The sequence below is a fragment of the Adiantum capillus-veneris genome, chromosome 11 (assembly GCF_014529385.1).
Source record: "Adiantum capillus-veneris isolate H3 chromosome 11, ASM1452938v2, whole genome shotgun sequence".
NCBI classification, from domain to species: Eukaryota; Viridiplantae; Streptophyta; class Polypodiopsida; order Polypodiales; family Pteridaceae; genus Adiantum; species Adiantum capillus-veneris.
In genome coordinates, this window is record NC_140941.1 from 153218367 (window position 1) to 153355262 (window position 136896).

Genomic DNA, 136896 nt, shown 5'->3' on the forward strand with positions numbered 1-136896 from the left:
ATACTTTAAGTTATGAAATTTTTTGGTCGTGTAATCCATTCATCTCTCTCTCCCCCTCTTCCTCTCTCTAATTTTGTGAACATGCTAAATTTTGTTAATCAAGTGATAGTGATTAGTTTAGCTGTAACCAAGTGTAATCCTAAATAGAAACTATCGTTTCATGTTTTCATATCTCTTTTTTAAAATTTTAAAAATTTCATATAATAATCTTTGATTTTTATTAAGAGGAGGAAAACACCAAAATTTGAGGGGGAGGGGGGGGGGGGGGGGGGGGGGGGGGGGGGGGGGGATGTTTAAGTCAGAATTTGAAAGTTTAGGCGCTAAATCTTGCCATAGGAATAAACGCAATAATAGTAGCGATAATAATCAAAATAAATACCGCGGTAATAATTGCAAAAATCCTCGCCAATAATTTAATGAAATACACCCCCCCCCCCCCCCCCCCCCCCCCCCCCCCCCCCCCCCCCCCCCCCCCCCCCCCCCCCCCCCCCCCCCCGGCCCTCCTCTCTCTTCCCTCTCCAGCTGATTTTGGACCTCTCTACAAAACGCGATAAAAGACCGCGGTAAATAATTAGAGATTTTCATAGTGGTAGAAGGACTGCAGGGGCTGCCTTCCCGTCGAGTCTGATGATTAGCCTCAGTGCATGCAGAGCGACAGAGAGAGCACTGAGCTTGAGCCCAGCCCAGCCTAATCCGGAGCATGTTCGAAGGCAGCAATCTAATCTGCATCCTCCCTCTCTCTCTCTTTCTCTCCCACCCACCTAGGGCACCCTCATCACCTGCATACATTCGAAGGCGTCCTCCCTACTTGTCCACAATCTATGCCCTCCCTCTCTCTCTCTCTCTCTCTCTCTCTCTCTCTCTCTCTCTCTCTCTCTCTCTCTCTCTCTCTCTCTCTCTCTCTCTCTCTCTCTCTCTCTCTCTCTCTCTCTCTCTCTCAAAGTTTGCACAGTCTCTCTCTCAGCGCGTTGAACGCATAGGCTGTAGGGCAAACTGTCGGAGCTTGCCCAACTGAGGAGCTCCTGCCACGTGACAAGGGGGGGGGGAAATCCCTCCCCCTTTTATAAGCAGAAAGGGAAGTGCTAAGCATGACATCCATTGAAAACAACCCAGAGCTCCTTGGCCCTACCCAAGTTAGTCAAATCTTGTAGTGAGTGCATTTGGAGAAACGACATCTCGGAGAGGAAGCTCCTCAAGCACTTTTGTTGTCTTATGAAGTGCCCCACATTTGGCATATATGTTGACCAAGGTATTTCCAAGCACAACGCTTTCTTTCAACAACCATTGGCTAGCAATATCATCGTGAATTATTTTGCCACCTGCCTTCAAGGTGCAAGTGCATGTGATTTCATTTGGAGAGATGCCCTCTCTCTGCATCGTAACCCTGTTGAACATATCATGTAATCAATGCAATCCTTGAGACATTGCATTTGGAGAGACACCCTCTCTCTGCACCAGTTGAAAACATCCTAGAGCATAGGTGATTGCATCTGGATAGACGTCCTCACTTTGCATCCATTGAAAAACAACCAGAGCTCCATAGCCCTGCCCAAATGGGCATATCCTGCAATCAATGCATTTCAAGAGACAATATCCTAGACATGAAGCTCCTCAAGCACTTTTTGTGCTTTATGAAGCGCACCACATTTGGCATACATGTCAACAAAGCAATACCAAGCACGACGTAGCATCGGCCAAAAATAGCCTAGGTTTTGTGTAATCCCACGTACAAAATTTTGAGATCTACCTCTGAATGTTAAATTTGAAGGTGAGAAAACCTGAAAAATATTTAAAAATTTAGTGTAAAAGCCTTCAAATTTAACCAATTTGCCTTTGAAATTTCTCATACGTTGGTTTGCCAAGTTTTTGGGTAAAAAAAATTTTCAAGCCCTGCTTCAGCTTCTCTCTCTCTCTCTCTCTCTCTCTCTCTCTCACACACACACACACACACACACACACACACACACACTCTCCCTCTCACACACACACACACACACACTTTTCTCGTGTACACACACAGACAAGGAGTTGGGCCATTCGATGATGTTGAGGTGGGGCCGTCGACCAAAGCAATGAGTAACAAAAAAGGTTCTTGCGCATTAAACGTAAAAGGCTGTAGAGCCATTGCAGATAGGTGATTGTAGCGCCGGCTCTCAATGGCTTACTCGACTAGTCGAGCTTGCACGCGCATTCCCGTGGCACTCTTTTGCTTCCTTTTGACTATATCGCAAGCACCCGGGTGTCCCCAGCGGGCTGAGGTCTCTGCAACTGTTCACCGAGCAGGTCCCATGGATGCATCGCATTACTTCCTTACAACGTCAACTCCCATTGGTGATGCAAATTTGCAAAATCTCTCCGTCTGTGTGCAATATCCCTGTGTCGCTCGGTTGCAAAACTCACTTGAATTGGCGGAAGAAGGATTGGTCGACACATGACAGAGGGCCTCCTTTTATTATAGTATAAATATAGATGCACACTCGACACTTCAAAGACCTTGGGAGAAACTAAATTCAAAATTGTAGACTCATGCATGGTTTGAGTTTATGTTTATTCCACCAAAAGGGCCCTAGAGTTCTTGAGAGTGTGCCTCCAAATTTGGATTATAGATCCCATGACACATTCTTCATTGATGACCCCATCGTATATGGTGCTATGACCTTGGGAAGTGGATTCGATCATCCATGTTGGTGCATGCATCTTGAGGATATTAGCGAGCCCAAAACAAAAGCAACTCTCATTGCCCACTCAAAATGCAACCCAGCAACCTCACTATTGTTCACCAACCACATGTTGGCATCATTTTTCTTGATCCACATGACAAAAGATGATTCCATATACTAAATTTTCATTCGTAAAGTAACCTAGGGCCAAAAAAGTAAACATAGATATGGCCCATCCCATCCGAGGTGCAAATTTGCCCTATAATGTTGCAGTAGTGTATGGTCTTGGAGTGAAAGATAAATGATAACTGCAATAATCTTTTGATGTTTGAGATTTTAAATCCAAAATAGTATCTTAACTCTCTCTCTCTCTCTCTCTCTCTCTCTCTCTCTCACACACACACACACACACACACACACACACACACACACACCTCTTTCTATATCACCTTCAAAAAAAAATATGTCCCCTAATGATGTCATACTACAAAGAAACATAAATGTTATTGGGCATTTCAGTCCTTTTCTCATCAAGTTTGTGACAATTGTCTTGGCTCAATTATTCATATGAAGGCACTGGAGCTTGTGACAGCTTCTACCCTGCATATTGGAATGCTTCAATACATGGAAATGTACTCCTTTTGTTACAAGTAAAGAACCTGCATATTGGAATGCTTTGGTACATGGAAAATGTACTCCTTTTGTTACAAGTAAAGAACCTTCTTTGACCTATCCTACATAATGCACATGCCAAGAATATGGTTTGCTTGTCCTATATCCTTCATATCAAAGTTCTCATGTTGCAATGTGATCAAAATCAAAAGATTACCACATATACCTTGCTTTTTGGAGAGGAAATGTTCAATTTCACTCCACCTTTGCCATCCTTTATCCTTAAGACTTCATAAAAGCATCAAACTTATGATACCATTCCCTTGGTGCCGGCTATAAAAGGCTTTTCTTAAGCTTACACGCCAATTTCTAATAACTAATAACAAAAACATAAGTATCCCATGGGCCATGATGAAGGTAGTGAGCATAATAGATATATAGCTTTTCCTCTCTCATTCAAGCTACGGTGAGCATATAAGTAGCTACAAATGATGTGTAACATATGCGAGTGAGAAGAAACATCATTCCCTTCTTTCGTCCGTATTTGCAACAAAGTTCTTCTCATAAGTGCTACATAGATTTGTCTGTAAGGACTTGGTGATCTTCTTAGTAATCACCATAAAATAAATAGATTCCACCAAATGTAGTCTCTGATAGTAGAGTTTGTCAATAAATTTAACTCAAGCCAGTTCTTGAGAGACATATTAGCAGGGTTACATGATAACCCAAGCAATAGATTTAATTACTTCTTTTGGACAAGAATATTGTAATTTTTCTCTTTCTACAAAGAAGCTTGCTACTATCAAACTTACATACATTCAAAAGATCTTGATCTGACTCAAAAGCTATCATATTCAAGCACAAGCCTATGAAAAACTTATGCTACTCAATAATACATGGACTAAATTCAATCCAAAAACTACAAGAGAAAAAAAATAAAGCAATAGTAAAGACCCCAAAGTTTGCTTGACAAGTCCCCGCATTTGATCGTTAGTGAAAATTGCAACGTCAAATGACACCGTGAGAAATAATTGTTGTAATCGCTCAAAGCAATCGTTTGTCAAAGTATTGACATGATCATTGAAAACGGAAGGCTCTTCAGACTCAAAACATCAACATAACTGCTTCTCTTCATCACCATGTAGATAACAAACAATAGCTCTAGTGACGGATTTTCAATGCGCTCTCTGACATGGCTATTAAAATTATTAAAGGTATATTAACGAAAAGGTAACAATTTCGACACATTAAATATGCAGACATGTTTTCTAATATCAATGTTTAATATTTAGACACATTAAGATGATAGACAAACTTAAATTTAAAAATTTATTGCACAAAACAAAATATATACAATTTTCAACAAATGTGATTCTTTAATAAGAAATTTTCATCAATAAATATACTTCCAATTTATCTATAATGCAATGTAAGATAAAATTTTTGAACACGGATCACTAGAAGTTTACGTCACGTAAAAGTATCCCGATTGTTTGAGCTAATAGCTCCAACACAAGAGTGGACACTACTAAACACAAACCACTAGAAGTTTATGTCACATAAAAGTAATCCACTAGACCAATAGAAGTTTTATGTTAAGTAAAGGTAGCCCAATTGTGTGAGCTAATAGCTCTAACACAAGTGGACACTACTATTCATATGATTGAAAGATTAAACAATCAACCTAGTCATTGTTGAAGTGTTAGAACTAAGTCTCTAACACAATGCAATAATCAACCCATCAATCAACACATCTAGAAAAAGCTCCATGCCATAGTAGCAAGTAACACGTAGAGAGTATATCTTTGCTCACCTATTGTGAGTAGCACACATTGATTAAAAGAGAATTGAAGCTCTAGCTTAGCACTCACTATCTGTTACCAATATTTAGGTGAGTTGGATATATAAACCAAAAGCATAAACAATATAGTGTAAATAAAATATAGCACATTGATACAATTGCAAATAAAGAGAAATTTAAACTTAACTCTTCACTCATCAATTGTGGTAATGGATATACTCTATTTATACTATAGTCTAGCTCTATGTGTGTAAAGCAAACTAAACTTGGTAGTGATATTTTGAATATGTCCACATTTCTTGTCAGCCTCTGAAGTATGAGAAAACTCTCATACACAACACGAAGTGACAAAACTCTACCCCATTTGTGAAGTGCAAGGAGGTAACCTCTACACATCACGAGTGGGATTCTACACTCCCTATGACTCTCTTTGGCGTGTGACCGATTGGTATACACAATCACGAGACAGAGTGCTAGTATCTATCTATTCCAGGAGTGTGACCTGTAAGTCTACACAACCTCGAAATATTCCTACGTGCCAGCAAAATAATTATGTGTGCGAAACAAGTCTCTAGCACAACACATATTAGAAAAAAAAAAAATTTAAAAAGATGTTAACAAAATAGATTTTACCTCCTTTGCAAGCTCTGGTCACTGTCAAATCACGCAAAGTACTGTGCGATTTTTTGATCAAAACGCCTATATAAAACATGGTCTTTGATCGAAGAAATCCTCGACCGAAAGATTGCTTCTATTATACATCTTATACAGTATTATTGAGGAATATAGCTTATAATCCCAAATAAGGCATATATTTTTCCTTATATGATCGTATAAATGCAACCCAGTAAATTCCACACACATAGACATTTTAAAAACTCTTTTAAATCTAATTGAGTGTTAAATTCATATGCATAATGCTAGGGATAACTCAAATCTTCTCTCCCTATCATAATCTCTTCTTATTTTAGTCACATTAATTTTTAACCAAGAATGATTAGCTTAATCATACTTTTGTGATTAAGCATAATTTTTATAAATTAAGCATATATCTAATTTACTAATTTGTCACTTAATTGGTGGCAAATCTTGAGGTTTGCTACTCTAAGGATGCATTCTTTAGGTAGGTAAAATATTAGTTAAGCTAGGTTAAACATGCAAGATAGCATTTTTTTGTCTCCGGTGCCTCATAGCCAATGCTACTTTGTAGCAAAGTCCATGTCCATTGGTTCTCCTAGTCCCCATAGGATTGAAGACCTATCAAAAGAAACCACTCCTTAGTAGGGGCTTCACGCTGGTATCATAGCATAGCATGATTGTTTTCCTAGGACCTAAGATGGTTGGATGTTTAGGGCCTTAGCTTAAAGACGTTTTAGATCTTTAGGAATAATTTAAATGTTTGAATTAAGTAAATCTAGCAATGTTTCTTTTGTTTTTAGTTAGCATCAAGAATTAAAATTCCTCTAATGTAAGAAAAAGATGCTTATCATGCTTACCAAAAGTTATTGGCGTTCTCCATCATGTATATGGTTGCTTGTTGCTCCCCAAACAATCCGTTTCAAAAATTGGTGTCGCCTCAAGGATTCCACAAGGATGGACGATCAAACTGATTCAATCAAAAGGTGTCTACTTCATTCATGTTGATAAACAATCCATGAAGTCAAATTTAAAAAAATTGTGTTTTTAAGTCTTGTTTTTCCACGTGAAGGCTATCAAAATCTTTTTATTCATTGGCACCAAGAGGAGGAATGTCAATGTTACCATTGAAGGCAAAGAAGTTTCCCATGCTCAAAGGGATTATAATGGAGTTATATCGATTGGTAGAGTTAGACCCATGTGTGTATCCCCAAGCTTTGGAGGCACATGGGATGTTACATTTTTTTATCCATTAGCTTATTCACCACAATTCACAAGGATAAATGCATAGTGAACACAAGGATAAATGCATGGTGAAGATCCCTATGTAAATCTACTTTTTATATAATAAAATTCCATTTTCCTATAGCAAGTCAGGTACATTTGTTTGCAATCTTGTCTATTTAATTGGCTTTGACTAAGATAAAGTTCATGACCTAACCGCTCATCGCTTCCTTCTTTAAAAAGAAACATTGTTGTCCTTTGAAACCAATGAAACTAAATTTCATGTGACAATTGTGTTGCGTTAGTTCTAAAAAATTATGCTTGCTAAGAAACGCAAGAAATTGATTAATTAGCAAGCGACTTGGTATAGAGGACAAAGGCATTATGAAGTTGCCTCCCCTCAAGAAAATAGAATTCTTCATTATAATGATTACAAGCATGATGACATTAAATGTAGCAATTCTCTGGTGATAAAAAACTAACCTCCTCATGCCTTTATATAGGCCACCAACTCCACTCCCTACCTCATGCACTCAATTACGAATGGCGCTAGCGCCTAGTGGAGATAGAACTGTCGTGATAAAGAATTTTAAAAACTTTAAGGAGACTCTCTCTCTCTCTCTCTCTCTCTCTCTCTCTCTCTCTCTCTCTCACACACACACACACACACACACATGCACGAGCCCTAATCGAGCGCTAGCACTCACTACGGGTTAGAGCATGAGAGAATCCAAGTAAACGATAGATAAAAAGGCAACTAACGAACCTTTTTGCAACAGGTTTAGAAAATCAAACTTGATTTTTATATTCTATTCTCTCTCTCTTTCTCTTTTTTTTTGGTCTAAAAAGAACAAAATGGTATACTTTGCACAATTAGGAGCATTACAAACATGTCATGAAAGCCTAAGGCGCATGACCAATTGCAAGCTTATCACTTAGAGCTTGCGAGGTCCTTTTGTGTTATCCAATAGGTTTGGAGAGGCAAACGAGCTGATGTAAGCCAACATCCTGCCGCCTCCCAACAACAGAAACTTTAGCAGCAATCCACGCTTCGTGAATGCACCACCAAAGGTCTCATAAAACTTGCTCTGAAGTCCATTGTAAGGAGAGGGGTCATCAGAGCCATATAAGTCCCAATTGCCAATGGTGTTCCCAATGTGTTGTAGATCAAAATACACGCTCTTCTCACCAATATTCACAAAAATTGTTGGAAACCTAGTCGAACAGCGAGCACATGTGCAGACGTGAGGTGGTCAATCTCTAGCCAGCAAGGGAAGAGGAAGAAAGAATAGCAATTGTGCTTCCGATTGCGAGGCCGAGCGGCGCCATTGTCACTTAAATTTTTTAATCGTAGCACACACTCTCACACACGGCTTGGGTGGCGCACGAGGATGAATGATCCTCTCTCTCTCTCTCTCTCTCTCTCTCTCTCTCTCTCTCTCTCTCTCTCTCTTTGTCTCTCTTTCTCTCTCTCCCTCTCTATCTCTCTCTCATGCTCACGCTCATAGTGGGCGTAGCGCTCAGGTCAAGCATGCACAAGAGATAGAGATAGAGAGAGGAAGAGAGAGCATTGATGTGCATGGCATGATAGACCATCCATCGGGTCCTCGTGTCGAGCACGACCTCTTTGCCCCTCTCTCTCTCTCTCTCTCTCTCTCTCTCTCTCTCGTGCAAGCCACAATGTGAAATAGACAGAGAAGCAACTTATGAACCACCTCTTTAAGGTCTCTTGGGATAGTTTCCTACGACGTTAATAATTCTCTTCTTCTTCTTCTCTCTCTCATGCGCAAGACATTATAGGCGAGCGCTAGCGCTCAGTTCTTCTAATTCATCTTGCAAAAAACATTGAAGGAAGCGTTGGCCTGCTCAAAGCTCGAGCTCAGGTTGAGGACTGCATGCAACAGCTTGCAAGGGAAAACATCACCAGTGCATTACGTAGGACTGAGTCTTCCTTGTTATAAGCAAAATTTGCTCATCCTATGCGATTGCGTAGGGCTCAGATCCCCCTTTCATCCTCGGGAGTGAGCATTAAGGAGGGACGGAGAGTGGGAGAACCTTTTGACATATAACCATTTTTTAATCAAAGGTCCAACAGAGGGAGGCAATTAGACGGCGAGCTGGGAGAGAAAGGTGGCACGTGGTGGGGCAGGAAATAGGCCAAGGTAGAGCGTGATGCACGGTAGGTAGGGGGCAGGAGCTGGAGATAGAAAGTATTTTTGTTAAGCCTAAAACAACAAGCAGCCTGTGCGCTAGTTGGTTATAGTAATCTCTTTATGTCCTTTATATCCTTGGTTATAGTTTGGAGTTTTACTCCTCAAGAAAGGCAAGAAGGTGGAGGAATCTATGGAAATTCTACTCAATAAGAGTTGGAAGCTGCCAGTAGGTAGGGTGTGAGTGCGTGAATGCGGTGTGCATGTGGAGCGAGAGAGAGAGAGAGAGAGAGAGAGAGAGAGAGAGAGAGAGAGAGAGAGAGAGAGAGAGAACACGGGATATGGGTGGAGTAACCTCTAGAAGTAACTCAGTGTATGAGTTAGGTGCTCCTTATTCTTATCTATAGAAAGAATAAGAAAGTGTGTATACACAGTGGGCGACTGGACACCGAACATCCAGGCCAGGCAAATTGCGGAGCACCTTTACACCAACAATCTCCCACTTAAAGGCGATGTGCTGATAAGTGAGGCCTACTAGCTAAAGTACTAGTATGTACAAGAAATTAGGTGAGAGTCTCTCTCAACCTATGCCCACTGCCTCACTCTGTCAATCTACATGCAATCGTATCGGCTCTAGTGGTAGGCTAGTGTGCACCCACGCTAAAGCCTGCATGTAAATCCCATAGACAACTCTGTATGGTCTGCAAATATCCACGAAGCATCATGCTAGTGTCAGTCACCGTACGATTGACTATCCCTACTGCAAATTCTCCCACTGCAGCAGCTGCTAGATCGGGCCTCGACACTAACAAGCTTAACATGAGACGCCTAAACGCTGATGAAATCTGTACAAACCTGGCTGTACTCGCCTCCACTGTGCTATATCTGCAAACACTGCATCATCAAGACTACCCATCACGTATGGATGTGTCAGTTCCAACACTAGGAAACCTACGTCCTCTCACCCATAGGCAAAATTGTGCATCATGGCACCAACTCATCAGCCTCTAACATGAGTATATCAAAGAACTCCATATCTGTCAGCTATGTCTCTGTCTCTAGGGAGCAGGCCTGCTCTACCTCTGCATGCACAAAGTTTGACAACACCTGTCTCACTAGAGCACTGCCGCTCTATCTCTATCTCTACAGAGTCTACTAGCACATCCTGCACAGTCAAATGCTCTGTCTCCTGAGCATGATGGAGATCACTAGCAAAAGAGACACGTCTCGTCTCTCGCTCAAAGCATGCCAACAATAAAACTGAGACTACACTGTCTCGAACCTCAGACACATACATAGGATATACCAGGCCGCTACGGACTCCTCTAACAATCACTAGTGAACCGCAATGCATCTGGAAAGACTGCTCTCTAAGCAGTACCTGACAACCAAAGTCTGCTAACTGTCTCATTGAGATCAAGCTCTGTCTCAACTGAGGTACGTAGCACACATGTCGTAGTGTGTATGACGCACCACTGGGCAAAGACAAACAGACGTCTCCTACACCCTCTATGTCAAATTTCAAGCCATCGACTAAGTGCACACAGCCAAGTCTCCGACTAGAAAATGTGCTAAACTACTCACGACATGGTGTGACGTGAAAAACTGCATTGCTATCTAGTAACCTCTGTGGAGCCTAGTGTGCTATCCATAGACAAATCTGCAAGAGGTACACTCGAAGCAAGCCTGACATCACCGTCCACTGGCATAGACTACCACTGGAACTGCCTCTCTAACATGTGTCAAAGCCGTATCTGCATCTCGCATACATCTCCGTTGTTATCCCATAAGTCTGAAACAACGACGCCTAATGTGCCATGTGTGACCACAGTGCCAACAACGCAAGTATCGGCAACATCTAGACCTTCGTTTCTCATGAGCCATCACTGTAGACTCAATAGTGTCACACATCATGCCAATGCATACGCATCAAAAAGTGGGAGATCACCCGACCACTGTGCTAATCAAGCATAAACTAACCAGTAGCTCAATAGTGAAAACTTGTAACCTGCATGGTGTAGTCTCATGCTCGGAATATGCGTCGATGTGAGAACATGAAGCAAAATCAAAGGAAACCTGTAACCACTACGAGCATACCATAAATGCACTCCTGCGAGAGTGGATACAAGAACACTAAACCTGTGTCCAAGTGTCAAAGTGAGAGTAAATACTCGGATCACTGTCGAAGTAGGAATATATTGTTAGGAAATAAGATGTAGCTAAATAGATAATTGAGTAGATTACTTAATGGAGAAAACAGATTTACATACACGAGATTATAGAGTAGAGAGAGACAGAGTACACAAGATATACGTGGTTCACCCAATGTGGGCTACGTCCACGGGAAAGCAGCGACTCAATGGCTTTAGTACTTCAAAACAAGAAGTAGTTTACAAAGGGATTATACCCTTAATGGAGCTCCCGCCTTGCTTCACTCTCACCACCTCACACTCACCTTGTTGCATCAACTTCACACTATGAAATATGTGTAAAAATGGCCTCCTTTAATAGGCCAAAAGGGCTACTCTCTCTCATGAGAGGGAGCCATGTGTAGTCGCCCTTGTGTACATAAGTCCAAATCGGACCCTTCAATCCGCCCATGTGTGGCTGCCCTTGAGAAGACAAGTCCGCTTTTGAATTCGGCCACCGGCCATTGACTTCCGACCACCGGCCACTGGCCATTGACTACCGGCCACCGGCCAACCGACCGGTTGTTTTTTGACCACTTTTCGGCCGCCGTCCGGCCATAATATTCCGGCAAAAAGAAATATTCTGGCGAGGGAAAAAAAGTCTCGGGGGCTTCCGTCCCCGAGGCCCCTAAAGTTGCCCCTGATGTTTGGCCGTAAAAATTTTGGTTTCCAGCGAGTGATTTTCCTTCACGCACGATGGCTTCTCCTCATAATGGGGGCCTTACAAATGTGCGCTTTTACCACAAAAGATTACAAGGTAAATCAGGCTCCATACTTAACAATCTCCCACTTGGAGACTGATCTTAAAACCAAACCTATGGCTGCTTTCCATCCTGGCTTCTTATCCTTGAATGCCGATTGAAGATGAGCAAAAGCTCAACTTCTCCTTGTTGACCACCTTTGTAAACATGTCTGCAGGATTTTCACTTGTATGCACCTTTTCTACCTTTAGTTGTCCCTCTTCCAAAAGAGTGCGTATGAAGTGATATCTCACCTCAATGTGCTTTGTCCTTGAATGAAAGGCTGAGTTCTTCGCAAGATGGATAGCGCTTTGGCTATCATTGTACAAGACACAATTGTTTTGTTTGAATCCAACCTCTTCTAAGAATCTGTGAAGCCACAGAATTTCTTCGCTTGCCTCCGTCATTGCTACATACTCTGCTTCCGTGGTAGAAAGTGAAACCACTTTCTGCAGCTTTGAAGCCCAGCTTACTGCTGTGCCTCCAACCGTGAACACATATCCAGTAGTGCTCCTTCGAGTATCTTTGTCACCTGCCATATCTGCATCAGCATACCCTTCTAGAAAAATATCAGTTCCTCCAAAATACAAAGCATTTGTTGTTGTCCCTTTTAGATACCTAAGTATCCACTTCACAGCTTGCCAGTGCTCTTTACCTGGGTTGTCCATGAACCTACTTACAACTCCCACTACATGTGCAATGTCTGGCCTTGTCCAGACCATAGCATATATGAGAGAACCTACCGCTGCAGCATATGGAACTTTAGACATATAGGCTATCTCCTCTTGTGTCTTTGAGCACATATCCTTCGTTAATTTAAAGTGACCAGCCAAAGGTGTAGAAACTGGTTTTGCAGTTTGCATTGCAAGCCTTTCTAGTACCTTCTTGATTATTTTTCATTGAAAAAGATTTAGACAGCTCCTCTTTTAGGTCTTTGATGTCCTGCATGTTAGCACTTGCAATCAACATGTCATCAACGTACAACATTAGGATGATGAATTTTCCGTCTCCCAAATTCTTCGTGTAGACGTAGTGATTCGAGTTGCATCTTGTGAATCCATGATCCAACATCCATCGATCAAACTTCAAGTACCATTGTCTTGATGCTTGCTTTAAACCATACAAGCTCTTCTTTAATCTGCAAACCATTTTCTCTTTACCTTTTACTTCATATCCCTTTGGTTGAAGCATGTAGATTTCCTCCTCTAAGTCACCATGAGGGAATGTCGTATTTACATCCATTTGCTCGAGATTTAAATCATGAGCAGCCACAAGGCTTAAGACAAGCCTGATTGAGTTCATTTTTACAATAGGAGAAAATATTTCATTGAAGTCAGTACCTTTCTTTTGAGAAAACCCTTTTACCACAAGCCTAGACTTGTACATTTTCTTCCCACCTTCTTCTTCCTTCAGCTTGTACACCCATTTGTTTTGAAGTGCCCGCTTACCTTTAGGCAACTCAACCAACTCCCATGTTTGGTTGCGATGTAGTGAGTCCATCTCCACTTGCATGCTCTTCGTCCTTTCTTCTTTGGATTCATGTTGCATAGCTTCTTCGTATGATTCTGGCTCTCCAGAATCTGAGATCAAGAGATGGTTGAAGAAAGGAACAAACCTTTCTGGAGGTCTACTTGCTTTTGTAGAGCTTCGGGGAATAGGTTGAGGCTCCTCATTTGGTTGACGTTGTTGCACATTGTCACCGTTTGCAGTCCTTGAGTCTTCACCGTCCTCAAGCTCCATGTACTCATCACCTGTTTCTTTTGTTTTTTTTCTTTCCAAGTAATCTTTGTACATATTTTGTTCGTTAAAAATTACATCCCTACTCCTTAAGATTTTACCATCTTCAGGATTCTATAGGCGATACCCAAAGTCACCTTCTCCATAGCCAATGAAGAAACACTTTTTGGACTTTGCATGTAGCTTTTATCTTAGGCTTCTATCTATGTGCATGAAAGCCTCACACCCAAACACTTTGAGAAATGCATAATTCACCGGTTTACCTGTCCATGCCTCTTCTGGAACTCCCCCATCCAATGCCGTTGAGGGTGACCGATTGATTAAGTACACAAACGTACTTACAGCTTCTGCCCAAAGCTCAAGTGGTAGGCCAGCATGTAGCCGCATGCCTCGTGCTCGCTCCATGATTGTTCTGTTCATCCTTTCCGAAATCCCATTTTGTTGAGGTGTCCTTGGGGTTGTTCTTTGCCTCCGAATGCCATTACTAGCACAAAAGCTTGGCTGCAATATTCACCTCCATTTTCGGATCTGAGGCATTTAACCTTGGTACCTGTTTCATTCTCCACAAAGGCTTTCCACCTTTGAAATATGGAAAATACATCAGACTTATTCTTCATGACATAAACCCATGTTTTTTTAGTCACATCATCTATGAATGTTACATAGTACAATGAGCCACCAAGTGATGGTGTACTTGCAGGACCCCAAACATCCGAATGAACCAACTCAAGTTTTTTTATTTTTTCTTTCATTTCCTGATTTTTGAAATTTCACCCTCTTTTTTTTACCATAAACACAATCTTCACAGAACTCTAAGTCCACTTCTTTCAAACCTGGTAGAAGCTTCTTTGTTTGAAGGATTTGCATTCCTTTGGCACTCATATGCGCAAGCCGGTAGTGCCACACCGCACTGTCAACTTCTGTAGTTGCTGCACAAGCTGAAGGTTGCGTGCTAACAGTACACGAGTAAAGTGTACCGACCTTTTCTCCTTTGGCAACCACCAAAGATCCCTTTGAGATCTTCCACCGTTTGTTTCCGAATGCAATGTTGTAACCTTCATCGTCCAATGTCCTGTAGAGATCAAATTTTTGCGAAGAGAAGGAACATGCCTAACATCTTTAAGCTTCCATTCATTTCCATTAGCAGTTTTGACAGAAACTGTACCTTTGCCAACAATCTCACAAGCTTCATCATCTCCCAAGTATACATACCCAAAATTACCTTTGGTGTAGTCTTGGAAATGTTGCTTGTGTGGTGTCGCATGGAATGAAGCCTCGGAATCTACTATCCAGGAATTAAACACATTGTCTAATGAGAGAATTAGAGCATCTTGCTCTACTTTACCTGCCACATTGGCCTCCGATGTTGGCTTGTTGTCTTGAGACTCTGTCTCTTTCTTCTTCTTGGACCAGCAATCCTTCTTGACATGGCCCTTCTTGCCGCAGTTCCAACATTCAAGAACTCACTTTGTGCGTGACTTGCTCCGCCTTGAGCGATCATGACCCTTTTGGTGTTTGAACCTTTCCTTAGGCCTTCCTCTTGTTTCCACTGATAGTGCAGCACTTGATGATTCTCCTATACTTCTCCTTCATATTTCCTCTCTTAGGAGAACGCCCACAACATCATCAAACTTAAGAGTATTTGTACCAGAGATAGAATTACTTACAGTCATCACAAGGCTGTCCCAACTATCCGGTAGAGATGATAGTATAAGGAGAGCTCACACTTCATCATCAAAATTGATTTTCACCGATCGAAGTTGACTTATGTTTGTGTTAAAGTCATTTAGGTGTTCTGCAACTGAACCATTCTCTGCCATCTTTAGATTGAACAAGCGCTTCATAAGAAATACCTTATTGGATGCCGATGGTTTCTCGTAGAAGTCGTCAAGTGACTTCATCAAGTCCTCCGTGGTCTTCATCTCCGAAACATTGAAGGCCATCGTTGACGCCAAGCTTAACCGGATTGTTCTCAGGGCCTTTCGATCAAGGACAATCCATGCTTCATCTGCCATCGTTGCGGGCTTCTTTGCAAGAATGCCTAGTGGCAAATAGAGGTCCTTTTAGTAGAGATAGTCTTCAATCTGCATCTTCCAATGTTGGTAGTTTTTGCCGTTGAACTTCTCAATCTTGAGCTTCCCTTCCTCCGCCATAACTCCCACTCAATTCAAGGAATCCTTTCCTTGAGATAATTTAGCTACGAGCAAACCTTGCTCTGATACCAGTTGTTAGAAAATAAGACGTAGCTAAATAGATAATTGAGTAGATTACTTAATGGAGAGAGACAGATTTACATACACGAGATTATAGAGATAGAGAGAGATAGAGAGAGAGAGAGTACACATGATATACGTGGTTCACCCAATGTGGGCTACGTCCACGGGAATGCAGCGACTCAATGGCTTTAGTACTTCAAAACAAGAAGTAGTTTACAAAGGGATTATACCCTTAATGGAGCTCCCGCCTTGCTTCACTCTCACCACCTCACACTCACCTTGTTGCATCAACTTCACACTATGAAATGTGTGTAGAAATGGCCTCCTTTTATAGGCCAAAAGAACTGCCCTCTCTCATGAGAGGGAGCCATGTGTAGCCGCCCTTGTGTAAATAAGTCCAAATCGGATCCTTCAATCCGTCCATGTGTGGCCGCCCTTGAGAAGACAAGTCCGCTTTTGAATTCGGCCACCGGCCACCGGCCAACCGACCGGTTGTTTTCCGACCACTTTCCGGTCGCCGTCCGGCCATAATATTCCGGCAAAAATGAATATTCCGGCGAGGGAAAAAAAAGTCTCGAGGGCTTCCGCCCCCGAGGCCCCTAAAGTTGCCCCTGATGTTTGGCCGTGAAAATTTTGGTTTCCGGCGAGTGATTTTCCTTCACGCACGATGGCTTCTCCTCATAATGGGGGCCTTACAAATGTGCGCTTTTACCACAAAAGATTACAAGGTAAATCAGGCTCCATACTTAACATATATCGACCACTGGACAAGATGGCATAGCACTGCAAACTTTTATGGCAAGAAGACGGGGAAAAACGGACAGAGTTTCCTTTGTAAAATGAGCCAAAACCGCAAGCCAAGAAATTGCAGATAACTGCCATAGTGGGAGTTAACTCGACCACTAAACCATCAGGGAGTAAACTGCAAATACACATAAACCATGGCAAGAATCTGAAAAAAAATCTTGCAAAGTTTCACTGAAAACTGAGCAAAAACTCAAGTATAATCTTTACCATAAACCATAACACTACTCAATGCCAATGAATAGAAATGACAAAATGGCTCCACATTTCACATATAATCGCAATCCGCACTCAACGTACATCAACGGAGTGACCGTGCATAAGCAAGCACCAAAAGACTTGCAATCCAGAAGCTTGATCAATGCAAAAACAATGCTCTCAAGAGAGCTCACCGGCACTTGAAAGTGCTTGCCAAAATGCATGTACAATAGGCATCAACCATGTGCCATCACCATATGCGAACCATTCGCAAAGACCATGAATCTAAGCACAAAATCGTTGCCAAAGTATCCTGTGAAAACCTGTGAAAAAAGCTCAACCTATGTGCTCCAAAACTGTCTCTCTCAAGAGACGGCTTCGATGGTATGTAACGCCTCCGTTATTATTTGCCCAAATCTACCAAAAACCCTCAAACCACAAGTTGTGCACAAAATGAAATTGCATCTTCAGCTCAAAATTTATACACCTAACTTCGAGCACCTGCCGTGCTTCCAAAAGTGCATCAAACTCGCACACTATGCGAAAATAAAAAACCTACAATTTATGTATACTGTTGGTCTGAGCTGAATATCAGCAAAACGATGAGGAATTTGCAAAAAGTTTCTTTTGAAAAGTTGTAAACCACGTCGAAACGGATTGGCATTCTATAAGGAGAAAAATGAATCTAAAAACACTATTGTTGCACACACACTGTTTTTAGGGCAACACCTTCACTTACACACAATCTTCCACACTCCTTCCTGAGCTTCCACAAGAGCATACATCACTCTCGACTGAGCTCACAAGCTCCCATTGCATTCTCACAAAGCTTTCAAGCTTTCTTGATTTCTCCACCGTCGAGAGCGAGCGAGCAATCACCTCGGAGGTCTAGAAGCCGTCGTGCTCTCCGCAATGATCATGCGCTCTGATACCAATTGTGAGTGCGCGAATGCGGTGCACATGCGGAGAGAGAGAGAGAGAGAGAGAGAGAGAGAGAGAGAGAGAGAGAGAGAGAACACGAGATGTGGGTGGAGCAATCTCTAGAGGTAACTCGGTGTATGAGGAGTGAGATGCTCCTTATTCTTATCTATAGAAAGAATAAAGGTGTGTATACACAATGGGCGACCAGACACTGAACATCCAGGGTGGGCAAAAGGCGGGGGCAAAAGGCGGAGCGCCTTTATCCCAACATAGGGGAGTAGAGATTGTTTAATTAAAATCGATTAAGCAAAAGATTCCCCTATTCTCTCTCTTTCCTCACTTCACCCTCCTCCCCTTCTACCTTTTGCCCACTGTGTCTCCCTCCGCTCCCCTATTTCGTCTAGCATACAAAGCAAATGCACGACACCTTTCTCCAACAAAGCTTGAATAGCAACCTCATGGATTCTTTCATGAATGCTAGTGTCTTGCTTAAGGCCACAGGCTTTGAAGGTGAGAAAAGCATAGATGATTGTATCTAGAGAAAGGCCTTCCCTTAGCATCTGTGTAGCCCCGAAAATGTGTGTGTGCGCGCGCGCGCGAGAGAGAGAGAGAGAGAGAGAGAGAGAGAGAGAGAGAGAGAGAGAGAGAGAGAGAGAGACTTACCTTATGAAAACAGGCCTGCATAGATGCCTGATTCACCTTGCACAGAGGCCATTTGCCTTTGCATGGCTTCACTCCAGCACGTAGGCCCTTCACTAGCGACATACCATAGGCTTTGCAATGAAAGCATCGAGACCTGCGGCCAATTCTGTGTTGCTTTGCATGCTTAAACTACCAGCTCCTACTCTCTTTGAAACCTCACATAAGTGAACATTATTAAACCCGCTATTAAAAAAAAATTCACCAGTCATTCCCCTCCTTCAACTTCACAAAAATTTCACATGAGTAAACATATGTGTGTGTGATCAAGGCTAGAAAAATACATATTTCCTAACCGAAGAAAATAAGGGCAAACTTGATTCTCTCGGTTTTTAGGCCAAAATTGAGACTGTTGGCACGTGGTGTGCCGCCATGCATAGAGAGAGAGAGAGAGAGAGAGAGAGAGAGAGAGAGAGAGAGAGAGAGAGAGAGAGGTAGGGGTCTCTACACAGATTCTCCTCTTTCAATTTTTTAAAAACCATGCAGACATGCTCGCTAGCAAATAAAAAAGTTACCTATTAACTATTATATATGGGACCTCCTCTATTCTCGTTATGTACGCTCATTAGGTGGAGCTATTTAATATATTTTTCACGCTTGTTATACTTTGCTCATTAGAGAGGGGGGGATCTAAAGCGTGTTTGAATAGAGAGAGATAGAAAGGAGTTGGAAGAAGAGAGAGAGAGAGAGAGAGAGAGAGAGAGAGAGAGAGAGAGAGAGAGAGAGGAGAAAGATATATATATATATATATATATATATATATATATATAGAGAGAGAGAGAGAGAGAGAGAGAGAGAGAGAGAGAGGGAATGGAGGGAGAGGGATAGAGATAGATAAAAGAGGTAGAGAAAGAGAATTGGAAAAATAGAAGGAAATATGGAGCGAGAGAGAGAGAGAGAGAGAGAGAGAGAGAGAGAGAGAGAGAGAGAGGAAAGGAGGGAGAGGGAAAGAGGAATGGCAGGATAGAGAGAGAGGAGAGGAGAGAGACAGGAATGGAGGGAGAGGGATAGAGAGAGAGACAGAGAGGAAAAGAGGGAGAGAGCTATAGAGAGAGGGAGAGAGGTATTGAGAGATAAAAGAGGTAGACAAAGAGACTTGGAGCGAGGTAGATAGTGAAGAGGGAGATATATATATATATATATATATATATATATATATATATATATAATATATAGAGAGAGAGAGAGAGAGAGAGAGAGCAAAATGAAGGGAGATGGATAGAGAGAGATAGAGAAATGGAGGGAGAGGGTAAGTTTGTTCTTGGATACTATCAGCAGTGAACCTTTGGTACTTGATTGCCCTGCAAGATTTGTATTATTTAATAGGGTGGCGTGTATCTTCTAGTCCTACCTTTATGTTCGAAGCATATTTTTCTTTCGATGTACATGTTAGATTGAGGATTCAATTGGATTGTAAAATAGCAAAGAAAGCTCCTTCCAAAAAGCTCTCTCCGACAAGGACATGGGAATCTTTTTCCTTGCAAACACTACTCCAGTAAAAGGATTAGAAAAGCTCCCTCGAAAGATCTCTCCATTCCCATCCCCTATCTGTTGTATAGATATATGGTGGGATGCCTATTGTTGCTACTGCACCACGATGCGCTCAAAGAGGTGAAAGAAGCAGCTTTGTCATTGCCTGAGATCCGACATACTTTTAGCTAGTGTCCTATGGGGAAAGGCGAAAGGATTTTACAAGCCAAGCTCAACGCACAATTGATGGCTACATCATTGTTGGTGCAGTCAACGATGCTTGGATTTTTTGCAGAGAGAAAGGAAAAATGGCGCGGAGGGCTGCCTATATTAGGAGCATGTGGATGATGATGAGGATGATAATGATGATCGTGAAGTGAGGTGTGGTGAACTGCGTTGGCTGTTGGCGATAGTGATACACTGCTATGATGGAAGATCGAAACACAGAAAGATATGGAAGACTGTGGTGTTGGGCGTAACCAGCTGTTGTTGAGCCCCGCTACTAAGTACTTCTGATCTAGAGAATGGCCATTGGTATCATCGACGCTTGCAAGGGGCCGGGGAGCTATCACTATCCCCTTGCGTCGGCGTATGGGTCTGAAGACAGCTCTCGGTACACATTGTTTTTTGCTTTGTTGCATGAGGACTCAAATGCTCAGATGACCTCAATGGTTCGACCACTCCCATGTGGTGATAAAACATGATGAGATTTGTTGTCGACCCTGAAGTTCTCTTCCCTCCTTTTAGTGTCATGTCTTATGCATTTTTTAGGGTGCATTCAAACTGCCTTGGACTGCCAAATGGCCGGGCTTGCCTTTCCGAGCTTGCTCGCCTTCACACCTCAATGCCCAATTGAGAACTGTAGGATTGCTCATAGTGAACGCCTACCGTAGAATTAATGATCATGTTTTCTACAGTGGGAGAAATATGTGATTCAGTATGCATTCAGTTATTGCCATAGGAGGGTCACAACTGTTATGGGATGAACCTTTTAAAAGTCAAGCAAACATTTTCAAGGGACATTTGCAACACTTTTGGGGGCTAGATAAACATTTTCAAGGGACATTTGCAACACTTATACATTTGCCTAGAAGAACTCTACCAAAGCACTACATGGATATAGTTTGCTACCGATTTTAGCAGACCTAGACTACATGGAAGCAAGGTAGGTGAGGGTTAACCCTCCCCCAGTCGAATCTGCTCTTATCCTTGTCGGGGATAGACTCTATTAAGTTCGTACTTGATGATCTTATCTCAATTAAAAATCGAGATACAGTCTACTCTCATTTCAAGATAGCTACAATTTTTACCATAAAAGCGAGCGATATGTATGAGAGATGTTTTATTTCTGTGTAAGCTTTCTTGATTTTCTAATGACCTCGTATTAGAGATGTTTTATTTCTGTGTAGTTAATGCATTTAATTCTGTGGTATTAATGCATATTATGGATGCTTTGACCTCAAAATAACTTTACAGTATAGCTCTGCTACAATTAAATATGAGTTTTTTAAAAGCAATAATGCTTTTACTAGCCGAGGAAATGGACAAGAACAATTTTTTGGCAGGTAGGGGTGTGTCGCGCACGCATGCCCGTGCTTGTATTGCGATAAGTAACCTGTCCTCCTCAAGTTAGTTAGACACAGATAACCATTTTCAATTCCTATCTAAGGCAATGCTCACACGAGGCTCGGTTATCAGTTATTAGGGCAGATAACTGAGCCTCGTCATGGTCCCACAAGGCATAGTACCGGGCTCAGCACAACTAGGCCAAGCAATTTTGCAACTATGCCGAAATTAACTTGACCTGAATGCTTATTTACAATTTGCAGGCTGTGGCATTGACAGCGAGAGATCTGTGTGGCCTTATGGATCTATCGTTTGGGCAGACTGCAGCAGTTCATGCAGCCTCTCTCTCTCCTTTGCGCACAGCCGCAGGGTCGGCCAAACCAGGATCGACGGTGAGTGGGCGACCTTGAAACTCACACCTACCGGCCAACGCAGTGTAGTTCACATCGCATGACCACCAAGGCTTCAAATTTACACTCACTTTTGAGTGTCAGATGCTTAATAGGCAAACGGATAACTATGCCTCACAGAGAGACAGAGACACACACACACACACACACACACACACAGAGAGAGAGAGAGAGAGAGAGAGAGAGAGAGAGAGAGAGAGAGAGAGAGAGAGCTCTCCCCACAAACGTATTTTAGGAGCAAGAGTACTACTCCCCAACAACTAGAAACTTTAAATTTAACAAAATGCATTGTCAAGTAGGAATGGAGTACTTTTCCATCAACAACAGAAAATAAGTTGATTCAAAAGTAAGTCCGCTATTCCTCAGGCTTCGTCTGATGCCTAAACATTAAAAATTGCCCAACTGACCAGACTGCCTAAAACGGCTAAGAGCAGCAAAGGCAGCATTTGCAACCAACTCCCTAAAAAAGAAGTGACCTAGTCCAGAACTGTATTTACAGCCTTCAAACAAGATACCCCATAATACTTTGTAACATTAGGATAAACTTGTATACACTTTAATGTCGACTGCTTGTGCTGCACATTTTCACCACCCAAAAAGAGGGTCAAAACCCCAAGGCATTGCATGGTTCAACATATCAAGGCTTCACCTAAACAACAAACCGGTACGTGACATAGCGCCCTGCAGTCTCACTTGGACGAATTATCTTCACTACTTGACCTCTCTTCAATCCATAATACCGTGCTACAGGATCATTCTCTTGCATGCGAGGGAGCTGGGGGGGGGAAAGCAATTAAACCGATGCTTAGATTCAAGTAGACATAGAAAGGAAGAAACAAGCAAAGCCAAAGAGGTAGGTTCCTATGAATGCCTTATTTAAAAAGGCATACCGCCAAAGAACAATATTCACCTGGGTCTCTTTCACAGTGTAGCGTTCTAACAAAGCCTTCTTCTCTTCCAGTGTTAGTATTTGATGTTCTGGAACCAGTACATGTTCCTTGATATTCACAAGAAGCTCCGACTCCTGTCAAAGGGTGCAGAACCGATCTGAGGACAATGCATGTATCATACTTTCAGCTCTGTTTCTTAATTCTCCAAACTGATGCATTCATATATCACTAAGAGAATCCAGGAAAGTTCAGACTCACAAATTAACAAAACTGAAAATTATACTCCTAGTAGTCATCCACAAGATGTAGAGACATAATCTCGCCCATCCATAGTATAGATCAAAAGCTACCACATCCCCACTGTGCATGTGAACACAGGCACGCACGCACACAGAAACGCACGAGCACACGTGCGCACAGTGCTTGTGCGCACACACAACACAGGTGCATTCAGTCTGTAACATCATCACCACATATACTGATTAAACCAGCACTGTAAAATCATACATAAAATCAAGTGGAAAGACAACCCTAAAGAGCATAAATGCCTTCTAGTTTCATGAGGATTTGCAGGGGGAGAGAAACAGATCAACCATGAAAAACTACATCTCCAATAATGACGACAAACTAACTCACCTCCAATAGCCTTACTTTAGTCATTACAAGAGGGATTAAGTCTAGAGAAAACCTAATAAACAAATTCCCCTAAAAAGCATAAATGCAAGTAAGTCTCATCAGACTCGGAGGGACCTGTAAGGCTCAAGCAAATCAAGCACAAAACAACAAAATTCGACCTATTGATTCATTGGTAACTTTTTGGAATAGTCAATGCTAAACCAGAATCCTCAAGGTAAAGCTCAGTATCCAAGGAGTATCTGCTACGTCCTCCTCCTCTATCCACTTGGCATCAAGAGCAAAATAATTCCTGAACTTGACCAAATATCTTTGTGTCAACTTACCTTTCACTTCCCTTTCCTTGTGAGCCAATACCTGTTCTAGAATAACTTTGGACACTCTAAAGCAAAGATCTTCTACAACACACGTGAGAAACTGCGCACAATGAATTAAAACTGGAAAAGAGAGAGAGAGAGAGAGAGAGAGAGAGAGAGAGAGAGAGATTGATTATCAACCTCGGAGGTCAAATATGACCTGTGGGACCAAACAGAAACATTACAAGGTGGCTCCATCATATGACTGATAGAGAGAGAGAGAGAGAGAGAGAGAGAGAGGAATCAACACGGCACGGCAAAGTTCTAAGACAAGATGCACTGGCCCCAAAGATTGGCCCCCCTTACAATATTTCTTCATTATTGTGGCACAAAGCTACAACATTTCTTCATTATTGTGGCACAAAGGTACAGCATCCGAGGGTCCTCTCTGTGAGAGTGCGCGTCTGCGGAAGCGTGAGAGAGAGAGAGAGAGAGAGAGAGAGAGAGAGAGAGAGAGAGAGAGAGAGAGAGAGACGCCAGAGATGGTGAAGAGGGGCGATCAGTCCCCCCACTGACTACCAAAGCAAAAGACCCAATACGATCAGACGTGTGATCTCTGTGAGATGAGAGATGTGGAAATGGGTACCCCCCTGGCCCTATAAATAGGTGCCCAGGACCCAACAGAAAAATGATATATGGAAATATATGTGGGCGCCCGGACAAAGTGGGCGGCCAGCCCCAAACTCGGGCGGCCGAAGAAGGTACAACCTAGACTATGGGTGGCCAGCTCGGAGACATACTAGCCGTACAAGTATGCCCTAGACCTGTGAAGCAGCAGAGTGGTGTAAGTCTAACACCCCCTCTCAGCACCAGATGCTGAACAAACTGCATGAAGCCGAAGATGTGAGCCAAATGATGAAGATGTCTGCTGCGATGTCCATTGAAGGATACTCCATGAGTGTTGCAGCAGTCTGGGGTGTCCCAACCGCCGAGAGATCTCCATGGTAAAGTGTCGTCACGAGCAATGTAGCAAACTGTTGTACTACGCCGATACAAGATACTGCGCGAACGTCCCGAACTAAGTGTAAAAACAACTCCTTGTCGTAAAAGAAGTGCCAATAGACCTGCAAGTGTCCTGCCCAATAGGATATGTGGTGTCTGTAGTCAAACCGTCCGGAGAAAATGGAGAAGCCCAGGAACTGTCATGAGAATGACCGGAAGCCTGTCAATGCATGAACGTGCAACCCAATGTGGCCAAGTGGCTAAGCTGTGTAAAACTCCAAGAAGGCCAAATGTAGTAATCAAGGAAAGTCAGACTAAGCAGTCTCCCGATGGAAGCTACCGTAGAGCTGCAGCAAACGCTGAGAGCACCGGATAGTGTCCTGTCAGTAGGTAGGCTAATCCAAGATGAGGGGAAAGCCAAACTCAACAGTCTGCCCTGTGAAGGGCCTCTGAGAAGAGGTGTGGTCAGGCCAAGCTGTCTGCACACTAATCATCCTGTAGAAGTAGGGAAGCCAGACTGAGAAGTCTGCGTTGTGAAGAACCTCTGAAAAGAGGAAAGGCGAGACCAATCTGTCTGCATCGTCTTACCTATATCTCCTGCCTCCAATCCTCCGTTGTCAACCAAAACAGAATCCGCGCCAACGCAATCACCAAACCGCATATCACTGTGGCTCTCAATGTGAATGAGCTGGGAGTGGCCTACTACACAGGTCGGGGCGTAAGTCTGCTACAAGGTTACCGAGGGTGAGTGTAAGCAACTTTGAAGGTAGCAATCAAATGATCAGGAGTGTAGAAGAGCAACTCCACTACCATCCACGCCAGGCTCCGGGTGACTCCGGAGGTAGTCGCGTGATGCCTGATCTCTCGCATCTCACGGGTAAACTCTTCAAGAGAGTCCAAAAGCACTGAAGTCCCACTCCAGTCTGTAGATCCAAGCAATGAACCTGTCCAAGAAGAGATCCAAGATCCTCTCCCTAAGTCCATGTAGATACTCCTGTGTAAGCAAGTGATCTGACGTGTCGAGGTCAAGTGGTAAGGTCTCTCCACCCAAGATGGTGGTGTCTTCTCTGGGAATGTCAGAATCCCATATGCTATGAGCATAGCCATATCTCGTGTGAACTCCTCTGATGAGTGCATAGTGTGTGTCCATAGCAAACCACCTCACCACCCCCTCTGGAGTGTGCAACCGCCGAATGATGGCTGCAGTGAATGGATCTTCCAAGAATCGTACGCACGTGATGTCGAATATACCGTGTACTGCAAAGCAGTCGAGAAAAATGCAACTGCGAGGTGATGAAAACGCTGTTGTCCAGCGATTTTCAGCGTGCTTGTACGCTCCTGACAAGGTCCGGTGTAACAAACTTGGACACTCCAAGTCGAGAATCTACCACGACCCAACAAATAATCACTTCAAATAGTTCACAGTCCACAATTGATTCGACACTGGCCCGGCAGAGTTCCGTGCCTAGAGATATTGGCCTCAAAGACTGGCGCCCCTTTCGGTATTTCATTTTGTATTAATCCATGTTCAAAGTACAAGAGTGCGGGCAGGCGCTCACACTCAAACTCTGCGTCCAGATGCTCTGAGTTATGAGGCCTCGTCCACGTATTTAAAAGTACAAGAGATGCCAAAAGCACAGCCCAAAAGCTGTCCCTAAAAGCTGAAAATCAAAAGCTTTTGAAAAATAAAACAGAGGCTCTTTCTCCCTCTTGCTTGTAAAAATAAAGCAAAAGAAGAAGTTTCTCTCTCTCTCAAGTTCTCTTGCGTAGAAAAAGCAAAAGGTTCTCTCTCTATCCTTGCGTAGGAAAAGCAACAAAAAGCTGCCGCTGATCAGCCCGCAAAAAGCACCGCAATCTGCGGAAGTCCGTACAACCTGCCACGTGTCCAACTTTCCGCAATTTTCGGGACTAGGCAACGGTACAGTCAACCACGTCAACATTTCAACGTCTCTGCATTTTCTCGGCTTGTGCAAGGTGTGTGTGTACACATGGGCAGCCACGCCATTATATTTTGTGACATACCCCCCTCTTGAAAGCATTGCAATCGCCCTCTATTACGCCTGCAAAACAGACAGAAGCCATAAACTGCCTTAGCAAACACTGACGCACTAGGAACACACATCTAGCACATGTACCAATCGACAGTCACATCAAAGGACATCACTTGACATCACAGGACATCACGTGACAAATCACATTCAACATTCATTCGGATCTTAGAGCATGATTTATCGGCAATGCAGTTAGCAACCGCATCTAGATCCACTCAGGACCTCATAGATGCCCGACTAACTAACCCCTATTGCAACCATGTCTATTCGAGATCATTCAGACCAAAATGTTGCAGTCATTTCGTCTATCAGTTCCTGCACTTAAAAACAAGTCAAGAACAAATCAATTTCATATTCAGGAATTCCATTTCATAAAGTCATACAGCAGAATACTGTCAACTCTCACTATCCCTGAAGCTCAAAGAGATATCAGTGACTCTAGTATTCAAAAATCGAGGCATGTGTTGACAAAGGAGCGGAGTAACTCCCCTCTTGTGCAACCCACTGCACCAGATCTCCGGCCAAGCTGAATTCGGGGTACTTTTGAAGTAGGCTATGCTAAACCAAAAGCTTCAAGGTAAGGGTTCACAATCTGAGGAGTATCTGCTAGGTCCTCCTCCTCCATCCACTTTGCATCCAATGCAGGAAAGTTCTTGAACTTAACCAAGAACCGCCTTCTTACTTTACCCTTATTCTTTCTGTCCTTATGTGTCAAAATAGGTTTAGGAACAAGGATCTCCTCGTTTTCTTCCACTTCGGGTTGCTCATCGGGCTCCCCATCTTCGGGCACATCACCTTTAAAAGGTTTCAAGAGACTCTCAATCCTCCAAGTGTCAAGCAGTTTCAGTCGGAAGGAGACATCATTGATCTTTTTGGGGATCTGGAAAGGTCCGTAGTATCTCATACTAAGCTTTGAAAAAATCCTCTCCTTTCCCTTCTTCTTTCTCAAGCCTGCCTTCTCAAAATGTAAGAGCACCCAATCATCCTCCTTCAATTTCAAATCGCGACGATGGCGATCCGCTTTCTGCAAAGCCTCGCGGACCTTGGCAAAAGCCGTGTCCAAGTCTTTCTGTACTCGTCGGCTTCAAAAATATTATCTTTCGTGCTTAAGAAGGGTGGAACCTTCACAGGACCTTCAATAATCTCAAATGGCGCCTTCCCCGTCGAAGAGTGTATCGTGTTGTTGTAGGCAAATTCCACCAAAGGTAGATACTTTTCCCAATAAGTCTTCTGATCCAAGCCATTAGACTTCGATAAATCTAAAACCATTGAATTGGCAATCTTAGATTGCCCGTCAGTCTGCGGGTGGAAAGATGACGAGAACTGCAACCGCGTGCCAATGTTCTCTCAAATTGCCTTCCAAAACAAACTCGTAAATCTAGGGTCCCTGTCAGAGACAATCGTCTCGGGCATGCCATGTATTCTGAAAATATGGGCCACAAACAGTCTCGCTAAGTGATCGGGCTTGATTGTTTTCTTTACTAGAATGAAATGAGCCTGCTTGCTAAATCTGTCAATAACAGTCCAGATATCATGACCACTCTGTGTTCTCAAGAGATCAAAAATGAAATCCATTGCAATACTTTCCCAAGGGCGGGTGGATATGGGCAAAGATTGTAACAATCCCTGTGCTTTATGCCTGTCAAACTTGACCTTCTAGCATACCAAGCAACTACGCACAAACTCGTCCACATCCTTCTTGAGTCTTGGCCAAAAGAAGTATCTCTCTATCCCTTTCATGGTAGAAGCAATGTCGTAGTGACCCGTAAAAGGCGGACAGTGGCATTCGGTCATAACCTTTTCCCTCAACGGCTGTGTAACGCACAACATGGTTTTTCTCATCAAGTAGCCATCCCGAATGGAATATCCTGCTACTATCTCCCCATACCGTATCCGTGTGAAAACGTTTGCAAAATCTATATCCGTGGCATACTGATCGACCATATCCTCGAAGCTCCTTGGTGAATCGTGAAAATAGCCAAAACCAACGGCTTCCGAGACAAAGCAGCTGCCACCAAATTCTTATGTCCCTGAGTATGGACAATCTGGAAGTGAAATTGAGACAAGATGTTCGTCCACCGCATCTGCTTTTCCGATAGCTGCTTCTGTGACAAGAAGCAACGTAAACTGTGATGGTCTGTGAAGACAATAAAATCTGCTCTAAGTAGGTAGTGCCGCCACTGAGTAAGAGCATGGATAACCGCCAAAATCTCTTTCTTATAAACTTGTGTTGTCAACTCCGGCCTTGAGAACAATCGCCGATCGGCTCTCGTAAGCAATGACATGGCCTTCTTGCATTAAGACCGCACCCAAACTACCACCACAAGCATCACAATATACTTCAAATGACTTTTGCAAGTCCGGCAAAGTCAAAATTGGTCCCGTAGTCAATTTCTCTTTCAATGTCTGAAAGGCAGTCTCCTCTCTGGGTCCCCACGAGAAAGGGACTCCTTTCTGTGTCAAGATATGCAAAGGGGAAGCAACCTCTGGAAACTTTCGAATGAACCGCCTGTAATACGAACACAATCCCAAAAAGCTTCTAACTTCAAATCAGGCCAATCACGGATAGTCTCTATCTTGGGCGGATCCATCTGCACTACTGCTGCTGCTAACACAATGTGTCCCAAAAAGTGTATCTCTGGTAGGAAAAATTCACTTTTTTCGCATTAATCACTAACTTGCGATTTTGTAATGCCTGAAAGACTTGAAGCAGATGATCTCTATATTTTGCCTCATCCTTGGAGAAACCAATGATATCGTCAAAGAAAGTCCAAACAAATAGCTTGTACTCTCGAAAAATCATGTCCATCATCCGGTTAAATGTCGCAAGAGCATTGGTTAGGCCAAAAGGCATCACCAAAAACTCAAATAACCCAAAAGTCGTCCGAAAGGCTTTCTTGTAGACGTCTCCCGACGCAATTCGGATCTGATGATATCTACTTTTCAAGTCGATCCTGCTAAAGCACGAGGATCCCTGAAGTCGGTCAACTATATCATCGATTCTACGAATCGGAAATCTATTCTTGATGGTGATTTTGTTGAGAGCTCTTTAATCGATGCACATTCTCCAAGATCCGTCTTTCTTCAAAACCAACAACACCGGAGAGCAATACGGTGAAGTACTAGGCTGGACAAGACCCTTTTCCAAGAGGTCTTTCACTTGGTTCATAATCTCTTCGTTTTGGGCTCGGCTCAGACGGTAAGGTTTGCAGGTTCAGTGGTGTGCTTCCAGGTATCAAATCAATCGAATGATCTTCAGGACGAGCGGATGGTAACTCGCCTGGCAGGCCTTCTGAGAAACAATCGGCATGAGAGTGGAGAAAATCTTGGCATTCTTTATCAAGTTCAGACATATTTGTCCTATCCTCATCACTCAACTCTTTCATAAAGATCGAGTAAACAAACAAAATGGATTTCATTAACTTTGAAATGGCCGAAGCCGATACAATAGGGACAGACTCGCCCTTAAGTTCAATATCAAGTACAATGGTTCTGCCCTTCTCTGTGGTCAATGTCGCTTTCCTCGCCCGATAGTCGACCACGGCGTTGTTCTTGTGGTACCAAGGAATTCCCAAGAGAACATCACAACCTTCCAAAGGTATTATGTAAAAGTCATCATGCCCCAAATACCTGTTGGGTTAAAGGCCTAAATAACCCATTTTTGTACATTTTTATACTTTGTCCAGGTTCAATATGAACCTGGACACATTTTTTAAAGGTCACTTATAATAAAAGTGGGAAAACCCAAAACTCACTTATTGAGTTTTCCCCAAAAACGTGAGCCCTCTCTCTCCCTCTTCGTTCTGCTAGTGCTTCCCTTCTGCAGCACAGTGCCTCTGCTTCAAGCCTCAAGGACTGCACTTCCTCGCGTGCTCTTTCACTTGCACACACCGTCGCGTGCTCAACAACTGGTATCAGAGCCAGATTAGGGTTTCAGAAGCTTTGCGCAGGTGGCTGGACAGCAGGCAAAAGACTTCTCTCGCGTCAAATTTCCGCTTTCATCGCGAAGCCCCTTGCTTCCGGTGTCACCTAGGGTGATTAGGGTTCCCAAAACAGCCTAAAACAAGCTGAAATTAGGTCAAAACAGATAAAAACCAGAACATTACAGGTCAAAACAGCAAAACGCAAGTGTTCTAAATCGATTCCTGTGAATGCCCCTTGCTTTTCCCACTCAAAACAGGTCCATTTGATGCAAATTGATGCGCCAAAATAGTAAATTTGCATAAATTTAGAATTGGACTGTTTTTATGTACACAAATTGAGGTTTATGTACGCCTTTTGTGGATTTATGCAAGTACGCATTGGGGATACTTGTTAATTGCTCAAATTTTCAGCACATTGTATGCAACGTGCGGTACATTGAGATCATTGGAAATTTTCAGATTTTGTGTAGACACTTTCTGCTGCATTTTTATCCGTGCAAATGGCCTCTACTTCCTCGTCGTCTGATGCCAAGAGCTTGATGGAAATCAAGCGATTTGACGGTACAGGTTTCGACCTATGGCAGGATAGGATGCAGGGGATTTTGTTCCTCAAGGATTGTGAGGACGCCCTTTTGGCTGTAAAGCCTGAGGATATGCCGGATGAGGATTGGGCCAAGCTCAACAAGAGGGCAAAGGCCTATATCAAAATGGCTATGACCGATGACATTCTGGTGGACATAAAGGGCTTGGACACTGCACATGCAATTTGGCATAAGTTGAAGGCCACTTATGAGAATGCCACCCCTGTGAATCAAGTGCATTTGATGCGCAAACTGGTGAACATGATGCTTGACGAAGCCAAGTCGGCTTCTGAGCACTTAAGTGCTTTCACCAGTGTTATGAGTCAGCTACAGGATATTGGGCTCCAACCTTTTGATGACAAGTTGAAAGCCATATTTTTGTTGATGACTTTGCCAGACTCTTGGGAAACGCTTGTGGTTTCTTTGAGTAATAGCCCCAACCTCACATATGATGGAGTGCGAGGCTCCATCTTAAATGAGGAAATTAGACGCAAGTCTACTGGTGAGGAAGGTGGCAGTTCTGCTTACAATGCGAGAGGCAGAAGTCAGAAGCAAAATACAGGTACCAAGACTCAAAACAGGAGCAAAAGCAAGTCTAGGGATAAGGATGTGACTTGTTACCAGTGTGGCACAAAAGGCCATAAGAAGCCAGATTGCAGGTATTTCAAGAAAGAGCAGGAAAGAAAGAAGGAATCACAGGAGAAGAAGAAGACAGAGGATAAGAAAGGGGAAAAATCAGTAAGTACCTCCTCCAAGGATTCGGAGACTGTCAATGTATCCTCTAGTGTGGTTATCACAGAGTTATCGGACAGTGAGGAGATCTTGGTTGCAGCTTCATGCCCCTCAGATTTTGTTGTAGCAAATGCAGAAGACATGCTTATCTCACGTAGAGATGTCATTGATGCATTGCTAAGTGCAAATGATGGCCTTACACAGTCTTGGATAGTAGACTCGGGTGCCTCATTTCATGTGACTCCATCTGTGGAGTGTTTTGCTTCTTATCATGCAGGCAAGTATGGCAAGGTTTACCTTGGGGATAACCATGCTTGTGACATTGAAGGAATGGGCACTGTGCGCTTGGCATTAAACAATGGCCAAGAGTTTATGCTTAAAGATGTAAGGTATGTACCAGGCATCAAGAAGAGTCTATTGTCTGTTGGCCAGATGGATGCCTGGCAAGTTTCTTGCAGTGGCTCATTTGGAGTTGTGGCACAAAAGACTTGGCCATATGAGCCAGAAGGGACTTGATGTGCTCTCCTCTTTGAAGAGGGTTGATGTAAAGGGCACCAAGTTAGATTTTTGTAATGACTGTTTGTATGGTAAACAAAAGAAGTCTTCTTATTATTCTGGTGTCTAGCGCAAAGCTAATGCTCTTGATTTAATTCACTCCGATATATGTTCAATGCCTGTTAAGTCTTTTGGTGGTGCATCATACTTTGTTACATTCATTGATGATTGCACTAGGAAAGGCTGGGCATATTTGTTAAAGAATAAGAGTGAGATATTTAATCCATTTAAGAGGTTTCATGCTTTTGTGACCACGCAAAAGGGTAGTAAGCTTAAATGTCTGAGATATGACAATGGAGGGGAGTACACGTCTGCTGAATTTCAACGTTATTGCGAAGAATATGGGATTAAACGGGAGTTGACAGCCCCTTATAATCCATCTTCTAATGGTGTGGCTGAGAGGTATAACCGTACTTTATGTGAGAGAGTGCGTTGCATGTTGTCCACGGCTAATCTCCCTCATGGGTTTTGGGGAGAGGCTTTGAAAACTGCAGTTCATGTATGCAATCGCTCTCCTAACAGTACGCTGAAAAATGACATTCCAAAGGAGGTTTCGTCTGGCAAACCTGCCTCTTATGATCATTTGAGAGTGCTTGGCTGCGAGGCTTTTGTCCATGTTCGTTATGACTTGAGGACAAAGCTAGATGCCAAGTCCATCCAAGGACTCTTCCTAGGTTATGGGGAAGAGGGTGAAATGGGCTACAAGATATGGTTGCCTCAGTTTAAGAGGGTTGTACGCAGCCGAGATGTAGTGTTCAATGAGGCTAAACTGCTGAAAAATGCTACATCTTATGAAATTGACAAGAAATCGGTCAAATTTCAGCCTCTCTTGCCACCTATTGATGTTGAAAAAGAGCCTCAAGATGCATTACCGCAAGCTGAAATTGATAATCAGCCAGTTAACCTTGAGCCAGAAGAGGTAGGACATGATTTAGATGCTCCAAATGAGGATGGACAGCCACCTGTCATGGCTGAAAATGATTTTCAGCAGCATGAGCATGCTGAAAATGAGTTGCCTCCTGATGTAGAACATGTGCCTGAGAATGTAGATCATTGGGTACGCAGGTCTACTCGTGTCAGAAGGCTGATACAGCGCTTTGACCCCTCTTTGCATCATGTTATGTTGACAGATGAGGGTGAACCTCTTACATATAAAGTGGCAAAATCATGTGAGTTAAGCAGTAAGTGGGAGCTTGCGATGCAAGAGGAAATCAAATCTTTGCATGCAAACAATACTTGGGATCTTGTGCCATTGCCTAAAGGAAGAAAGGCTCTTCCTAACAAATGGGTTTACAAGGTCAAATGTGTTGATGGAAAGCCAAAGTATAAAGCAAGGTTAGTTGCCAAAGGGTATGCACAGAAAGAGGGGATTGACTTTCAAGAGATCTTTTCTCCTGTTGTAAAGCTTACGACATTGCGTGTCCTTTTTGCTCTCGCTGCAGTGCTTGACTTAGAATTGAATCAAATGGATGTAAAAACAGCTTTTCTTCATGGTGACATTGATGAAGATATCTACATGAAGCAACCTGAGGGTTTTGTAGTTCCTGATAGAAAGGAACTTGTATGCAAACTAAGAAGGGCACTGTATGGTTTGAGGCAGTCATCACGTCAGTGGTACAAAAAGTTTGATACTTTTATGCTGTCTCAAGGCTTTAAACGCAGCCATTCAAACCATTGTTTGTATACAAAGAAGGATAATGATGGAAGTCCTATAATCCTTGTGCTATATGTAGATGATATGTTGATTGCTGGGAAGCATAAGTCTACCATTGATGCTCTTAAACGTCAACTGAATTCAGCTTTTGCAATGAAGGATTTAGGTGATGCTGAGCACATCTTGGGCATGAGAATCAAGAGAGATAGAAAGCTGAAATTGCTCTTCTTATCTCAAGAAAAGTACATTGCTAAAGTACTTGACAAGTTTAACATGGCTGAAGCTAAGTCACTTGGAGTACCTTTACCTCCACACACAAAATTTAGCAAAGCCGATTGCCCAAAGGATGACGTGGCAGTGAATGCTATGAAGGGAATCCCTTATGCATCAGCTTGTGGTTCTCTTATATATGCTATGGTTGCCACTCGTCCTGACATTGCCCATGCGGTGGGGGTTGTTAGTAGATACATGTCTAATCCCGGCAAAGCACATTGGGAAGCTGTGAAATGCATTCTGAGATACTTGTCAGGTACACAATCTAGGTGTATATGCTATGGCAAAAGTGACCTGAAGTTGTAGGGCTATTGTGATGCAGATATGGCAGGTGACTTGGATACCAGGAAGTCCACTAGTGGCCATGTGTTTGCTATTGCTGGTGGTGCTATCTCTTGGTGTTCACGACTGCAGAAAATTGTGGCATTGAGTACTACTGAGGCTGAATATATTTCAGCCACTGAGGCTTCTAAAGAGGCGATATGGTTGGGCAGACTTGTCAAAGAGCTTGGTATGCCTGCTAGTACTCCTGTCTTGGGATGTGATAGCCAGAGTGCTGTCTATTTGGCCAAGAATGCCATGTTTCATGCACGGACAAAGCACATTGATGTGCGATACCACTTCATACGACAGGTATTGAAGGATGGTCTAGTCACCTTGACTAAGATTCACTCACAGGATAACCCTGCAGATGTTCTCACCAAGAGTCTTGCTAAGGCTCAACATGAGCATTGCATACACCTGGTGGGAGTTGGTTAACTTAAAGGCTTCATTTATGCCTTTAAGTGGGAGGTTGTTGGGTTAAAGGCTTAAATAACCCCTTTTTGTACATTTTTATACTTTGTCCAGGTTCATATTGAACCTGGACACATTTTTTAAAGGTCACTTATAATAAAAGTGGGAAAACCCAAAACTCACTTATTGAGTTTTCCCCAAAAACGTGAGCCCTCTCTCTCTCCATCTTCGTTCAGCTAGCGCTTCCCTCTGCAGCACAGTGCCTCCGCTTCAAGCCTCAAGGACTGCACTTCCTCGCGTGCTCTTTCACTTGCACACACCGCCGCGCGCTCAACAATACCCCTGACAATGCAACCGAAGTTTGCCAATGACAAGTGTAATGGCTACATCCCTGACGGGTGCGGCTAGAACTGCCTCTGCAAGTGGTCCCATCCGATCGGGAGTGATCTCGAGCCGCGCGCCAATTCCGGTGACATGAAGTTGGCCTTAGCTCCTCCATCAAAGAAGATCAAGACTTCTTGGTCTTTCACTTTGCCCCAAGCTCGGCAAAGTTCTATACTCTCGTCCAACGTGCTGGGATCGGTACCCACGCAATCTGAAACCAATCTTGTTTTCATCTTGCCTCTTCTTCCACGTTCCTCAGCTGCTCTCAAACTCTCAGGCCTTGCGTCGTCCTTGTCGTTCTATTCTTTCTGTGCCTTTTTAGGGCACTACATGGAGATATGTCCAGTTTCCCCGCATCCAAAGCACTTCCCTTCCTTGATGTAGCGAGCTCTCTCCTGAGGAGTGAGCTTGGGTTGTGCATCTTTCTTTTCTGGGTTGCTCTTCCTCTTTCTACTTTCATTTGTCGAAGTCTGTTCAGCTCTTTGCGTCATGTTCTCATCTGTGGGGTAGGCCAAACTGCCACAGTGAATGGCAAAACCCCGTTTCGCATGACTCATCAACTCCTAAATAGAAGCTGACTTCTGTTCCAAGGAGTGATCTCGGATCTCTATAGGAAGACCCAAGGTAAACCGCTCAATCTGTTCCTTGAACGAGATCTTTTTAAATGAAGAGGCGGGTAGAAAAGACCTCTAGAATCTCTCGCAATAAGCGTCCACTATATCCTTCTTGGTCATCCGAAGATGGTTCCAAGCAGTTTGTATATCGCGTTCATACTCTCGAGTCAGCCAAGAAGAAATAAAAAGCCTCTTGAATTTCACCCATTTAACTAGCGCAGTGTTGTTTAATAGAAGCGTGGACCACCAAGTTCGAGCATTCCCCTTAAAGTAAGAGACAGCTCTCCGAATCTTAGAGTGCTCGGAGTAACGCCCTCCCGCAAAAGCGATGTCAACCTGCTGTACAAACGACAAAGCCTTCGAAGCATCTCTATAACCAAAAAACGTGTCAAATTTAATTGGTTGTCCACCTTCCTTCAACTCTTGAACTTTCTTGCTTTTGCCTTCCAGAAAGTCATATTGGTTGGCTTTGTAAAAATTCTTCTTCTTTGCATAAAAGCTGCTGTCATCCGAGTCCGAACTAGACGAGTCCTCTGTAGAACTATCAACCACAGGGCGAGATTTAGACTTCTTTGCCTTTTTCTTGCCCTTTCCAAAGCGTTGCTTTTTGCTTCGCTTTTTGCCCTCCCTATCTTCTTCGCTCGAGTCAGATGAGCTAGAAGAACTGTGAAAAGAAGAAGAAGAAGGAGAGTTGGGTACTCCTTCAAATCGAACACGCTTCTTCTGCTTTCTTGCCTTTTCAAAAGTAGACTGACGACCCAAATAACCCGAGAAGTCAATGCTTTTCTTCTGCTTTTTGTCGTGCTTTAACTTTGTTCTACACGTCAAAAAGCTGAGCAATTCGTGCATCAACCACCTCTTTAAATTCTCTCTCTGTATACCTCTTGGGAGTAGGAGGTTTCTTGAGAGTGGGTTTTCGGGGTGGTTTTGTGGTCTTGTGCACTTCCTCGAAAGAAGTCTGGCTCATATATTTTGCCAATTTCGGGTCCTTGGCAAAATTAAGCATCATCTTTGTTGCATTGCCGATCAATTGTCGACGTTCCATCTCTTGACGCTCCACCTGAGTAGGCCAAGGCGGGACATACTCCTTGACTGAATCTTCGTTGTGATCCCTTCCCGCATCTCCGGATGCAGAGGGAGTCGACTGAACTTTGCCTGAAGCCATAAGTGCCGCGGAAAAAAAATTAGGGATCGGATTTCCCATAGAAGAGAAATCGATCGTGCTCTGATACCACTATAACACACTTGGACACTACAAGTCGAGAATCTACCACGACACCACAAATAATCACTTCAAACAGTTCACAGTTCACAGTTCACAATTGATTCGACACTAGCCCGGCGGAGTTCCGTGCCTAGAGATATTGGCCCCAAAAGACTAGCGCCCCTTTCGGTATTTCTTTTTGTATTAATCTGTGTTCAAAGTACAAGAGTGCGGACAGGCCCTCACACTCAGACTCTGTGTCCAGATGCTCTGAGTTATGAGGCCCTGTCCACGTATTTAAAAGTACATGAGATGCCAAAAGCAGAGCCCAAAAGCTATCCCTAAAAGCTGAAAATCAAAAGCTTTTGAAATATAAAGCAGAGGCTCTTTCTCTCTCTTGCTTGTAAAAATAAAGCAAAAGAAGAAGTTTCTCTCTCTCTCAAGTTCTCTTGCATAGAAAAAACAAAAGGTTCGCTCTCTCTCCTTGCGTAGGAAAAGCAACAAAAAGCTGCAGCTGATCAGCCCACAAAAAGCACCACAATCTGCGGAAGCCCGTACAACCTGCCACATGTCCAGCTTTCCGCAATTTCCGGGACTGGGCAGCGGTACAGTCAGCCACGTCAGCATTTCAGCGTCTCTACATTTTCCCGGCTTGTGCAAGGTGTGTGTGTGTACACATGGGCAGCCACGTCATCACATTTTGTGACATCCGGAGCCGTGCAGAGGGTGTAGGGAGGGTGGTGAATCCCTGTCACTGCCCCAGATGAGCTGAAAACAGAGAAAACAGCAAGGGGTAAAGGCTGAAATCTAATGAAGACGGAGAGGATACTGGCCGGCAATGCACCAGATGCAAAGCCGGGTAGGTGGTGGCGAGATCCGGGGTCCAGAAGCTGAGCGCTGCCCTCCTGCTGTAAAAACGCAAGTCAATTTGCAGCCCACTTTTGCTGCACTTTTTGGCACCAAAAACCTTCTATTTGCTGAAAAAACAAAGGCTTGATGGATACCCTAGGTGCCTAGCAACTTGTGGAAGGTGTCAATGACACAAAATAATGAATAAAACCCCCAAAAATGGGTTGAAAACCCAAAAACGCAGATGAGGGTCAAAAACGCAAATGGATCTGGAGGGGTTTTCCGCAACAAAGATGTCCAGAAATGGTAGCGCTAAACAAGGAAATCAGCAAATCTGATGTTTCTTGCAACAAATGCAATTGAGGTGAGGTCCTACGCGACAGAAATGGCTCCCGTTTTTGCGCTTGCCTGGCTGATGTAAAACACTGGTAGATCCGGCTCCAGTTGCAAAAACGCTGGTTGATCCAACCCTTGGGAGACGAACCTGATGCTATGTAGCGCCTCAGAATAGGCAGAGCCTGAAGCTACTAATACCAAGTGAGAGTGTGCATGTGCGGAAGCGTGAGAGAGAGAGAGAGAGAGAGAGAGAGAGAGAGATGCCAGAGATGGTGAAGAGGGGGCGATCAGCCCCCCACTGACTACCATAGCAAAAGACACAATACAACCAGATGTGTGATCTCTGTGAGATGAGAGATGTGGAAGTGGGTGTCACAAGGCGGGCACCATGTGCCAATAGAAAATAACAGACTGAACAACTTTATGCACTTCAAATAACAACTAAACTCAAATGGAGAGAGAGAGAGAGAGACGACACGCGACACGGAGTGGCGGAATTCCACCCCAAAGAGTATTGGCCCCAAACCTTGGCGCCCCTTTCGGTATTTCTTTATATTGCATCAACACAGTACAAGCCGGTACTCCAGACTCTGCACCTTCGTACTGAAGCATGCCAGAGAATGAGCCCTAGCCTCATATTTAAAGGCCCTTGGCCTGAAAAGCAGTTATAGTAAAAAGCCTTTAAAACTCAAAAGCTTCTGGTTCAAAAGCAAAGCCAAAAAGCTGCCAGCGTAAATCATGGAAATCCGTACAGCCTGCCACGTCGCAAAACGCAGAAATCTGTCCTTAGGGTTAGGGTTAGGGTTAGGGTTTCTGCAATTTTAGGGTTTTTGGCAACAAAAATTAGGGTTTGCAGGTTTTAGGGTTAGGGTTTCCAAAATTAGGGTTTCAGCAGTTAGGGTTTCTGGCAGAAATTAGGGTTAGGGTTTCCAGAATTAGAGTTTTAGCAGTTAGGGTTTTTGCTCTCGGGCAACCACGTCATCACTCTGTGACACTTCTTCTGTTGCTTGTTCTTCTTAGGGTTTAGGCCCCTCGACCGATAACTCCATTCTTCAGTAGGTCGACACGTCAGCAGTTTGTTACAGTGGGTACCCCCTGGCCCTATAAATAGGTGCCCAAGGGGAGGTAGGGCAAGGCTTGATTAAAAAATCCCCACGACCCAACAGAAAAATGATATATGGAAATATATGTGGACGCCCGGACAAAGTGGGCGGCCAGCCCCAAACTTAGGTGGCCGGACTAGGTACAACCTAGACTATGGGTGGCCAGCCCGGAGACATACTAGCCGTACAAGTATGCCCTAGACTTGTGAAGCAACAGAGTGGTGTAAGTCTAACACTCTCTCTGGCTATGCTCCCGAGCGAATATGCCAAAGTGAGGCCTTTGCAACTTATTTATTGGCCCTTGGCCAAAAGGATACAAGTGACAGTTGAAGCAGTTGACGAGGTTTCTATAATGCTCATTATGGAAACCCTGAAGACAAAGCAGGTGATCATTTTTCTAGACATATGGGAGATGCAGCGACTTGGATTTGGAAATGCTTATGGACACATAATAATTCATGTCGTACAATTCCTTTTGATGGATTTTGACTCCAGCGAGACGCCTAAAAGACTACAAGGATTCCAAAGTGTAAAGTTTTCTATTTGATGGCAAACAAGATGAGAAGAAAGCACTCACCTTTATTCAACAGTTTGATGCAACGTTTTCAGGTGGGCAGAGGCTTCCAAGGTTACAAAAGCAGCATCCTTTCTCAAGAGAACTACTTTGACATGGTGAAACACTTTGCTTACTCAACAAGAAGCACCAGGAACATAGCTAGGATTCAAACGGCTTTTTGCTTCATTATGGCTGATTGCAAAACTTGAAGCTGATATCCTCAAAATTTGAATTCATCTCAAATTATAGAAAAGGTATTCTGACCTTACGAAGGTATATATGTAGAGATTCACTCATCCAATACAATCAAAGATATTGGGCAGACACTTAGTGCAGTAACTCCTGAGAGCTATAAATAGGACCCGCTACATTGTAATCAGGCTTCTTAGTTGCTTGTATTTCGGCTTTAGCTTTCTAAGCACTTTCGGGTTTACGAGCTCTCGCCTCTAGTTTCACCCTGTAATCATTGCTTCTATAATCATCTGAGCTTAAACCCATTATACATTGTACTGGTTCTTCTTGAGCTATTAATCTGAATCTGCAATTACTCTTTCCAGCCTTTCAATTATGTCTCTCGTTTCAGTATAACATTCCAGTTCAGTTATCTATTTCAATCCAGTCAGTACTCTGTTCTAGTCTCACTAACTGAACTGACGACATAACCATAGTCACACGAAACGGCCTTTCGGGAGGGGGAAACGCGAACGGAGTTTCCCCACCGTTTCGGATCGGTCGAAACGGCGTTTCGGCATGAAATTTTTTATAACGTTCAATTTGGGCAAAAATCGTCAGCGCTGGTTTTTTCGAGCAGAAAAGCGTGGCCAATTTTTCTCTGCAAGCGAAACGCAAGGCAACGATTGCAGGAAGAGATTTTTCCCCCTTTGCGCACCTGATTCTATTGGTTTGCGCTGGCATCTAACGCCATCTGAGTTCTACGCTATCTGAGTTCTGTCAACCTGTGTGGGTTTTGTGGGCTGATTGTGTGCGTACCTTGCAGGGCACCTGCCATCTAGGTCTTGACTCTTCACGCACGCCATGACAGACCCATATTGGAGGTATGTGACCAAATTGGCCGGCTATGGAGGAAAAGGGGACTCAAAAAAATGGAGATGCAACTTTTGTGGGCTTGAGAAGACAGGGAGTGTAACTCGTGTGAAAGACCATCTTGGGCATGTACCTGGCAAGGATATCACACCTTGTGAACACGTCCCAGTTGATGTGAAAACTGGGCTTGCGGAATGCAAAGCAAAACGCTTGGCTTTGGTCGACATTGAAGAGGAGACTCAAACAAGTCAGAGTCCAGGAGAAGCAAGCCAATTGAGCTCAAAAAGAAGTCGATTGGAGTCCGCAACAGGAAGTCCAAGTGTATCATCGACTTCTCTTGCAAAAAGGACTCCTTTGCCAAATGTTGATGTAGGTAAAAAGGGGTCTATCACTCTGCAATCTGCAAGCATTAAAGCTGGCATTCAAAAGCAAGCTATGAAGATAGCTACCCGTGAGGTGACACGCTTCTTCATAAGATGTGCTATTCCATTCAATGTGGCCAGAACTAAGCAGGGCAGTGAGTCGCATAGGATGTGAGTGGGAAGGTCCTTCATCTGAGACCTTGCGCACACGGGAGCTTAAGAAGGAGAAGATATGTGTAGAGACTCAGCTTGATTTCCTGAAGGAAACATGGAAGAAGTATGGATGCACTATTCTATGTGATGGGTGGTCAGATGTGCGCAAGAGAAGTGTCTACAATGTCTTGATTTCTTCATGCAAGGGAACTACGTTTTGGAAGGCCATAGATGCTTCAAGCACAGGTCTCACTGTGACAGGTGCTTACATCTTTGGACAAATTAAAAGGGTCATTGAGGAGATTGGAAAAGAGCATGTTGTGCAAGTAGTGACTGACAATGGCAGCAATTGTGGATCAGCAGGACACATGTTGGAAAATGAGTTTCCTACCCTTGTGTGGATACCTTGTGCTTCTCACTCCTTGTTGCTCATTGAGGATATTGGCAATATACCTTGGGTAAGTGAGCTCTTTGCTACTGCTAGGAAGATGGTCAAGTTTGTGACTAAGAGGCCTAAAGCACTCAGCATGTTTCGAGCCAACAGTACATTGGAGCTCTTGAAGCCCTCCTCCACTAGGTTTTCTTACATGTTCATTGTGCTTGAGCGTCTCATTAGAGTGCGGCCAAATCTTATACGCACCATTATATGTGATGAATGGCTTGCTTGGAATGACATTACTAAGCCAAGGTTCCTTGAGTTCCGGCGTAATATTTTCAATGAATCTTGGTGGGTGGAGGCGGAGGCATTGGTAAAATCCTTGAATCCAATCTACACGGTACTACGCATCACCAACATGGAGGGGAGCACATTAGGCCTACTTTAAGAGTACATGGATAAAATAAGGGAAGCTCTCAACAAGAATGCATACTTGCCATCAGAAAAGTAAGTCCCGTCTCATTTGTAGCTACTTAAATCTCATGTTTTAATTGGCTGAATTCTATTGTCCCCTTTGTTTAAGTCATATGTGTCATGTCATTCAATGTCACAGGGTTGATGAGTTGAGAGAGGTGTGGGAATTACGATGGAATTGGTTTCAAAAACCAATTCATGCTATGGCGCATGTGTTACACCCATTATAACGTAGTGAAGACCAATTTTTGTCACATGAGCTAGACAAGGGATTTCAAGAGTATGTAGCAAAGTACACACGCGCTGATGTAATGATGACAAGAAGAATAGAAGATGATTTGCTAGCCTTTCGGAATCAAAGCAGTCACTTTGGTCGAGCCACTGCAAAGCTTCGGGAGACACAACTCCAACCTGTCTCATGGTGGGAGAAGTATGGGAATTGTGTAAATACACTTTCTTAATCTCCCATAATACATTCTAGGCTTTGCCATTTAAGCTTTGCAAAACCAAGTGTTAAATGAAACTTTCCCCCTTTATTGTCATGTGTTGTTTGTAGAAATGCCTTGCCATTTGAGTCCACTCACAAGATTGTGTTGTTGGTCCTTGTGAGAGGAATTGGAGTACTTGGGCCCTCTTCCATACAAAGAAGAGAAATAAGCTGACAACCTTGCAACTTGAGCGCTTGGCGTTTTGTAATTGCAACTTACAATTGTTGGAGAAGCTTTCTGGCTCCCCTAAGCCTACACAGGTCAATGTCGATAAAATTGACATTGAGAAGGTGCGTGACATTCCAGATATCCCACAACAAGAGCGTGATTTGTATGCCTTGCTCTATGAGGAGGCTATTGCTCCAGCTCATGATACAAGGGGAGAGCGGGACGAAGGAGAGTTGCTCAAGTTGCTAGCACTAGTGCAATTGTAGCTTCAACGAGTGCAGCAGAGTCCTCTTCCTCTTCTTCCAGTGAGGAGAGCGAAAAGGATGAGGCAGAGGATGATGAGGCACGCTCAGCACTCAGATTCTTGAGCATGATCATTCACATTATGGACTACTATTTTGATTATGGACCCTATCTTATGTTTGCAGTGATTTCAGTGATATGTACCCTATTTTGATTATGGACCCTATCTTATGTTTGCTTACCTTTGATCGTGTTTTATGACATTGATGTTTTGGATCATAAATACTACGAGTCATTGTTTTGATTGTATCATGTGTGATTGTATCTTGGTTTGACTCGTCACAGTACTAGGTTCTGGTTTGAAAATAGTCTATGAAGTGGTAAGTTGTAAACTTGTAACTAGTAGGTTTACCGTTTTTGTGCTTGAGGATTAAGTTTGAAACTTTTGAATTAGGTCTTCTCATTTTTCAATTCTGAATGACCTATGGCCCCTCTTAGGCTACTTGTTTTATGAAATACATTGTTTACAAATTGAAATAAAATAGTGCGTTTCTCAACCGTTTCTGCCTCGGGCGAAACTCCGAAACACCAGTTTTTCCGTTTCCGTTTCAGGTGGTGACTATGGACATAACCAGTAGCTCTAAATTCTAACACTGGAATCAGATGTTCGAAGCAGAGTAACAGGGAACGGGCGGAACGGGCCCCTCCCGTTCTCGGAACGTGTTCCCAAAGGAGTCGGAGGGTCGGAACAGAAATGTGGGGGGAACAGCGTTCTCGAAAAATCTGTCATCGGAACAGCCGGAACGGGGCGGAACGCGAGCGGAACGGCAGATTTCGAAAAAAACTGGCCATTAAGACATTTACAAAAATCGGACTGTTGGAGGGTTTGGGCGCTTTTGAGTGGTTTCCGGGGGGGGGAAAGGGAAGAAAGGGGGTCTTCTCCACTCCTATAAAAGCCAAGACTCTCAAGGCAATGAGGCATATACTCAAGCTCCCTCAAGCCTCAAGCAACAAGGCAAGTCTCAAGAGCCGGTTGTTTCAACTCTCCTCAAGCCTTCAAGGAGCAAGGCAAGTCTCAAGAGCCGGTTGTTTCAACTCTCCTCAAGCCTTCAAGGCTCAAGCTCCCAAGCCTTCTCCACCTCTTCATCAAGTCAAGCCACTCTCTCTCTCTCCCTCCCTTGGGCCTCAAGGCTTTAAGCCTCAAGGCTTTAAGCCTCAAGGCTTTAAGCCTCAAGGCTTTAAGCCTCAAGGCTCAAGCTTGAGGCTTGCCGCTTCACTTCGCTCAAGCTCCACCTCTCCATCACTCATGATTCACTCATTCATCACTGCTTTCCCTCTCCCATGGGCCTCAAGGCTCAAGCTTGAGAGTTTCTCTCTCTCTCTCTCTCTCTCTCTCTCTCTCTCTCTCTCTCTCTCTCTCTCTCTCTCTCTCTCTCTCTCTCTCTCTCTCTCTCAAGATTCCTTTCTCTCTCGAGTCTGATCACTTATGGCGCAAGCTCCCGCATCAAGTGAACGTGATCCCTTGGGTGCCAAGAAGAAGAAGGACGAAGCATCATGGTGGGATGAAGTGCATTCCCGAGTGTTGAGAAAGTCCGGTGGTGCACGCGCATGGAAGTGCAAACTATGCGGCTTCGAACAACAATCCGGCACAACCAAAGTCCGTGCTAACCTCCTTAAGCTAGAGGGACAACAAGTAGCAATATGCAAGGCCGTCAACATGTCACAAGACGGGCACCACGTGCCAATAGAAAAGAACAGACTGAACAAACTTTTAGCACTTCAATAACAACAGAACTAAGAGAGAGAGAGAGAGAGAGAGAGACGACAAGCGACACGGAGTGGCAGAATTCCACCCCAGAGAGTATTGGCCCCCAACCTTGGCGGCCCTTTCGGTATTTCTTTATATTGCATCAACACAGTACAAGCCGGTACTCGAGACTCTGCACCTTCGTACTGAAGCATGCCAGAGAATGAGCCCTAACCTCATATTTAAAGGCCCTTGGCCTAAAAAGCAGTTTACAGTAAAAAGCCTTCAAACTTAAAAGCTTCTAGTCCAAAAGCAAAGCTAAAAAGCTGCCAACGTAAATCACGGAAATCCGTACAGTCTGCCACGTCATCAGCCAACGCAAAACGCGGAAATCCGTACAGCCAACCACGTCATCATGCCAACACAATTTTCGGAAATCTGTCACGCTGCCTTTAGGGTTGGGGTTTCCAAAATTAGGGTTTAAGCAGTTAGGGTTTTTGGCAAAAATTAGGGTTTCCATTCTTTAGGCTTTGACACATCAACAGTTTGTTACATCTCCCCTTCTTGAAAGAGAGTAATTGTCCGCGATTACAGCATATCTGCAAAGAAACTCAAGTTAGCTCAAAAATTTCTGAGGGACATTCCGAGGGACAATCAATTTGCTCTTTTTATTAAGGAGTTAGCTTTTCCTTTTGGTTGTTTTGATCAAGGAGTTAGCTTCTCCTTTCTGCTATTTTGATCAAGGAGTTAGCTTCTCCTTTCGGCCAGAGAATGAGCCCTAACCTCATATTTAAAGGCCCTTGGCCTAAAAAGCAGTTTACAGTAAAAAGCCTTCAAACTTAAAAGCTTCTGGTCCAAAAGCAAAGCTAAAAAGCTGCCAACGTAAATCACGGAAATCCGTACAGTCTGCCACGTCATCAGCCAACGCAAAACGCGGAAATCCGTACAGCCTGCCACGTCATCATGCCAACACAATTTTCGAAAATCTGCCACGCTGCCTTCAGGGTTGGGGTTTCCAAAATTAGGGTTTAAGCAGTTAGGGTTTTTGGCAAAAATTAGGGTTTCCATTCTTTAGGCTTTGACACATCAACAGTTTGTTACATCTCCCCTTCTTGAAAGAGAGTAATTGTCCGCGATTACAACATATCTACAAAGAAACTCAAGTTAGCTCAAAAATTTCCGAGGGACAATCAATTTGCTCTTTTTATTAAGGAGTTAGCTTTTCCTTTTGGTTGTTTTGATCAAGGAGTTAGCTTCTCCTTTCTGCTCTTTTGATCAAGGAGTTAGCTTCTCCTTTCGGCTGTTTTGATCAAGGAGTTAGCTTCTCCATTCGTCTAGATCGGAACTCTTGATATTCCGGTGTAGTAAAATTAGCCATCACACCCAGGCCGTACTAATCTTCCACGGGTGTCTTGATGCACTAAAATTACATACCCAAGCAATCTCATCCAATTAGGAATATTCAGTAATTGACACATCACAATGCAACACAAATGCTCACATATGTATGTTACAAGACACAACAAACAACGCCGCTGAGCACTCCCCGGAGACAAACGGTCTGTGGTATGAAGCTACTCAACGACTACCTCGTCACTCCCCCCGCAAATAACCTAAAAAGGTCCGGGCCATGAGCTCAGAGGACTATACAACTAAACGCTCCCCAAACCGTAGTCTGCGTCGCTCGGAGGTTTTCTAGCATCCAACGAAACGCTTCCCAGGCATCGGCCTGCGTCATTCCGAGGTTCAAACAATATCAAGACAATATTTCTCACTCCTCCACTCGGGAGTCAAAATCACCAATCAATGAAACCAGTATTGAAACCAGAGTGAAACATTTCAAATCGGCACCAAAACAGTTTTAAAACAGCTAGCATCCATTTCAAACAAAGTTCAAACAATACTTTCTCAAACAATGTTCAAAAGTATCTAAGTAGAAAACAACTAGAGAGGTCATTCAGGGCTTTGTTCGGACAATCGAACTTTAACGACAACGGGCTTGCCCTTCTGCATCACGGTGATGGTTCGGTTTCGGACATGGAGAGTTGCATCATTCTTGTTGTGCCAAGGCATGCCCAAGAGAACCTCGCAATTGCCCAACTTCATAGTGTGGAAATCGGCTTTTCCATGATAATCTAGTATAGTCACTCGTAGTGCACCAATTGATGAGTGCGCGGCGGTGTGTGCAAGTGAAAGAGCACGCGAGGAAGTGCAGTGTGTGTGCAGAGAGGGGAGGCGAAGAGCAGCAGGAGAGGAAGCGCTAGCAGAAGAAGAGGGAGAGAGAGAGAGAGAGAGAGAGAGAGAGAGAGAGAGAGAGAGAGAGAGCTCACGTTTTTGGGGAAAACTCAATAAGTGAGTTTTGGGTTTTCCCACTTTTATTATAAGTGACCTTTAAAAAATGTGTCCAGGTTCGATATGAACGTGGACAAAGTATAAAAATGTACAAAAAGGGGTTATTTAGGCCTTTAACCCAACAAGCTCCCACTTAAAGGCATAAATGGCGCCTTTAAGCTACGTGACTCCCACCATCTCTATGCATAGATGATGTTGTGCTTTGGGTAAGCACTTAGTGAGAGCATCGGCTAGATTTTGTGATGTATGGACCTTAACCAATGTAATAAGGCCATCCTCAAGCACTTCTCATATAAAGTGATACCGCACATCAATATGCTTTGTGCGTGCATGAAACATGGCGTTCTTTGCCAAACATATGGCACTCTGGCTATCACAACCAAGCATAGGTGCCTTGGCAAGCAAACCAAACTCACTACATAGGCGTGCTAACCAAATAGCTTCTTTGGAAGCCTCGGTGGCTGAAATATATTCAGCCTCTATGGTAGACAATGCAACAATCTTTTGCAATCTAGAACACCATGAAACAACACCTCCCGCAAGAGTAAATACATAGCCACTTGTGGATTTCCGTGTATCCACATCACCAACCATGTCAGAGTTACAAAATCCCTTCAACTCCATTGGTCCTTTACCATAGAAGAGACATTTGTTTTTAGTCCCTTTCAAGTACCTCATAATGGACTTCACTGCATCCCAATGCAACCTGCCTGGATTAGCCATAAACCGGCTCACAACTCCCACTGCATGGGCTATGTCAGGCCTAGTAGCTACCATAGCATACATAAGTGAACCACAAGCTGAAGCATAAGGCACACGTTGCATGTCAATGGCTTCTTCCTTTGACTTGGGACAGTCATCCTTGGAGATTTTAACATATGGTTGTAATGGCACACCAAGAGGCTTTGCTTCAGCCATGTTAAATCTGTCCAGCACCTTTTCAATGTACTTTTCTTGTGACAAATACGATAGACGCTTGTCTCTTTGCCGTGTAACACGCACTCCAAGTATATGTTCAGCTGCCCCAAGGTCTTTCATTGAAAACGCAGATTTCAGCTGCCCTTTAAGAGCATCTACAGTGCTTCTTTTCTTTGCAGCTATCAACATATCGTCTACATAGAGCACAAGAATGATAGGGCTGCCATCCTCATCACGTTTGGTATACAAACAATGGTCTGAATGGCTTCTTTTGTAACCATGTTTAAGCATGAAGCGATCAAACTTCTTGTACCACTGTCTACATGATTGTTTCAGCCCATACAAGCTTCTATTGAGCATACATACCAAATGTTCCTTGCCAGGGATAACAAAACCCTCGGATTGCTTCATGTAAAGCTCTTCTTCCACATCACCATGCAAGAAAGCGGTATGTACATCCATTTGGTCCATTTCCAAATCAAGAGCAGCCACAATGGCAAACAATACACGCAAAGTGGTCATCTTCACAACGGGAGAGAACACTTCCTGAAAGTCTATGCCCTTGGTTTGAGCATATCCCTTTGCCACAAGCCTTGCCTTACACTTAGGTTTTGCATCAACAGTCTTGATTTTATACACCCATTTGTTAGGAATAGCCTTCCTTCCTTTTGGCAATTCAACCAAATCCCAAGTATGATTAGCATGCAAAGCTTTAATCTCTTCCTGCATAGCAAGCTCCCACTTGTCGCTGTGCTCCCATGTCTTTGCCTCTTTATATGTAAGAGGCTCTCCCTCATCTGTCAACATAATGTAATGCAAAGAGGGGTCATATCGACTCACAGGCCGTCTTTGACGAGTAGACCGCCTCACCCAATGATCCACATTATCCGACAATGGGTTTACATCAGGTGGCACTACAAAATCATCAACAATGGGCTGCTGTACAACATTTTCAGCATTGTTTCTTGGTTGCAAATGCCCTTCAGGAGCCTCAATTTGCTGTCCAACATCATCTGGCTCAAACACCATTGGATCATCTACATTTTCAGCCATTTGTGGTGCATCCTGAGGGTCCAAAATAGGCCTAACAGGTGGCTGGTCATGCTGAAATTTCCATAGTTACCGAGGAACGCCCCCTAGCCCCCGTTCCGGCGTTCCGGGGGGCAGTTCCCTTCTCGAACGTTCCAAAACTTCCCGGAACGTCTGACGTTTCGGGTGGCCAGTGCAAACCGGAACGGCCGTTCCGGAAAGCCCCGGAACGTTCCGGAATTCCCTTGGAACGGCCAATGGCTACAAACAAATTTGGTAAAAATTGAAAAAATTGAAGTAAATGTTTGGGCTTCTTTTTGAAGTGTGCAAGGCCTTAAGGACTCATAAAATGCACCCCCTCCCCCTTTCTCTCCACAAGCTAATCCTCAAGGCTCAAGCTCTCTCCCTCTCTCCCTCTCAAGACTCTCTTTCTCAAGGCTCAAGGCTTTAGGCCTTCAAGCTCTCTTCCTCTCCCTCTCACTCTCTCGAGTCTCTCTCTCTCTCTCATCATCTAGTCATAGCAAGGTTGAATGGTCTTCAAAACGAGTTTTTTGTGAGTATTAAAGTCAAAGCACTCTAATACTCCTTGTATTTAAACACAAGGAGCTAAAAAATGCACTATTTGGGTGTTTTTTATACCTCCCGTTCCGTGCCGTTCCTGTTCCGGACCCCTAGCCGTTCCCCCGTTCCGCGGGGATCCCGTCGCCGTTCCCGTTCCGCGTTCCGGGTAACTATGGAAATTTCACCCTTTTATGGTCATGCTTTGAGGCACAATTGTTTTGAAGCAGCCTTGCCTCATTAAAAACAACATCCCGGCTACGTACAACCCTTTTGAGCTGAGGTAACCAAATCCTGTAACCCATTTCGCCTTCTTCACCATATCCCATGAAGAGGCCTTTCATGGACTTCGCATCTAGTTTACTCCTCAACTCAGGTCTAACATGCACAAAAGCTTCGCAACCAAAAATGCGTAAGTGATCATATGAAGCAGGCTTGCAGACCGAACCTCTTCAGGGACGTCACCTTTCAAAGACATGTGAGGGGATCGATTGCATATATGCACTGCAGTTTTCAAAGCTTCTCCCCAAAATCCATGAGAGAGATTAGCTGTGGACAGCATGCATCTCACCCTCTCACAAAGTGTCCTATTGAATCTTTCAGCCACACCATTAGAAGAGGGGTTGTATGGCACAGTAAGCTCCCTCTTAATGCCCAAATTTTCACAAAACTTGTTAAATTCAGCACTTGTGTACTCCCCCCCATTGTCTGTATGCAAGCATTTTAGCTTTCTACCAGTTTGGGTGGTCACAAATGCATGAAATCTCTTAAACGCAGCAAAGGCTTCATCCTTAGATTTAAGCAAATAAACCCAAATTTTTCTAGAATGATCATCAACAAAGGAGACAAAATAACATGCACCACCCATAGACTTAGTAGGCATGCTACATACATCGGAATGTACAAGATCAAGCACACAAGATTTACGAGAGACACCAGAGTAATAAGAACGCTTTACTTGCTTGCCATATTGACATTCATTACAAAAGTCAAGCTTTGTGCCTTTCGCATCAAGCTTGTTCAAAGTAAAGCTTAGAAAGACCCTTTTGGCTCATATGGCCAAGCCTCTTGTGCCACAACTCCATGTGAGAGTTAATTTCAGCCAATGCAATAAACTTGACCAACACGGCCTTTCCATGCATGCAGTAAAGTGTCCCTTTCTTTGTGCCCTTTACAATCAGCCTTGAGCCTTTGGTCATTTTCCATGACCCTCTCTCAAAAAAGATGTTGTAACCATGCATATCCATAGAAGCAGACTCTTCTTGATTCCCGGCACATATCGAACATCATGCAAGACAAGCTCATTTGTGCCATCTATGGAGAGATGCACAGTGCCAATACCCTCAATGGAACATGCATGATTGTTTCCAAGGTATACATGGCAACGCTTGCCTGCATCAAAAGTAGAGAAACACTCCTTGATAGGAGTCACATGAAATGAAGCACCGGAATCAACAATCCAAGTCTGGGACAATGCATCATTGACAGTCAATAAAGCACCAATAAGATCACTCTTGGTGATCTGCATGTCCTGTGAATGAACATTTAGAGAGGCATCAAAGTCATAAGCATCATCATCTGACAAAGTGGCACACAAGATGTCCTCTACATCTAACAGCTCCTCAATCACGACACTAGAAGCCACATTGGCCTTCTCTTTGTCCTTTGAGCTATCCTATGCATCTGCCTTGACTTCCTTCTTCTCTTTCTTTTTGTCTCCACTATTCTTTTTTCTTTCTAACCCAGCTTTATAGTACCTGCAATCGGGTTTCTTGTGACCTTTCCTGCCACATTGATAGCAAGTCACATCACCCTTGCCTTTGCTTGCATTTCCCCTTTCTTTACTCTTACTCTTACTCCTTTGTGCATAAGCATTCTTCTTTTCTGTCCTGCCTCTAACCATGTTGGCAGAGCTATCTCCCTCTCCACTTGCTTTCCTCCAGATTTCTTCATTCAAGATAGAACCCCTAACACCATCAAAGGTCAAATTGGGGTTATTGGACAACGAAACCACCAAAGTTTCCCATGACTCAAGTAAGGTCATAAGCAAGAAGATAGCTTTCAGCTTATCATCAAAAGGGGGCAAGCCAGAATCCTGTAACTACGACAAAGTACCTGCAAACAATGACAAGTGCTCTGCCGCGCTCTTGGACTCATCTAGTTGCATGCCAACAAGTTTTCACATCAAGTGCACCTGATTGACAGGCGTTGTATTTTCATACATTCCCTTTAACTTCTCCCACACATCAAAAGCAATCGTGAGACCTTTCACATCAATGACGATCTCATCTGTCATGGCCTTTTTAATGTATGTAACGGCTTTCCTGTTCATGCTAACCCATGCTTCATCTGTCATATTTTGTGGCTTCACCTGTTCAAGTGCCCCTTCGCAATCCTTAAGAAATAGGATTCCCTGAATCCTATCTTTCCAAAGATCAAAACCTGTACCATCAAACCTCCTAATCTCGAAGAGGTTCTTCACATCCGAAGAAGATGAGGCCATAGTTGCACGAAACAAGAGGGATAATACGCTGAATTTTTGGGCAAAATGCGCAAAAATCGGAGTATAGCCTCACAGAGATGTGCACTACAGCTCCAAATGGTCACAGGAGCAATTTGGGGCAAAAATAGGACGTTTTGGGCACAAAAATTCAATTTCTGAAATTTATGCGCAGGAAACTTCAGCGAGCGAATTTGTGCTCGAAAACAACGAATTTAGTTGTTTTTAGCCTCAGAAGACATACATAAGGCTAATACACAGCCTTTAGAAGCATGTAAGCGCAAAAGCCCCAATTTGTAGCATCAAAATTGCATGAAATTGAGCCACAAATCGTCATACATCGACAAGATTTGTCAAATGTGCGTAGATTGCATCAATTTGCACTTTCCCAAATGTAATCGCACCATAAAAACACTTGCAAAAACCTGCGTAAATTTGAAATTTGCTTAAAACACCTGTTTTAGGGCTTGTTTTTCGGCAATTTCACGGTTTTCGGGTAGCGGGGACTTAGCAAAAGTATTCCCACACCTTAATACATCATTTGCAAAACCTGTATTTTCGCTGTCATAACCTGTAATTTCCTGTTTTTGACCTAATTTCAGCCTGTTTTAGGTCAATTTGGGTTGTCGGGAGCTCTCTAGTGTCCGGGGATGAGTCCTTTGGCGAAGAAATTGCAAAATCTCACGATAACGTTGACCTTCTTGGCTGAAATTCAACGTTTGCAAGTTTGGGGGCAAACCCTAATCGGGCTCTGATACCAGTTGATGAGCGCGCGGCGGTGTGTGCAAGTGAAAGAGCACACGAGGAAGTGCAATGTGTGTGCAGAGAGTGGAGGCGAAGAGCAGCAGGAGAGGAAGCGCTAGCAGAAGAAGAGGGAGAGAGAGAGAGCTCACGTTTTTGGGGAAAACTCAATAAGTGAGTTTTGGGTTTTCCCACTTTTATTATAAGTGACCTTTAAAAAATGTGTCCAGGTTCAATATGAACGTGGACAAAGTATAAAAATGTACAAAAAGGGGTTATTTAGGCCTTTAACCCAACACCAATGAGCGGTACCACTTTCTGAGTTTGCCCCGTGGCTAGCTCAGCTTCAATTTCTCCACCCTCTGCATCATAATCAAAGTGCATCTGCTTCAAGAATTCTGGATGGATGAAGTTCTCCATAGCTCCCGGGTCAAAGAAAATAAGGGCTTTCAAGCCGTTGACTTTTCCATAAGCTCTGCATAATTCATTCAAACTCTCGAGGTGTATACCATAAATATCGGGTACTAGTCCAATAGCAGGTCTAGGCTTCTTGGCCGGAGGTGGCCGCGGGGATCTGTTTGTCGTGGGAGCAGAAGGTTGCACTGAGGACGTCGAGGGTCGCTCAAGACATGTATTGAACGTATGCCCTGTTTGGAAACGTTCGAAGTATCGGCCTTCTTGTAACAAGGCGTCTCGTTGAAGTTGTGTCAAACGAGGCCGTTGAGGTTGGTTTTCACCGGATTCTCGAGAATTTGTTCGTTGCTGCCGGGAGTTCTGGTTAGTGGCCGAAGGTTCTTCTATGGTAAACTCCAACTTTCCTTTCATGAGCTTGTAGCCGACCGCGGCATGGTCCATAAGCTCTTGCATGGTAGAGACTTGCTTGGAGAGACAATATTCCTGCAATGGCGATGGTAGTCCAATGGTGTAGCGCTCGCACTGGTCCTCCAAAGGAATGAACTTAAAGAAGCACACCGGAAGGTACACGTCGAGAAACCTTTGGTTATAGTCGTCCATGGTTTCGGTGGCAAGCATTTTCAAGTTGCCCCACTCTACCAAAATCCGGACTTCAAACATTGAAGTCATGTAACTACGCGCAAAAACTGTCTTGAAAGCTTGCCAGGTCCTTGGAGCATGCGGTTGTGTCGCGATTGAACTCCACCATTGCATAGCATTATCTTTAAGAAATCCCGCTGCTGGAGAAATCTTGGATTCTTCTGTATAGTTCCCCAAAGCATAGATGTTGTCGAATTGTTGTAGGAACTGCAATGCTTTCTTGCGATCTTTCACCCCGGAAAAAGTGAAGAATTTGACTGTCGTGCCACCATCTTTGAAATCTTTGGGTTGGTTAGGTGCATGTCCCGGGTATGGATAATAAGGGCATCCATATGGGCTCCAAACATTGTAGCCTAGTGGCGGTGGTGGTGGAGGTCGGGGCAATGGCGGTGGCAAAGGCGGTTGCACTGGATCGGGGTCAGATGGCTGCACCATATTCCTGAAGACTCCCCTGATCGGAACAGACAGCTGAGAAGGTTGCCGATTGGAAGTTCTCGTACTTTCTGGTGCTGGAGGAGGAGGTACCACTTGGGGCATCAGAGGGGGTAACATGTAGCTCAAAAATTGTTGAAAACTTTGCAGCATCGAAAGATTCTGTTGAGGATGCCGCGAAAGAATGTCGTGAAGCACGTTGAGCAGAAACTGCAAATATTCTGTTGAATCCATGAATTCCAAGTATTGGGTTCTTAATTGGCTTATGCCCTGTAAGACACTGCGGTGAAGACGGGAGCGCGCCCGATGCGCGATGAAGTAAGGGTGGGAGTGGCTAATAAGTCCGGGATGGAGGGCGAAGATCCCTCAAACAATAGCTTTGTCTGCTCTTTTTTTGAAGGACCGGTATGCTTTCAGAAAACCACACGCCTAATGCTCTGATACCACTGTCACAAGACGCGCACCACGTGCCAATAGAAAAGAACAGATTGAACAAACTTTTAGCACTTCAATAACAATAGAACTGAGAGAGAGAGAGAGAGAGAGAGAGACGACACGTGACACGGAGTGGCGGAATTCCACCCCAGAGAGTATTGGCCCCAAACCTTGGCGCCCCTTTCGGTATTTCTTTATTTTGCATCAACACAATACAAGCCGGTACTCAAGACTCTGCACCTTCGTACTGAAGCATGCCAGAGAATGAGCCCTAACCTCATATTTAAAGGCCCTTGGCCTAAAAAGCAGTTTACAGTAAAAAGCCTTCAAACTTAAAAGCTTTTGGTCCAAAAGCAAAGCCAAAAAGCTGCCAGCGTAAATCACGGAAATCTGTACAGCCTACCACGTCATCAGCCAGCGCAAAACGCGGAAATCCGTACAACCTGCCACGTCATCATGCCAGCGCAATTTTCGGAAATCTGTCACGCTGCCCTTAGGGTTAGGGTTAGGGTTTCTAAAATTAGGGTTTGCAGGTTTTAGGGTTAGGGTTTCCAAAATTAGGGTTTCAGCAGTTAGGGTTTCCGGCAAAAATTAGGGTTTCTATTCTTTAGGCTTTGACACGTCAGCAGTTTGTTACACAACAAGTAACGGTTGAAGGAATTTGAAGCCAAGGATGCCGCCATCAAAGCCAACAAAGAAGAGAAAGAAGCGGCAAGGCCTAAGTGTCCCGCAATCGACCCCAACAATTTGGTTTTTCTCTCTTCTACACCTTCATGGGTTGGTGGCGATAGCAATGAGGCAACAACGGAGACGACGGCGACATCATTTCAATCGGCATTTTCAATGCCTAACACTACTCCGGTCTCCACTCCCAAATCTCACCAACGCACCCTACATACCACTTGGGATCCAAAAAGGACGAGGATGTGGATGCAAGTGTTGCCAGCTTTTTCTATCACGATCACATCCCCTTCATAAAGGCTCGGTAAAACTGACTATCATTTTCATACAATCAATCATCTCGATTCTCATTCTCATCTAAATAGTAAATACTAATACCTCTTGTGTGCAATGTCTAGGTCGGAGTACTTCAAGACCATGTGCACAAGGATTGGAGAGTATGGGGCACGCTACGTGCCACCCTCTTCCGAGGCCCTCCGTACTACTCTACTCAATGTAGTACCCGGGGTATGTCACAAAATGATGACGTGGCGGACAGCAGAAACCCTAATTTCTGCCAAAAACCCCTAAAAATCCTGCAAACCCTAATTTCTACCAAAAACCCTAATTTCCGGAAATCACGGAGGGGATATTTTTGAGCGACGCAAATCTCAGCTTTTGGCCAAAAAAGCATAATTGCTTTTTGTTGTTCTCATAGAGAGAGAGAGAGAGAGAGAGAGAGAGAGAGAGAGAGAGAGAGAGAGAGAGAGAGAGAGAGAGAGAGAGAGAGAGAATTTGCTTTTGCTTTCAGAAGCTCTCTGTGAGAGAGGGAAAAGAGCTTTTGCTTTGAGGCTTTTGCTTTCAAGCTTTTGGGGCTCTGCTTTCGGGCATCCCTTGTAACTTTAAATAAGTGGTTTGGGCATTCACTTCTGAGAGCATATGGACGCAGAGTCTGAGAGTGAATCCCGAGCCACTCTCTTGTACTTTGAATTGATTAATACAAAAAGAAATACCGAAAGGGGCGCCAGTCTCTGGGGCCAACATCTCTAGGCACGGAACTCCGCCAGGCCAGTGCAAATCTATTGTGATCTGTGAATTGTTTTGAAGTGGTTATTTGGTGTTGTCGCAATTGATTCTTGACTTGGAGTGTCCAAGTCTGTTACAATGGTATCAAAGCACGGCCGATTTCTCTTCTACGAGAAATTTGATCCCCAATTTTTCTTTCCGCGGCACCTATGGCTTCACGCAAGGATCAGTCGACTCCCTCTACATCTGGAGATGCGGGCAGGGATCACAACGAAGATTCTGACAGAGAGTATGGCCCGCCTCGGCCTACTCAGGCGGAGCGGCGAGAGATGGAGCGTCGCCAGTTGATCGGCGATGCAACGAAAATGATGCTCAATTTTGCGAAGGACCCAAAACTTGCAAAATATATGAGCGAGACTTCTTTTCAAGAAGTGCATGAGCAGTGGCAAAAAACCACTACACCCACTCTCAAGAAACCTTTTGCTCACAAGAAATATTCAGAGAAGGAATTAGAAGAGGTGGTTGATGCACGGATTGCTCACCTTTTTGACGCGCAAAAGAAAGCCAAAAAGCACGGCAAAAAGCAGAAAAAAAGCACTGACTTCCCGGGATATTTGGGTCATCAGTTGACTTTTGACAAGGCAAAGAAACGGAAGAAGCGTGTTCAATTTGAAGGAGTACCCAGTTCTTCTTCTTCTTCTTCTTCTTCTTCTTCTTCATTTGACAGTTCTTCTAGCTCTTCAGATTTGAGGCAAGAAGATAGAAAAGGTAAAAAGCGAAGCAAGAAACAAAGCTTCGGAAAGGGCAAGAAAAAGGCAAAGAAGGCTACATCTCGCCCAGAGACTGACAATTCTACTGAGGACTCGTCTACAAACAGCTCAGATTCCGATGACGGAAACTTTTATGCGAACAAGAAGAATTTTTACAAAGCTAACCAGTATGACTTTCTCGAAGATAAAAGCAAGAAAGTCAGAGAGTTTAAGGAAGGTGGCCACTTGATCAAGTTTGATACTTTTTCAGGATACTCAGATGCTTCGAAGGCTTTGTCTTTTATACAGCAGTTTTTTGCTCTCGCGGGAGGACGCTATTCACAGCACTCCAAGATTCGGAGAGCTCCCTCTTACTTTAAGGGGAATGCTCGCACTTGGTGGTCCACGCTTCTATTAAGCAAGACTGTGCCACTTACATGGCTGAAATTCAAGAGGCTTTTTATTTCTTCGGAGAATGTGTATCGATTATAGTGCTCTCAACGAAATCACCATCAAGAACAGATTTCCGATTCCTAGGATCGATGATATACTCGACAGGTTACAGGGATCTTCGTGCTTTAGCAGGATTGACTTGAAGAGTGGATATCATCAGATCCGAATCACTTCGGGAGACGTCTACAAGACAGCCTTTCGGACGACTTTTGGGTTATTTGAGTTTTTGGTGAAGCCTTTTGGCTTATCTAATGCTCTTGCGACATTTAACCGGATGATGGATAGGATTTTTCAAGAGTACAAGCTATTTGTTGGCACTTTCTTTGATGATATCATTGTTTTCTCCAAGAATGAAGCAGACCACAGAGATCATATGCTTCAGAGATACATTTTTTTGGGGACACTTTGTCTCAGCAACAGGAGTGCAAATGGATCCGGCCAAGATAGACACTATCTGTGATTGGCCCAATTTGAAGAATGTCCATGAAGTTGAAAGCTTCTTGGGACTGTGTTTGTACTAAAGACAGTTCATTTGAAAGTTTGCAGAGGTTGCTTCCCCTTTGCATATCTTGATACAGAAAGGAGTCCCTTTCTCGTGGGGATCCCCAAAGGTGACTGCCTTTCAGACATTGAAAGAGAAATTGACTATAGGACCAGATTTGACTTTGTCGGACTTGCAGAAGTCATTCGAAGTATTTTGTGATGCTTATGGTCGTAGTCTGGGTGCGGTCTTGATGCAAGAAGGCCATGTCATTGCTTACGAGAGCCGATTGTTCTCTAGGCCGGAGATGACAGCACAGATTTATGAGAAAGAGCTTTTGGTGGTTATCCATGCTCTTACTCAATGGCGGCATTACCTACTCGGAGCGGATTTTACTGTCTTTACAGACCATCAGATTTTACGCTACTTCTTGTCACAGAAGCAGCTTTCGGAAAAGCAGATGCGGTGGGCGAACATCTTGTCACAGTTTCACTTCCAGATTGTCCACGTGCAGAAACAGAAGAATGTGGTGGCAGATGCTTTGTCTCGGAAGCCGTTGGTTCTGGCTATTTCCACGATACATCATAGGAGCTTCGAGGATATGGTCGATCCGTATGCCACAAACACAGATTTTGCAGATATTTTCACACGGATACGGGATGGGGAGACAGTAGCTGGATACTCCCTTCGAGAAGGCTACTTGATGAGAAAGACTATATTGTGCGTTACACAACCGTTGAGGGGAGAAGGCTACTTGATGAGAAAGACTATATTGTGCGTTACACAACCGTTGAGGGCAAAGGTTATGACTGAATGCCACTGTCGACCTTTTACGGGTCACCGTGGCATTGCTACCGCCATGAAGGGGGTAGAGAGATACTTCTTTTGGCCGAGACTCAAAAAGGATGTGGAAGAGTTTGTGTGCAGTTGCTTGGTATGCCAAAAGGTCAAGTTTGACAGGCATAAGGCACAGGGATTGTTACAGCCTTTACCCATACCCACCCACCCCTAGGAAAGTATTGCAATGGATTTCATTTTTGATCTTCCGAGAACACAGAATGATCACGATGATTTTCCGATTACATGGCACGTCTGAGACCATTGTCTCCGACAGAGACCCCAGATTTATGAGTTTGTTTTGGAAGGCAATTTGAGAGAACATTGCCACACGGTTGCAGTTCTTGTCATCGTTCCACTTGCAGACTGACGGGCAATCTCAGATTACCAATTCAGTGGTTTTAGATTTATTGAAGTCTTGTATCTTGGATCAGAAGACTCAATGGGAAAAGAACTTACCTTTGGTGGAATTTGCCTACAATAACACGATACACTCTTCGACGGGGAAGACGCCATTTGGGATTGTGGAAAGTGCTGCGAAGGTTCCATCCTTCTTGAGCACGAAAGATAAGATCTTTGAAGCGGATGAATAAACGCGAGATCTGGATACGGCTTTTGCCAAGGTTCGCGAGACTTGGCAGAAGTCTCAAGAACGACAGAAAAAGGCAGCGGATTGCCATCGTCACGACTTGAAATTGAAGGAGGATGATTGGGTGCTCTTAGGTTTTGAGAAGGCACGCCTAAGAAAGAAAAAGAGAAAGGAGAGTCTTTTTCCAAAGCTGGTCTGATTGATCTCGAACAGACATGGTTGCAATAGGGGGTTAGTCAACCGGACATCGATGAGGTCCCGATTGGACCTAGATGTGATTGCTAGCTACATTGCCGATAAATCATGGTCTAAGATCCGAATGAATGTTGAATGTCATGTGATGTCCTGTGATGTCTGGTGATGTCCTATGATGTCGTGTGATGTGACTGTCAATTTGGTACATGTGCTAGATATGTGTCCCTAGTACATAGGTACTAACAGTCAGTGTCTGCTAAGACGGTTTTGGCTTTTGTCGGTTTTGCAGACGTAATCGCGGTCAATTACAATGCTTTCAAGAGAGAGGTATGTCACAAAGTGATGACGTGGCGGACAGCAGAAACCCTAATTTCTACCAAAAAACCTAAAAATCCGGCAAATCCTAATTTCTGCCAAAAACCCTAATTTCCGGAAATTGCAGAGGGGATATTTTTTAGCGACGCAAATCTCAGCTTTTGGCCAGAAAAGCATAATTGCTTTTTGTTGTTCTCATTGAGAGAGAGAGAGAGAGAGAGAGAGAGAGAGAGAGAGAGAGAGAGAGAGAGAGAGAGAGAGAGAATTTGCTTTTGCTTTCAGAAGCTCTCTGTGAGAGAGGGAAAAGAGCTTTTGCTTTGAGGCTTTTGCTTTCAAGCTTTTTGGGGCTCTGCTTTTAGGCATCCCTTGTAACTTTAAATAAGTGGTTTGGGCATTCACTTCTGAGAGCATCCGGACGCAGAGTCTGAGAGTGAATCCCGAGCCACTCTCTTGTACTTTGAATTGATTAATACAAAAAGAAATACCGAAAGGGGCGCCAGTCTTTGGGGCCAATATCTCTAGGCACGGAACTCCGTCGGGCCAGTGCAAATCTATTGTGATCTGTGAATTGTTTTGAAGTGGTTATTTGGTGCTGTCGCAATTGATTCTTGACTTGGAGTGTCCAAGTCTATTACACGGACCTTGTGATAGGTCTGGTCACCAATGGGGAGGCATCAAACAGGGCAGCCGGAGCTATTTTGGAAGGCGCTTATCCTCACATCACGGTGTCCTTTTGCATGGCACATTGCCTTAACAACCTCTTGAAGGATTTCGGCAAACTACCTTGGATAGAGCCTCTCATTGCATCCACGTCCAAGGTGGTTGCTTTCATCAACAACCACAACATACTTCGAGCAGAGTTCTTGGAGCGGTCGGGGGGCAAAGTGCTTCTAAAGTATTGTGAGGCCCGCTTCACCTACAACTATCTAATGGTGAGCCGCTTTGTAGAGTGTCAAAGTGCAGTGCGGCAGCTCTTCATCAATACAGAGTTTGCTCAGATTACCCATGCAAGTACAGTCGCAGGGATCATTTGTACAAGGAAGGTGGAGGATCCTGAGATCTGGGAGTCCCTAAAGAGTATTCACAAAATGGTGAAACCAGTGATCCACTTGCTTAGAGTGATGGATGGTATGCAACCTTGCATTGGCAAGGTCTATGAAGCAATGGATCGCATGGTCGAGGCCCTTGAAGAGTATGAGCAGGACCCAGATAGCCTCGAAGAAATCAAAGAGCTTTGCAGTAGCAGGTGGAATGCCTATAGTTCATGCCTATAGTTCACCTCTTCACAGTGCAGCTTTTGTGTTGGACCAAGAGTTCCAGGGTGCCAGGGCAGGAGCATGATTCGGAGGTAAACACACATTGGAACACCATCTTGAAGAAGCTTCACCCTGATCATGACATGCAACGCAAGATAAAGGATCAGCTTGCATTTTACAGGGATATGCAAGGAACATTTGGAACATCCGATGCCCAAATTGATCGCACCAAGATTTCCTTCGTCTTGTGGTGGCAAGAAAATGGTTCAGATGGTCCCGATCTTCAACGACTTGCCATCCGCATTCTCAACCAAGCAGTTAGCTCCTCTTGCTTGGAGCAATTGTGGAGTGTATATAGCCACATTGCATCTAGAAAGAGGAACCGACTTGGAGTGGAGAAAGCAAATGACCTTGTTTTTGTCAGTGCAAACTTAAGAATGCTTTGCAAGTCAACATCCAAAGTGACAGATCCCTTTCTACAGTGGGAGATGGAGACAGAGGTAGAGGTGCTTGGAGAGGCAGGAGGATCTACGTATGAGGATGAGCCTATGCGGGAGGATTGGGATGATATTCACGACGTCCAAGACTACACTACACATTGGGAGGTGGGATGCTCTTCTGCCCCTACCTAGAGGTGAACATCAGGCATGAGTCATGACTCATTGCTCATCGGTTTTTGATATTAGTTTCCTTTGTGGCCACCGGCTTTGCCCCCTTTTTGTATTGCACTACCATATGAGTGATTGAGTCTTGACATGTCACCTATTGACTCTTACAATTGTTATTTAGCACTCTTAGTCTCTACATGTCTTTTTGTAGCGCCTTGGCTAGCCTTGTAAGCCATCTTTATAATCTATGATCTATCATCTTTTTGCTCCAAGCATTTGAGTGGAATCTGGACTCTATTCTTCAACTTTGAGTTAATGTTCTTTCAATGAAGAATCAAGATGCTTTTGTGAAGGATGATCCCAATTCATGTATTGTGTATTGCGCAATCGCGTGTAAGCCTTAAGACTGAAGAATCATTGCAGAGCATGCCTAAATAGGATTCTACTTAGACTAATGGGTGTGTATGGCTCTCTACTAACATATAGGTTAAATCCAACCTAATTTAAGCATATTTTAAACTTACCGTTCGGGCCCCCATTCCCGTTTCGCCTTTTGGGGGGGGGGGGCTTTCCGGAGGCCCCCGTTCCTGTTCCGGGTAACTTTGGTTCGAAGAGACCAGCTCCATTTCCAACGACAAAGGAGCACAGTGACTCCCCTCTCGTGCAGTCCCATCTGCACCAGATTCAACCCTGCTATGACAACCTGATGATGTGGCATGACCAATAAGTTGTTCCAACTTATGGACAACTGTGGAGGGGCCGAGGGGACGCCTAGGCTTTTTTTTTTAAAGCGTAAGGACCTGCTGACGTGGCTGTTGTACGGACGGCCGCGATTTGCGTTGATTGTTGTACGGACTGTTGCAAAATACGATGATTGCTGGCGTGGCATGTCCGTACGGAAACTATACGGAATTTCCGCTTTTGGTGCTGCTGGATTACTGGCAACTTTTGAATCATGATGCTTCTGAGTTTACATGCTTTTGGGAATCTGCTTTTGGCATCCTTTGTAACAATAGATAAATCCCAAGGGTCTCACTTCTCAGAGCATCTAGACGCAGAGTCCGAGAGCGAGCACCCCCGGGAGTTGTACTTTGCTCAAAAATTAATATAAAAGAAATATCGAAAGGGGCGCTAGTCTTTGGGGCCGATCTCTCTTGGCATGGAACTATGTCGGGCCGTGTCGACCCTTGAATTGTGAAGTGTTTTGAAGTGAATCTCTTTTGTCTCGCGACAGAATCTAGACTTGGGGTGTCCAAGTTTGTTACAGTGGTATCAAAAAGCACGGCCGATTTCTCTTCTATTGGGAAATTCGATCCTTCTTCTGGCGGCACTTATAAATTCCGAAAAGAATCAGTCGACCTCTTCTAGCACTGCTGAGGAGGGAGGAGACTACGAAAAATTCAAGCGACTTAGCAAAAGAAAGGGACGGGCCACGCAGCCCCACACATATGAACTCATGGAAATGCAACGTCGACAGCAGGTTGACGAGTGCACAGAACAGATACTTCAGTTTGCCAAAGATCCCCAGTTTGCAAAATTTTTGACTCAGCAGTCGATGGCTGAAGTGCATACCCAGTGGCATAAAGCCACCGAGCCACCAATCAAGCCGGCAATCAAGAGACCTCCTACTCCGAGGATGTTCACCGAAGAAGAAATCCATGATGTAGTTCAGACCCAAATCAATCAGCTTTCTGGACACAAAGAATACATCGAAGAAGCAATTGAAGAAGCGCAAGAAGGGGACTGACTACCCCGGTTACCTGGGCCGTCAATCTTCGTTTGCATCTGCACAAAAACAGAAGAAGCATGTGCGTTTTGAAGGACTACCCAGTTCTTCTTCCAATAGTTCTTCTAGCTCTTCCTCTTCCGACTCGAGCGAGAAGGACAGAAAGGGTAAGAAGCGAAACAAGAAACAAAGCTTTGGAAAGAAAAGAAAAAGGCAAAGAAGATCAGATTTTGACCACTTTCCAATAGTTCTACGAAGGAGTCATCCTCTGACAGTTCGGACTCCGACAATCACATGTTTTATGCAAAAAAGAAACACTTTTACAGAGCCAACCAGTATGATTTCCTCGAAGATAAGAGCAAGAAGAGAAAGGAATTTAAAGAGGGTGGACAGTCGGTCAAATTTGAATCCTTTTCTGAATTTCGAGATGCTCCGAGGGCTTTGGCTTTCATTCAGCAGTTTGACATAGCCTTCTCAGGAGGGCATTACTCAGAGCATCCAAGATCAGGAGGGCAACATCGTTTTTAAAGGGGAATGCCCGAACATGGTAGTCCACTCTTCTTCTGAAGAAAGAAGCCCCGATCAAGTGGTTGAAGTTCAAACGACTCTTTATTTCTTCTTGGTTGACCCACGAGTACGAATGAGATGTGAGAACCGCTTGGAAGCATCTTCGGATGACCAAGGGTGACACTTTGGACGCATATTGCTAGAGGTTTTGGGATTCTCTTCTACCGACCTCTTCGTTTAAGAAGGTCACTTTTAAAGAGCAGATTGAGCGGTTTTGCTGCAGACTCCCTACAAAGATCCGAGATTACTACCTTGAACAAAAGTCTGAGTCTATACAACAACTAATGGGACATGCGAAACGGGGATTCTCGATACATTCTGGGAATTTGACCTACCCCACTATGAAGTTGTCTCAAAAGACCAGATAGACCTCGACCAATGAAAATAGAAAGAAAAAGAATCCCTAGAAAAAGAAAGATGAACGACCCCAATTGACTGCAGAAGAGAGAGCTGACTATTTCAAAGAGGGGAAGTGTTTTGGTTGCGGGGAACTAGGACACATCTCCGAAAAGTGCCCCAAAAAGGCACAACGAGGACAGACTCAAGACCAGCCTGAGAGTTCTAGAGTAGCGGAAGAACGTGGCAAAAAAGGCAAGATAAAAACAGGACTGGTACCGGATTGCATGGAAACCGATCCAAGCCAGATGGATAGAAGTACAGAACTTTACCGCGCATGGGGCAAAGAAAGATCAGGAACCCCTTATCTTTTTTGATGGAGGAGCCAAGGCCAACTTCATTTCACATGAATTGGCGACACGGCTCCAGATTACGCTCGACAGGATGGGGCCACAGACGGAGGACGTTCTAGCGACGGCGTCACAAACTGTTGACGTGTCAAAGCCCTAAAGAATGGAGCCAACTTGCAGATACTGGGCGAGGGGCCTAAACCCTAAGAAGAACAAGTATCAAAAGAAGAAGTCCTACCAACTTATGGGGACCCCGTCCGAGGCCCTGAGTGACATAAAAAATTAAAATAAAGCAAGACCCCCACACACAGGAAAAGCTGGCAGATTTTCGAAAATCACGATGGCTGATGACGTGGCATGCTGTACAGATTTCCACGTTTTGTGTAGGCTGATGACGCGACAGGCTGTACGGATTTCCGTGATTTACGTTGGCAACTTTTTGGCTTTGCTTTTGGACTAGATACTTTTGAGTTTGAAGCATTTTTACTGTAAAATGCTTTTGGGACCTAAGGCCTTTAAATATGAGGCCATGGGCTCATTCTCTGGCATGCTTCCTGGAGAAGGTGCAGAGTCTCGAGTACCGGCTTGTGCTGTGTTGATGCAATATAAAGAAATACCGAAAGGGGTACCAAGGTTTGAGGCCAATACTCTCTGGGGTGGAATTCAGCCACTCCATGTCGTGTGTCGTCTCTCTCTTTGAGTTCAATTGTTATTGAAGTGCTAAAAGTCTGTTCAGTCTGTTCTTTTGTGATGCCCGTCTTGTGACGCGCCTGGACGGGATGTAGCCATTACACCCGTCATTGGCAAACTTTGTTTGCATTGTCAGGGGTATTTAGGGCACAAGGACTTTTACATCATGCCTTTGGAAGGGTGTGACGTCCTCCTAGGAATCCCTTGGTACCATAAGAACAACGTTGTGGTCGACTATCGGGCTAAGAAAGCGACCTTGACAAATGAGAAGGGCAAGAAAATCATACATGATGTAAAATTGAAGGGCGAGTCCGTCCCTATTGTATCGGCTTCGGCTATTTCAAAATTAATGAGGTTCTTTGTTTACTCGATCTATTTGAAAGGATTGAATGATGAACAACGAACGAACATGTCTGAATTGGACAAAGGATGAAAAGAATTTATGCACACACATGCTGACTGTTTCTCAAAAAGGCCTATCAGGCGAGTTACCCCCATCTCGTCCGGAGGACCATACTATTGATCTCATTCCCAGAACCACACCACCGAACCGGCCACCTTACCGTGTTAGCCGAGCCAGAATGAAGAAATCATGAACCAAGCGAAGGACCTTGAAAAGGGTCTCATTCAACCTAGTACTTCACCTTATTGTTCTCTGGTTTTATTGTTACTAAAGAAAGACGGATCTTGGAGGATGTGCATTGACTATAGAGCTCTCAATAAAATCACCATCAAAAATAGATTTCCGATTCCAAGAAGCAATGATATTCTTGACAGACTTCAGGGATCCTCTTGTTTCAGTAGGATTGATTTGAAAAGCGGATACCGTTAGATGAGAATCGCTTCAGGAGATGTCAACAAGACAGCCTTTCGGTCAAGCTTTGGTTTATACGAATTTTTGGTGATGCAGGTTAGGGCTTCGCACCTAAACGGCAAGGATTGTTGCAGCCATTGCCGATCCCTAATAGGCCATGAGAAAGCATAGCGATGGACTTTATCTTTGATCTTCCAAGAACGCAAACAGGCAATGATGGGATTTGGACTATCATTTGTAGGTTCAGTAAGCATACCCATTTCATTCATGTTAGGAAGAAGATAAAGCCAGAACACATGGTCAAGATATTCATGAGCAATATCTTTAAGTATCGCGGGATGCCTCAATCGATTGTCAGTGACAGGGATCCACGTATGACGAGTCTTTTCTAGAAGGCATTGTTTGAAAATATGGGCACTACGCTAAAGTTCTCATCTTCGTTTCATCCACAATTGACGGACAATCAAAAAAGGCAAATTTTATTGTCCTAGATCTGCTCAAATGTTGTGTGTCGACAAGGAAACTTGGGAACACCATCTCCCATTGGTTGAATATGCTTACAATAACATAGTGCATACGTCAACAGATAAAGCACCATTTGAGATAGTGGAAGGAGGGAAGAAAGTCCCACACGTTTTGCAAACCAAGGACAAGATATTTGAGGCAGACAAGTATGTGCAAGATATGGATGAAACATACAGGAAGATAAAGATTGCTCTTGAGGACTCGGGCTAAGCAAACGAAAGTTGTTGATCGTCATCGACGTGAACTTGTATTTTCACCTAGTGATTGGGTACTTTTGCGCTTTAGAAAGGCCAGGTTAAGGAAAAGGAAAGGCAAGGAACGTTTGTTTCTTAAGCTAAGCATGCGATATTATGGTCCTTTTCAGATTTCAGAAAAGATCAGTGATGTAGCTTACATGTTGAAGCTACCAAAATGCTTTCATGTCAGACTTTTAAGGCCCTTTGTTGGTGATGTGCCAAAGAATATGCTTGATGAGGAATAGCCTGAAGTGGAAGAACTGGATGAGATTCTTGTTCAAGAAAAGATATTGGCACATAAAGAAAGGAAGGTTGCAAGACACTATTTGGTGAAGTTCAAGAACTATCCATCGTTGGATGCCAAATGGATGGAAGAGTCTGAATTGCTCGACTCACCTCAACTATTGCAACTGTATCTTGAAGCCTTTCAGATGGAACCCACAGTGACTTGATGTAGCCCTTTGGAGCAAGGTAAGTGCATGGTTCATGATGCTCAAAGGAGTAGTTAGTATCTACTCTTTCCATACAGAATTTGGCTACAGAAATTTGTGCTTGAGAAGTCTTCCGGTGTACTCTCAAGCACAAATTTCTGTAGCCAAATTTCTGTATGGAAAGAGTATATCAAGTATAGAAGTCTTCCGGTGTACTCTCAAGCACAAATTCTATATATATATATATCAAGCATAAAAGTCTTTCGGTGTACTCTCAAGCACAAATTTCTGTAGCCAAATTCTGTATGGAAAGAGTAGATACTAACTACTCCTTTGAGCATCATGAACCATGCACTTACCTTGCTCCAAAGGGCTACATCCGGTATAATCTTGTATATATATATATATATATATATATATATATATATATATATATATATATATATATGTATGTATACACACACACACACATAGTAGCCAGGTTGGTGGGACTATGTGGGATTGTTTTATTGTCCAACGCTACATTTCCGGAAGCATGTATATCTTGGACTCCCATCATAGAATATATGTGATATCAGGAGATATCATTGGCATGCAAGCGAGGTCGCTTGAAGTATTTCAAGGGTGGGGTGTGTCACCAAGAGGTGTATTTTTCCTGTTGCCTTCTTTAAATATGTACTACATATTTTTATTTATTTTATTTGTACTTGTTTTCCCCAGAACCCTTGAAAAGGTGCAAGTGGACATTGCATGGCTAGTGTGAAATGGCTACGGCCGAACAAATTTCTCACATCGGGAGTCTAGGTCGGTTGGTCTAGGATTGGTCCGGCCAGTTAGCATTGAATTCTGATGAGTATGGGAGCCTATGTGCACCAAGGTTGCATCTGTACGTACGTACTGATCCGTACAGTACGGTACAGTCGTACGGTACGGTTTCGTACATACGGATAGGTAGTGTACGCGTTTTTTTTTTTCACTTTCACAAATTTATTTTTTTTTATTTTTTTTTGTTTTTTTAGGGGCATCTTGCCATTGGGCAATGGACTAAAGTTTATTGTATCATATAGTGTATTCCCATTTTTCTGTCTTTTTGATGGTAGAGTTAAGTACGGATAACATTTGAAGCAAAAAGACGGATAACATTTTTCTGTCTTTTTCTAAGAGTTAAGTACGGATAACATTTGAAGTAGTATCTAATGGACATTGAAGCAGTATCTAATGGATGTTTGAAGTAGTATCTATGTCTAGACTCTATGTAGTTCCTAGTATGTATAGGCTGAAAAAGGCTAAAGTCACTATTCTTTTTGTTGTTAGAAATGTTACGTATTGGTCACGTACCTTAAAGGCCGATCCGTACAGAAGTACGTACCTTACGTATTGATTACGTACTGTACACTCCGTACCTTTCCACCTTGATGTGCACCAGAAGGTATTTGGGCCACTCAGGAAGTCACTTACAACTTTGTAAGTTGGTGGGAACTAGGAATTTAAACTACAAGGGGCAAATTGGACACTTGGCGATAGCAGAGCCACCTGCAGGATACCTCAGCAAGAGGGGGTGCCCATTTTGAGATAGAGGCTAATTTTTGCTTCATTGTGAAGTTCTAAGGGTTTTATGCGTATTTGCCAAGGCAGAGCCTTCTGAACGGGAACCAGATTAGTTGATTGTTAATCCCCCACACGTACCCACAGTTCCATCACAAAAGATTGCGGATATGGAGAGTTTCCTGGAGTAAAAAGCATCCAATTTTCAGGGGAACTGTCCCATTGCGTGCGGGAGCCCTTGGGGCACACGTAGGCGGGTTCGCTCTGCTAAAAACGATGCAAAACAGAAAATTACAGCCTGTTGTGTTTTTCTGCAGGTTTAGGGTTTCGCACGTTAACTACAAGGGAACACTACGGGAACCACGGGAAGGCCTTGGCATGGCTTTGGGCACTTGGCAGTGGCAAAACAGGGAATTGCAGCACTCTAAATTTCTGTTACAACTCACCAGAAAGCTTCTAAATTGCGAGGGAATCTGTCCTAGACAAGTACTTTTAACCTACTAGGGTTCTGGCGCCGTTATGCTGCCGAAATCAGGTCGAAAACCTGCGTTTTCGGTTTGGACACCTTTGTGAGAGTGTGATCTAAGTGTGCGGATCGTCTATTTTCAATTGAATAAAGGAATACCGAAAGGGACGCCAATCTTTGGGGCCTACAGGGTGTCGGTCTCGGGTGCGCAGTGACATTCTACTCATTGGACACATCTGTGTTCTCTAATCTTCCAAATGCTTTGTGTAAAGTTAAGAGGTAATTGAGATACTACCGCCCTCTACTGTGTACATGCCAGTTATAACTACCATGGGTGACCACACTAGTTGATAAAGCTCTATAGCTTATCAACTTCATTCATCGAAATCATTTGCTCTAGTGTTGTTCACTGCCCATTGCAAATGGGCTCTCAAGAAGCTGGCAAAGACCCGATTTTGCTACATCTTTCTTGTCTTGTGTTGGTGAGCTTCTCAAAGGTTTCCTATTCTTTGAATCTCCATTTTTAATACTTATGTGAAGCTCAAATATTCATTGTTTTATGCAGAGCTTGATGAAATGCAAAGATGACTTGTGTCATATGGTGGTAGATGAAAGGCTGTTAAATTGGCCAAAATCTACCACTCTTATTGCTGTGCCGATCCTTGATGGGGTGATTTGCAACAACACATTTTGGAGGGATGTTGATGGCCTTCAAGCGGCTCTTCAGCCGGTTGTTAGTGTTTTACCCTTATGTGATAGTGAGGGATCCACCCTCTGTCTCCTCTACGAGTTCATGACAAAGTTGAAGGTAGCCACACGTGATTGCACGTCATTGAGCTCAGACAGGTAAGGTTTTTGAAATATTTTTCTTTCTTTCAAGTCTTAACTCTTATGAGATTATACATATCGTAGTTCACATGTGATTATGTGAACTTGTGACATGTAGGGTAAGCATCATGCTTCACATATTTGATGTAAGATGGAATTGGTTTCGTCATCCTATACATTGTGTAGCCCACATATTACATCTAGCTTGGAGAAGTGACGCTCAAAGATCCGATCGTGTGCTCGATTGGATGGAATGAATATGTGGGAGAATCTATCGAGGCAATGGTCATGCACACAATCAACAAGAAGAGGATCTTTTGGAGTATAGAGGTAAAGATCTCTAAAGTCTATAGGTATTAGGCTTCAAAGCACCGTCATAAAGAGCATATTTTAAAGTCTTGAGAGTTTGTTAATTGTGTCTTGATTGTTGTAGAAATTTATACATATAGGTGGTAGGGGAAATTTTTCTCGTGCAATTGCTAAATATGTTGAAAACCAAGCACTTCCAGTTTCATGGTGGGTAAATTTGGGGGTGACACCCATGTTGCAGTCTTTGGCTTTGCGGGTCCTGTCCCAAGAGGTGAGCTCATCTAGTGCGGAGAGGCTATGGAGCATAATGGGGGACATACATACAAACGGGTGAGCTTCTCAATGAAAATTTAGCTTTGGTCATACGCTCTATGGTTCACAGCAGTGACTAGTCTATGCATTTTGCCTAACTTGGTGTGTTTTAACTTTCTGTAGGCTCAATACTCCCCAACTTGATAGGTTCGCATTTGTTAATGCCAATCTCCAGGTATTGGAGAAGGCGGGTGGATTGGATAGCGCAGGCCCTGTCAGTTGGCTACCAAAGCAAGTGGATCATCGACAGATTGTAGTTGAGGCAGCTGATAGCTCACATCTCCAGCCACATACACCTGAGCACGATGTCATCCGTGAGGACATGATGAGGTTCTCTGGAATTCTTTTTGTAAGTTTGTTGGAAAAGTAGGTACGGCAAATTGCTAAAGAGCTATAAAAGAAACCATAGGGCACTCAGTAGAACCAAAAGAAGCAGGGACACAAGGGGGCAGGCACCCAACAGTCAACAGCACCTCAACAACAGCCCTAGCGTTTTCTCAAGAAGAAGAAACCAGATCAGCCTGGCGTTTTCAATTTTCAGCAGACAGCCCAGCGTTTTCAGTTTTCAGCCTTAGCCTCGTGAGAACCCGCTCCCACCCGGTTGCAGATCCTCGCCAGATTCCCCATCTAGTCCCAGATCAGCCTAGTGTTTTCAGAATTCAGCCAGATCAGCCTAGCGTTTTTGCATGTCAGCCCTTGCACAACACGGCGGTTGCAGATCAGCCCCGCAGTGCCGCCACAGTAGCAGATCCATAGCAGAGCATCTAGCGGTTTCAATTTTCAGCCCTAACGCCGTCGTCATCGACCCCATCGTCGTCGTCGACATCATCATCGTCATCAAAATCCCTATCTTGATAACGACACCTTCGTCATCGCCATCGTCATCGCAGATCCCGGACTTGACGACGACACCACCGTCGTCATCGTCACAGTCACCATCGTCATCGTCGTCGTCGTCAACATAGACGAGCAATACCCGTCTTCGACTTAGAACTTCAATACCTCAGTACCCAGCATCAGTACCCATTAGCATCAGCATCTCAGCATTTAGTCATTGTAGCAGCATTGTGCAAGAATAAAGAAAGTACTTGCTCTGGCGGGCCCTTGAGGGTTGGGACCCGACATCCCTGTGTCGTCTCTTTTCTCTCTCTTGTCTCTCATTTTCTTTCAGTTCAGTTCAGTTCAGTTCTTTAAAGTGAAGTAAAGAGTCCCTTGTGTTTGTGTGCGGAGTACTAGATCCGAGCAAGTCCTTATTCTCTTTCGCTGCACCTTACATGGTGCAATGCCGTTTTGCCCTCAAGGCGTCACGCTCGCCATCACTCTTCTCGTCTTTGGTGGTGGTGGAGTTCTTCTTACCCTTCTGCTTCTTGTTGTTGTTGAAAGAACCGGTCAAGGCTTCGAAGCCTTACTTCTTCCCTGTTTTGAACTGCTCCTCTGGTCGAAAACCATTAAAACTAGCTCGTCCCAAGTGATAGTATTCAGCCAACCGCTGGTAATCAAGAAGAGTAGAAGTTGGAGTATCGAGGAGGAGTCACTCCGCTCCTTTGTCAACAGATTACCCCGATTTTTGATATAGAGTCATTGATGTCCCTTTGGGTTTCAGGCATACTGCTGGGCTGACAGTATTCTGTTGTATGACTTTTGTGAACTGGAATTCCCGAAAATGAAAATGATACTGATTGATTTGTACTTGACTTGTTTGAGTGCACGAACTGACAGACGAAATGACTGCAACATTTCGGTCTCATATATCTCATGATTGCAATATGGATTAGTTAATCGGGCATCAGTGAAGTCCCAATTGGATCTGGATGCGATTACTAAGTACGTTGCCGATTAATCATAGTCTGAGATTTGGAACGAATTTGAATGTGATTTGTCATGTGATGTCCTGTGATGTCCTGTGATGTCCGATGATGGGATGTCGATTGGTACATGTGCTAGACGTGATGTGCCTAGTGCGTCGGTACTAACAGTCAATGTTTGCTAAGACAATTTATGGCCTCTGTCTATTTTGCAGGCGTAATCAAGGGAGATTACAATTCTTTCAAGAGAGGGGTATGTCACAAACTGGTGACGTGGCTAGCTTCAGACACACACAAACCCCTGTGGAAATGACTGCCCGAAAATTGCGCCGCACATTGGGCTGACAGCCAACGTAACCGCGAAACGTTTCAAGGCCGAAACGTTTCACCATGAAGCGTGGCATTTCACCACGAAACGTTTCAGTCCAAAATGAGAGCACAGTGAAACGTGAGACCGAAACGTGCATTTAGCGGCTTTGAAACTAAAACTATGGTAACTTGTTGTTAGTGAAACGGCTAGTGTTTCACTTGGCGAGCGAAACGTTTCAAGGCCCGAAACGTTTCACCTACCCTTACCTGCCGAAACGCGTTTCATGGTGACGCTGCTGACAGCCTAACACGTGGCATCCCAGATTTACGACGCAGAAAGTGTTGACGTGGCATTCCGTACAGAATTGCGCAATCTACCCTGGCTGATTTACGACGGTCAGCTTTTGGGGCTGAATGCTTTAAATTTTGAAAGCTTTTGGAAGACCCATTATTTTTGGGAACTTTGCTTTTTAAGTTTGAGATTTGGGCTCTGCTTTTGGGCATCCCTTGTGCTTATAAATTAGTGGGCTAGGCCTCACTTCTCAGAGCATCTGGATGCAGAGTCTAAGAGTGAGCGCCTACCTACTCTTGTCACAACACGGGCACCACGTGCCAAGAGAAAAGAGCAGACTAAACAGACTTTTAACACTTCAATAACAACTGAACTGAAAGAGAGAGACGATACGCGAGAGAGGGTCGGAATTCCACCCCAGAGAGTATTGGCCCCAAACCTTGGCGCCCCTTTCGGTATTTCTTTATATTGCATCAACACAGTACAAGCCAGTACTCCAGACTCTGCACCTTCTCCAGGAAGCATGCCAGAGAATGAGCCCTAACCTCATATTTAAAGGCCCTAGGCCCCAAAAGTAGTTACAGTGAAAAGCCTTCAAACTCAAAAGCATCTGGTCCTAAAGCAAAGCCAAAAAGCTATCAACGTAAATCACGGAAATCCGTACAGCTGCCACGTCATTAGCCAACGCAAAATGCGGAAATCTGTACAGCCTGCCACGTCATCATGCCAATGCAATTTTTTGGAAATCTGCCACATCATCAATTTTTGCGTGTGTGCGGGTCCTGCTTTATTTTAATCCTTTATGTCACTTGGGGCCCCGTCCATAAGTTGGGAGGACTTCTTCTATTACTTGTTCTTCTTAGGGTTTAGGCCCCTCGACCAACATCTGTAAGTTGGCTCCATTTTTTTTAGGCTTTGACACGTCGGCAGTTTGTTACAACTCTCTTGTACTTTGAACACAGATTAATACAAAAAGAAATACCAAAAGGGGCGCCAGTATTTGGGGCCAATACCCTCTAGGTACGGAACTACGTCGGGTGTCAATTTTGTGAACTATTTTGAAGTGAATCTCTGTTGTGTTGCGGTAGAATCTTGACTTGGGGTGTCCAAGTTTGTTACAGATACTCGTTCCAGAACAGATATTAGATAGAAAATTGTGGAGGAACTAGCATTATTTTGCTTTATGAATTTATAAAATAGGACATTTTAAAGATAACTTTGATTTAAGTATGAAACTAATGTTTTATGGAAGATCCTGCTATTTGTGAACAGATAACAGGATTAAGAATGAGATGATGATGATTTTGGAGCAGTGACAGCTCCCAAATGAACTTGATAACGAATCATAAATTTTGAATCACGAATGATTCAATGGAGCTGTCGTGAGAGTATCCAGAGTTCCGGCGGGATGAGATGGCCACACAGCTACCACTGAATGATTGAACCACTATCTTCAGTATGAACTCAGTGTGTGATGGATTGGGATCCTCGGAAATCATTACTCACATACGACAGTGCTTGAGTACGGATGGAAATCTATGGACATGATCGCAATATGATATTAGTCAATCCGACATCAGTGAGATCTGGGATAGATCTAGATGCGATCGCTAAATATGTTGCCAAGAATCATGCTCCTAGATCATAACGGAATCCATGGACATGATCGCGATATGGGATTAGTTAAATCGACATCAATGAGGTCCGGTGCGGATCTAGATGCGATTGCTAAATACGTTGCCAGGAATCATGGTCCTAGATTCTATGTGATGTGATTTGAATGTGATGTGATGTGACTGTCGTCTTTGTACAACTGCCGGATTTGTGTTGTCTAGTGCGTCGGTACCTTAAAGTCAGTGTCTACTAAACTAGTGTTTATGGCTTATGTCTAATTTTGCATAAGGTGGATAGGTACGATAAATCCGATGCGAAAAAACAATAAAAGACGTTGCATAGTGTTGGTAATCGCTACCAATATGAAAAATACATCAAATATTGATTACTACTAGACATACATGTCTACTTACGCATGGTTGCACACATGTAAATATGCATACATATACATTGCACACCGTATACATACACGTATGCATATATACATACATATGCCTATAACCTAATATACATGCGTACACACGCATGTATGTGTAGTGATAATGTAAGGTGCAGCGGAATGAATGTTGTTTTTTCTCAAGATTAGTGATCTTTATTGCTCAAGGTTCCTTTTAGTTCTTAGGGAAAGAGAGAGCTTTCCGTCTTATGGAGAGTGCTATGATCACGAACAAAGTGAGTGGATATTGTGCGTGCAAGTGAATGAGACTGAGAGAAGGAGAGAGAAGAGATACGACACCGAGAGGTTGTAAAACCCTCCTTTGAAGGCCCCACTCTCGTCAGCGAGAGTGGTCTACTTTGATTGCACAAAGGCGTACAATGCGAATGCAATGGACTGATGCAATGGGACTATGCCGATGACGACGACGGTGATGACGACAACGACTCCATGGCTGAAATCTGGGATCTTCTAATCGCTGAATTCGGGGACTGTTTTGGTGGCTGAAAATGACTGTTTTTGGCTGCGTTTTTATGGCTGAAAGTTGAGGGATCATCTACAACCCGTCTTGGGGGCTGATCTGCTACTGTGTCTAGGCTGAAAACTCTGTGCATCCCGACGCGGTGGGGCTGCAAATGCACTAACGCTGGCTGCTTCTAATCCTTGCAAAAACGCTGGCCTGCTGGGAATAAAAACGCTAATGGCCGATGTCAAAAACGTTGATCTGCTGAGATATGAAAACATTGGAACTGCTGATGTGCATAGCGCTAGAGAATGCTGAAAACGCTAAGGCCTGAGAGTGGTTGGTCGCGGGAAAAACGCCAAGGATGGCCTTGGATGGCGATAAATCTTGATGCTGAGGGGGGTACTGCTGAGAAGTTGCCTGTTGAGCGGGAAGCTCCTACTGCCTCTTCTGCCAGAAAGTGCTAACTTGGGTTTGCTTATATATTAACTTAGCAAAATTGCCCTACCTACTTTTGTTGGAAAGTCACTTAAAAATAATAAGTAAAAATCCCAATAAATAGGAAAATAGGCTAAATGCACTGGAAAATTCCCCTAACTGATGCTAATGGATTCTGATGGGAATTCCGATGATCATGTTGTGTGCAACCGGAGGACATGCATCTAAGCTAAGTGACTGGGCATGCACGGTCTACGAATAGACTCACAAAAGTGCTAGATGACTGCTAATCTAGACTGACTGAACTGACGGGAACCCTGCTATGGTGTAGCTTGTCCGCGGACACACAGGGTTGCGATGTGTCACGTGACATCCCCTCCTTTTCAAAGTGAGGTACTGGTACTGAACTGTATGGCGTCGAGGGAGATCGCCAACAGCATCCGGAATCCTGGAAGGGACTCTTCACCGGCCCACTCTGCTGTGTGGGTCGAGCGGTACTTGAACTTCATAAAGGTCTGCAACGCTTGCTTCTTTGGGCCGCGCCGAAAGCGACTCAAAGTCTTCTGTGGCTCCTTTGATGCTTCAACTTCGTCGAGTATCCTGCTTCTTCCGTCTTCAAGAATCTCCATGGCTAAAAATTCCTGAAACCATCTCCAACACAAAACCATAAACATACCCATTCCATGTAAAGTGAAGGAAAAAAATATTGTTTTTTCTAAAGATTGTGTATGCAATGTGGATGAACATAGAGACGGAGTGACAACCCGTTCATCAAACACATGCAAACAATGAGGTCCAATCTTTTCTGTGTGATCGAAATCAATCAACTCTGGCAAATCACCATGGAAATGCCCATGCTTGGTGCTCATACTATCATGTGCTCGTTCGGAAACTATGTCATGCCAAGGAAGAGACATAGAATGTGACTTCTTGTCATACAGACTTTTCAACTTTTCATAAAAATTCCGCATACATTCGTGCTCATCCATGAGAGAAACGTGTTCAACATACAATATGTCATGCCTAGTAAAAGGGATCACATAACGATGCTGACTAAAATACACGAAACCTTCACTCGAACAATGCGTGTGTATCAATCATGCAAACACATAATACTTCCTGTGAGGGTTCTTTGGACCAAGGCTCGAGAGCCAAGATCGCTTCTTCGGGATATATCGAATCGTCTTGTGGGGGATCTGTGGACCTCTACTCGAAAGCCAAGATCGATTCTTGGTGATTGATCGAATCTACAACGAGGTTAGCTTCGCTAGAGAAAGCATCAACTAACACATAATCTTTGTGAACAATCACATCTTCTTCATGCAACTCATCATGCTTGTGAGAAATCACATCTTGATCATGCAAATCATCATGCTTGTCATTGGCATCCAAATCGTCATGCTTAGCAATATCATTCAAATCATCATGCTTATCTTTGTCATCCAAATCATCATGATTGTCATTCAAATCATCATGCTTATCATCATGCAAATCATTGTCAATCAAATCATCATCATGCTTCACACAATCATGTAAATCCTGTGTGTCATGCTGTGGAGAAGGAGAGACTGAGAGAGTCTCCCTTTCGTGATTCTGTGCAAAGTACGCCTGTACTTGAGAAAAAAGTCGCAACATCTCTTTGTTTTGTCGGTCGCTCTATTCTTTGAGAGCTTTGTTCTCACGATCAAATTCTGCTTGTCTTGCTTTGGCTTCCAAGCGTGCTTGCTCGCTCTCACGCGCTATGGTTGCCATTCTTTCGTGGTACTTACGCCTCGATGGCTGCCATGTCTTCTTCGTAGGCTTTTCTTTCTGCTTCTCTTTCGTGGTCCAACTCCTCCATAGGAGTTAGTGCAATCTTTGTCGTAGATGGGGAAGGGTCGGAAAAACCTCCTGGTGGGGAAAATTCTTCTTCGCCTCTCTCATACTCATCACCTCCAAGCGAAGTATCCATTCCGCTTCGAGTGATGACCATTCTGCAATCGTGGGTTCTTGTGCGGTTCTTAGGGTCTTGGGTTCTTAAGTCCACGAGGAACTTGGGTTCTTGGGGTTCTTGAGGTTCTTGAGGTTTTCTTTCGCTTGCAAATCGCGTTGAAGAAGGATCTTCTCTTCACCCGAGTTCTACTCCTTTCTACGGGCGCACCCCTTGGCGGCCTTGCGCTCACACCAAGGTTGCTTTTTCCCACCTCACGTTGATTGGCCGGCCGCTAAGTGCACGGTCCGCTCTCAATGAGTGAAAAGAGACACCACAAGGGGAGGCTGGACAAGCCCTTCTTTCTTGGGATTCCTGTCACTCTTCAACAAAACACGATTAGAAATTGCCACGCCCAAGCAAACTTGGGTTCGTGCGATCGCAACAAGCAAAAAAAAAAAAATCTTGTGGTTCTTGTGGTTCTTGTGGTCCTTTCCTTGAGTAATGCAGAACACTTCCAAAGCTCTGATACCAATGTAAGGTGCAACGGAATGAATGTTGTTTTTTCTCAAGATTAGTGATCTTTATTGCTCAAGGTTCCTTTTAGTTCTTAGGGAAAGAGAGAGCTTTCCGTCTTATGGAGAGTGCTATGATCACGAACAAAGTGAGTGGATATTGTGCATGCAAGTGAATGAGACTGAGAGAAGGAGAGAGAAGAGATACGACATCAAGAGGTTGTAAAACCCTCCTCCGAAGGCCCCACTCTCGTCGGCGAGAGTGGTCTACTTTGATTGCACAAAGGCGTACAATGCGAATGCAATGGATTGATGCAATGGGACTATGCCGATGACGACGACGGTGATGACAACGACCACTCCATGGCTGAAATCTGGGATCTTCTAATCGCTGAATTCGGGGACTAATTCGGTGGCTGAAAATGACTGTTTTTGGCTGCGTTTTTATGGCTGAAAGTTGGGGGATCATCTGCAACCGTCTTGGGGGCTGATATGCTATTGTGTCTAGGCTGAAAACTCTGTGCATCCTGACGCGGTGGGGCTGCAAATGCACTAACGCTGGCTGCCTCTAATCCTTGCAAAAACCCTGGCTTGCTGGGAATAAAAACGCTAATGGCCGATGTCAAAAACGTTGATCTACTGAGATAGGAAAACGTTGGAACCACTGATGTGCATAGCGCTAGAGAATGTTGAAAACGCTAAGGCCCGAGAGTGGTTGGTCGCGGGAAAAACGCCAAGGATGGCCTTGGATGGCGATGGATCTTGATGTTGAGGGGGGTACTGCTGAGAAGTTGCCTGTTGAGCGGGAAGCTCTTGCTGCCTCTTCTGCCAGAAAGTGCTAACTTGGGTTTGCTTACATATTAACTTAGCAAAATTGCCCTACCTACTTTTGTTGGAAAGTCGCTTAAAAATAATAAGTGAAAATCCCAATAAATAAGAAAATAGGCTAAATGCACTGGAAAATTCCCCTAACTAATGCTAATGGATTCTGATGGGAATTCCGATGATCATGCTGTGTGCAACCGGAGGATATGCATCTAAGCTAAGTGACTGGGCGTGCACGGTCTACTCATAGACTCACAAAAGTGCCAGATGACTGCTAATCTAGACTGACTGAACTGACGGGAACCCTGCTATGGTGTAGCTTGTCCACGGACACATAGGGTTGGGATGTGTCACGTGACAGATAAGTGCATATAAGTAACAACCAGTACGTTAAGTACTAATATCAATACGAATATTTATAGTACGGTATGGAAAGAATGATAAATAAGAGTTTGGAATGCAACCTTGAGCCTTGAGCGCTTGTGACATCAACTCCTATTGGCCATCTTTGCAATATAAAAGAAATACCCTTCGGGGACGCTCGTCTTGAGGGCCAACGCTTCTAAGGAAGAAACTCCACCTTGTGTCTCGTGTTTGCTCTCTCTCTCTCTCTCTCTCTCTCTCTCTCTCTCTCTCTCTCTCTCTCTCTCTCTCTCTCTCTCTCTCTCTCTCTCTAAGTTCAAGTGTTTGCTATTGTGATTCACCATCCGTTCTTAAGCCATGGGATTGGATAATTAAAAAGCCAAAGGTCAGACAATTCAAAATCCAAAGGTCGGATAATCAAAAAGCCAAAGGTTGGACAAATGAAAAACCAAAGGTCAGACAAATGAAAAGCTAAGGATCGGATAAATGAAAAGCCAAAGGTCAAGGGCACCCAAAAGGCTAGGCTAGTACCTATATAAAGACCTCTTGGGGGCATTTGTAACCATCATCAATTTTTGGGCAATCTCTCTCTTTCAGCATTTGTGGAAACGACCAAGGACTTGAGCTTTTTTGAAGACGACAAAGGCTTGAGCACTTGTGACAACTAGGGAAGGAACTCTGCCTTCTTGTGTCTCTTGCATTTGATTTCTTTCTATCTCCCTTGTCAAGTTGAAGTGTCTACTAATGTGATCCATCATCTGCTCTTAACGTATAGAAAGGTTTCAACGAGCTATAGTAAAAGTTCCTAGCTTTTCACAATAACCAGTCAAAGCTAGATATCTCCTTGGTTGTCCAATGTCCTTCTCACTCTTTGCAACTTGACAATTGTTCTCACAATTTTTGTTGAGCAAGACATGCCGCTGAATCCAGAAACAGAAATAACTGTTTCGCAGGAGGAGGCGGATAAAATCCAAGCCGTTCATAATAAAGCCAGGGACGCTGTCCAAATTTTCGTTAAGTTCCATAGGCTTAGAAGCCGGATTCGTAAAGGGACTGCCTTTAAACTTAAACGACAAGCTCCAAGAGCTTCAACCTACACTTCAATGTACCAACCATGTGCGCTAGAGAAGACACGGTTGATACCTCAAATACCAATGGAAACCTTCAAATTACAAAGCAAACCTGTTGCCGTTCTTGCAACTTCTAGTAAGTTCTTGCAAAAGCTCCTAAACAGCATACGATCATAGCTAGTAATTTCCTTGATTGTCTATCTTTTTCACTATAAAAATTACTCTCAATGTATGTTGCACTGATTACTTTGTTTTAAGTGACCATCCTAAATGAGTCAAGCTCAGCATTGAAATTAGCACAAGAATCCAGTGTGCATGGAAAACAAATTTACAGCTACATGCAAAACTTAAAAATATCTGTTGAAGGCATGCATATGCACAGAAAATCAAGATGCACAATAGTTTGTGACAAGATAGCTCTCAAACTTTCAGAGGCCATAAATGGCGCATGGAACCTACTTGAAAAACCTCCAAATGGTACTTAGAGGACATTTCACTAACGCATTGTTTGGCAAAGGGGGTCAGATGTTGCTGCACCACTAAGATAGCACGGTGCACATTCTCAGCTTTCATTCTCTCTGCGTATGTTTTGATCGTCTTCACCCCAACCTTCGCTTCTTCTGGGAAAAAAACAAAAAGCTAGGCAGAAATTTTAACTCAGTAAGCTTAAGAAGCCATACTGCTGAACAATAAAATGCATTGATCTGTGTGACACAGAGTGTGTGTAGGGTGTGTGTGTTGTTGTGCTGCAGGTGGGGTGTTCTGTGAGGGGAAGAGAGACACAGAGAGGACCTACCTGTTCAGCAGGGTTAGCGCGCTTGGACTTGATGATGACAAGATCGTCTCGCTTGGGCTCTTCTCCAAACTTTTCGCGGAAGTCGTCTTTGGACATGGAGGTCTCGAAGTCGGCGACAAGGTAGTCTCGGTCGCGGAGCATCTGCATGACTGTTCTCCGGATGCGATACAGGCGAGCACTCTGCTCGTCGAGCTGTTGCGACGCCATCACGCTGAGTTTCGCTACGCAGAGACACTGAGAGCGAGAGGCCTGTCGACCGGAAAGATTTCAACTTTCAAGCGAACCTCCAAGTTACGGCCATGCGTGAGTGTGTGCGCGCAGTCTGGCCACTTTGATGATATGAGTATGAGCATTGAGTATTGATGTGTTAATGCGGTTCTGTATTTATCTTTTGTTGCGAATTATAAACAGTTTGTTTACATATGTGACGGCCCGGAGTTGGGGCCGTCATGTGGAGGTGCGTGGTGGGCGCGTTTTGCTTTCAAAGGGCCCGGCTCGGACGGGACCGGCTCGGGTCAAGTGGGGGGGTTTGTCTTCAAGAGGTCCGGCTCCGGTCAAGTTGCGTTTGCCTTCAAGAGGCCCGGCTCGGACGGGACCGGCTCGGGTCGGGTTGCGTTCCGTGGGTCAGCGGCCGTTGTGTGTTCCGCGGGTCTTGCGTTCTGGGTCCCTAGCCCCACGTAGCCTCAAGCTCCCCCGCACTCAAGGAGGGTCATAGCGTGCCCTAGGGAACCTTGCGTGGAGCCCCCATGGTGCACGAGTGCGTGGAGTGAGGCTAGCGTGTCTAGGTGGGGGGTCCCCTCCCGTGGCCGTTTTCGGGAGGCTCATACCCCTTATAACATATCGATTATGTGCGCGTAGGTGTGGCCCAATCTTGTTTAAAATTTTATTAATGGGAATTGGCGAAGATCCGTTCGCAAGCGAGGCAAGTCGAGGCACCCTCCATGGGGCACGAGACTTCAGACGAAAGGCGCGGAGGGGTGCAGGCTTCAGACGACAGGCGACGAGGGAAGCTGATTACTGAGTTGCGCTAGTCAACATTTTTTTAGATGTGCGGTTTGCAAATTCCACCAGCTATGGTCGGTTGTTGGGCCGGTCACGCAAGAAGTCTAAAGGTCGTGATCCGTGCCGGTGATTGTGTTCAAATCCTTCACTCCTTTTAGAGAGTCAGTTCCAACGTTGGGAATAAAACGGTAGGATGGAAAAGAGGAGGAATCTCCTGAATATATGAATTTAATAAACAGAAAGCCAGTATGTGCGTGTAGGTCGGACACGTTTCAAAAAAGAAATTACTTTCAAAAAAACAAATATTCCTTCTCATCATCACAGAAGCAATTTTTTTTTACATGGCGAATAGCATGTGTCGAGCGGTGTTGTAAGCATAGCAAGAGAAGTTGTGCAAGTGCGCGCGTGCAATGGGTGAGGAAAGACCAGCTGGGATTGGCTGGAGCTGCAGCTGGAGCTTTTTTTTTTGTGTATGGTTGCACCCCACACCCTACAGGTTGCACCCTCCTAGCGCATTTGGTTAGGAGGGTGGGTTTTTTTCCAGGCGTCATAGTTTGAATCCATCATCACCTCTATCTTTTACATGGTAAGCAAAATGATACGGGCTCCTGAAGAAGAAGGCATGGGATTAGAAGGAACCTCCTGCATAAATGAATATAATAAACATGGACCAGGTGTCTCAATCGAGTATGCAAGGCAAAAACATTGTTTTGTGAAGCTATACGAAAACCATACCAATAGTTAAACTTTTCGGCATGCACTGAGGAAATCACATAAACTATAGACTATACATAGTGCATGTCATACAAAAGTGCCATACATAAGTATGATGAAGAGTCAAGATTGGGTCACCTCAAAACTACAAGGAATGAAAGTTGTGTTGTTCCCCATAGTGTTCATGTAGATTCATTGGGTTAGGCCATGCTTTTATTACCTCCAACTTTGATGGATCCATACAGATACCATCTTGAGAGATAATATGACCTAAGTATTGAATCTCTTGAAGAAAAAATCGCTCTTCTTTTGATTGATAAAAAGCTTGTTCTCCCTCAAAGCTTGAAAATCACCTGGAGATGTTGGTTATGTTCCTCCAAGGTCTTGGAGTAGATGATGATATCATCAAAGAACACTCCAGTGAACTTACGGTAGGGTCTATAGATTTTCTCCATTAAACGATTGAACGTGGCTGGTGCATTAGTAAATCCAAAAGGCATGACTAGATATTCATAAAGACCAAACTCTGTACGAAATGCGGTTTAGGATATCTTCATTCACTATCCTGATTTGATAATCGCCACTTTTAAGGTGAATCCTATTGAAGTAGGTAGAGCCTTGTAGCTTATCAAACAAATCTCTTACCCGAGGTACAGGAAATCTATTTTTGATAGTAATATGGTTTAGTGCTGGATAGTCCACACACATGCGGTATGTACCATCTTTCTTTTGCACTAAAAGTGAAGGAGTACGAGCGGAAGTGCGACGCGAGAGAGAGTGCGAGAAGAAGAGCACGACGATATGGTGAACTCGCTACTGTAATGTGTAGAGCATAGTGAGTTCTTATTAGGTTTTTACAAAAGAATATGTGTACATACCTGGCGGCCTGCCCACTTACCTGGGCGACCACATTGGGCTTTATACCCAAACAACCTCCCACTTAAAGTCCAATGTGGTACTTTAAGTGTGAGAGAAGCTACTATACAAACTAATATACAAGAGATGTAGAGAAGTGATGTACTACCCTACACCTAACTGCTTGCGAAAATGCGCAAAGCTCTCTGAGGGAAGTCCTTTTGTAAGTAGATCAGCAGGATTTTCTGTGGTGTGAACTTTGACAAGCTGAAGTTGCTTATCCTCGAGCATTTCCCTGATGAAATGATACTTCACATCCACATGCTTTGTCTTTGAGTGATAAACTGGATTGCGAGCCAATTGTATAGCACTTTGACTATCACAATATAACACAGGCATCTCTTCTTTGATTCCCAAATCTGTTACTAGTCGATTAAGCCAAATTGATTCTTTGCATGCCTCTGATGCTGCAACATATTCAGCCTCTGTAGTAGACTGAGTAACACAATCTTGTAATCTAGAACGCCATGATACTGCTCCACCAGCCAATGTAAAGACATACCCTGACGTAGACCTTCGGTTGTCTAAGTCACCTGCATAATTTGAGTCTGTAAAACCCTTTACACTTAGCTCCTGACTCCCATAGCATATACGCATACTCTTTGTAGCTTTCAGGTATCTCAATATTCCTTTCACTGCCTCCCAATGTTTCTTGCCTGGGTTTGACATGTATCGACTTACTACTCCCACTGCAAATGCAATGTCTGGGCGAGTAGCAATCATTGCATACATCAAACTACACACTGCAAACGCATATGGAATCTTATCCATTTCAGCCTGTTCTTCCTCAGACACAGGACAATCTTGTTTGCTAAGTTTCACATATGGTGGCAATGGAACACTCAGTGCCTTTCCCTTCTCCATATTGAAACGTCGCAAAACCTTGTCAATATACTCTGTTTGAGATAACCAAATCAACTTCTTTGATCTGTCTCTCTCAATGCGCATACCAAGTATATGACTTGCCTCACCCATGTCTTTCATGTCAAACGATTTTGCCATCTTTGACTTCAAAGCTGAAATTTCTTCCAAGTGCTTGCCAGCAATCAACATGTCATCCACATACAAAATAAGGATCAGCCAACTACCATCCTTAGCCTTCTTTGTATATAGACAGTGATCGAACTCACTATGTTTGTAGCCTTGAGAAAGCATAAACTTGTGGAATTTATGGTACCATGCCCTCGGTGATTGTTTTAAGCCATAAAGACTCTTTAACAACTGGCATACCCAATCTTCCTTGCCTTTCTCAACAAACCCTTCTGGCTGCTGCATGTAAATTTCCACATCTAAATCACCATGCAAGAACGCTGTCTTGACATCCATTTGGTGCAACACCAAATCTAATATGGAAACCAATGCAAGAAAGCATCTCAATGTAGTCATTTTGACCACCGGAGAGAAGACTTCATCAAAGTCAATGCCTTGTTCTTGCTTAAAGCCCTTGGCAACAAGCCTTGCTTTGTACTTTGGCTGACTATCATGAGCGGTGATCTTATACCTGTAAACCCATTTACAAGGTAGAGCCTTTTTGCCTCGTGGTAATTTAACTAGCTTCCATGTCTGGTTTTTATGCAGAGCTGTCATCTCTGACTGCATGGCCAATTGCCAATTCCCAGAGTCCTTCATTTGCACTGCTTCCTTGTAACATGAAGGCTCATTGCAATCAGTCAACATGACATAGTTCATAGATGGAACAAACCTATCAGGAGGTCGCGTGACACGTCCAGATCTACGCACAATAGGTGGCTCAGGCTCAGCCACAACCTGTGGTTCCACTCTATTCTGTCCTTGCTCCTCTTGAGCCCTGACATTTTGTCTTGCACGTGCAGGTCCATCTTCTTGGAAGACAACTCTTCTAATCTCCTCAACCCTCTCTGGTTTAGAATGATATTTGGATTCATTAAAGTGAACATCATTGCTGCGGACAACCTTTCTGGATTCGGGATCCCAAAGTCTGTACCCCATCTCACCAGAATTACCATAGCCTAGAAAGATGCACTTTCTACTCTTTGGCTCAAGTTTGTTCCTAAATTCCTTTGGAACGTGAGTATATGCTTCACAGCCAAAGACTCTGAGATGCTTGGAAAAATTCGGCAGAGTTTCCCTTGTAAACTGACCTCTGAACCAATATCAACCTGTCAAATGAACCAAGAAAGCTTCAGATTCTGCATAAATTTTGGCAGAGTCTCCTTTGTAAAATGGCTCTGGTGTACTAAAAAACAGACCAAAAAACAGCTCAAAAAACACTGTCTCTCTGACACTGTAAGCTGCGAGTAAACCTGTCCTGCACCTGTACTGTCTCTCACTGTCCTGTAAGCATAGACTGCGACAATGCCTCAACGGTAGTAAAGCAAAGATGCAATCCCAACTGTCTAACTCACAGTCAATACATCCTAGCTGCCTATCTAAGGGTGCTCGAGGGATCGCTCCAAGACCTGTATCACCGAAAGGATCTCAACATTCGAGAATCCCCCAGCTCAATAAAACCTCACTCGGCCCTCAACAAAGGCTGCAGTAAATCTGACAGTACATTGACTTCCCACAAAGTCATACATCCACAAATTTCGCACTGTATGCTGTAACCGCTGCGGCGGTTGTTTGCTACGTGACTCACAGCCATCAAACCCTCAACAGACATACATCATTTCTGACAATACATCCCATGTGGAAGTACCTGCAATGTCAGGATGAAATCTGGAATATCAAGCAGCAAACACAAGCTACCTGATGAACTAGTGGATGTCGCGTACAGTCTGTGTGTAGATGCGCCCATGTCGTATGTGACACGCCTCCAAGAACTGTGAGCTGTCCTTCGATGTGTAGACAACCACAAATCAACACTCTGGGAGTGTCAATATCCTCAGCACCTGCAGTCGTAGGCCGAAAACCCCAAATTTGCAGAGTCGGATCTGCACCCGCTGAGACCACGTAGTCGAAAATGGCCTGCGCAGAACTTTGTCGAAGCCGAACGGTGACCGAGATGACCTCAGAATGAAATTCTGAGCACACCAAGCCCTACGGGCTGTCCCACAAGATTTTGGGGCCGTGTCTTTGCCTGTCGAATTTCACTCCAATATGAGCTGGTGACTCTAGCCTCCTGCAGTGCTGCCCCGAGCCTCTATCTGAGCTTTGATACCAATTGAAGGAGTACGAGCGGAAGTGCGACGCGAGAGAGAGTGCGAGAAGAAGAGCACGACGATATGGTCAACTCGCTCTACTGTAATGTGTAGAGCATAGTGAGTTCTTATTAGGTTTTTACAAAAGAATATGTGTACATACCTGGCGGCCCGCCCACTTACCTGGGCGACCACATTGGGCTTTATACCCCAACCAAAAGTACTGGAGAACAAAAGGGAGAGGAGCTAGGCCTCACCATCCCTTTGTCTACCAATTCTTGTACTTGCCTCATGATCTCCTCTTATTGAGCTTGAGAAACGCGATAAGAAGGCTTGTTAGGTGGTGAGCTGCCTGGTAGGAGCTCAATTTGATGGTCATCATCCCCTTGTTTTGGAGGTAGGTCCATAGGGATATCATCGATGAACACACCTTGGAATCCTTTTAGAAAATTAAACAAGTCTAACTCTTCTTGATTCGTACCATTTACATTTGATGAAACATTAAGACTTTTTAGGGACTCTTTGACAAAAATCATATACGCAGAAACTGAGATTTTCATTGATTTATCAAAAGCAAGAGGATTTACAAGTGGTATAGTATGACCAGACTCACTAGCATGTATATACATGCTCTTTTCCGTGTAGGTGAAGTAGATTCTCATTTCAAGGAACTTCATGTTGGCAGCCATGCGATGAACCATGGTGCCCCTAGGATAGCATCCTCATGTTGGAGAGGAGAGATGAAAAAGTCTTCTTTGTCGACGTCGCTTTGTACATGAAGCCTCAACTTCCCAATCAAGGGAGTAATGGAGGCTTGTTGTCCCTTGAAAGCCGTGTCGGCCGCTACAGTATCTCCCATGTCGAAAGTTTAAATGACCAACTTAGTGGCCAACTCCATTGATATGAAATTATGAGTAGAGCTAAGGCCAAACAAGATGAAGGTACCATGCTCCCTTACATTTCCCCAAGCATAGGAGAGAGGTCGCATTGCAGGCATTTCTCTTTGGGCATGAATGATAACCATGTCCTTGCTCCCCACACTTAAAACATTTTGTGGTCCTTGCAAAAGTCTTCAAGCTCTTTAGGAGAGAATTGATTTTTACCTTTGTAAACTCCCTTCTCCTTGGACTGATTGTTCATTGGAAGAATTTTGGGCATTGGTTTTCCCCTTTGCATCACTTTTGTTTTTGCTTTCCGTGGGCTTGACATTCTTTCTAGCCCCTTTTGGAAATTGATGCGCAAAGCAACCATAGTGTGGTGGATTACTTCGGTGATAGAACCACACCATTGGGAGTTGACGTACTCAGCCATCTCTTTAGGTAATCTCGCAAATAATTTTTGCTTTTGCTCGGCGAAGTCTATCTTTTGAAAGACAGTAGCCTTGAGATGTAAATCCCAAAACTTGTCCACATATTTGTGGATAGACTCATGGGAGACAAGCTTCAAACTCCGCCATTCGGTAAGCACTTTGTCCTTGGCATTGCTTGCAAGGAATTGCTTCATGATGGAAACTCGTAGAGTTTTAGGGCTTCGTCGTTTCCAAGAAGGCTAGCCCACCATTGACAAGCAGATTTCTGGAAGTGCATAGCTACATGGCGTAGCTTGGAGGACTCCGTGAAGCCCTCGTCTCCAAAGGCCGCATCAAACTGCTGGATGAAGGCCAATACTTTGTCGGTGGCACCAAAGGTGCCATCATAGGTGAGAAAAGAGATACTCTTTCCTCCCTCTTTGAACTTCTTGAGCTTTTAAGACCTTTGCCATGCAGGGTAAGATATGCGATGTCCTCCCCTCTTGTATTCTCTAGGAGAATAGCTATAGCTTTCATCGGAAGAGGAGGAAGGTGAAGAAAAAGGAAAAGAGGGTGACCTCTTTCTTCCCCTTTTCTTCATTTGTTTCCTTTGTCGGTGGCACCAAAGGTGCCATCATAGGTGAGAAAAGAGATACTCTTTCCTCCCTCTTTGAACTTCTTGAGCTTTTAAGACCTTTGCCATGCAGGGTAAGATATGCGATGTCCTCCCCTCTTGTATTCTCTAGGAGAATAGCTATAGCTTTCATCGGAAGAGGAGGAAGGTGAAGAAAAAGGAAAAGAGGGTGACCTCTTTCTTCCCCTTTTCTTCATTTGTTTCCTTTCTTCCCTTTTGGAGTGACGAGGAGAAGGACTGTGGGTTGACCATTTTCTCTTGGGAGGAGTTGGCGATCGTCCAGACTGCCGTCTTTGTGGAGCCACATCTTCAAAGGAACTTAGGGGTTCACTTCTTTCTCGTTCTTTGAATTCCTCCTCTCTTATGGGAGAGAGTTTTATTTTGGGGTCTCATCAAGAGGCTTCATAAGCTCTCTCTCATCTTGGAGAGGAAGGGAAATCCCATAAGCACGAAGTTGTTGAGTAACTTCGGCTTGCAAATCAGGGTTGGCCGTAGCTTGCTGAAACCTAGTAATAAGATAATTGACAAACATGGGGGCATCATCATTAGCACCTTCATGTGCAAAATCAAAGTTATCAATGTTCATTCTACTCTCTTGGTTATTGTTAGCCATGTTAATTAAACTTATTTATACTACTTTGTGCTTTGGTACCCTCAAAACCCTTAGTCGCTACTCTTCTTTACCTTTGAAAATTAGTTCTCAAGCAGCCACACCCATGGTTTAGACATTGTTGATTGAAAAGACTAGTGGAGAAGGTCTAACATTGCTCGGTTGATTATGGCTCCAATTGAGCTTGCTCGCAGCTCAATAATGGTTAAGCCGAAGGCAAGCCCCAAGAGGCTCATTATTAAAACTATAGTTTCCAACGGTGTACCTCGAACCCAGTCCTTCTGAACCAAGATAATAGATCCATGTCCCACTTACCCTATTGCAATAAACATGCCCAACCTTTTATGGATAACTCAAGGACCTCTCTTCTTAAGCAAGGAAATACAACTGATACCAATGTAATGGAAAAGGCCTATGAACTTTGAGAATAGCGAAATTAGGAGAATTAAAGAGAACATTTTTGTGAGACTACTTTGACATTGGTGGTCTTTGAGCTTGGGCCATATTGGGTTGATATCTGTACATGGGTTGTCCTTGTGGCCTCATGGGCACGTACTGAACATTCCCATCATACTTTGGTCTGAAGTATCATTCGTGGGTCTCATGGTTGGTCCATTTACCCTCGATTGCACACCATTTTTTTGGCCTAATTGGTTGTCCCTGTGGAGATATCCCTTGTCTTGGTCTCCTCACAAAATCCTAATCTATTTCTATAATCCTATAATCCTAAAGGCACTCAGCAAGTACGACTACTTCCAAGATACCTCTACACAACAAAAGACGACAATCTTAAGCTATGCGATTTCTAAAAGGAAGTTTTGAACTCTAGGCGAACCTAAAGGAAGTTAAAGGACAACTACACAAGACGCTCGTGTTTTTCCCTAGTTTAGGTCTCTTCGATCCCCGGCAACGGCGCCGAATGTGGGACGCATGTCTAACCTCACCATCCTATCTTATTGCAGTATATAGCGAGAACCATGATTAAATTGTGAGTCCATGGAACGAAGCTGACTCGACTAGTGCATAGAGGCTATAAGAGATTGTCAATCTCTCGAAAAACAACTAACAACTTGCATCTAACTCATGCTACACTCAAGTGATAAAATCATCAAAAGTCAATTGCTCATCGGCAAACGAATCACATCCGTTACAACATTAGATGACATCCAAACGTAACAAAACTTCTAAGACAAGTTTATAAGATCTAAGCACACATGCTTATGGATTCAAACCCCACTTTAGGTCAAGTTCCAAAATCGCGATTATTAACAACAATGGATTTTTGACCTAGTCTTTTTCGACCCAAAATGCATCTGAATGCTTAGCAATGATGCCCCAATACTCCACCTATGCTTAGTTTTCGATTTAAAAGTGTACATTCCTAATTATGATAAAATTAGGCCGCGGATCGGCGACGCCAAAAGCTACGAAATATTGTGAACTGCTTACGCCAATGCGTAGAGCTCTTACTTGCGATTGCAATGCAACAAACGCAATTGCAATGTGACAACCGGGGAGGGAGTAGGAAGCGAGAGAAGGAGAGGAGTGAGCACCGTTAGCTCACAATGTGTATTTCTTATCCAAAAACTTATAAAAAACTTACAAAAATTGGCTTTTATACCTTAGCCAAGGTTTTTGGGTGGTCAAAACTAATAATCTGGAGTTCTACCAAAGCTGGGAAATGACTGGCTGATACAATTTGGAAGCTTGTAGCCCCGGCTCATTAATTACAGAGTTTATCCGAGAAACTAGGAGTTACAATATTTTCGATTTATCAAAATAATAATTGTTTTACAAAGAAACTCCAAAAAATGGTATTCGTGTTAGCTTGCTGCTAACACACTCTCTCTCCCTCTCTCTCTCTCTCTCTCTCTCTCTCTCATTGTGTGAGTTGCAAAGTGCAAGAGCTCCATCTCCTTCTCCAAGCTTGTAGAGAAGTTGAGAGCCTACACCAACACTCTTGGCTATGGAGTGCAAATCCAACCAAGATCCATGCTTAAATGCGTAAGCTTGTCATCTTCTCCATCTTCATTACTATGCTATTATGTATGCTAGCAAGAAGAGTGATGATAGTGAGGAAATATTTCTTTCTCCGCCGATGAATTTTTCTTCTTCCTCTTCCCTACCCTCATTCCCCGCTAGCTCTCTCCACCTTTGAAGGTGTTTGAGGCCTTGGGACTGAGGTTGGGGATGGTTAATGCATTTTACAAAGTCTATGCTATGCTAGTGATGCATGAAGTTTTCCATCTTCATTGCATCACCTAGGTCACAAGGAACACAAAGATTGTAGTATACCAAGTCTCTCTTGATGGGAGAATCTATAATACAAAAGCCTATTGGAGGGGGGACCGGCTCCACATCTCCTCAATTGTTGTCAAGTTCTCTAAACTCTTGGATATCATGAAAGCCACCAAAAAAATCATAGAAGACCTAAAATTGGCTAAAAAACAGGATTTGACAATTTTTGTAATTTGGTCATAACTTACAACTTTAACATTTATTTCTCCCTAAAAGCATCAGGACATGTTGAGGACTACTAAAGATAGTTCTCTAGCATTATAGACCTCACAAACATGAATTCTAGAGTGGTATAGTTGCAAAAAGTTGAATAAAGCCAAAAACAAGACCAATTTTTTCACACAGTTTAGGTTGTGAAATGTTGTGCAAGGACAAGGTTAAAGATGGAATTGATATTCCAAAAAAATGTCGAGTTTTTTTCAGCTCATGAGACAACTTTTTAGACAAATAGCACCTCAAAATCCATTTTGAAACTCTTGACATAATTCAAGGAAAATGGTCACTTAACAGGACATAAAAGTGTCCCATTACCAACCTAGTGCTAAGTACACCTAAAAAAGTTTACACTTAAAAGTTGTTAGAATGGCTGACAATAGTAAAGAGAGTGAAATTAATGTTGATAGCTTTGATTTTGCTAATGAGCAGGCTACTAATGATGTCCCTATGCTTGTTGACTACCTTGTTTCTAGGCTTCAAAAAGCCATGGGCAATCCATCCCTCCAAAGTGAAGTGCAATGGCAGCTTCGTGCTCATGGGATTCTCCAAACTCCCCACCAAGAAGAGAGAGTACCTAGGAAGTCTCCTTGTCACACTTCCAAAAGAGGCCTCTCTCCAATTCTGGAAGAAGAAAAGGTTACGTACGAAGGGCTCAAAAATTTACTACTTGATGATGCATCTCCTTCCCAAAGGAGACTCAAGAGCCCCCACCAAAAGAGCGAGAAAGAAATGAGTCTCTTGCCACCTTGCCGGAGATGGCTCCACGAAGACGGCGGGAAAAACACTCTCCATCACCTCCTAAATGGACAAGACCATCGCACACTTCTCCACACTATAATTCAAAGAGGTATGACAGAAAACAAGAGAACAAAAAGGCGAGAAAGAGGTCACTCTCTTCTCCATCTTCTTCATCCTCTTCCTCTTATGAAGAAAGTGATGGTGCAGACAAGGAGGACCAAGGCAAGAAAAAGGCGAGAAAGAGGTCACCTGCTTCTCCATCTTCCTCAAATTCTAAGAAAGGGATGGTGCAACTTTTGAGCCACCAAAAAGAAGAGGCCATAGGAAACCCTATGCCACGTGGAAGAGGTCATCCAAGCTCAAGAAGTTCAAAGAGGGAGGAAAGAACATCTCTTTCCTTACCTACAATGGCACCTTTGGTTCTACGGACAAAGTCTTGGCTTTCATCTAACAATTTGATGCGGCATTTGGAGATGAGGGCTTCATGGAATCCTCTAAGCTACACCATGTAGCTATGCATTTTCAAAAGTCCGCCAGGAAATGGTGGTCTAGCCTACGGGCAAATGGTGAATCTCTACGAACATGGAAAGCTTTAAGAGCTTCCATCATGAAGCAATTTTTGACTACCGATGCCAAAGACAAAGTACTCACCAAATGGCGAAGCTTGAAGCTCTCTCCCTACGAATCTATTCACAAATATGAAGACAAGTTTTAGGACTTACATCTCAAAGCCACTGTCTTTAAAAAGATGGATTTTGGAGAGCAAAAACAACAATTTTGTGCGGGCTTAACTGAAGATATGGCAGAGTCTGTCATCTCCCAAAGGCCACACACCATATCTGCGGTAATACACCATACCATGGTGGCTTCACGAATCAATTTCCAAACAGGGGCTAAGAGAAATCTTAAGCCCATAGGAAACAAGGGTCCCAATGAGCCTAAGGGGAAGGACAATGTCCAAAAGTCACCTAAGGGCAATTCCAATATCAACAAAGCTAAGGAGAAGGGAGTTTACAAAGGCAAAAACAAACTCTTTGCTAAAGAGCTTGAGAATTATCACAAGGATAATCGCTTACCGTGCTTGCCCCCAAAAGAACACCCGCCATGAGCCTCCTAGAGCTACCTTGGTCGAGATCCAAGAAGAGGAAGCTCAACACAAAGGATCTCCTATATGCCATGCCTGGGCAAAGGTAAGAGAACATGATGCTTTTATTCTCTTTGACTCTGGTTCTACTCACAATCTCATATCCATAGAGTTGGCCACCAAGCTAGGCATCCAAGCCTATGAGATGGGAGATGTCCTATCCACTGATGGTGCTTTCAAGGGGCAAGAAGCTTCAGTCACTCCCTTAATTGGAAAATTGAGGCTCCATGTCCGGACAAAGAGGATTTCAAATCTCTCCTCTCAAGCATGAGAATGTAATCCTAGGGGCACCATGGTTTGATCACATGGCTGCCAATGTTAAATTCCCTGAAAGGAAAATCTACTTTAGGTTCATGGAAAAATATATGTACATAGATGCTAAGGAGTTGGGTAACACTATACCCATTGTACATATGCAAGCTTTCAATAAGTCAATAAAGAGCTCTATTTCCATGTACATGATTTTTGTTAAATATTCCCAAAATGAACCTAATGCTTTAGCAAAAGAAAATATAAACAATCACAAGGAATTAAAGTTATCCAATTTCTCAAGGGATTTCAAGATGTCTTTATTGACAACATACCTTGTGAACTACCTCCTAAACGAGGAAATGATGACCATGCAATTGAACTTCTTCCAGGAAGTTCACCGCCTAGTAAACCTCCTTATAGAGTTTCTCAAGCTCAGCAAGAGGAGATTATGCGGCAAGTGCATGAGTTAGTTGAGAAGGGCATGGTTAGGCCTAGCTCATCTCCATTTTGTTCACCCGTGCTATTAGTGCAAAAGAAAGATGGAACATATCGTATGTGTGTCAACTATAGAGCACTACATAGGATCACTATCAAGAATAGGTTTCCCATTCCACGGGTAGAAGACCTATTTGATAAGCTACAAGGGTTGACCTACTTCAGTAGGATTGACCTAAAAAGTGGCTACCATCAAATAAGGATAGTTGATCAAGACATTGTAAAGACCGCATTTCACACTACGTTTGGTCTTTACAAATACATTGTCATGCCTTTTGGCTTGACCAATGCACCAACCACATTCAACCGCTTGATGGAGAAGCTATTCAGGCCTCACCGAACCTTTACTGGAATGTTCTTTGATGATATTATCATCTACTCTAATTCATGAGACGAACACAAGAAACGCCTCTAGGTAATATTTCAGCTCTTACAAGAGAATAAACTTTATATTAATCAAAAGAAAAGTGAGTTTTTCTTACAAGAGATTCAATGTTTAGGTGACATTATCTCTCAAGATGGCATCCAAATGGATCCATCAAAGTTAGAGGTAATAAAAGGATGGCCTAATCCAAGGAATCTTCATGGACTAAGAAGCTTTATAGGTATGTGTGCATAGTATAGATGCTTCATAGAAAAGTTCTCACAAATCGCGGGACCATTACATGACCTAACAAAGGAAAACGTTAGGTGTACATGGTCTGCAAAGGAGAACATTGCTTGCAAAAAGCTTAAAGAAAAACTTATCTCTCAACCTGTGCTTGCAGTGCTGGATCTCTCAAAGCCATTTGAGGTCCAATGTGACGCTTGTGGTGATTGCCGTGGAGCTGTTTTGCTCCAAGAAGGGCACACCATAGCCTATGAATGTTGAAGTCTTGACCCTGTTGAGCAAGCTCTAGGCATATATGAAAAGGAACTCCTCACAATTCTACATGCCTTAGACTCGTGGAAGCACTATCTATTGGGGACTCCTTTCACTTTGTGGACGGATCACCAAAGCCTTAAGTACTTCATGACCCAGACGTAGCTCTTTGACAAACAAATGAGGTGGGCATATTTTCTTTTGCAATTTCATTTTCATATTGCTCACGTTGCTGGCAAGCTTAATAAAGTAGCTGATGCACTCTCAAGACGGCCGAGAGTGAATGCGATTTCCATAGCAACACAATGATCTATCTTCTATGATAGATGAGTATGCTATTGATCTTGATTTTAGAGATGTGATTTCAGCCCTTGCACTAGTGCCTACAAGATGGTTATCTTCTCTATGGTAATAGACTATGCGTTACTAGCTCACTAGGTGAGAAAGTAATGTATGAATCTCATGCTCCTCCTTATGCAGGTCATAGAGGAATTTAGTCTACCCTAAAAGGGATTGAAACATATTTCTATTGGCCTGCTATGAAAGCAAACATACAAGAGTATGTTTCTAAATGTGTGGTATGCCAAAAGACGAAATTTGATAGAGGGAAGCAACCTAGATTGCTTCAACCTTTGCCAATCCCTAATTCACCATGGGAGAGCATATGCATGGATTTTATCTTTGGATTGCCCAAGTCTATCCATGGGAATACGATAATGTGGACGATAGTAGTAGACAGGTTCAGCAAACAAGCTCATTTTATACCTGTCAAAAATACTATCAAAGCCCATCAAATGGCAACCCTCTTCATCTCACAAATCTTCAAGTACCATGGCTTGCCAATGTCCATAGTGCTGGATAGAGATCCTAGAATGACTAGTAATTTTTGGAAAGGTCTCTTTGAGAATTTAGGGACAAGTCTAAACTTCTCTTTGGCCTATCACCCGCAAATGGATGGCCAAAGTGAAATAGCTAACCTAACAATTCTAGATCTACTACAAGCCTACGTAACGGAAGTAGATCAAAGGTCCCAATGGGAGAAGTACTTACCCTTAGTGGAGTATGCCTACAATAACACTGTATAGACTTCCACGGGAAAAGCACCTTTTGAGGTAATTGAGGGAAGATAAAAAAGTCCCCTGGTACTTAAGGTACACGAGAAGATCTTTGCTACAGACGAGTATAGACGAGACCTACAGGAATCTTTCAAAACATTTAAGATGATATCTCTATCTCACAGCAAAGGCAGAAGGCTGCTGCTGATAAGCATAGAAGAGCCCAAGCCTTTTAAAAAACTGATTGGGTCTTGCTTAAATTTCCCAAGGCTCGATTAAGGCACACGATGGGAAAAAATCCTACGGGACACCAAAAGTACCATGCTAAGTTAGCAAAAAGGTACTATGGTCCCTTCAAGATTCTTAGACCAATCAATGAGATGGCCTATCAACTTAAGTTGCCCAATCATTGGCTCCATACACAATGCTTTCCATGTGAGCCTACTAAAGCCTTACAAAGGAGAGCCACCTCAAGAACCAACTATTGAAGACCCACTGGAGATCGAGGACCAAGAAGAGGTGCTGCAGCCCGAGTCCATTCTCCGACATGAATACAAGGTATTGAGAGCCGGTAAGATTATCTGACGGTGTCTTATTAAGTTTAAGAACTATCCTTTTGAAGATGCTAGATGGATGCAAGGCATACAATTAAAGGATAACCTAAACCTTGTCAATGCTTACAATGCTTCCCTAGAGTAAGCAAATATACAAATGTTTAAACTGAACAAAGTTTTTGTCTTATAAGACTCTCTTTTTCATTATTGTGCACAAATGTTAAGTAGTAGTATGCATGCTTAGGATCAAGTTTGCGGAGACGACGTCTCCCAAACACCAAGTAGAGCTTGTTGTTGGGATTAAAGCCCAAGTGGCCTCTTATGCGGATATGGCCGGCCGCCTGCCTAACTCACTTACCTCTAACTCTTTGTATATACTCACATATACTTTGTGAATACTAAGATTATTGGGAGATAACCCTTCTAACAGTTCTCTGCGTACTGTACTGTGTAAGCTCACTGTGTCTGTGTGTGTGAGAGAGTCGACCCACGCTCCGCTCCGCGACTTCAATTGGTATCAGGGCCTTGGTTCAGTGCGGTTTTGCGCAATCGCGCGCGCGTACTTTTCCGGCAGATTCTGGATCCGGAGTTCGAAAATTCACACTCGGCGTTCCGGGAGCGTTTCCAGTAGGCGACCTGGGGTTTTACCCCCCTTTCGAAGCCGTTTATGCCCTCAAAATTTCGTTCTGAGCACTACAGCAGAAGATAGATTTCAGCCGCAAAGAAATCCGTCTTGTGTAGATTGGCAAGCAGGAGGTGGCCGACATCAATATCGGCATCGACATACATCACTCATTAGTCTTCAAAGCATCATCTATAGATTAGGTACACATATATATCATCAGATATATATATTGCAGTCTGCATTGTTACTTCTTGTGCTTGCCAGGTTCCAGGGGAGGTGTGGCCATACGACGGCTTGACACCACTGGCATGTATTGCAGATTGATGTACTGTGATTGTGGGTCTGCTAGTTGTGAGTCACGCTAGCAGACAGACCGCCGCAGTGGTCATAGGACAGTGATTGGTCTATTATAGGATGTATGCTAGTTCTAGGCAGTTTACTGAGCCATCTGAGAGGGTCGTGTGTGAGGTTTTTTGAAGCCAAGCACTGGGGGCTGGGTTACCCAGTGTGAGGTGGATTAGGTTGCTGGAGTTCCCCTCTACACGCATCCTCTTCGGCGACTTTTATCCCTTAGGATGTATGACTTTGTGTAGACACTGGATTGCATCTTATGCGTTAGGCCGTTGAGGCATTGTTCAGGGTTCAGTCTTGAGACAGATACAGGTTCTGTCATCGCCCAGAGAGGAGACAGTGTATGCTTACAGGACAGCATATTACAGAGATTTTTTAGATTTGTCACTGGTCAGCTATTTATGATTGTTTTTTGAGCTATCTTTTGGTTCCCAGAGCTCAGTTTACAGGGGAGACTGTCAAAAATTTTCAAAATACTGACAGTTCCTGAGGAGAGGTGTTCAACTTGTTGATTACAGCTTGTTTACTGTGTACAGAGGCCAGTTTACAGGGGAAACTCTGCCGGATTTTTCTCAAGAGTAAACAGTTTGGCAGATATGGCATCTTCTCAAAGTGAGACTCTTTACAACACAAAGAAGCTGGATGGCACAAACTTTCCATTCTGGAAGAAGCAGATTTGGCAGGTTTTGGTGCAGAAAAAACAAGTGAAGCCACTGAAGCTCAAAGGGGAGAGACCAGAAGGTATGGCTGAAGATGAGTGGGAAGAGCTTGACGAGTTAGCTTGTTCCACAATCATGCTGACACTGGCAGAAAATGTTTACTTCAACGTAGCAGAAGAGACTACAGCGTATGGCGTATGGCAAAAGCTATGTGGTATGTACGAGAAACAAAGTGCTGCTTCTCAGATTTACTGGCTCAAGAAATTGGTGGATTTGAAGATGAAGGAAGGGACAGCCATGTCAAATCATCTGAATGAATTTCACACAATTTTCAGCCAGTTAACAGCACAGGAGATAGTCTTTCCAGATTCAGTGAAGGCTATGTTTCTCTTAATCACTTTGCCAGACAGTTGGGATACTTTTCGTACAGCGTTAAGTAATTCTGTCGCGCGAGAAGGTCTTACAAGTGCCAATGTAGAAGGCAGCTTGCTCACAGAGGAAGTGAACAGGAAGAACATTGACAAAGGCAAAGGCAATAGTGCTTTGGTCGTTCGAGGGAGACAACAGTTTAAAGAGAAGAAGGGTAAGAAGGCACAAAACCGAAGTAAGTCTCGTGATTCGAAGTCAAAGGATGACATAGAATGCTACCATTGTGGCAAGAAGGGTCACATGAAGCGAGACTGTACGAAGTGGAAACAAGAAAAAGGAAAAACAAAGAGTTCTAAGCAAGATGAAAAGAAGAGTTCATTGAAGATTGAAGAGGTGAATGTCATAAGATCTGGTTCAGACAGTGATTCTGGTATAGCAGCTGGTGACATCTTCCTCACAAGCAATCTTGATTCTGTTTTCTTGACTGCAGAGGATGGACATGCTATGAGTGATTGGATTATCGACTCAGGGGCATCTTTACATGTTTCTCCGCACAAAGAGTGGTTTACATCATATGTGGCTACTAAAGATTATGTCAGACTTGGCAATGAGCAGGTTTGTGACATACTTGGAGTGGGAGATGTGCAGTTGAAGTTTCAGAATGGCTCTTCTTTATGGCTCAAGAATGTCAGACATGTTCCAACAATCCGAAAGAGCTTGATTAGTACAGGGAAGTTGGATGATGCGGGTTATGTGACAGTTTTTGGGAACAGCGCTTGGAAGATCTCCAAAGGTTCGATGACTGTAGCACATGGCAGCAAGTCAGGAACTCTGTACACTTTACATGTTTCAGAGGTTAAAAACCATGTAATTAATGTGATTGAGCAGCCAAGTGTGTCACTGTGGCATCGTAGGTTGGGACATATGTCAAAAAGAGGAATGGAAATACTTTCTCATTATGGTTATTTGCATGGATTTTCATTTCAACATTTCGAGTTTTGTGAGCATTGTGTTTATGGTAAGAAAACACAGGAACCGCACAGATCAAAGAGGAATCGTAGGGACGAACGGTTAGCTCTTGTACACAGTGATCTATGCGGACCAATGCCTAGTTTGTCATTAGGGGGAGCAGCGTACTTTTGTACATTCATAGATGACTATTCTCGCAAAGTATGGGTTTACTTCTTGAAGCACAAGGATGAGGTGCTCAAGGTCTTTAAGACATTCTTGCAGCTGGTGGAGAATCAGAGTGGTCAGAAGCTGAAGTGCTTGAGAACTGACAATGGTGGAGAGTACGTTTCCAAAGCTTTTCAAGACTTTTGTGAAGCAAAAGGGATTAAGCGGGAACTTACTGCACCATATAATCCTTCACAGAATGGGGTTGCAGAACGTATGAATAGGACCATACAAGAGAAGGTCAGAAGCATGTTGTCAAATGCTGAGTTGCCTGATGGATTTTGGGCGAAAGCAGTGGCTACAGCAGTCCATTTGATCAACAGGTCTCCTAGTAGGGTTCTGGATAAGAGTGCAGTGGCCGAGATGCTATGGACAGGCAAGGCACCTTCGTATAAGCATCTCAGAGTCTTTGGTTGTGAAGCTTATAGCCATATTCCTAAGGAGTTCAGAAATAAGTTAGAACCAAAGAGCAAGAAGTGTATATTTCTTGGCTACGGAGAATCGGGCGAGATGGGTTACCGGCTTTGGGATCCTGAGTCCAGAAAGCTTATTCGTAGCAATGATGTGCATTTCAATGAAGCCAAGTTTCACGCTAAGCCAGAGAAGACAGAGGAGATCAGAAGAGTTGTCTTCAGGGAAGATGGACCTAGTGCTAGCACATCAAGACAGCATGGTCAGGCTCAGGAACAACCTATAGTGGCTAGAGAGGCAGAATCAGTTGTGGTGAGACGTTCTGAGCGTGTCTCCAAACCACCTGATCATTATGTGCCATCTCTAAATTATGTCATGCTCACAGATTGCGGAGAACCATCTTGTTACAAGGAAGCATTACAAGTGGTTGACTCGAAAAAATGGCAGTTGGCCATGCAGTCAGAGATGACAGCTCTGCATAAAAACCAGACATGGAAGTTGGTTAAATTACCACAGGGCAAAAAGGCTCTACCTTGTAAATGGGTTTACAGGTATAAGATCACCGCTCATGATAGTCAGCCAAAGTACAAAGCAAGGCTTGTTGCCAAGGGCTTTAAGCAAGAACAAGGCATTGACTTTGATGAAGTCTTCTCTCCAGTGGTCAAGATGACTACATTGAGATGCTTTCTTGCATTGGTTGCTATATTGGATTTGGTGTTGCACCAAATGGATGTCAAGACAGCGTTCTTGCATGGTGATTTAGATGTGGAAATTTACATGCAGCAGCCAGAAGGGTTTGTTGAGAAAGGCATGGAACATTTGGTATGCCAGTTGTTAAAGAGTCTTTATGGCTTAAAACAATCACCGAGGGCATGGTACCATAAGTTCCACCAGTTTATGCTTTCTCAAGGCTACAAACGTAGTGAGTTCGATCATTGTCTATATACAAAGAAGGCTAAGGATGGCAGTTGGCTGATCCTTATTTTGTATGTGGATGACATGTTGATTGCTGGCAAACACTTGGAAGAAATTTCAGCTTTGAAGTCAAAGATGGCAAAATCGTTTGACATGAAAGACATGGGTGAGGCAAGTCATATACTTGGTATGCGCATTGAGAGAGACAGATCAAAGAAGTTGATTTGGTTATCTCAAACAGAGTATATTGACAAGGTTTTGCAACGTTTCAATATGGAGAAGGGAAAGGCATTGAGTGTTCCATTGCCACCATATGTGAAACTTAGCAAACAAGGTTGTCCTGTGTCTGAGGAAGAAAAGGCTGAAATGGATAAGATTCCATATGCGTTTGCAGTGGGTAGTTTGATGTATGCAATGATTGCTACACGTCCGGATATTGCATTTGCAGTGGGAGTGGTTAGCAGATATATGTCAAATCCCGGCAAGAAACATTGGGAGGCAATGAAAGGTATCATGAGATACTTAAAACATACAAAGAGTATGCGCATCTGCTATGGTAGTCAGGATTTGAGTGTCAGAGGATACACTGACTCAGATTATGCAGGAGACTTGGATAAGAGGAGATCTACATCAGGCTATGTCTTTACATTGGCTGGAGGTGCCATATCATGGCGATCTCGATTACAAGATTGTGTTACGCAGTCTACTACAGAAGCTGAGTATGTTGCAGCAAATGAGGCATGCAAAGAAGCTATTTGGCTTGGTAGATTGGTTGCAGACTTGGGAAACAAAGTAGATATGCCAGAGTTATATTGTGATAGTCAAAGTGCTATACAATTGGCAAAGAATCCAGTGTTCCATTCGAAGACTAAGCATATTGATGTCAAATATCACTTCATTAGGGAAGTACTTGAAGACAAGCAGATACAACTGCTGAAGATCCACACCAAGGACAATCCTGCTGATCTACTCACAAAGGGACTTCCAGGAGAGGGCTTTGTGCATTGTCGTGAGTTATTGGGCATTGGATAGATGGCAGCCATGTAAATCTTTGTACATTTATGTTCATAGATTTACAGTTACTTAAAGTGCCACATTGGACTTTAAGTGGGAGGTTGTTGGGATTAAAGCCCAAGTGGCCTCTTATGCGGATATGGCCGGCCGCCTGCCTAACTCACTTACCTCTAACTCTTTGTATATACTCACATATACTTTGTGAATACTAAGATTATTGGGAGATAACCCTTCTAACAGTTCTCTGCGTATTGTACTGTGTAAGCTCACTGTGTCTGTGTGTGTGAGAGAGTCGACCCACGCTCCGCTCCGCGACTTCACTTGTCACTCTACTATGGAAGATTGATAGGACTTATGTGCAGACATGCTTGCAGCAGCTTCGACTAGGGATCCTCTACCTGCTAGAAAAAGGACTAATGAATAGGCTTTATCTTCTCTACCCTATAGTCGAGGACGACTATGATTTCAAGAGAGAGGTAGTTTCATAATAAGTAATATCTAATTCTTCTAAATGATTTTATCATGTTAAATAGATCATTGAATATGGGGAAGTACCAGAGGAGAAAAAGCTAGAATATTGATTAAGCTGGCAGACCAACCAAGTAGGATCCAAAGGATGGAAATTAGGAATCCAAAGGGGGGGCCATCTACAAAAGGGCACAATGGGCTTCAAATACCCTAAGGTTCATCCCATTAAGACTTCCAAAATGCTAAGGTTCCAAAATTTAATGTAAAGTCCAATTGTCAAACCTTAGGGATATTGGATGCTTTGTAGGTGTACACAAAGTCTTCCTAGATACCTACATAGGAGGGGGAGAGCCCTTTTAGTAGGGGATGAGAGAGAAACACACACACACACACACACACACACACTCATAGGCTCCCTTTACACAAAGGGAATAGGGGACACATGTCAGCTCCCTAGCCTAGTTGCCCCAAGGTGCATTCAAATCCTATTGGATGGCCATAGAGGTGGACCAATGAGAATTAGGCTAGAGTAAATCTAGTTTAATTCATTTAAAAACACTTGATAAAAGGACCAATAAGAATTAAGCTCTCTAGAAGACTATTGGACAGTCTCCTAAGGGGTCCAATGAGAATTTAGCACCCCAATGCCTTGCCTGATTCCTATTGGCTAGAAGACAAAGATGTCCAATGAGAGTTTAATTGCATTAACTAATTACCTAAAACTCTCATAAAATGGGAAAGGGGGACACATGTCACAAGGCTCTTCATTTGACCACTTAAACCCTATTGGTTAAGCTTGGAGAGGTCCAATGGGAAGCCAGCAAGAGGAATTAGCAAGAGGGGTCAACCAAGACAGAGAGGGGGGTGATTTTGTCAAGGCATTATCACACACACTCTCACACAACTCATGTGTGGAGCAAAGAACTCTCTCTCCTTCTCCAAGCTTTAATGAAAATCTCATCATCTTCTCCAAGCTTTTGAGAAGGGAGGCCTACACCAACAACTCTTGGCTTTGTGATGAAAATCCAACCAAGAGCCAAGCTTCAATGCATGCTCGTTTCCTATACCATGCTAATTACTAAGCTATGCTAAGCTTTTAGGAGTGATTATGTGAGGAGATATACTTCTTTGTCATAAGACTACTCCTTCTTCCTCTCAATCTACTCTCATACCCTGCTAGCTCTCACTATCTTCAAAGGTGTGTGAGGTCTTGGGTCTGAGACCATGAGGGAATTGATGTTGTGTTTTATATGTGTGTGCATGGTGCTTGAAGCTTCCATCTTCATTGCATTGACAACTTATTGAAGGAACACAAAGTATTGTATTGTAAAATGTCTCCCTTGATGGGGGAAACCTAAAATACAAAGCCTTTTGGAGGGGGGATTGGATCCATGTAAATCCGGTCCTCAATTGTTGTCAATAGCTTAATTTCTCTCTCTTTTGAAGTATTGTTCATGCCTATCTAGCTAGGTGTTATGTTGCTCTCTCCATCCAAGCACTCTTGCTATGCTCATTAGGAATCTATTCTAATGAAATGCTTACTATGTTCATGTTAGGTTCCGCTATACGCATGTTAGGCCATTAAATGTTACAATGCCACTTGTACAATTGGAGAAATTGAGAAAATTGTGCTTGTTATTATAGGTGGAAACGCTTCCACACTTTTGAATACTTTGTATGCACCTAGGATCAAGAAGAGTCTTTTCTTTGTGCTTTTACTTGTAAATTTTAGTCTTGTGGTCAAGTTTGTATATGATAAATGAATTGTGCATGATCTCAATTATACTGATACCATTATGGCATCTAATACTCTATTTTGTGGGTATTGAGTATACAAGAAATATGTGAAACGTTTAGCATGCACATTTTTTTATTCAAAGGCTATTTTAGATGCAAAAGATTTGCATGCTCATTTCGGTTATGTGAATTTTTCCATTTTTTTACGCTTATAGAAATTGGATATGGTTTTGTACAGACTGCTTGCAAATTACAAGCTGTACACAATGATGTTTGTGGTCCAATGAAAACTCCTTCTTTTGGGAATCATTTGTACTTTGTGATAATCATTGATGATTGATCCATGCATACATGGGTGTATGAAATTAAGGAAAAGTCTGAAGTATTTATGTCTTTCAAGCAATTTTATGGCTCCAAAATTTATATGTTTGTAGTGTGGGCACACTCCATGTTGATCAAGGGTTGGAATATATGTATAAATAAATCTATTTATTTTTGGTTAGCCATGGGATACAACATAAATGTACAATGGTGTGTATATTCCTCAACAAAATGGTGTTGCAAAGAGGAAAAACATGTCTCTCATAGAGATTGCACAAAATGTAAGGTCAAAATTCAAGCTATGCCACATGAATTTTGGCTTGGGCCTATCCTGTGTGCTGCATATGTACTAAATAGGTGCCTCACTTAACACTAGAATGGTAACCTAACAGGACATAAAAGTGTCCTTTCAAGGTTTTGGGAAAAAATTCCAAAACCATAGTAGATCCACTCATTTTGAAAAATCCTTTCATGAGCTTATAGTTCAATAACTACTACATATCGAAAAAATGAGAAACTTGTAATTTTTCTCATCCCTTGGTCACTACAAGACTCCAAAGTTGATGGACTAGTGCATTTTACCCAAAACAGCAATTTGCATATAAATAAGAGTGGAGATTTTTGTAGGACATGACAAAATGCCCCATTAACTTCAATGGATTGGTGACCAAAACATATGGTTGCTTTTACCTCATACACAAAAACTTATCTACTACCATGAAAATGACATGTTCTTAGGTATTATAAGTGTTTGTGTAAGATTATAAGTGTTTGTGCAAGAAAGCTTTCATGTGGTTTTTTCTTTTACAACCCAAAAATGGATTTTTTAACACATATCAAATTGAGATGCCAAAAGTGCAATCTTGTGGACATGGTGGTATCAAGTCAAAAGTAAGATAATGAGATTTGATGAATGAAAACAAGCAAGCTCTCTCTCTCTCTCTCTCTATATATATATATATATATATATATATATATATATAGGTTGGCATACGTGTGTGGATAAAGACCAGTGGATGTCGTCCAACTAAACTGGCCCTATTCTTATAATTTTTTTTTACTAACCCTTGTACTATGTATACAAAATAAAGAAGCCCACACACCTTCTACACACAATGTGATTGATGGTGCTGAGAGGTGGAGTGTGAAAGAGGGTATGAGAGAAGGGGAAGGGATGCAGAGTACACATAGTTCTTTTGGTGGAGCTAGTGAGAGCAATGCTCTCTTTCTCCTTATTTCCTTTATGACCAAAGAATAGACTAATGGGCGCCTAGCCATGGCCACTGGCCACTTGGCCTAAAACCCAACAATCTCGTATTTGAAGGCCAATGTGGCCCAAGGGGCTAAAGAATGTATGGGCTACTATGTACAAATGTACAAAATCATGAAGCATGAGAGTCTCTGCCCTTAGTTAATGGCTCGCTATCGAGAAATTTGCGGTCTTGTCAGGAAAGCACCGGGCTTATGGCTGTGAGAGTTTGTGAGAGAACTCAACAAAAACTATATAAAGGAGTTAAACCATAGATGCCATGAAGACTAGGGTTTGGAAAGAAGTGCAATCAAAGAAGACCCACTCTTTCTCTCTTGCACTCACACACACAAAGAAAGAACACAAAAGAGAATGTCAAAACAACACAAAGATGAAAACACCAAGGCTATGGTCATATAGTATCATGGGTAATATGAAAGGGTTAATAGATGAATTAATGGCATTCAATCTTGGCTGACCAAATAGGCTACGAATTGTTCTTTGGAATTGTAGTTTTGTGCTTACCATAATATATATATTTTGTGTAGTGATTGGGATTAATTGTGTGTACAAATCCTCTTGGTTCATAGCAAAATAACTACTCTTACGTCAAAAGAAAAGTTATAGTCTATGAGAGGTAGTATGATGGGATCCGGTGATAGAAGTATTTCATTGAGCCTTTCTGGGCCAAAGAGAAACACTATACGTTGTTGAAAGTGTATTTTACGGCTAATCCATACGTTAATTCTAATAGATCGTACAGAGTGAAAGCGATAGAAATTATCATCATGTGGGTTATTCATCTAGGATAGTATGTGAGAAATGTAGATATGAGAGAAGAGAAGGGAAGAGAAGAGAGGAGAGTTTCCCTCCCAAGCCCTATTCTTGCCCGTAGGCAATAAGGATACTACGGGGAGAGATGTACCTGTAGCAAGGAGAACCTAAAATTTGTAGAGAGGATGAATTACTAAGAGTGAGAGAGATAGGTTTGGTTAAGGAGACGAGATTAGATATATATACATGTTGGATTAGAGATGAAAAAGAAAACAACAAGAAATCAAGAAAACATCAATGTAGACCACATCTTACTTGACAAACCCTTTGGCACCATTATTGATGGAGAGAGAAGAAGAGTGGAGAATTCCACTTTGATTGATACACCAAGTGCAAGACCTTCTTTGATTAGAGTTGATCTTCCAAGGTTAGCTTGTTGCAAGAATGGCTAGTCTTCTTCTAGGAGAAAGTGTAGGCCTAGGCTTCTGTTAATGGCTAAGTACAATTTGGCATTACTACTCACTCCCTCATGAATTCCTCTCATCAATGGCTTGAATGCTTGAGTTCTTTTCAAGGAATAAGAGGTCCCCTTTTATAGGTGAAGGGAACCCCCAAGGGTTTACATAAGAAGAGAAGAGCCAGTGTGAACAGTAACTGGAAAAGTTGGAAATGAGTTGTCCCTGCATGATGTGGGCAGACTGGGGTCCAGTATTTTGATCATATCTCCTCAACCGTGGCTCCAAATAAAAAAGAAAAAATATGGGCAAAAACTTCAGCTCATTACCTACGACTTCCTTTTTAAATGCATTTTCCAATTCGGATTGGAACCTTGTGAAAAAAAAAACATCAAAATAGGGTCCATTTCTGGTAGCAAAAGTCTTCCTGTGGTCCCCTTAGCCTAGACTTTCATTTGATTCCAAAGGACACCTCATGCCATATGAAAGCATGACTTTTCTCCTTGACAAAGCTTTGTAATCATGCTTGCAATAATGCATTAAAATAAGTGTATCTTTGAAATCATGCCACCTAGTGTCCCACTAGGATTTGATTCCCCCCTAGTAGCTATTTAAAAAGAAATATAAGAAAAATATGAAAAATACATAGAATATATATATATATATTGGAGTTTACCCTAGATATAGGATCTAGCTAGGGTGTGAGATGATAATGAGATAGTAAAAATAAAGAATCAATGCTTTTTGCCCCAAGTTAAAGAGGCGGAGCTATTGACGCTTTTCCCATAGTATTTTCTTATGGTAAAGTAAGAATAGGTTACCCTTGAGATAAATAATAAGATAAGATAGAAGGCTTATTATTATACTTAAATATGCATATGTACATTATAGAAAATATAATTATGTATCTAAAAAATTACAAGATAACTCTTGTAGCATGTGTTCCCACTATGTACGTGTCACAGCACGACATCGCGCCTCAAGCCATACCACACTTAAAACCTACTTGCAGTACACTCCTTCCTAGCACCCAGATCATTAGATTTCAGTATCCACCATGATTTCCCTCTTTAGTGAGCCCTCTTCTCTTGCCTTGTGCCTCTCTTCTTTGGGTTGCCTTTAATGGTGCTTCTATCCTCTGTTTGGGTTGATTGTCAATTATTACCTTTAATTGCATAATTGTTGTGATTGTTCACACAACCCTAGTGCTAACCCTTGCCTAGCTTCACCCTACGCCCATCCCATTAGGAGAAAGCTGGACTCAATTTTGGGCCTTTCAGTTCTAAAGAGAGAGTGGAGCTCGACCAATGAGGAAGAGGCTAACGTTACATTGAAAATCGACATTTTGGAGTCAAGCTCTTTTTAAAAAAAGGGAGGAAATTTTATTTTGGTTCATCAAATTGCACAATTTCACACTTTCAAGGCATAAATACCGTAAGTCGTACTAACTATGTACCGAGGAATTTCAGAACTTTCATTGAAGACTCTATCTAGTACTTTGTTCCCGCCCAAATATGACTTTGAGTACCTCTACTTCCCTCTCAAAACTTCTTCCCTTTTTTATATTTGCGCTAACCTTTCTGTGTATTCATTCTATTGCACACCATGTCTACTTCTCGAAGGCCTAGCACTACCATTGACTCTGTTAGCATTTTTAACAGCTATACTACAGACGATCAAGCATGGATTCCATCTCGTATAACTATCGGAAGTTGGGTTCTACTGCAAACTAGGAGGAGGAAGAGGAGGCAACGCAATGATTTCGTGGAGGCTTTCAAGGGTCAAGTTAAAGAGTTTAAAGTGTGTGCACAAAGCAAGCGGGTGAAAGAGGTCCTCATACAACATGCTTTCTAGCATGCAGACTTAAGGTTGCAAACATCTCCTCCAAGTTTTCCAAGGCATCGACCCAACTGTAAGTTATATCAGCATCTCGCTTAGTGCATGATTATATTCGAATATTAAGTGGTGGATATCATCTTTGGTATGTTTCAGATATTTATCCATCGAATAGGACAGACTGGCAACCGGTTGAAAGTATAGTTGGGATTTTTGATCCTTTCCATGCATTTATTGGTGAGCAAATGTACCGAGGAAGACAACACAAGGAACTTGTAGATAATGAAATTTTCTTTTATGATATGTCATATGTGGAATCGAGAACTTCCATTGGTTGGGGTCGTGTAGCTCCTTTGTCACTTCCATCCTTAGACAACAAGGATTGGTCCCTGCCTACTGCGCAAACTAGTGAAAGCTTCAGGAATAAGTTGTTTCAGGATATCCAAAAGTCCCTCAAGTATTAAATTGCCACAAAAATAGTTCGGCTCGCACTATTTATGCCTCTTGAAGTGTTTGCAGATTTTTTCTTCGATGAGCAAATAAGAACTACCGCAACAATGTTCACTTTCAAGTCTGAGAGCTGTTTGGACTTTTTAGATGATAATTGGGATAGGAAACAATCACAGAACAAAATCTGTATTTTGCAAAAGAAGTCCATCATTTGCAAGTTCATTATAAGCTCTCAAAATTTCTTAGTATCGTTTTACTATATTAGATATCATCTTCTTAGTGGGTAGCTTATTCCACTCGACCAAGATACAGAGAACAGTCTCGAGAACAAACCTTTATCAATGGAGCTCTACTTTCGAGACAACCTACTTACTATGATGGAGACAATGTCAAGCACAACTCTGGCACAACTCAGGATAGATCTTACATGTGAAGAACTTCCACTTTTTCCGGAATTGTATGCATTCAGTCTCAACAATGGAAAGGTGCTTTCTAAATCGATAAATTTTGATTGTCTTTAATACACTATGACTGAATCTAACTTTTTTCTTCTTTTTAGATTCCAAGGCGCAAGGAGAAAACCACATTGTGCAAGGAGTCACTAACAAATACACTTCACTTAATTGCTTCCACCGGAAGCTAGGTCACATACCTTGTGCACGCAAAGAGCTTTGATGCAATGCAAACCATGATGTACTCTTCAAAATGACTAATGCACATATATTTTTTGGCGGTCAAACAATGTTTCAAAAATGTACATTTTCAATGTTTCAAAACTTTACATATTGTGTTGTTTCTGTCAAGAGTAATTTGCTCCCTTTCCCTGCTACTGTCCTCTCCCCCGGTTTGTGCCACTCGTCCCTTGCCCTCTGCTCCGGTTGCTGCTACCTCTGCCTCTGGGGACGCTGGTCTCGGGCATCCTTTCGCGTCGCTCGAAATCATGGGCCTCTTCCATGGCTTCCCATGCTTCTTGCACCTGTGAAGCTTCCCGCTGTTCTTGCTCTTACCGTCGATGTGCAGCCCATTCCTCTACTTCTGCGGTGTCCGCATAATATTGGTGTATTGCTTCTTGCATATTTCGAACTTCTTCTTGAGTCTGATTGTGGCGTTGCGTCATTTCGTTAATGCGAGCCTCTTCGAACTCGTCAGCTCTCGCCGCTTCCTCTCTTGTGCGTCTGTTTACCGAGATTATAATATGCTGGATGGCCATTACAGAAAAATGTCGCACATCGTTGTTGGTGTAGTTATGTAATCGAAGTTCCTGTAGAAGTGTGATACAGACATCTGTTGCTTCATACATACGTTGCAGCAAACAATAAAACAGTAGATTACTTACGTTCGGTATACCCATAATTTGACTGATGAGCAACACGGCATTCAAACCGGTTCGCCAGCCACAGCTATAGTCATCAGTCTGCGTGGGCACGGTTACCCGTTCGTGCTTGACTACATTTCCTAGATCATGTTCAAACAAAAGATGCTCTACACAACATACAAGTTTTTTCGCGGCACTACATACATAACCACTTGAGTCAGCAACACATTGCAAAGAGACACTACACTACTTTCCAAATGTACCCAAATGGACCTTACGTCTTTACACGACCGTGAAACGCCCTGCTTTGCCCTGAGTTTACGTAGTAAACAATCTTAGCTTCCATGTCAAATAACATCAGACTCCAATGATCACTAGAAAGACACCATCAAAGATGAGGAGAGATTCGCAATGCAAGATGTTTTTTACAAGGCAAGAAAATACTCACGATTGATTGTACGCAGTGACCAGAAAGCGCGCTAGATCAAAGTTGACTCTGCTAAACCAGTTCATCAGACTCAAAAAGGAAACTGAGTTGTTCTGCAGATAAGGCGATATCAACGGATCTATTACGTATACTTTCTCTTGAACCTCAGGGGGCAGAAGCGAGACAGCGTGGCTAACATGAACAAATGGCAAAGATTAGACTTGAACACCAAGTGAGTCAATACCGAGCAAGTGGGGCATCTATCGAATTCCATACGCCACTGATTCGCTTGGTATTGACCCATGTCTTGGCTGAAATGAAGAAGAACTTGAGGACTACCGCAAAGACATGGGTCAATACCGAGCGAGTCAACGACGGATTCCCAATTCCATAAGCAACTGACCTGCTTGGTATTGACCCATGTCTTTAAGGTAGTGAGCCATTATAAAGAAAAACTTGGCAACTCCAACAGAGACATGGGTCAATACCGAGCGAGTAGTACAAAAATCCAATTTCATTAGCCACTGTCTCGCTTGGTATTGACCCATGTCTCGGTAGAGACCCATTTAATGAGCATAAGAATTAAAGAGCATGTGAAGTACAACAAAGCAACATTGACGACCTCATTTGTTGCGAGCGAGTCGGTGAAATTGCGCATGCACATGAAGTCTACATTATCGAGGTTGGTAATGCAGGCCTCCTCTGACCTTGCAGGCAGCTGTATGTGCGCATGCAGAGGCGCTGAGCTCAACAAAATTCTCAACTCCTCTTCATTCTCCTCGTTGATTTGCTCTAAAATAATTGACTCAATTGATACGTTGGATGGCCCTTGTGATGCAGAGCCTTGCCCTTCCCTTTCTTGAGCTGGCTCCCTGGCTGCCTCAGGCTCCTCCCTAACAGCCTCAGGCTCCTCAGGCTCCAGATCATTTTCCTTCAATATTGGTTGCTCCATAGATGCCTCAGGCTTCACCCTGACCTGCTCTTGTCCCTCATCATCCACGATGGGCTGCGGATCCTCCATGACTTGCTCATTTTGGTGTCTAGCTGGCTCCTCGATAACTGTCTCTGTTTCTTCCATGACTGCTTTGGGGTCCACTCTGGCTTGCTCTTGGCCCTCTGTAGCTATCTCAGACTGCCCATCTGTGTCGTTTCTCTTTGGTGTTTGTTTCAGCCCTAGACGGCTCTGTCTGACGTGCACGAGGATGGAGAGGGGGGATGTTGAGAATATCCATGGTTCTACTATCCCGGATAGGCACTGGCTGAAGCAGCCCATCGTAGCGGAAACGAAGCCTATGAAGAGTATCAAAATCCCGCGGCATGATAGTGACGCGGTGTGCATGGGCAGCCAGGATATATCCATCGCTGAAGAATTCCACGAGGTAGTCTTCAGCAATTTCTTGAAGGCAGAGGAGTGCACTGCTGGCCCATCGCATGCCGACTCTCCACTGCTCGCAATTCTCCCGCACTACTCGCTGGAAAGGGAGACGTGGAATAGCAGGTTGAACGTGTCATTCTATCCTGCGCAGCTCTTGCAGTACACCTCTGTGCGCCTCATATCGGCGTCTTCTTGCTTGAGCATTCAAAGATTCACCTGTTGCCCTCTACAAATACAATAACACCAAAAGACAATTCATTTGTCAGCACAAGGGACTTCAGATTTAAGAAAAGGTCAGTACCAAGCGAAAAGATGGATAGGAAAGAGTTGCCTTGCCTTATTTGCTCGGTAGTGACCTCAGAAAATAGTAATGGTGGACATGACTTATATTTTCTGAGGTCACTACCGAGCGAATAGGTGCATAGGAAAGAGTTTGCCTTGCCTTATTCGCTCGGTAGTGACCTTAGAAAATAGTAATGGTAGACATGACTTATATTTTCTGAGGTCACTACCGAGCGAATAGGTGCATAGGAAAGAGTTTGCCTTGCCTTATTCGCTCGGTAGTGACTTCAAAAATAGTAATAGCAGATCACTTACATTTTCTGAGATCACTACCAAGCGAACAGGTTTGCAACCCCTGCAACAAAATACCTTATTTGCTGGGTGGTGACCTCAGAAAAGTGTACAAGCAAGCGAACAGGTTTGCATCCGCTGATACAAAATACCAATGTGAAGGAGATCTTAAATCGATGCGGTTCTAACTGTCATGTCGTTCCCTCCCATCACCTCCCCTAATATCGGGGGGATGGTACCATTGATTCTCTCTCCCACGTCCACCTCTCATGAAACCTCATGGCAGTACCACCCCTCACAGACCACTCACTCATAAGCCAGAGCCTAGGCTCTTCTTTTTAGGCATGTCTAAAAGTCTATTTAAGAAGCAGTTGTTTCAAAACCGCCCTCAGGGTTTCACAGAACGACTAAAAGAAGCTTAGGATAGTGGCGATGCCTTTCCAAGGTATACTCCGATAGCGCCAGCAACACCGCATCTGGGCCCTCCTCATGAGGTCCCCCCTTGGCCCTCCCCTGATGTTACCTTTAATGTTCTCGACCGACACAGCTCGGGAGTGGCTTCTATCAACACGGGAGTCAATTCTCGAGGTAAGCCGCTGGTAATTCTTTGCTTTCTGCTCCCAATTTCCAAGCTCCTAGTTTGAAGAGCTTACTTGCTAAATGCTCTGTGCAAGATGCTAGCCTGAAGCTGCAGCAAATGTTGATCGTTAGGCAGAGGGTCTCAATCCTTAGAAACTCTCTGGAAGCAAGAAGGCCTGAAGACATGCAGTGATTGCTCGCCGAGAATGGCTCTATGGAGGCAATCATTAATTGGATTCAGGAAATAAAGGATGAAGTGCTTGAGCTAGCCAGTAAATATGAGGAATCCATTAACTTTGCAAACAGGCTTTGCGAAGAGATAGCCTGGCTGTGAAGAAACCCCCGGAAATTAATAGGCCACTCTTTGTAAAGTCTGAAGTGTTTTCTAACTCAAACCCGGTGTTCAGTTGTAATTTTGTTTCTTTCTTATAAAATCAAAAGGCGTATTTGGCAAAAGAAAACCCTAAATCCGCAACAAACAGGGGTTACCTTCCCCTTATTTGCTTAGTATTGACCTCTGTACTAGCAGACATCACTTAACTTTTCTTTTGGTCAGTACGAAGCGAATAGGGCCCTTCGGACTAAGTGACCTTACCTTATTCGCTTGGTACTGACCAACTACACAAAATACAAGCACACTGGACCGAAATCAAAACGCGTATTTGGCAGAAGAACGCCCTAAATCCGCAACAAGCAGGGGTTACCTTCCCCTTATTTGCTTAATATTGACCACTGTACTAGCAGACATCACTTAACTTTTCTTTTGGTCAGTACCAAGCGAATAAGACCCTTCGGACTAAGTGACCTTACCTTATTCGCTTGGTACTGACCAACTACACAAAATACAAGCGCACGAGACCAAAATCAAAAGGCGTATTTGGCAAAAGAAAACCCTAAATCCGCAACAAGCAGGGGTTACCTTCCCCTTATTTGCTTAGTATTGACCCCTGTACTAGCAGACATCACTTAACTTTTCTTTTGGTCAGTACCAAGCGAATAGGGCCCTTCGGACTAAGTGACCTTACCTTATTCGCTTGGTACTGACCAACTACACAAAATACAAGTGCACAGAAGGGTAGTAAGTAGCATACCTCTTCACTGTGTGTAGAGTTCCGCATCGCTGAAGCACTGTAGAACAAGAGTAAGAGAAGGAGGATGCGCGAGAGTAAGAGGTGATGGAGTTTGCTTACCGCATAGCGTCGATGGGGGTAGAGTTAATTAGAATGATGCACATTAGAGGACGCGAAAAGAGGTAGAATAGTTGAAACTTGAGATGTTTGGCGGGGGTAATGCCTTAACTTAGAATGCTTACCTCGGGGAGGGTGACAACTTCACTTATGCGCGAGATTGCGGTTGGTAAATCGTACTGCATGGGAATTTGAGACCATTTAATACTGGTTGTCCTTGAGAGCGCAACCCACGTGCCTTTTTGAGTGACCATTAAGGGTCTGACAGACGCCAATCGCCCTTGCAGTCGCCATCTCCATCTCCATATCGCACCTTCTGCTTGGCCAGCTCTCGTGCCTTTGCCTTTTCTGCGCCCTTCCCCTTGGCCAGCTCTCGTGATCCTGCGTTTAGAGTCAGACGCCGATCGCCCTTGCATTCGCCATTGCCCTTGCATTCGCCATCGCCTTTGCATTTTCTACGCCATTGCCATCACCATCGCCTTTGCATTTTTTGCGCTCTTCTCCTTGGCCAGCTCTCGTGATCCTGCGTTGAGTGACCTCCACTGGGTCGAGTCCTTTGCTGCCGCATCGCCACCGCCCCCCTCTGGTTCTTGCTGTCGGTGGCCTGCGACATCACCATCCAACTCGGCGCCATTGGATATTGTAGAGACAGGTTCTTTCTCCCTGCCTCTCCCCTTCCTGTGTGTTGTTAACAGTGTGCGCACTGAAGCCACTGCGTTAGGGTAAAAATGCATGGTTGGAATAATTACTCATTATGTGACCGTATCGCATTCATGGTTGGAATAATTACTCCTTATGTGACCGTGCCTGAGTTTGGGCATAGTGAGTGAGTAGGCCTATAAATCTATCACTAATAATTCTTATCCACCTGTTCTGAATTCCACAAGACAGAACCAAGCGAATAGGGCCCTTCGGAGATTCTTGGGGGCTCTACTCGCTTGGTACTGACTCAACTAATGTCACCACTTATGACATTAGCGCACGGGAAATAACCCGTCGATAGGGCCATTCGGTGATTCTTGGGGCCCCTACTCCATTGGTTCTGACTCAACTAACGTCAACTCTTATGACGTTAGCACACGATACAGAACCAAGCGAATAGAGTCCTTCGGAAATTCTTCGGGGCCCTACTCGCTTGGTTCTGACTCAACTAACGTCAACTCTCATGACATTAGCACACGGGACAAAACCAAGCGAATAGAGTCCTTCGGAAATTCTTGGGGGCCCTACTCGCTTGGTTCTGACTCAACTAACGTCAACTCTTATGACATTAGCACACGGGACAGAACCATCAGGCAGAGGGTCCTTCATATATTCTTGGGGAACCTACTCGCTTGGTTCTGACTCAAGTAACGTCACCTCTTAATGACATTAGCGCACGGGGCCGAACCAAGGAAAATGGGACATTGAGGGGTACTCGAGGCCCAACATTCACTTTGTTATGACACCAAATAGGTTTGGCTTGCTTTTTCTTTTAGTCATGGGGATCGTAGTCCTGGAGACAGACGTGAGCGAGGATACATGTGAAGAAAAACTATTCACATTCTTATATAAAGCCCGTGCTCATCACCGTGCACCAGAACTATCAGGAATGTTCAATGCAGAGTTTTATATACAGAGGATTATAGATTGCTCCTTTGAGTACCTACAAAACCATTTGCAACAGTATGAGGCAGTCACTTGTGACAATGCCATGACAGTTGATGGCATGAGATATGTGCACCCTGCCGACCTTGACCCTGACAAGAGTGCTTCAAGGAGACTGAATCGCTGTCTTGAAAAGTGTCTCTCCAATGCACTGCTTGTACAAGACAGGTGTATGAAGCACTTAAAAAAATGTCGCTTATTAGAATTCTACCATGGGTTTGTCTGTTACTTATACTTGCAGACGGATGGCGAGTCAGAGACTTCCCAGTCAACAACTTTCGGTAGTTGTCCATTGGCGCCGGAGGAAGAGGTAGAGGATGTGGAGGTGCAATTCAACCCAGAAGAAGAGGTAGAGGATGTGGAGGTGCAATTCAACCCAGAAGAAGAGCGGGAAGAGGTACTAAAGGAAACATTTGATGCGGGCTTAACTCTTGTTTCTCTTGCGGATGCATCAATAGGGTGCAAGCAAGAAAGCCCAAGTATGGAAGCGACTTTGCCTCTGAATTGTGCTCCCAGCTTTGCTATGGCGGGCGACACCCACTATATTCTGCTCACAGATATCATGCATGAGATCAATATACGGGAGGACTACTGCCTAGTGGCAATTGCAAATTTTTGTGAGGCAGACATGGGGTTTGTGGACGATGATGGAGTGGACCAATATCTTATTGATGACACAGCTCTCTGCCACTCACAGTTCACTTCAGGGTCGCAAACTGATTAAAGATACGTTCAATGAGGCGAAGTTCGGAGAGGCCAATTTGCCAACAGATGAGCAGTTTGAATTGACAACAAAACAACTCGGCTTGGAAAACATGGGTAGACACGTGGCACCCAAAGATCATGTAATGAATAGTCAGTCTATTCACTTGTGGGGAAGGTCGATGCTGGAAATGGACGAGAATCAGATGGTAACTTTTGTCGTGCATTCAGATGGTATTAGATATGGCCGAGTGATAAAATATCATGAGCATTTTTTTTTTGCTGCCAGGTGCTAGTGTATGACGATAGTTTTCTTAGAAGAGCGGGAGGCTCACGGCAAGGGCTTGTCTCACTGGAGTCCAAGGCAAGGATGCGGCATTGTCTCACTACATCAGGCGTTTCAACCACAAAAAGGTTTGTAGAAACAATTCAAGTACTTGACAATTGGCCCATAAATTCCTTGCAATTATTATGTAGATCATAATATACCACAAGGAATACTCCGATGACAATGCAAAGTTCCCACTGTTTGCAATGAAAGCTATTACAACATTGTGTGGTGGGCACCCCCTCCCACTAAACGCAGAAAGAGTAATTCTGATTGAAAAACAGTTTTCTCTATGTGTATTTGGCATTGGGTATGGGTGCCAGGCACTCAGAGCCCCCTATTTCATGTCCTACACAGCTCAGGCTTCGGTTGTAGGGGTTGAAGACCCGAAAATCTTAGATCCATACAATAAGCGGCTATTTCTGAGGGAAAGAAGACGCACGATGCCCGTGGGGATGCTGCCATCAACAGAGGAACAAGCTCGTCACTACAGAGCTTGCACATCGAAGAGGTACAAAGTGAGGAGGAAGGAGGTGCATCAAAGAGGATAAAAACGACGGGCTCCGGTCCATCTTCTCCCGCTCCTGACTCGTGACCGGCGCCACCTCGCATGGCGCTCCGCCGCATTTAAAGCTCCCCAAGACATCTGTTTCTTCTCTTTGCGGATGTGTTGTAAAGATCGTGTAATTTCTGAACTCTTAAGAAGTTCCTTCTACCTTGCTCTATGAATTAGTCGTCTATAAGTCCATTGGTGTAACTCTAATAGGCTATTGGCCTTTTCTTTTCCTCCCCCATGTCGAGTGTGCTTAAAATAACCTGTTCTTGCCATGCAGTGGGTTTTTTCCATGCCTTGTGTGGACCATATTGATAGTGAGCTGTATGTCTTGGCAAAATATGGACCATGGTTGAACAGTATGTGCTGCATTGAAATAAAACAAAATGGTCAGTTGAGTACAATTTAAAATTTTGTTTTGTATACGTAGAATGCCAACCTACCATGTAATGTGTGATATGTTGCCCACCCCACCCTATAAAGTAAGCCTTCTTCCAATCCAGCAAGGCTGCTTGAAATGATGTGAGCTTACTTTGGTCCCAAGAATGTTGCTCAAGGTAGTGGAAAATTTTATCTAGTGATTTTCACACGTTCGCCTTGTGATTCTGGATTGCCCCACCACCAGCATTGTATTTAACCACTTTATGTAACTGTTTCCATTTGTTTGAACATGATTCTCCTTTCTTCTATATCTGAATCTTTGAGGCTAAACCCAAGAAACCTTCTTGCCTTCACTCCGCCTATCGATTCTTTCCTCGGTACCTTGTACCGACTTTGAGACATCTTAGGGTCCTCTTTGATTTTGACATTGCCTCCATGCAAACTAATGTCTGAGAGCACTCCCTCTAATGCTTTGATCACTCTTTTCAACTCACTCTCTGGCTTTAATGTCCATGCAAAACATATGTACAAATGAACCACCTTTTCAATTATTCGACAGAGTGCATGAAGTGTACAGACGTGAACTCTACTCAGAGGAATATCAAGCACTGGTTTAAAAGTTTTATCTTGAAGATGTCTGTTGGGAGCTCTAATACATTGCACACTCTCAAGTGATTGTGCATCAGCCATTCAATATAAGCATGGATTTGCCACAGCTGCTCCGTGTGTTATGTTGTATATACACTTAAGAGTCTTTAAGTCACCTGCCATGTGCCATTCCACTGTGTAGTCGCCAAATCCTTCCACTGAAAGAACGGCTCCGTTTCTTTGTTCACTGATGATAGAAGGAATTTGGGTTTGACTAAAAACCCAATCGAGGATTTCAATTTTTCCTTATCAACCTACAGTGAAAAATGGAAACACAAAATCAACAACCAAATAATCAATATTTTTGTTATTAGAGATTGAACGAATTATACCTGAAATGATCCTAGAGATAGAATGTTGTTTTCTGATTGCACGTTGAAGTATCGTGGATCCTCTTTCGTTATTGATGGATCTACAGCTCTGTTCATGAGGGTAATGGTGACTCTCTCCAACTTCTTGTTCTTCAGGACCTCGCACTCGTCGAGCTTCAAAACAAACTTGAGAACCCCACCGCACTCGTCTCGACTGATGTCAAAGAAGTGAACTGCATACCTTTGCAATGCTTCAAGATCAACGAAGAGGTTGTTGTGCTCGTTAAACTGTACCTCTCTGCCGCCCTTGCCTAAGAACGTTGCTTCAATATGGAATGGTGACCCAAGTTTCTCAAACACCTCATCGTTAACGTGCCGGTGAGCAGCCTTTAGATGTGATGGCTTTGGCAGCAATGATCCTCTCTGTAGTTTATTTTGAGATTTTTTAGCTAATGCTTTGAAGAGTGCCTTGTATCCCATCTGCGAGATGCCACTCTCATCAAGTATTGCTTGCATTTCCATTGGTTCCAGCTGATTCTCGTTCATGAAGGAGGTAAGTAGCCTCCCTTTCAACTTACGAAATTTTTTCTGAGTTATCATCTCTTCAACTACTTCTTTTGGAACTAGACGGCTGTAATACACTCCGGCATTGAAGCCTGCACCGTTCGAGTTTTGGATGCAGTAAAGACCTGCCAAAAAAGCACAATGCGTTATGATCATGTATAGGAAAGTAAGTGTATCCACTTATTAATGAAGCACATTGAAGAAACAAACTTCGAGTTACCTTAAAGCTCGTATTCGTTTTTTCAGGCCACCACTACCAACCTTCATGTTCTCAAGGTTGCACAGATCTCGTTTTCTTTTCCAACTACCAAGCACGGTGTCTTTCTCTGGCAAACTTGTGATCTTCTTCTCAAGGCCTCGGATTGTCTCTTTGTTTGATGAAATCTTTTGAGAGCATGCTTCATTAAGTTTCTTCAGCTGCATGTTCTCCATTGCCAGGAAGTTTCTTTGCCTTTCCGCATTCAATCCTCTCATTTCCAAATGTTCGGCGTATCCCAATAGCCCATCCTTGCCATCGCCTGTGAAATGTAAGAGGTTAGTGATATTAGCAAAGGGAGGTGGCGCATTTGTCGTAGGATCCTTTGGATAAATAGACCCATCGGTCCACAAATCCAAATGATGTTCCTTGTTTGTCCTTCTAAGTTCTTTCTCCCGTTGAGATAAGAAAGACTCCCTCCTACGTTTCTGCAACGGTGCGTACTCTTGCAATACATCAACATGAAGATGATGTGTGTTCTTTCTTTGGGTAAGTGTTAAAGATGAAGGGGCCGAGGATTGTAAGTTCAAATTAGTGTTTTCATCAGGAAAAGATGTGTTGTCCATTCCTAGAGTTGATAGAGAAGAAGACGGAGAAATGTCTTAGGTTTTGGGAGGGAAAGCCATATTCTCAAGTTTAGAGTTGATAGAGTTCGTGTGGCTTATGTTTCTGGAGGGAACGCTTGTAAGTTGGCATTTCAAATCATTAGTCATACGGTTAGTTGGATTCCTGACAAGAGAATGAAGGATAAGAATGATAAAGACGGCGGCTACCTACCAAAGAATGTCATTTTGGCTTTTTGTTGCGCAGAAAAGTATCACATAAAATGCACAAGTTAACATTTTCATTTTCTCTCTCTAAGCCGACGTGGCACTTCTTACAGGGCCCAAAAGTGAGTCCAACTTTCTCCTAATGTCTCTATGCAAAATGTGTGAACTGTTCTGAGGCTAGGCTCTTTGTTAGAGCATCCGTGGGTTTTTCATATGTGTCATTAGGAAGAGGATGGGGTGTAGGAAGGCCTCTTTATTTTCCATGAGCTTATGGAGGTGATTAACATTTTAACAAATAGGTGTACGTCTTGTGTGCAAGAATGGTGGGTGTGTAAGAGATGTGTAAGAGGGGTCAAATGATGCACTTTTCCCCCCAAAAAGGAGGTGGATAATTTTACATACAGTTTTCGGCTTTCCATAACTCCCACATATGATCTCCGATTTGAGTGGAGATCATGGTTCTGTAATCTACGCATTGAGCTCTTCCATAGATATGCTACATGATATGGTTTTACTAGCTAGATTTTAAACTCCATTTTGGGGGAAAATTTTGACGTTTTGCCTATTTGAATTCAAAAGCTTTCCATTGATTACTTTATTAATACTAAAGGTTTGAATTCCTTAAATTGCCAAATAAAGAGGCCTTCGTAGACCCCATTCTCTTCCTAATGGAACTTTGAATAACTTAGTGCGTTTGCTAGCCAAAATATCCCATACCACATGATACATGACCTCTATGTGTTTTGACTTGGAGTGAAATGCGGGGTTCTTTGCTAACGCAATCGCACTCTGACTGTCACAATGTAGGACTGGGGTCTAGTGTATACCGAAATCTCCCACTAGACAAGATAACCACACCATTTTCTTACTGGAACTAGAAACTACAACATACTTTGCCTCAGTGGTGAAAGACGAAGTGCAGTTTTGGATACATGACCTCCAAAAAATTGCCGCTCCAGCAAACAAGAAAACATAGCCATATGTGTATTGCCTAGTGTCCACACAACCCGCATAATCCAAATCAGTGTATCCAACTATGGATGCATCACCGTTCCCAAAGTATACACATTTACCAGTTGAGCCCTTGACGTATCTCATGATGTGCTTCATTGCTTCCCAATTCTTTCTACTTAGATTTTTCATAAACCTGTTGGCCACTCGCACTGCATATGCAATGTCTGGCTTGTGCTAACCATGGCAAACATGAGACTTCCAACTGCCAAAGAATACGGCACCTTTGCCATCTCCACCTTTTCAGCATCCGATTTGGGACAATCATGCTTGCTATTTTTTTTGTATGCAACGATAGGGGTACTCAATGCTTTCCCCCCTTGCATATGAAGACGTTGCAAGACCTTGTCGACATACTCTTCCTATGAAAGTTCAAGTATACCATGTTTGCTATCTCTTTTGATACGCATACCAAGAAAGTGATGTGTATCACCCAAATCTTTCATAGAAAATTGCTTGCTTAAGGCATCTTTGAGAAGTGCAATCTCATCTTTTGACTTCCTGGCTATGAGAATATCATCCATGTACAAAATCAGAATGATGAGGGAACCATCATTCAACCTCTTTGTGTACAAGCAGTGATCCTCTTGGCTCCGTACATAACCCTGGGATTGAATGTACTTATCAAACTTGATGTACCATTTCCTTGAGACTTCCTTTAATCCGTACAAAGATTTCTTGAGTCTACAAACCAATTTTGCCTGTATTGGCTTCTCTGGCTGTTTTATGTAAACATCCTCTTCAAGATCCCCATGAAGAAATGTTGTCTTCACATCCATTTGGACCAATTCCATGTCCTCGATGGCTACTAGACCAAGCACAAGATGCAATGTAGTCATCTTGACCACTGGAGAAAAGATTTCATCAAAATCCATGCCTTTCGTTTGCTTGAACCCTTTTGCAACCAATCTGGACTTATACTTAGGATCAGGATCACCTGTGATATACTTCTTCTTGTACACCCATTTGCATGGCAATGCTTGTTTGCCTGTAGGTAACTCTGTCAATTTCCAAGTTTCATTGGCTAAATTCATCCTCTTCCCACTTCACGCTATCATACATTTGAATGGCCTCTTTGTATCAAGTGGGTTCACCGCAATCAGTGACTAGAAAGTAGTTTAATCCTGGCTCAAAACGCTCAAGTGCACGAGATGTACAAGTAGATCTCCGAAGTACAATAAGTGACTAGAAAGTAGTCTAATCCTAGCAAGTAGTCTAATCTTGGCTCAAAATGCTCAAGTGCACGAGATGTACAAGTAGATCTCCGAAGTTCCTGACTGCTAGATTTTGCTCTCTGTGGAGCAACATGTGTGTGTGTACTAGTGGAAGGTACATCACTAGCACGTTCAACATTATGTGTAACTGGCAATGAGGAAACATATTCAGACCGTACTATGCAATATTCAATGTCTTTCACTGGCTTTTATGCATCTTGGCCTCGTAGACTATCACTTGCTAGATGCGTATGACCTTCTTTGATTCCAGGTGCCAGAGACGATATCCCATCTTGCCATCTACACCATATCCAATGAAGATGCACTTGTATGATTTGGGATCCAACTTTTGTCTAAGTGCTTTTGGCACATGTGAGAATGCCTCACACCCAAATACACGTAATCTATCATAATTGGGCTCTTTGCCCGTCCACATCTCCTACGGAACCTTGTACTTCAGTGGTGTATTAGGTGACCTATTGATTAAGTAAGTAGCCGTCGGAACAGCTTCTCCCCAAAATTCTTGAGGTAAGTCGGCCGTAGACAACATAGAAGTGACCTGTTCCTTAATGGTTCTATCATCCTTTCAGCCACACCGTTTTGTGTGGTTGTGTAAGGAGTGGTAAACTGTCCTCTAATGCCTCTTTTACTGCAAAATTCCTTGAACTCAGAGAAAATGTACTCGCCTCCATTGTCATTGCACAAAGCTTTAAGCTTTCTACTTGATTGGTTCTTGACCAATGAGTCGCTCTTCTGCTTCAAGAGATAAACCCACACCTTTTTAGTAGAGTCATCTATGAATGTTAGGAAGTATAATGCTCCCCCTAGAGACTTGACTAGCATAGGCCCACACAAGTCGCGATGAACAAGATCTAGAGGACTCCCTAACTCCTTGTTCCCAAAGGCATTGATGTCAACCTAATCTGCTTACCATCGAAACAATGCTTGCATAAAGAGAAGCTAGATTAATCTAACACAGGGATATAGCCAAAATGTTGCAAGACTTTCATTCCCTTTAGACTCATATGTCCTAACTGGCTATGCCACAATTATGTAGACGGCAGCTCGGCTATACAAATAGAATTCTCTTTCACAAAAGAGAACTAAAGTGAGTACAATGAGTGATCCTTTTGGCCTTTAAGCATGGCCAAATTTCCCTTATTGATGATCCAAGAACCATGAGCAAATATGGTAGTGTAACCCAAATCATCCAGTTGTCCAACTGACATCAAATTCTTCGTCAATTTGGGTACATGTCTGACAATATGCAGCATAAACTCAGTGCCATTACACATAGAAAACTTGATGCTACCCACACCGCATAAATCAAGATCATAAGAATTCCCTAGCTTCATCGTGCACCATGCGTGGCAGTCTACGTAGAAAACCACACCTTGTGAGGAGTCACATAAAAGCTAGCACATGAGTCCACAATCCAATTCTGTGCATACACTCATCATGAGATAACAATGCATCAAGACTCAAAGTTGATGTGAAAATCAACACATCATTTGACACTTCAGAAACTTTTCCAATGGCCGGAGACTCAACCACATTAAGCTCTTCAATTTTCACGTTGCTTTTAGGTTTGTCAGACTTTGCTTTCTCTTTGCACTTATCATGTTACATTGGGCAGCAATCTTTCTTTAAGTGTCCCTTTTTATGACAGTAGTAACACTCTACATTTCGTATGACTTTGCTGCAACTCTTGCTACGACTTTCCGTGCGATCATGTGAACGACTGCGGCTACCACCACTCTACTTTTGAAATTACCTTTTGTCACGATTTCTACTAGCCACATATGCATCACCATGGCCACTTGCATCAAGAGATAGACGTCGAATATCCTCAGTGAGAAACACACCAATAACACTACTAAAATCTAGCTTGCCATTGGGTTCAAAATTTCTTATGGCCATATTAAAAGTATCCCATGACAATGGTAGCAAACATAGCAAGAAAATGGCCTTCATTTCATCATCCAAATTGAGACCTTTTGAAGTAAGTTGTGAAAACACGTTGTGAACTCATTCAAATGAGAACTAACATTATTGCCTGCTTTCATGTTCATGCACATCAATTTATTCATCAAGAAAACCTTGTTTGAGGCGTTGTTGGCATCCCAAGCCTGACATAGAGCATCCCATAGATCTTTGGCGTTGGTCTTATCCATTATGGTAAAGTAAAGGTGCAGGCAAATGGTCGCCATAGCACGCTCATTCAAATCATCCCACTCATTATCAGTGTAGACATGGTCTCTTCTTTCATGCAAGGGTACGATCAAGCCTTTGTTGATCAAAACATCTTGCATACGCTGCCGCCAAATGACAAAGTTTGAGCCATCAAACTTTTTGATGTAATACTCTTCTCTTTCGAAAGCACTACTCGCAGCCATGACTAAGATAATGTAGCCAAAAAACTTTATGGCAAATTGCCTAGGATAATTTTAGCAGAGTCTCCCCTGGAAAAGGAGCAAAACCTCAAACCAAAATGTAGTACAATCACTGTGTAAGAATAGTTAGAACTGCCAAGAACGCATAAAACGGACTCGGGGAAAAAAATCTGACACTTCGTATGAGGAGTCAAAACTCAACTCAAAAAATGCATAAACTGCTCAAAAGAAAAATCACTGGGAATATACTGCACAAAACCACTTCTCTGTGATGACCGCCAACTCGGCATCCAAAGCACAAAAAACCGTCCAAATCGATACATGTCCTATGGCGAGGGTATCGTAAAGGGCAACTCCAGCTACCTGTATCACCGAAGGTATCTCAACATTCGAGATTACCCCAACACAAAGAAAACCTCAACCTATCAACCCTCCAAAGGCTAATGGAGACACAATAGGACTAGCCAGAGTCTCCAAAAGGGCTCTTCCGGTCCGAGTTGGGAAAAACTGTCAAACTAGCCAAAAAATAGCTCCACACGTAGTACAGTGGGCAGTGTTTGCAACTCAACGTACATGAGTGAACTGCATTGAAACAGGTGCCAAGAATTGTTGCATGCAGTAAAAGTGATCCCTGTGGTGATATCTGCTCTCAAAAGAGCTTAGTAGCACTAGGTGTGGTCACACAAAAATACATATGTCAATGCATCTGATCATAGAGAGACTACTATAAAAAAGACCGCCTGTGAAAGCGCTGTGTCTGGAAACTTGGAGAATATGTGTGTAAACGAGTTGAAAAGCCCCTTGTAAGATGTAACTTGCATGTCGGTGTCGTTATGTGTCAATTTCCACCGTCGGGCAAAAATGCGCTTGTCGAATAGCCGCCAAGGTGTCGTAGCCAAAAATTGTGCCATAGTGCACGATCAGTGTGCTTGGTGCCAATATTGTGTGCCACTCCTCTAAGGAAAAGCCATCTCACCTGTGTGTGGACAAGCACAACTATCCACGAGAAAAAGTCATCCGCGTGAAACTTGTGTCGGGTCGAATGTCAAAAATCCACCTGTAATGGGAATAATGTTGAGCCGATGCTGAAACGCGAGAATCGGTGTCGAAACGGCTCTAATCGCCAATGTCGATGTCGCTTTTGATGTCGCCTTTCGACACCGAACGGAAGCCTCCGGTGTTAAGGTAACAAGGCACCTCCTTGCTCTCTCTATCTCACTCGCTTGCTCAGCAATCTCTCTCTCTCACACATCTCTCAATCACTTGCTCGCTTTGCTAGCAACTCGGGGTTTGGGGAAGAGGAATCAGGAAATTTCTGTCGAGGTTGTTGGTCGGAGTGTACGCTTGCACACACATAGGTGTTAAGGTTCAAAATTTTAAAAAGAAATTGTTGACTTGCTGCAGCTGCACTGACAAGCCCTGCCAAGTCTGACGAGATAAGGACAAGGGTGTGTGTGTGTGCCTTGCATCCTGCTCTTTGTTGAGCAAAAGCCTATAGCTCTGACGAGATATGGAAGCGCTGTCTATCGACTCTGCCTGCTCGATTATTGCAGATGGAGGTATTGTGAGTGTGTATTCCTTGCTTGGTCCAGTACTGCTTGACAATGCCCCAAATCTGCCAGCGCGATTCTCAAGCTCCTCGTCAACTCTGCCTACGAGCTCGCCACCTGCCTTAATGCCCTGAGGCTTGATTGCCCCCCCTGCTCGGCCCTGGTAGATTTGATTGCCTTGTAAATCTATGCGACACTCTGCTTCTCAAGCCCTGTTGCCTGAATTACTTATGCCTTCAAAATTCCCTACTTGCTTCGGCTCCTCAATTGCCTTTGCTCAACATTGAATCTCAATGCTGCCCCGAGTCCAAAGGCTATGCATTGAGCCTTGCCTTTTCTTGCAAGCTCTCTGCTGCCCGGCTCACTGTTGCCGATCTGTTGGACCTGCTGGCTATGCCTGTCCAGAGCTTTAACCTCCAAGTCCAAAGTCTTGACCGGGGTCGTCGCACCATGCGCGGTTAGGGGAGGGGAGATGTCAAGGCAACCCAATGCTCTGATACCAGTTGATGATGCTAAGAGGAGGAGTGTGCAAGAGAGGGTAGGGGAGAAGGGGAAGGGGATGCAGAGTATGCAGATCTCTTTTGGTGGAGCTACTGAGAGCAATGCTCTCTTCTATATCTATACTTCTATTATGGAGCTTCAAAATTTCAAGCTCTTTCAGCCCCTCCACGTGTCGTATGCTGGAGGGGTTTGGTTTTTCAAAAAAATATGGGTTAAAGCGCTGAGTTGATAGCTTAGAGACCTCATCATCATCCCCACGTTGTAGCCGTCCACAAGACTGACGTCATAGAAGTCTTGCTTTCCGGCTGTGAACTCTGCCAAGGTCACCAGCGGGCTTCTGCCGATGCCATTGCAGGCTAGCTGCCTGCCGCAGTCTCCCGTCATGCAGGTTCCCTTCCCCGAGCCGTCAAAGCTACAGCCCGTCCGTCCCCAGAACCGGGCACCAAGACAAAGGACCTTCACAAAGGCACTAGAATACACATCGAAATTTTGAGAATTAAGGGTTTAATCAAAGAGTGCTCAGATGCTCTAGCGACGCCATAGAGACAGACATGGGGATAGAGAGAGCTCCATACGGACGTTTCCAATAAAGTTGCGAGATCTTGGGGCTTGGGGCTCAGAAGTCTTTCCCGAAAACAAGCCCTGGTATTTGGAGATCATGCTCTGAGGTATGAGAAGGACTGAGAGCCGGAGACGGAAAGAGACGGCGTCGCAGGTCTTGGAGCGTGACCTCACCCTGGATTCTCTCTCTCTCTCTCTCTCTCTCACCCAATGCAAGGCAGGAAGTGGGTGATGTGGCAACTCTCTTTCTCTCTCTCCTCCAAGTGGCCACCTCTGCCTTTTCTTTTACTACCCTCCAAACAAGGCATCTTAGAAATTCCATGTAACTGCCAACCTATTGTATGGCTATTTAAATGGGTCCATTCACAAGAAGATTTAGAAATTTTCTCATGTAGGAAAAGGGAGATTTTTTCAGTGTTTTTCGTACAATGCATAACATCATGAGCTTCTGCTCGGGAGGGAAACTTGAATTTCTCCCAGCTTTTAGGTCAAAATTCAAGGGGAAACTTGAATTGCTCCCAGTTTTTAGGTCAAAATTCAAGGGGAAACTTGAATTGCTCCCAGTTTTTAGGTCAAAATTTGAAGCTTTTGCTAGTAATTACACTAAAACTTGTGTAAATTTGCTGGTTTTCATAAAGGCGAGCTTGACATCTAACCGGGATTTTACAATTTCAACCGGTTAAAATACACTAGGCCCCGGTTTTTTTCTAACACTGGCACTGCCAACCTATTGTATGGATATTTAAAAGGGTCCATTCACAAGAAGATTTAGAAATTTTCTCATGTAGGAAATAGGAGACTTTTTCACTGTTTTCCATACAATGCATAAGATCATGAGCTTCTGCTCGCGAGGAAAACTTGAATTTCTGCCAGTTTTTAGGTCAAAATTCAAGGGGAAACTTGAATTTCTCCCGATTTCTAGGTCAAAATTTGAAGCTTTTGCCGGTAATCACACTAAAACTTGTGTAAATTTGCCGTTTTTCTTAAGGGCAAGCTTGACATCTAACCGGGATTTTACAATTTCAACCGGTTAAAATACACTAGACCTCGGTTTTTTTTTAACTCTGGTGCCAACCTATTGTATGGCTATTTAAAAGGGTCCATTCACAAGAAGATTTAGAAATTTCCTCATGTAGGAAAAGGGAGACTTTTTCAGTGTTTTTCATACAATGCATAACATCATGAGCTTCTGCTCGGGAGGCACCGCGTACCTAGCTAGGTGCGATTGGGGGCACGGGACCATTGGTCCCCCCGTCGGGCTGGCGGTCCCCTGCCCCCAATCGTACCTAGCTAGGTATGCCGTGCCTCCCTCACATAAGCTCATGATGTTGTGTTAAGTCATAATGTGGGAATTATTGTGAGAATCTGTCCAAAACTTATTGTGATTGAGTCTACCCTCCAACGCGAATCATTTGCGTCATGCGTGAGACAATAAAAAGGCTTTGGGGTGGAGGCAAATCATTATATCTTTTTATTTTTGCCATAAAAGGCGAGAGTGAGCAAGGCGATGGGCTTGCTGGAGTGGTTAGATGTGCAACAAGGATGGGGACGGGGGCAGGGGACACTCAGAGTTTGGGGTGGAGGCAAATCATTATATCTTTTTTTTGCATAGATTGCCAATGTGAGCCATGCGGCGGGCTTGCTGGAGTGGTTGCGTGCGATTGAAAGGCGCGGGTTAGAATTTTGACCTTTACTTTTGTAAAGGTAGGAGATCCTTGGGAGAGAATTTGGTAGAAGAATCTGAGTGCAAATTGAATAAAATAGTAGAGGAGAGAGTAGGCACAATATAAGTAATTCATGGTGCTCTTTGATGACTCAAATTGTTTCGTCTGGATATGGTTTCTTTACCATAGGGATGAGACTTGTGAGACCTTTATAAATGGCACACAGTTGTGGAGAAGTACTTCCAATGCAATGATGTAGTTCTGCTATCTGAGGGAAGCAACATAGAGAGACTTTATGAAAGTACTCTATTCGGTAAGCCTTGAAGATTTTGGAGACTTGGTGTACCTATGCAGGTTCCATCACTTGAGAGTGCCCTTTATTTGATGTTATTGGTTGAGGACTCCAATCATTTCGCCTGGATATGTTTTCTTTATCGTAAGGATGAGACCTTTGATAAATTGGTATATATGCTCATGAAGCAGTACTTTCGATGCCTCAATCCATTTCCAAAGAAGTAGAGGGGGAACTTGGGAATTTTGTCTTGAAAGTCCAATAAAATTATATATGCTAGCTATAAGAGTTTTTCCAAAAGCTAGTGCTTTTATGGTCTGGTGTAGGAGGATATCATAGTCAGGAGAGATGATGTCTTGGACAAGCATCTTCTTAACGAAGCAGAACAAAAGATATTTAGGGTGTAAAAAACGTTTTTTAGACATACAAAATTCCTTTCCTTTAATTTTCCAAGGGGAAATTTTGAAAAATAAGGTTATTTTTTGAACTTTTTACACTATTTTTGTCTATTTCGGAGCGGAATTTCACTTTTTTGCCTTGCCCTCTACCGGCAGTTTTGAAATTGAGAACGACACAATATTAAGTTGAAACACATTTTTCCCGAACATTGCCGGACATGCGAGACGAACTCATGTCCTTTGACGGTTATCTCGCACTGATGCTTTTGGGGCAGAATTTGGCCTTTTCCCTGGGCCCCTCACCTTATTGCCAAGCTTTGCACAGATTTTCTTGATTTTTTGGAGCAAAGTTTCACTTTTTCACTTGCCCCCAACTGGCTCTTTTCAATTGCTAGACCGAAAGTTTATTAAAAAAAAAGGTTGTTATCCAGGGTTTTGCGGCAAAATTTCGCCTTTTCCTTGCCCTAAAATGAAACTTTGGGAAATAGTTGTTTTGAAAGTTTGGACATTAAGGTGTTAAAACATACAAAATTCCTTTCCTTTAATTTTCCAAGGGGAAATTTTAAAAAAATAAGTTTATTTTTTCTATATTTTAACTATTTTTCTCTATTTCGGGGTAGAAAATCTCCTTTTCCCCTTGCCCTCAATCGACATTTTTGAAATTGAGAACGACACAATATTGTGCTGAAACTCATTTTTCCTGAACACTACAAGCCATGCGAGGTGGACCATATACTTTGACGGCTATCTCCCACCCATGCTTTTGGGGCAGAATTTGGCCTTTTCCCCTTGCCCTCACCTTGCTTTTGGAGTATAGAAAACCGTTTTTCATTCATACAAAATTCCTTTCCTTTAATTTGCCAAGGGGAATTTTTTTAATAAAAGTTTACATATAATGCCTTATTGGTGTGCCAGGCACTCTAGAAAGAGATCACTAACTGTAAATGCCCTCGATTGGCATTTTTGACATTGAGAACCACACAATATTAAGCTGGGACACATTTTTTCCAAACATTGTTGCGAGGCGAACCCATGTACTTTGACGATTGTCTTGCACCCGTGCTTTTGGGGCGGAGTTTGGCCTTTTCCCTTTGCCCTCAAGTTATTGCCAAGCTTGCACTAATTTTCTCAATTTTTTTGGGGTGGAGTTTCACCTTTTCCCCTTGCCCCCAATTGGCGCTTTCCAATTGCTAGATCGAAAGTTTTTTTAAAAATTGGTAGTTTTCCAGGGTTTTGCACTACTTTTTCTCTATTTTGGGGTGGAATTTCGCCTTCTCCCCTTGCCCTCAACCGGGACTTTTTATTAACAAGGGGAAAGTTTGGAAACTAGGGTGTTTTTGCATTGTTTTCCCCGATCTTGGGGCGAAATTGGTGTATAAGCTTAGGAATTCGTGTGATAGTGGACATAGTTGCACCACAACTAAGTCTATTATTATAATGGTAGAAAATGGTATGATGTTAAGCTGAGACACATTTTTTTCGAACACATTGTGTGTGTGTGTGTGTGTGTGTGTGTGTGTGTGTGTGTGTGTGTGAGAGAGAGAGAGAGAGAGAGAGAGAGAGAGAGAGAGAGAGAGAGAGAGAGAGAGAGAGAGAGAGAGAAAATAAGATGCTAATTCCATATATTGGTTTTTGGCATTGACAAGGCCTAAAGCAAGAAGCCAAGTCCAAGGTTGAAGGCAAGCAAATCTGAGGCAAAGAGTGAGCAAATCCAAGGCAGCACGAGTGAATTCGAGGCGACAAAGGCGAAGGAAAATCTTGAATAAAGTTGAAGGTTTTATCTAAACTGTATGCCATTCTCACCTTTGACTTCGGATTTCAAGGTCTAAATGAAAATTTGAAATTACAATTTTTAGGTGTAAATATCATAATTTGTCAGGTGGGATTACACTAAACCGGTCCTCTTGACATTGCATTTTCTTTGCGTTTCGTGGGTGCAATCACCTTATGGTGTTCTCAAGGTCAAAATGAAAATCTCAAGGTAAATATTAAAATTTGTTAGGTGGGACTACACTAAGCTGATCTTTTAGAGCACTCTCATAGCCAAATGTTTTTTTTCAAAACACTGATGATGAAGGGCACGACGAATTAGGCTAGCCCTCCACTATATTTGGAGATTTCTAAATTAAATTCCTCCAAGTTTCATGCGTGCTATCACCTTGGGATAAAATTTAGAGATAAATCTCAAAATTCGTAGGTGGGATTGCACTTAAGTTAGGATGCTTTTCTCCAAAACACGGGTGCTTTGAGTTTCATGGGTGCTATCACTTTTCGTAGGTGCTATCACCTTGAGGTGAAAGTTTAGAGGTGGATCTCAAAATTCATAGGTGGGATTGCGCTAAACTTGGATTTTTCCTGTGTGTCAATGAGTGGTGATCTTTTGACGTGGTGTGTTTTCCCTTGGGACCAGAAAGAGAAGCAAAAGCCTTTAATTTGGTGATGGTTCAAATGGTCTCACCTACAGTCAATGTTGTGTGGTTGACTTTATCATGATTGAGATTATTTGGCCCTCTTTTTTAAAATAAGATATCCATGGGTGGAAGTACACTAAACCAATCTTCGAGCACTCCAATACACAATGATTTTTCCCAAAATGTGAGTGGTGAAGATGGGTGGTGGCAAAGGGAAACCCTTGCCTATATTTGAAGTTTTTTACACCCTAAATTCCTTTGAGCTTTGGAGGTGTTCTTGCTTTCCAGTTGGAATTTAGAGGTGAATTCCAAATTTGCAAGTGAGAATGCAGTAAACCTAGGTTTGAACAATGTTTAAAGGAAAATTATAGCTTTTGAGACAACTGTCTCCCTCGCCCCTCCCTCTTTCTATCATAGCCACTTTTGGCCATGAGCTATCCTCTATGTCTTTGTAGGTTTTCTCAGCTTCAAATAATGATTCCAAAAGTAAAAGTTATGTGGGATTACACTAAACATAGCTCTTTTTTGAGCACTTGGATAAAAAATATCAATGCTACAATACTTGAGAGCTTTAAGATTTCTTTTGGAGTGATTTAGTCTATCACCCTGCTAAAACATCTCTCTCTCTCTCTCTCTCTCTCTCTCTCTCTCTCTCTCTCTCAGTCACTTTTGACCACCACTAGCTACCTCTGTACACCTTTGCACCATAGCCTTCGGGACCATTGGAACTACTACACCTATGTTCTATCATGCTGCCATGATGTCTAAATTGATTATACATATTGAACTGCTAAAAGAGGCCCAATGGAACCTCGTCTCAACATCTCCAAGCATCAGGCAAGTGCATGATTCACGCTCATGAGAAAAGCCGCTCTATTTCTTTTTTTTTTAAACATATGAAACAGACAATTCCTAGCCTTGTGAAGCGCGTGCACACACACACACACACACACACACACACACACACACACACACACACACACACACACACAGGTGGAATACAACCTCATCTCAACATATCTTAACATCAGGCAAGTGCATGATTCACACTCATGACAACGGGCACCCTATATTTCTAAAAAACTACATGGCACATGCAATTCCTAAAAAACTATATGTGTGTGTGTATATATATATATATATATATATATATATATATATATATATATATATAGAGAGAGAGAGAGAGAGAGAGAGAGAGAGAGAGAGAGCAATCAAGAAAGTTTGTGCCAAAAACTAGCCCCGAATATTTTCTATTTTAGAGGAAACCCAATTAATTCCTCATACTACAGTCATAAACGTAGAGCTCATTACCTCATTTGTGTTATTCTAAGAAAGAAATATTGCATGAGACAAGTAAGGCCCCTTGACATGTCCACATGTCAATGAACTAGACTTTTCCTCTTAATCACGGGCAACATAGCTGTCCAAAATGGAGAAGGAAATGGGAGAGCCAATCTATTACAACGGGGCATGAAACTCTGATAACCAATCTACCAAACTTCAAGCTTCCTTTCCTTCTTAATGTACGTAGCCATGATAAACACATTTTCTAGCACCATAGAGAGAGAGATAAAAGAGTCCAAATGTAACCTCATCTCAACATTCCCTACGATGAAAGAAGGCATTCTGCATTTCAAAAAAAAAACACATGGCACATGCAATTCCTAGCATTGTGAGGTATAAAGAGAGAGAGAGAGAGAGAGAGAGAGAGAGAGAGAGAGAGAGAGAGAGAGAGAGAGAGAGAGAGGTAGAGCGGTCAAGAAAATTTGTGACAAAAAACTAATGTTGGGTTAAAGGCCCGTGTGCCCGGCTGCCCGTTGTTCAGCCGCCCATGTACAGCCATTCATTTACTCATTCATAATAACTATACTCATACTACACATTGTAGTGTGAGTACCGCCCCGCCACACACTGTGTCTATCTCCTTCTTCGTGTTGGCTCTCTGTGTGTGTGCTCTCCG

The 136896-nt window shown here is 43.3% G+C and overlaps 1 protein-coding gene and 1 pseudogene across 1 annotated transcript; one reads left to right on the forward strand and one right to left on the reverse strand.

Annotated features, from left to right (window-relative positions):
* Nucleotides 1-22262: 22262 nt before the first annotated feature.
* Nucleotides 22263-82933, reverse strand: NRPB5 (Eukaryotic rpb5 RNA polymerase subunit family protein). Its single transcript, XM_086524116.1, has 4 exons — nucleotides 82617-82933; nucleotides 82280-82459; nucleotides 22944-23057; nucleotides 22263-22808 (listed from the first exon to the last, which is right to left on the reverse strand). Exons 1-4 carry the CDS (start codon nucleotides 82821-82823, stop codon nucleotides 22683-22685), a joined length of 627 nt encoding a protein of 208 aa, XP_086380242.1. The 5' UTR covers nucleotides 82824-82933; the 3' UTR covers nucleotides 22263-22682.
* On the forward strand, nucleotides 41440-43735 carry LOC147448260 (uncharacterized; annotated as a pseudogene).
* Nucleotides 82934-136896: the final 53963 nt, after the last annotated feature.

What these genes read in the sequence shown, in the direction of transcription:
- NRPB5 (XM_086524116.1), bottom strand. Translation starts at nt 82,823, where the DNA reads ATGGCGTCGCAACAGCTCGACGAGCAGAGTGCTCGCCTGTATCGCATC. An exon ending in ACCATTTGGAGGTTTTTCAA is followed by an intron (nt 23,058 to 82,279) that starts GTAGGTTCCATG and finishes ACCCTTTGACAG; the next exon opens with GAGTCGGAGCTTCTTGTGAA. An exon ending in ACACTGTGAAAGAGACCCAG is followed by an intron (nt 22,809 to 22,943) that starts GTGAATATTGTT and finishes TCCCCCCCCCAG; the next exon opens with CTCCCTCGCATGCAAGAGAA.